Raw genomic sequence first — 144,179 nt, 5'->3', positions numbered from 1 at the left:
TTCCAAACACATAGAAAGACCACCTTGGAGCTGTTTGAGCGAGTATTTGATCAAAGTATAAAACAAGCACGTAATAATATGTAATATAAAGATATTCGGCGGGAGATCTACTTAAACACAATCATTAACACAGCAAGTGATGAGATTTGAGATCTGTTTTTATTAAAGACTCTGAGATCTGAGATCTGTTTTTATCAAAGACTCGTGCGATAAGACGCCCACCTCCACATTTTAATATAGATCTACTTCAATGGAATACCAGAAATACCAAAACATAAATTACAAATTTGTTTTGACGAATTTTATTCTAGAAACGTAGTTTCGTAAAATTTTCCGTCAAAACAAGGTTGGCATTGTTTTCGATTTGTTTTGTTGTGGTTCGTTTGTTACACAACAATGCAGACCCTCTTGAGCAGTTTCGACTTTTCTACCATTGACATTTAGTTTCGTAATCGTCTGTGAAACAGATTGAGTCAGGATGGGAAGAATAGGCGGAAATTACACTGTTCGGGCTAAATTCTCCTCTATAGTATTGCATACATGACCACAATAAAAATAAACGGATGCCAGTCTAAAAATGGGAAATACGCCAAACCCGATTCATTCACTTTTCAACACTTGTAAAATACACATAAATCTAATAATACCTTGACTGCATTGGCCAATTTTCTAATTATATTGGGGTAACCGATATGTATCAACGATTTAAGCATCTGAATCAATTGCAGACAAGGCTCTCGAAAAAAGCGAAAAAAGACAACACAATATACATCAAGCATATTTAAAGGGCCTATGGCTCTATTCTTTGAAACCTTAAAATAGGCGAAAATGGGTCTAAAAGCCCATGCGAATTAACAGTCGTTTGCCCCTGTATAGTCTATTCTCCACGAGTTTTTTTATTATTATTTTGTCGTTTGTGCAGTAGCGGATCTAGAAGCTGTGAATAGGGGACGATTCCAAATTTAGGGCGCCATCCACAATCCCACCCTCCAATGAATGTCAACAAATTACTGCTAGAGCGAGAAAATGAAATAAAATGGGGTTTAACGTCGTACTGTTTTGCTCCGAACTGGGCTAATGAAGACGGGCATACGCCATACTGTGTGGTATAAGGGAAATTTTTGCCCGGACAGCGATACTACGGCCTACTCTTATATCGAATTCCAACTTCAAGGGATCTTTTACGTGCACGCCAATGTGTACACGGGACCTCGGTTTTTCGCTTCATCCGAATGACTAGACAACTGTCCTTGTCAGGCCCTCAGTCCTGCATCACTGACAACGGGGAACCACGCCGGAAAATCTGGATGAACTTTCTCGGCCAATGCAGTGATCGAACCACTGCCAGAGCGCCCCGGTAGAACGTAGATCGTATTGTCCATATAGTTGTTTGCCGATCGTTATTCAAGTTGACATAAAGTTCGTGTTACATTATGGTTGTTATTGATTTTGTTATTGATTTCTGTCAACCGAAGAGAAGTGACTATAACACTGAACAACCTGAAGGGGGGGGGGGGAGCTGGGGAGGGTTGTCCCTCTGAGAAAATTTTGAAAATTTGAGTCAATATCCTGGATTTTAATGTTATTGCTTGGACCAAATTTTTGTCAACGAGAGGATCAGAAATGGGAGTCAATGAGACAGAATCTTGAGATCTACCCGTTAATCCCGCCTGTTTTGTGAGAGTTAAAGGACAATATTGCTACCAGTCATTATCACATATGTGATAGAACTGGTTAAACACGTTCCAAATATTATTTTATCATAGAGATCATTGCTACGATAGATGCGTAATCAATGCTTGAACAATCGGAAGTGACGAACGCAAAACGAAAACACGAGTTATCCCTCTATATAACTGACTGAAGTGACGATTGATAACAGATACATGTGCGTATTTCTGCTCACTAATAATTCCTTCGAAGACCAAAAGTTGTTGTTTAGTCTGTCGCCCCACGCACTAGTGGTACTACTAAGTGGGCGGTTCACTATAACCGTGAATATGATAGTAAAAGACCACAGAGGAGTGGAGGAAGAATGATGCTATAATTGAATCGAACGCCGCAGGCGTGAACAAATTTCAGATAGCAACGTATTATGTAGCTTGAGCCGTAAGCGCGAAAAATTTCAGACAGCTACGTATAATATTTATGTAATTGAGCTTTTAGCGCCGTAGGCGCAGAAAAAATTTCCGATTAAAATGTAATTTTGGAGTGAGTCTGAGGGGACTTTGTTTCATGGGGGGGGGGGGCGCTTAATTGGTCCCATAGAGCGGGGCGGGGTCGCCCCCATCTAAATCCGCGCCTGTATTTGTGATTCAGCCATTTTTAATTACTTCCGCGTTGTCTTCTTGAATATGTTTTCCCTTTTACATTACAAAAATTTCAGACAGCTACGTATAATATTTATGTAATTGAGCTTTTAGCGCCGTAGGCGCAGAAAAAATGTCCGATTAAAATGTAATTTTGGAGTGAGTCTGAGGGGACTTTGTCTCATGGGGGGGGGGGCGCTTAATTGGTCTCATAGAGCGGGGCGGGGTCGCCCCCATCTAAATCCGCGCCTGTATTTGTGATTCAGCCATTTTTAATTACTTCCGCTTTGTCTTCTTGAATATGTTTTCCCTTTTTCATTACAAATACACGACTCGTGTACTGATTTGAACACGTTCACTGTGTCTTAAATGAGGAACCGATATTTTCATGGTAAAATAACAACATCAATATTGTCGTAACGGACCAGAACTAAATTCTAATTGGTGTTTTCAGTTTCGAATATCATGGATAATATTGAGTAAGAGGTTTAGCCCCTTTAAGCTGTTAAACAAAAAAGTAAAAAAAATTGTGTCAGAAAACTTTTTTTCAATACAGCTGACCCAAAGTGGTGCCTGGTACAGCGTAATGGCAGTTATAATAAAACTGAAACCAGACCGAATCTTCTCGGGGTTGACCGAGAAAGTGACTCGGTATTTCCCTTTGTGGTTTGTCCTTATCAGTGGTCCAGGACAGGGGGTCCGGCAGATAACAGCGGTGACGCGTTGGCGTGCACGTAAAAAAAACCTTGAGAGCTGGAATTTGAAAAAAAAGGAAGTCGTAGCGCTGCTGTGCCCTTCTCCCTTATAGCAATCTGATGAAAACAAAATTTCGTTTTACTTGTCTTTACTGCACTAGGATCTGGAAGAGTTGTTATAATACCGGTGTTTTCGTTGAAGTGAAACGGTCTGTTACGGCGACGTCTTGGTGTGCCATTCCCGGAACTGTCGGTAAACCACTAGAAACGTCAACGCTGATTGATTAATCAATGTCTGTCGTCATAGAGTCAAAAGCCACTCGTACGACCCCTGACACGACCTTCGAGTACAACTTGTTAGATCGGCATGTGGTGTAGGCCATCGAAAGTATAAAAAAACGAAACGAAATAATCAGATTGCCCTTATAGGTACACTACTGTTTGAAGCGAATCCTCTGATTGATTCGTGTATTAAGATAGTATCATTAATACAAACTGTCGTCGGGCATCTTAACATTCAGGGCCGGCGGAAGCAATTCATAATGCGGGAGGGGGGGGGGGGGCAACATCCGACTTTAGGCGAGGGTCTCGGGGCCGCCTAGGCCCCCGACTCTCCTGGGGCTCTAGATCGTCGCAGATGCTTTCTGAGCGATTTCTGGCTAATGAAATTACTCAGCAGGGAAGTTTTAATTCTTTTCGAAATCCCTTACCACGAAAACGCAGTCGATGATGGTTTCCTGTGATGCTGAACTGAACAAATATATGCATAATAATAACAAGGTCGTGGACCACTAGAGGTCATAATTTTTATCCGATTTTGATGAAACTTACAATGTATGTTTATAATCCAGAGATCTCGGTTCCTGTCGATACTCCTGGATTATGGCCACTGATTGTACGAAAAATCACATAGACATACCCACACACACTCCGCCGGGCCTGGGTGTAAACAAGAGTTACAACTAGTGCTGAAGCCGAGGTGTCATAAACATGATGAGATGTCATAATATTCTTTTTTTTAGAAAATTTAACCCACATATTTCCAGTCAAAACAATCAATCAGTTTTTCATGGCTTGACCCACACCATAATATGTTTAAATTCAATATTTAACATGAAGAAAACAAAGCCATAATATCAACGGTCGATAATCTCTCTACTTGGATACAATTGGATTAAAAAGTCCTATCAAAATATGTCAAGGCCTCTTATAGATGGCGCGTGGTTTTATCGTCTGGAGAAGATGACGAATGCTGGGAAAATTTTCAATTCATCATATCTTTGTAAATACTGAACAAAACTTGACCATTTAGACTGACATCTCGTTTAACGCACAAATTGTAGTTTGCAAGTGATTCAACATCCCCTACATTGCGATCAACTGCTTTAATGGATTGATCGTTATTGCCTTTTTGATATTATTATGGTTGGCCGCTATAGGGAAGAGTCAGGGAACCCAAGCAATTTTGTTCTCGACGGTTCGGGTTCCGGCTTAACTTACATGATACACTTTTCGATTAATCATTTACCTTCCCTAAGATGCACATATCTACCAAGAACGGATATTTTTTTAAAAATCGCCCCCATGCGATGTCGATAAGTTGTTTTGGACAGAACTTTGGACATATAAATATGTAATCTTTGCTGTCGATACGGTTGTTTAGTGAGCATTCTCTAATCCTTTGATGCTCCAGAAACTGACAAAAGCGGGAACTCGTCTTTCTGACTTTCGAAGCAGCCATAGACAGGTTACGGAAAGAGTCAGACATTTTGGAGTCAATGTAGAAGTTTTTACCAAGATAGCTTAGCTTGGCCTTTTGCCTTTTATAGCTAAAACACTATGTCTTTCAATATATAGAACTGCATTGGACAACCATTCAAATAGACGGTTGGTTTCAAAGACAAGACGCAAAACATTTCCTCGATCAATTATTACCAGGCGATTCCTAACTGACATTAATTAAAATTTGAGATCCCCGGTTTTATTATAGAAAACGAATTCATGGGATGTTTCAATAAGAATTTTCCAGACTTATCTTTATTTAGGCAACGCCGTGACCGTATGTCATGTTGCGGGTCATTATCATGCTGGACCTTTTTCTTAAAAGAACAATTTAGATTATCGGAAAGTAAAACAAATGTTATCAGCCAAAGCATTGTAGTCAAAAAGGTGTTAATGGCCGTGCCATTGAGTCATTGGCTAAGCGAATGACAAGTCTGGACCATTATTATTTTACAAAGTGTAGGGCATTTTGCAGGTCTTTTTTGATCTGGGGAATTCGAAACATAGAAAAAACTGTATTTTAGATCGCCTGGGCGAATGCATGAAAAACTCACCTATTTGTTTTGATTATGAGATTAAAGGTTACCGCATTTAGGGTGTTACATGAAATTTTTCTGCTATGTTGCAGCTAATGATTTGACAGTCATGTTATTTAAAAGATGATCGTATCTTTTGAAGCACTAGTTTTTGTACTCTGTGCAAAATTTGATGAATGGATTACATTCGAATACAGTCTATTAAATTGTTTAATCCTTGAGAGTTACATAATATGATTCCTTAATGAAATGAAATGCGGGTTAACGTCCTATTTTTCTGCAATGACCCTTATATCGGTTATATTAACATGTTCTTAAATTTTTATAAACCAGATAAAGTGACCTGTTTTTGTAGATACTTTTTGTGTTAATCTAAACAAAATATATATCTCTCCGTCACTAATTGTGTTATTGGATAACTCAATTCAAGCAAGTTATATTTCTTAATAAACGTGATTATTCCATCAAGATAGAATATAATCGAATTCATCTTTATAACCTTTATTAATAAAATGCAAATGGCGATATCGTTAAACCATAATGAAAGAAACCAAGTTTAAGCTTAATATATGTATATAATAATCTATGTAATATTGTTCCCATCACCGCGCCTTCTTCTTCGTCATCTTTATAATATAAAACCTATAATATAGTAATAATAATAAATCTACCACAGCGAAAATACTTAATGTTTCTCCTTTATTTACGTTTAATCTGTATCTAAAAGTAGTTTATGGTTATTTTATCAAAGTATTTCATGGTCGACCGGATAATATTACTATAAATTTCATAACGTTGCACAATATCAAAGCGAAGGACTAAATGGAATACCTTTGTACAGCTAACTACAGAATTAATGAACCTTAATTTCCTTATTCAACTTCGTTTTGGCAACTTTGTCCATCATTAATTTTGTATGAAAAACGCACCTATTCCAGTATATTGTGTTTATTTGCAAAAAGAACATCAGACGTATAATGCTTTCAGAATGTCCAAAAAAAATTTTTTTTTTATTTTTTGTTAGTTTTAATATTTGACGAGGGTGTAAAAAATTGGCGAAGTTAAGGTTCAACATATCGATATCCAGAAGTTCAACCAATTTAAATTTTTGTTTAATGATAATAGTCTAGGAGAGAAAGCATCTCATTGTCTAACACCCTTGCAATAATATTAAACATTTCTTCATAACTATCAATAATATTGTCTTAAGTAATTTTGATAAATCCATTAATACTTATTGACAATAAAGTAGGTAAAGACGCACCCCCATGTCTGACTGCTTTTCAAAGCTACGTATTTCATGATCGCTACCAATAATTGTACACACATATCATTTCCTAATATAATTTTCATGTATCTGGCCCTGGTGCCAGGGTCACTGTGAGTCGTGTAGTCGTGTTTCTGATGGAGAATGTCTCTGCTAGTTTGACCAAACTCTGTCTAGTTACCCGATTGGGCATATTTTGTCAAGCCTTTAAATTTAAAACAAAATGAGACATTATTTTACACTTGATGACACATATTATGACTAGATTAAATACAATAGCAAACTAACACAGTTTTGATGAACTTTCAATTTGATTACGAGAAAAATGCATATTATTTAACATGCGTACATTTTTTACAAAATATATATTATAGCTGACATTACACAAACTCTACACCTTCATTTTTATGTATCTGTATTTACTTAGCAGCTGTGAATGGTCGGGTGCCTATAATTTAGTCCGATTTCTGTTTGATATTTTGGGATGTATAACGGTCAATTTTCTATAACAGGTTTCTAAGGTTTCTCAATTGGAGTATTTTTCATCAAGTTTTTCGATGCAATTTGTGAGTTTTTACAGTAAATATATATTGCCAAGAACACGATATTTTTAGTCAGGGTTGGGTCGTTTATAGCAGGAATTGTGTGGTAATTATTTCTATTTATGAAAGGTAGGGAAGGAATGGGGGCTCGGAAATGGGCGTTGATCGTCAACATTCGTGGAAACTCTACGATTCATTCGAGGTCGTCTGCTCTCCGCCAAAACCGTCAACATTTCCGTTTTCGTCTTGTCGCGAAGAGTCACGGGGTCGATTTTCGACGTTTTTCCTCACTAATGGCCCGTAAACGACATTTTTGTGAAAATTGAGACCAGATATTGCCCGAGCGTATTAATGGTCTATTTTATACTTACCCTTATAAACAATATCGTGTTATTACAGTTTCTGACCTTTTATAATCTCTTTATTAGTCAACCAAAGTTTTTAGGTGGTAGGCGAATACCAATTACTGTTAGCCTTTAAGTTTTTTTAACATTTGGTAATAAAATTGGTACAGGGTTTAATGTAATACATTCACGGGCAAGCATTTTGTTATGTATAGGACTATAGGTGGCATTTATTCACACATTTATGAACAAATTTGAAATAAATTCAATTTATTCAAGTCGGGTGGTCTCGGAAATTGAAAGGAAAACGTGTCTCGCGGTGCCACTAGTGCGGCCATGACACATCATGAGCAAACACCAGTCGACATTTTGAAGATTGGTAGAAAGCTGGGTATTTAATAAGATTCATTAAAGGAGCTAAAGCGTTAATATTTGGGACCTAGAAATTGACACAAATGGGTCGCAACGCATAAAATAATGTAATATGGATGTATGTAAACTGATTTACATTCAGTCGTTTCTGTTTTTAATGTAAAACATTAATCAGTTATGTTAGGCGAAATACGCCAGAAGTTTCAATCGAATGTCAATCTCTAGCGTCTGGTTATTCCAGTCTACATCGATAAAATTTATTGCGCTTGCTCTCCAGATAAGAATATGCCGACACCGTTTGACATGACATTTTGAATATGTCTAGCCTTGTTCTTCGTGTACCAATGGTAAAATGGGTTTTTTTGTCCTAAATATTGGATATCAGAAGCCCATCTTTTCCCGGTACGATCACAACATCAATGTTGATTTGAATTGACAAATAATTCGTGTTTTCAATGTCGAAGACTTTGGATGATACTACGTTAGAAACTTGGCTACTTTAAAGTACATCAGGTAGTCTCATGGCCTGTATTTATTTATTACAGGGAGGGTGGGAGGCTGATAACATAGACATTTCCAATTAGAATGGATGGTCAAGTGAGCAATCATGTGCAATTTGTAGTTGTCCTTGTTCAGAAATAAAAATGTCAAAATATCTGTACTGAGACGCCTTCATCTGTTTTGTCTTTCAGGTACAAATCCCAATCGACCGATATACTTCACTCAAGTCAGTGCCAGTCCCATGCCAATTATTATTCCAGGAACATTGTACGTGTCTTTGAGTGGAAACATTACCTACGATCTTCCTAGAAGATTATCTCTGGAAATTAGCATCACAAAATATTTCTTTGGCGTTCCCTTTATGATTCCCTGTATTAACAGTTACATTGGATCTTGGTAAGTTATTCCTGTAGAGCTATGTTCTAAAACACGTTATGACACTTTCGTTTATTACTAAGTTTAAACAGCAAAATGTTTCTATATTATTTAGAGATACGCATATACAGTTTGGATTCAGTAGGCCTATAAGCATTCCTGGCTTTCCCATAAGCCCACTCCTAGCCTACGCTATCAGCCAGTACCATTGTTAAAGACGGGTCTATAATAATCTCGTATTGTGGTCGTAGCCAAATTATATCTGAAAGCACCACAAGAGAATGTCGTAGTAATACGACAATTATTATAGCTCAACATTGCCAACGGAAGCTAACGTATAGTGGTACATTCAGTAAATCTAAGATTTTCTTAATCTTATTAATTCTGATTTAACCTTATTAGAAAAATGGATAGTGAGATTGACGACGTTGTTTTTGTTATTCCGTACATAGCTTTTACATATTAGTATTTGTGCATATGATTCTATAATTTGTGAACAAAATGTTTACATGATGTACAAACCCCTTCTTGGTTCCCTCTAGCGTAGCATGTTGACTTTTATGTAAATTTGATTGAAAGTAATTGTCATCTTTAATGATATTGTAGTACATATGACAACATCTGTGCAAGATTTGAACAATATGAATCTTCGGGTTGCCCACGATCATTGTGGGGTTATGGTATACAGTGTCACTGTCCTGTAGCAGCTACAGATTTCTCCATTAAAAAGATACCAGTAAATGTGCCTAAAATACATGGATTCGCGGCACCTTTAATTAATGTAAGTATATGATACAATTCTTTGGGCGTTTTCAGAATCTGTCCACAGCTAAAATTAACCCTAAACGTTTTAAATTTCTTGTGTGGTTACGTTGACAATATCAAAAATCGCAAATCGCATTTTGGTAAATTTGGAATTTCAACTGTCTTCAAGGGATAATTAATATTAATGCACGTCCATTACCAAATTACTGATAAGTGAACGACCCCGATTTTTGGTATTAGTATCAAAAGAGTTGATGAGACTTTCTACAACATTCCATTTAAGAGAGAGAGAGAGAAATGGGGTTCAACGTCCACTCGACACAAACTAGGTCATATCGGGACTAACATGGTTTAATTTTATTTTAATAATTTGCTTGCGCGTAGGGGTCTAGCAGTGGGGGGAAACCGGAGGACCCGGAGAAACCCCACGAGGTTGGACAGGCGACCCTACTCCTTGTCACGTACAACCGGGGATTCGAAACCACACCAGTTGACTCTATGACAGGCCTTATGATACAGCACGCACGTGCTAACCATTCGGCCATCCACCCCACCCCCATTCCATTTAAATAAGCCAGGAAAATTAACCCCTTTAGTCTCAAACGTTATGTTTAATTCATTTATTTTATTTCGTATCTTATTGTATATTGTAGATACAGTAGTCTATTTTTTCTGGGGCTATGAAATGTTTTCCCAATCTCAGACTCCTGGTTTTCGTTTTTCTTCCAGGGCAATTATGCGTTGACAGTAAGTATTTTAGGAGAAAACAGGGTTGAACTTGGCTGTTTAGAAGTAAAATTTTCAATGAAGAAAAGGCATCGAGGTTGGATTTTTAAGATATGAAAAAATAACTTCATATGGTGCACTTTATTAAACCTGAAGACACGTCTAGTGAATCTAATGATAAAATGGCTGACAAGATGGCACCGTTGCCGGTACAAAGTACCTTTAAAAACATAAATATCAATACAGACAATATTCGCTTTGAAATTTTGTAATTTCAATCACATACATTGTCTCGTAAACAAAAACAAAGTTTAAATAAAATTGTTCCTAGGTCTGGCATAATATTTATGTATGTGCTGCGCGCTCCCTGATACGAAGGGCAACATAATTAAAAAAGACAAATTTGCATCTTATCGATGGAGCAATATTAAGTATTTTTTTTTCTCTTCACTATATGCAATAAAACAATACGGTCTCTTGCACAGTGTGGAAGTCAGTGTCGTGCGGGAGACAAAACAAAGTCAATAGAAAGTGATCAACGAACTTGTGTTGTGTCTTTATAAACTTCAACAGGCATAATATTTCAGCTATAAACAGCACTGTCATCGTTATTGTGACAAGTTGTGTTTCTTTAAAATTCACAACGAATCGAATAACATTGTCAATAAACGTAACCAAACCGACTCTTCACTGTTCTGAAATATACACAAAAAAAGTTGAGAAAAAACGCGATACACTTCAGTATTTTGATATGAAAAATGTATTCAGTGTGGGGGACCTTGTGCTTCCCTGCTATATAGATATAACAATGTTTATTGTGTATTTTAATGTTGAATATTTGAATGCATAAACTTGGTTCGTGAGTTGTCACCTTCACACTTGGGTAACGTGTCGGCAGTAACAATATATACCTTTGTTTATTATGATAAATAGTATATGAATGAAACACTATGACACTATATCATTTATATTATGTATATTATGTATAAAGGAACGAAGGGCATTCTCGGTCTTTCACAACCTGTACGCTAATTGTGTTTAAGAAGCTGCGTTGGCCAAGTTCGCTAACTTTTGTGCGTTCTTTTCTCCCGTAATTAGATTAATTAGACACCTGTTAGCCGTTACCACTTATTATGATACCTAACGTCAAATATACACATTTACCTACTAAAGTGATACTGTTTATTTTGGTATTGTATATGTCCATATTGACAGTATTGGATGTTTGATAAATGATCACAAAATTTTCTGACACATTTTTGTCTTATTTGATCAGGTTTACGGGGGATGTGTCAACCCTGTCTTTTACTTAATTTTACCTCAAATTTATAATTATAAGTCAACCTTACTCCACTTTCCATTTATAAACCGTATAAAAAAAAGGAAAGGGGTTTTGGGGGATCCTGGACACGTCCTTTTAATTAATTATTTAAAACTACAATATTTATTAAATTACAAGAAACATAAAATAAAATTTATATATTACTTTCGGGTTGCATGGTTCACACCATATCATAATTATAACCACTTCCTAAAGAGTAGATTTCTAATAGCCCGACACGTCTGTATTTTTATTCTCCGACAATTTTGGTGGCTTACAAGAACATAGCTAAAACGTTCGGTAGATTTGGATGTATGAAATAGCATGTGTTTGAAATTTTATTTAACCCTAAAATCTAAGCATAAATTGTGTTGGGTATAAGAATGAATAATTGTTGGAAAATAAGATTTAGTTGTTTTCTTTCAATCCATGTCAGAGTGAGTCACTGCGATAGCTTAAGCTAAGTTGAATTGGGGAACAATTGCTGTTGGGAATGGAGAGAAGAGTAGTGCCAACTTAGCAATAATGTTTCTATACTGGTTGTTCAATTTTTGTACAGTCGCATAGCTGAAAGGACAGCTACGTCCTTGGCGTTCATTTCAGGGCAAGTGCGTGGTCACCTGTCGAGTCACCTACCACTTTTTTTTTAAAAAAAAAAAATGATTAATTACATAAACAAACAGCAAAGTAATAATGGTGACGTCGACGATCTAATTGTTTGTCGTACTAATGGAACGTTCGTTTTGGGCTTTTCGGCTATCACTCATAAGAATGCAGGGAGGTTATTGAAATGGCCGAAAGGGTAGTTTGTCTTATCAGTTTAATACTATGGGCATAGAGCGATATTAGAACAAAATATTTCGACTCCATTTGTTTCCACTATCATGTGGGGTAACTTGTATGTTCATTCAACGGGACAAAACCTGCAATACGAGTAACCAGGCAGGTGGCAGAGAATTCTCGTGCACTAAAAATCTGTATCGTAATGTGCTTTGCGCTAAAATTGGAACTGCCAATGACAATTAATTTTTGGTGTACGTATTCTAAAATGCAAGACCATCTAAAATGAAAACCATGCACAACGTGATCCGAGTTAAATTTCATTTTCGGATATCGAGTTCATAATTAACCTTGTGGGATATTACTGTATTCAAGCGTTATGTAAATATTTAATAAAATTAGCTAATCATTTGTTTGTGTTTTATTTTCGACACAGACACAGTCGGGTGAAAACCAAAAGCTGAGAATGGTTCAGATTGAATTTCTTTGTTGTATTTGTATGCATTGCCATACCCCTGTCATGTTAGATTGTTCAACAACTGGTTGATGGAAACCCTTAACCCTGGAATTTCTGAAACATAGTACCCATCTCTAAGACTATCTGAAATGAACAAATAAAAATACCGGTTCAGTATTCGAGGCTCTAAACAGCACAGATTTCGGAATGGAATACTGCGGTGGCAAACCCCCATGTACAGAATACAGCTAGGGGTCTCACTTAGTCACCTAGCAGGGGAGGAGGCTATTTCTCTCATATTTTTTTTCCACGAGGGGATGGGGAGACAATTCTGGTATTCCCGTGTTTGTAAATTAATGTCTTTGAAAGCAGTACACTTTCGCGTCAAGCAAAATCGACTTTTGTGGTCTAAGGGGAGACAATATGATGTTCAGGACTTTTTGAAGAGTTATCTCCCCTAGTACACTAAACGATAAAATACTCTTTTAATTAATACTAACTAATATTAAACACAAACACTGCACCGCCCCAATATAGCCCAAAAACAACCTGATTTTCTATCTACTGTTTTGCATTATTTTTTTTTAATCCCGAAATCACAATGTTTAATTAGTAACAAATTCAACAGTACAAATACTTGTAACCGACCATTAGATGTTATTCATACCAATATTGTTCAAAATACCATATCTAACAATTAAACTTAAGAGCAATTTGCATAAAAAAATTACGAAAATTAATTATTTTCTATTTAAGGATAAATGGATAAATAAATCATTTGCTATTTTAGAATAAATTAATCATTACAAGCCTTTAACATTCTTAAAGATAAAATTTGATAATGTACATAAGAATTATATGTACGTAATTACTTTAATAATAACACATCAAATTACATGAAAATCAATCATTTTAACATAAAGATAAATATTTTTCGGTTTCGTCATTTCAACCTGTTAATAGTCTTAAAAAATTATATAATGTACAAAAAATTACTCATAATCAGTCATCAATTTACATGAAATTTAAACAAAATCCCATTAAAAATTGTAACTTTCATTTTCTTCATCTAACAAAAATTCATGTACCAATATAAATCCTGTTCAATTAATTAATTTGTTTATAAGCATAAGAACAAAGGTTTCAATGGCTTTTGGTGAGCAGGTACATTAAGATTATTTACATACTAAAAAAACTCTTTAATAAGAGCAAAATATTATTTCAAATTGGTTCTGTTTCATAAAGAACAGAAGATTTGTGTACATATAAATCAAACATTATGCTATACATCTTTATTAAACTCAAGTTTCCACCATGAAGTTTTTGAATATATGTTAGACTTTATGTAGTGTTGAATATCAGAAATTTAGATAAAATTTTACTCAGGGTCATGAATACTGAACAGACTCTTTTCTTTTATAAAAATCATTGTGATACATTTTCTTCTTGGGAGCACAAACTTGCCAGATGTATTTTAAAATAATATAACAAAAAATCAATTACGATTAATTAATCTAAAATTTAAATACTGATGTGATATTTTGCTTTAAAAAGTTTGAAAAATCCATTTTCATGAACTAATTTACAAACATAATGTTAGACACTGTTAGTGTAAATATTTAAATAAATTGGGGGTATTTCATATCTTCATATATTTATATATAAAGATTAACTTAACGAGCCAGCGCTGCTTAACCAAATCAGCTACATAAATAGTCAAATACATAATTATATAAAAATTAACAATAAGATTTTTGCAGTTTAACATAAATGACACATTTTTAATATCTGTACTTAACAACATGAATTTGGTGACTATGTGAAAATTCATCAAATATATGATGATGACTGAAGATTACTGTACTATAATATAATATATCATCTTGAATAATGCATAAGAAAGGAAAATTTTAAAATTACTTATCTGTGTTTTGAGAGCTCATTGCCAGCAGTACCTCACTTCTATTGAAGTTCATTCTTATAATCCTTACACCCTTCTCACATAATTTAGATATTATTTATTTTCAAAAGAATCAATGCAATACTGTTTTAACCTCAGTGACACATAAATTTAATCAATATGCTTATTTTACTCCAGAAATGTCACAGTGCTTATCACATATTGAAAATGAACTCTTTCATTATTTCATTAATAAATTTTCCAAATGCATTTTATTATTAAAATGTGTGCCATTTTGATTTATTAAATGTCATAATGATAAAACACTTCGCCTACAATGTTTCTTTTAAATTAATTCAAATAAAACCAATAGAAATCAAATATTACTTTTTTCCTTATTCTTCTCTCTTCTGTCCAAACCTTAAATTGTATATTTAATTAATTATAAACTCTTCCTTTGCAAATCCCCCTGAAGCTTGATTACATTGATTAATATTAATATAATATTAACTGCTGATATTGATAGATTCACTCTTCCCATTGAGTCATAAAACAATATCATATTAATTAAAAATTTACACCTTTAGCATTCAAAAATATTAAATTAACCCACTAAACATAATAAATAAATAAACTTTCATTTACATTTAATGGCCAACAAAAAACATACAAATATTATAAATTCTGATTTGCAAAAACCAATGCACAATACATGTATTTTTTTTTTAAAAACACAATCACATTCACAGGTATTTCTCTATTACTTTGCCAAAATTAAATAAAATCATCAATTATCTTATTTAATATTTGTTATTTTCCTAACATTTAAATATACATATAGATAACTTATATAATTTCATCTTATTTTACTTTGCAATTATAGTAAGCCATTAAGTCTGGACTTCGTGGAAAAGGGTTTAAGTCACATTCACATTTGAATTTAAAATTATCTGACCAAAAAGAACATTTTAGAAATTTGTATATAGTATTTAGAATAATTAGATTATTAATATATAAAAAATAGAAGCAATATATTGTGATATAAACAATATTTGTTAAGACGATTTATCATGTGCAAGTGATAAACATCTGGTCCCTTATTCATGAAAACTTAAACTAAGTTACAACCGAAATTTTAAGAAATACTTCATTGGATATATGCAAATTGATTTTACTGGTCAGCCAATCGAATTGCAGTATTTCTTAAAATTTTGATTGTATCTTAGTTTAAGTTTTCGTGAATAAGGGCCCTGGCCACTGTTCCTAATAATGGCGTGCCTTAAAGCTTGTTACATAGGCTGTATTTATTATATAGTAATAAATCATTAAAAGTGAATGTTATAAATACCGTAAAACAAGAAATTGATGTCTCACAAAATGAAGGTTTTTGGCATGCGTATAGAAATTAATGAAACATTTTGTTGTGTCTAGAAATGTATATTAAAATTAATGCAAATGTGGGCAGGTCTCATTTAAAACACAAGTCTCTTGTTTTATAGTATGTTTGTATTAACAATTCATTGAATTTAAAAATAGAACAAATGTATAGAATATATTGATGTTACTATACTGTATATTTAGCTAAATACCTTTTAAGTTAAGTTTTATGGCTTCTGGTCTCGGGTGGTCTGTATATAAAATATTTTATAATTCAAACACACCAAATTCATCACCTTCAAAATCGAATTCTTCTTCACCCATTCCTTGAAATAGTTGATTTCTGCATGGACCATCCATGTTAAAATGGCTATAGGGATTACTTCTAGATAAAGAATCTCCGCATAACCAGCAGAAATAGTTTCGACATTTCATACATGTCATCTTGTTGCATCCATCTATTTTCTACAATAGAAAGAATTATGATTAACATAAAAATATTAGGCACAATTCGGAACCCCTTGATCTGATATGATTATTTGTTGTTTGTGGTGTCTGTATATTGTGTCCTGCTCTGTCTTGTGTAATTGTTTGTGTGTGGTGCAGTCCCCCTGCACATACTATTATAGTTGGACATAAGAAACAAGAGAATATTCTCAGAGCAGCCATATTTAATATTCTAATTATCTTCCAAATTCATGCTATATTTGTATCAATTTTAAAATGAATATATGTACCTGTATAGATGTACCACAAGCAGGACATGGTTTAGTATAATTATCTAACCATTCTTTTGTTATACTTTCTTCTATAGCCTGATGTATAATTCTTTTACCATACTTCTTCTCTAAAAACTTCTTACCTTCATCACTAGCATTCTCATATTCTTCTTTTAATTTATTTAATTCAGCTAAATATATATAAAAAACATTAATTGTAACAAAGAGAGAGAGAGAGAGAAATAGGGTTTAATGTCCACTTCACATAAACTAGGTCATTTCAGGACTAAAATATGGTTCAATTTTATTTTAATAATTAATTTGAGCATAGGGGTCTTTGCCAGTGGACAAAAACTAGACGACAGGTGACCCTACTTGTCATGCATAAGCTGGGAATCAAAACCACGCTACTTGACTCAGTAACAGGTGCACATGTTAGACCCAACTCCTCAAATTAAGCATTTTTCATAATTAAAGAGAGAGAAACAGGGATTAACATCTACTGGACAAAAACTAGGTCATTTCGGAACTAACATATGGTTCATTTTTATTTTAATAATTCGCTTGCACGCAGGGTTTTTTTTAGCAGTGGAAGGAAATGTGATTGGACAGGCAACCCAACTCCTTGTCGCGTATAAGTGGGGAATCGAAACCATGCTATTCGGCCACCCACCCGCCCTTTATAATTAAAACAATTACCAACCTGCTTTAATCCTACAAGGTGATAAACCATGATAGACTAATTTACACAGATGACAGAATACAAACTGACATGATGGACATCTACCAATATTATTCTCTCTATCTAGTAATACAGGACATTGACATAATCTTCTAGGACAATACATAATATCCATCATAGTATCTAAACTAGACTTTAACAATAGATCATCATAACGTTTATATATATCATCAGGCACTAAAGCTTTAACCTATAAAATCAGAATAAAACATAGATAATCTGGTGTAAAAACAACAATTGGAAACAGGCTTGTGAAATGAAATGCGATTTAACATACTACTTTTCTCCACCAAACAGTTTAATGAATGGAGACAGGTATGAGAGTGGGAGAGAAATGGGGTTAAACGTCCACTCGACACAAACTAGGTCATTTTGGGACTAACACATGGTTCAATTTTATTTCAATAATTCGCTTGCACGTATCGTTCTTTAGCAGTGGGAGGAAACCGGAGGACCCAGAGAAAACCCACGCTGTTGGACAGATGACCCTACTCCTTGTCACGTACATCTGGGGGAAACAAGAATTGGAAACAGGCCTGTGAAATGAAATGGGGTTTAACATCCTACTTCTCTCCGCCAAACTGGTTAATGGAGACAAGTATGAGGGAAATAGTACCCACACAGTGTCATCTTTGCATATTAATTCAATTCTAAGTGTTGGCATTTTTTTACGTGCATGCCAACAGTTATATGGATGGACATAGTTTTTCGTACCATTCAAGCAGTTAGATGCCTTTGCTTCCCAGACCTTCCATCTTGCACCACAGACAAGGGAGAACCCACGTTGGAAAATCGCAAGAATTTGAACAGGACAAACTACATAGACTGCATACTCAGAAGGCCAATAAACATTTTCATTAATTTAATTCAACAAAATTAATGGTTTAAAATTATACTGAGATAGCAATTAAGACGATTAAACATCTTGAATATTGTTCCTTCAAAATTTAACAAAAGAGAAATTAGATTAACTGCCATACCTGAGAGGGGTGTGCTTCTGATTGACATTTATCATGTGGGCAAATCAAACTTTGTACATTACCATCACTTATCTGTATCACAAAATAATCTCTCATACATTCTTTACAAAATACATGATCACAGTCCATAAAACATATACAATTAGTTCCTTGTTTCTCAATAAAACACACAGAACACAAAAACATTGAACGTTCAAATATATCCGCTTTCATCTGTTTATTATAATCTAATATAGCCATTAATAACAAATCCTGGCTAACAATATCCTGAATACAGCGTGAATCAAACAAATTATTCTCCTCGTTTTTGGAACTAGTGTGTGGGGTGACAATGTTCCGTATATCTAATGGAGAAGAAAGTTGTAAAAAATCAAAGAGTTCTTCCTGAAGAAAATTAATCCACGTAAAAAGAATGACCATGCCTTTGTTTTCTTCCCATAATTCATCTAATCGTTGGCATAAACTAGACAACTGGAAAATAATAATCAAAAAAAGAGTTATGCATTGTCTTTTAAATATCTATCCTATATTCAGCTAGTCAAAAGATTTGAGATTGTAGTCACAGAGTTAACAAGTCAGCAGGGAAACAAAATCCTTCCTTATTAGTTGTTTGTGACTTTTAACAATGGACACAATATTTCAAAAGATAAATAAATGTCAATAACTGTAAGAAATTAGAATTAGAGATGCCAAAACATACAGCAAAACAAAACGTTTTATCATACATGAGACATAGATATTCCCAGTCAATACTTGTATTATGGTTGCACATAATGAACAATGGCAAAGCTCAAATTATAAATGAAATTGGGGTGGAGAGATATAGTACATTTAGAGCATACAATGTATTACATGTGACGTCATCTTCAATAGAAGGCTTGATTTCGCTTTAACTCTGTACATCTTATCAAGCATTTCACGTAATACCCTGCTTATTTCGGCACTAATTTAGATTGGATACTGACCCTCAATCAGCGCGAATACCAAGTCTCAAGCTTTCCAGCTAAAATGTCTACCTGTGATAATCAAGTTGCAAGGTTCAACTTCAAGGTTCGTTCCATGTCAAGGTTTCCGGGGAGGTCGCCATGTCTGATTTGAGTGTGTTTGTGTCACAACCTCTGATTGGACACTATCGTTCACGTGCCTGTGTTAAAGGGAGATAATGTAGCTATAAGTTCAGGAATTGCAGACCAGTGTAGCAACATTTAGATGTTGTAAAACTTGCGGTCATTGCTTCAGGAATATGATGTGATGTCTGCTTACATGCTTGTCAACATCTATTTATAGTCTGAACAAAAATTATAATATCCTATATCAAAATGACATAAGATGATCTTAAAACTTACTTGATTATGTGTGAGCCATTTACAGGTCAAGGTGAAATGTGGGGGAGCAATGGAAGGATAATTTGTAGGCAGTTGGAAGTGTATAACTATGGGTGGTAAATGCTGTATTTTATGAAGACCAGATTCTACATTTCCTGAAATACATTATATACATTTAAAACTCAAAGAACATAGCGCTTGTGCCATTCAATATTTGAAAGTTTTGGGTAGTTCAGCAAAACCATTTTTAATCTCAGACAGGAAAGGACATAATGCAATACTATGATCATTCTTTGGACTAATATACTGAAATTTTATTCTTTATAGTTGTGGCAGTATGGTAATGCTACAACCAAATTTTGTCTACCCTGCTGTCAATTCCAACAGTTAAAACAAAATGATGTTTTTCATGCCCTTCCAAGAGAAAATATCCCATTGATATATATCTGTACCTGCTGTAGAATATGCTCCTTGAAACCCCCAGTTTATTACAATAATTGTCTAATTGCCATAACTCTGTAGTTTGATTCATGAAGATCCCATAAGATTATTTTGACCTATTGATAGGTATTTAATAATTGAACATATTTACACAAGATACAATTTTATAAATACAAAATTACTGAATTGCAAATGACAATCCAAGAAGTTATGTCATCAATATGAAGATGTGGCTACCTAAGTTGTAAAGTTTTAATTGTATTTGATCGTTACTGTTTTTGTATATATTTATTTACTAGTCACTTATTTGTATCACTTGTTTTATATAGACGAGAGTATTATCATTACATAGTAATAAATGCAGTAACTGTGTTTCCATAAAATTTGTACCATGTGTTAATGACAATAATGGGCGATAGTGCAATGTGGGAAGACCCCACATGATGCTACTACAGTACACAACTGTTTGTAATCTTCACTTCTATTAAAACTAGTTGTGTCTAGCTTGTTTTGAGATTAGTGTATATTTACCTTTATTAAGAGGTTCAGATTGAATATAAAACTTTTCTGGTAGATGAGGACATGCTGTGAATTGTCCCCCCTTATCATCTGTATCTTTTATAGTAGAGAGAACTGTCTCATCATAAATACTCTCTAATGCTAATAATTCATCATCTTGTTCTTCTAGATCATCCATCACGACCAGTTACTCATTTATACAATTAACAACATTCACACACGTCACCCACCTGAAAACAACATAAAACTTCCTCTTATTAAGTATGGAAACCACTGAATGGTTTTGGGCTTTTATATATCAAAATATCAAAACTTTCTGTTGAAGATACAAGTTCAGAATCTATATAATTTCTCTTTCATATATTTACCGGTAAATTTAAAACCCACTTGATTTGAATCTTTGACTATGCCAGCAGCATTATTTAATTCTTGGAATGCGAATCCACCAGTCTGCTTATGATCTTTATTTTGATTTTCAGCAAGATATTTGGGGTAGTAGCCTACACATAGGTTACCTGGTTGGTACTTGCCTTATGTGGAAATGAAAATGAAAATGGGTTTAATGCCCTACTTTCCTACACCAATCGGATTATTGAAGACAAATATTTTTCAGTTTGCTACGAGGAAAGTTTTGCCTGGACAGATTCGCCAAGGTCTATTTTGAGTTCCAACTGTCAAGGGTTTTTTTCTACATGAACGGATACAAAGAAGTTATTTTCTTTGTCCCACATTGACATTGTTCGTTGTCAGGACCACCGTCCTCCTCCATTGACAAAGGGGAAACCACTCTGGAAAATCCATGGGAACTTTCTCTGCCTACACTGCGATAGAACCCCAGATCTCCTAGTTTGGGAACCTGTGCCATACTCACTGAGCCACCATGGCTGCCAATTGTCCTGTTAGTCCGGCATCAGGTCTGCAAATATGGGAATATAGTCCACCTAATGTTTTTTGATGGATTATATATTTTCAATATGTGTAGATTCAGAATCCAGATGATGCCACCCTGGCATCCTTGGGGAAACTTAAATATTCAAGATATCTGCCATGGGTATGAGCTTGGCCTTGGGTATCACTCCAAAAAGTGACTGATAATTACACTAGGGAGCCAAATTCAAAATGGGGGCTCATTTTGGTCGGAATATCATTATGTCCCCTATATAGTTGTGTAATATATCACTTAATTCAGATACCGTATATAAACATAAATATATGTTCCAACCAAAAGGTATTCCAATATGACATTACAAACATCGAAATTTCCCTTCAGTGCTCTTCAGAGCAAAGTAAATGTAAAATATGTATATTTCTTCTGTTCCAAATTCCTATATCTTTACTTACAGTTGTAGTGGTTGTGAAAAGTGTTTTGGTCATTATGTGTCATTTTGGTCACATGATTGTTGACAAGGATTGTGGGTTAGGGTAAAACATAGGGCTAAGTCTTGAGTTAGGTTTTGCCCTATTTACATCTCATAATTATGCATTTGGCCTTGTCAAATAGATCTAACTGTCTTATGTTAATTTGAATACTGGAAGCCGTGCCCATTTTGTCCAAAATCACCAAAACTGAATGGGCTGATCTCTGGAACTGTTAGTCTGATCAAGCAAAAAAATCAGAATATCTGTTTTTATCCAAAATAAGCATACAAACCAATTTCAGCAAAGTTTTGATCCCATAATAGCCTGGTTCAAATGTATATACATGCACAAATTAAGAATCTATAGGGATTGGCATACATTATTACTCATGAAAGAATTTATATTCTAAAATTATACCGTTTATAGCTTCTCTGAGTCTAGATATTTCTTTTAAAATATAATATTCAATATGAAATCACCATCAGAATCAGAACACTTGTCACATAAAAACATACATGTATAAATTTATTTCAATAAAACACAGCTAACAAATAATCATTGAGGCAGACATGTATATCACATATGTAATCTGTTGTTCTTATTGATTAGATGAAAAAACTACACTACAATTAGTACAATGTCTACTACTGGGTTCATATTATTACAAATGTATGTTTAATATTAACAAATAATCTATTGGTGATTATTAAACTTTGGCTTCTGCACATGACCATTTTAAGGGGCATTATGGGAGATTAGATAAAGACCTGCCAGTTCTCACTATAATAGTTAAAAACTAAATAATGTAAAGGAATTTGCTGAAAATTTCACTCTGAACTGAGGTATTAGCTTTTGAATGTTAGTCCTAGCCTCGATCATCATTACTAAAGTCGGTACAATAAAACACATGGTCTCGATTATTCATTTTTGAATTAAATCATCAATGAGCATCGAGCAGCAAATAGGATTCATATCCAGTAAATATCGCAGGCTAGAGTTGATTATGGTCTGGTTAAGTTAATTAATATTTAATTAATATTGAGATAACATTTCAGGCCTTAAGAAAGACCTGCAATAGGCAGATTTAGCTCTTGCATAAGGTACATGTATGTTTAATATCTTTAAAGTTCATTTAGTGAAAGAAATATATAATAAATATTTAAATTTAAATCGAAACACTATGATACATGTAATGCTATCAAATTTACTCATTATTGTCTACTTTCAATTGTTAGCTTAAAAGGGATTAAAGAATTTAACCTCAGACTATAATGTTCTCATTACTTCCTGCTTGTTCAATCAACAGCAGAATGAGCTTTCACAAAGTCCCTGTTCCCAAGTGAGAAAAAGCCTTATGTTTCACATTCGGTGATTAGGATCCCACTCGAGTTCAACAGTTATCTTTCCAAAACTATGTTCGCTCGTAAGTTACGAGTCGTAATCATTGGAAAATATTACGATATGTAATGTCTTTAATTCGACAATTGTTTATTTTGTGTTTTAATTTGATCACCATTCCTCTTTGGGCATCTTCATCTTTCCCATATCAGACAGGGGCCAAACCTTAAAGAATACTCTACTTCTTAATAATGCATAGGGTACAGGTCCATATATTCTAGAGTCTGTTGAATTATGTTTATTGTCACCCTCTAACCAAACATGACCTCGTGGAACAAATTTGATATTCTGTGCATTGCTGTTGAATATATGATCACCTTCCATGGCAACAACTCTTTTACAGATAAATTCCAGTGGTTTGGTTGGTGATCTGGCTATAACAATGTCGCCTTTCTGCACCCGTTTATAATTAACACTGATGTGCTCAGTCAAAACAATGTCACTGGAATATATAGTAGGCTGCATCGAAGGCCCAGAACACACACAAAAATCTGCCAGATATTCAAAAGTACAGTGGGCAAGGCATCCATACTGAACCATATAGAATAAAACTCCACTTGATCTGGCAATAATTTTCTTAATCATATTTAATTTGTTTGGGCTGTTGGCCAAATGTTTTTTAGTTATTCAGTCGCCAAGAAAGTTTATGAATTAAGAATAAGATAATGAAAAGTTATCCTTATCAAATTGATAGGACTTGATTCTATTCAGTTTATACTGCCACAGGTAAGTGTGGTTTAAAAAAAAATCTTTTTTACAAACAGCTACACTCAAACAATGAAAGAGGATGAATCCACAACTTGAATGACTAAGTTGAAGTACCGGTAGTAAATAAAAAAGGCCTGATTTGCTTGTGCTACCTGTACATCAAATATTGGAATAGAAAAAATTGCCCAGAGAACAGACAATGTCCGTCAACGACAATGATCAGTGTCGTTGACGTTAAAAACGCGTTGTTTCGATGTTGCAATCGAGCTTTTGACTTTGAGAGTCTGAATTCTCTCCCCTCTATCGTTGGCTGTCATTTGATTTTAATAAATTCCTAATGTTAGGCAATAGTTCTAAGTTCAAAGTGATCCGTAACAGAAAATGGCGTGTTGCTCTTTACATTATATGATGGCAAAGTTTGTTGTTCTATCTCATCCCTTTCATGCATAAAAGTATTTAAAAAATCATTGACAAATCATCTCATTTCCTCGGCAAAAATTTCCCAAACTTACCTAACACTGTCCCGGTTACCCAGTCTGAAAACAACAGAGTTGTTTCCCTTTAATTGTGGGGCAGAATAATTAACCAGACACGCAGATACGTGTGCTCGCAACTGTCACGTATTCTTCGCCGTGATTGGGGCCCAATAAAACAAGTTGGTCCGTCAGCTCAGAGATACCCAGCCCCCCCTGTCTGTTTTAATGCGGGGCTAAATGCGGAATTGTGACCATAAATGGTTATAAACTTTGAACGTTTTAAAATTGAAACCGAAATTAGAGAAATACCAGCCACAATCAGTCGTTAATTTGACTGGTGAAAATTATCTGATCTGAATTAAATTGTCTTGTATTTGTAATGCCCCTCAATCTCATTGCCTACAAAAGAATATACAACTTGTCCCTTGTTGACCGTGCTTCCGTGGACGTATTTTTCGTTGCCTGGCAACATATCTTTATTAGTGTCGCTGGATCTGGGGCGGTAGGAAAAGATGACACAATATTGTCAAAGGCCATAGGGCAATGGAAATATAATGACATTGACTTTCCCATGCGTATTTGAGATTTAACTCTTTCGAAATTCGAGGGCACTTTTTCAAAAGGGAAGCTAGGCAGTTTTGAGGAAGGTATGCCATTTTTTTGGAAGGGAGGGCAAAATACTATATGAACCTCTGATAACTCAAGGTGTTCCCCAAGGCTCAATCCTTGGTCCTTTGTTATTTATTTTTTTTTATTAATGATCTACCTTTACATTTACATGTTAATAGTGATTTATTTGCTGATGATACTACTGTCTATTCCTCATCTTCTGATGTTACTTCATTAATTACCACAGAGCAAAATGAAACTTCTATTATTCAAAATTGGTGTTCCACAAATGACATGGTAATTAATGAAACCAAAACTAAAACAATGAGTATTACACCTTCTTCAAGGCGTAAATTACTTTCAACAAATTTCAAATTCACATAAATAATTCACCTTTAGAAAATGTCTCTACATTTAAACTTTTAGGCATCATTTTTGATGAAAATTTCACTTGGTCTCCTCATGTTGATCATTTATCTAAGCTTCTTTGACAGAAAAACTTTCAATTATGCAAATTAAAACTGTTGCTTTCTACTAAAGTTTAATTTGTTCTATTTTGCTCATATTCAATTCCATATTAATTATTGCTCCACTATTTGGGACTCTTGTTCAATTACATCTATATCTAAACTTGAGAGACTTCAAAAATTATCCTTTAAATTAATTTACAATAGACCTATCTCTGATCATTCCTTTTCATCTAATTATCAATTTTTATCTTCATCCTTAAATCTTCAAACTATTTATCAAAGACTTTTAATTAACAAATATATTTTTGTTTATAAAATTATCCATAAACTTTGTCCATCATATTTATATAATATTTTTCATTATAACACCACTCCATATTCATCTCTCAATAATAGACTTTCTATCTGTAGACCTAACAATGAAATATTTAATGAAGACGGGCATACGCCATACAGTGTGCTATGAGGGAAATTTTGCCCGGGCAGCGGCACTATCGCCTACTTTTATATCGAATTCCAACTGCCAAGGGATCTTTTACGTGCATTCCAATGTATACACGGGACCTCGGTTTTTTGTATCATCCGTAGGACTAGACAGCTGTCCTTGTCAGGCCTGTACTGAATGGACTATGAATTAAAACAAGAGTGGGTCTAGCAGATGGGCGCCACCCACAAACCCACCCCACAATAAATGTCAATTAAATACTGGCTACATCACTGAGCGTCCCGGTGGAACATAGATCGTATTGCCTATAATTCTTTGAGCAAGTAAAATTAGGCTCCATTGCAAAATTTTCAACACAAATCATTACAGTTTGCATGGAAATAAATATGTTACAAATAGTGAAGAGTGGAACACTGAAATCTTAATCTTATCTTACCGAACAGTTTTTTTTTTATTTGTATTTTCGAGTGAGGTTTCACCTTTATTTCACCTCTATTTCAATTGGTTTATTATATGTTAAGCTATGTAAAGTACAGTTTGGGTCAGTGTCATTGGAAATTTAACGAAGTTATAGGCCAGTAACTTTTCTGTAGTCAAATGACTACTGTGGCTGGAGCAAGACGGAAAATACTGGTCCGAGTGGTCTTACAATATAATTAATTGGTTCGAGTGGTCTTTTGGTTTGGTTCAAGTAGTCTTTTGGGTTGGTCCGACTAGTCTTTTTTTTTGGTCCGAGTGGTCTTTGGTCCGTATGGTCTGGATACCGCCTACATATGGTTTTTCGCCGATCGTTATCTCGCCGGAAAGCAGCTTCATTAGAGTTGATATAAAGGCACGCTACTGGATATTGACGGATCTGGAAAATATCTGTTCATGTTTATACCCACAATTCTAACCCTAACCCTTCAGAATAGTTTTAGCCATAATCCACCGTTGTTACAGCTTGAATTTGTACGTTTGACATGTTATTTATAAACCGAACCCTAACCCTAGAGAAAGATATTTTCCAGATCTACAAAGCTCTAGTATTATTCGACATAAAGTTCATGTCATGTATCTGATGATTGTTATTGATATTTTTTTATTAAATTTATGTGAAGGCAGAGGCTATAACACTGAGGAACCTAAGAAAATTTTGAAAAACTGAGTCAATATCCTGGCTTGAGGTCATTGCTGGGAGCAAATTCTTGTGAACCATAAAATGGGAGTCAATGGGACAAAATCTCGAGATGTGCCTTGAACATAATGTAGTCTGTCGCCCCACGACCCACACACTACTGGTACTATTAACTGAGCAGTTCACTATAACAGTGGTTATGATCGGACTGAGACAGTATAAGACTACAGAGTAGGCCCTACATAATGTATCTTTAATTGTCAATGGCATTTATTTCAATATGTGGTATTCCCATTCCTGATCCATAAAGTCGCTCCGTAATTAACTAAGTATTTTCACAAAGATGTGAAGACTATGGCATTACACCACTAGATCACTATTATCCCAGTCAACTGCCTAAATATCTAATTCAAAAGAAGTGGGTAGTAAGAACACTTGCATTTTAATTCACACAAATCACACATACGTCACCACTACTTTGCTACTTGACTTGATTTTTAAACCTCATTTTAAAAGAAAGGGGACTTAGATCAGCTTAATATTAGCAAAAATTACCAATAAACCAGAATACTCTACCTAAAATGACACCAATTTGCCGCTTTTCTCAAAAAGCCATCGTAGTTGAGGTCATTATTTTCCAGGACAAAGAGGAAACTGTATTGAGTTATACTAGTAAAGCAGTCTTTATTCTCCTATACATGTAATCAGTGAAATGTGAAAAATACAGAAATAAAAAATATGACAATTTGAAATAATTTATGGACGGTTATTCTTGTATCACAATTTTGTTCTAAATTATTATCATCTTTAAATAAGTGACCTTTCCATCAAACTTATACATTCATCAATTACTGTTCTAAAATACAAAATGGCAAAATTTACTAGTAATCACTACTAAGTAGTCAGTAGCAAATTTTTTCTAGTAATTATTCCCAAATAGTCAGTTACCAAGATTTATTACCAAATGGTCAGTAACAAAGATTTTCTAGTAATCATTCCCAAATAGTTACTAAGATTTAATAGTAATCACTTCCCAATAGTCAGCAACCAAGTTCATTCTCTGGAGTTTTCAATCAAATTTGTTCTAAACAAAAATTAGTGAAAAATTTTTCTTTCTTTTTGCTACAATTCATTTTCTCATGGACCATAATATATTAATGGAGTCCATGATTTGCTGAAATCGCCCCCCCCCCCCCCAGTTTGTTTTAAGAATGGGGACAGCAATTAACACCAAAGAATTGGTTACATTTAGTCTCATATTTCAATAAGGTTGCGTTTTCAACAATTGTAATATGACTCTTGTTGCAGTGAATAAAATATATCTTTCATACATTAGGAATATGTTTAATAATAGTATTATTAATATTAAGTGATAGTTATTGTTGAGAACCCTTATAATCCTTATACCTATAAACACACACAACAAATATACATCTGTGATAGATAGAGAAAATGCAAATAATATGTTTACATAGACAAGAACACTTAAACAATTAACAATCAAAGTTTAAAAAAATCACAAAAGTTCTTTTTAATCATTTTTTAGTTAAGACATGGTCAGAAACAAAGATTTACTAGTAATCATTTTATTACCACATAGTCAGTAACCAAGATTTACTAGTGATCATTACTAATCAGTAAGTAACCAAGCTTTACTAGTAATTATTACTAAAACAGCAAGAAAACAAGATTTACTAGTAATTATTACTAAACAGCCAGTCATCAAGAATTACTAGTAATCATTACTAAACAGTAAGTAATCAAGATTAACTAGTAATTATTTTTGAAAGTAACCAAGATTTAGTAGTGATAAATACCTAATTGTGGAATGACAAAATGTACAAAATAAATGTCTGTATCACATATATGTATCTGATAAATAATGCAAAATCAACAATAATAACAAAGAAGCACAATATAATGTATCGTTATGCACAATATACAATAAGTAAATAAAAAATACAGCTTGTGATTTCATTAAATCTACACACATTTAACCTGCACCATATAATATGTAACAACTGCGAATGAAAATTTGAAAATGTAATTAATTTCACTTTTTATCAACCCCTCTCTTCCTAGATCCACACTAATACAATATCACTATAAAATTCAGACTCTATATTTTTAATGCTGACTTTGACATTTCAATAGAAATAACCTGTATTCATATAAATTATAATTAAACACATTCAGACATTACCTAACCTGTGCACAAACAAAAATTGCACCAACAGGAAGCATAAGTGTCTGAATCAAAATGTTTGAAAATTGAATTTGGTCGTCTTTAATTTTATACATAAACAAATTTAAAATTCCTTTTGTAAAATCTTAGAACAAGCATTCTTTCAATTTATTAAAGTTGAATTTGTTTGATGGAATGGAATGGGGTTGAAAAATCATAGAATAATATGTGCCAATATACACACAGGTGACTGGGCACTGGCTGGTGAGAATCTGGCTTGAAAAGTCATAGAGGTTTTTCTTGGCTAGGATTTGAACCAGGGACATTCTAATCCACCGAAATTCAATACCCATTCCTTATGACTTAAGACAGTAAAATATGTTTTGGAGTAATTTATTTGTAAAATTATGCACTTTTATATTAATTGCTAGCTTTAATAACACAGGGAGCTTGGAATTTATTGTTTCAATATATAAACTGTTTTCTCTTTATGCATTATCTGAAAGTAGAAATTGAAAAAAAACCCATTAATTAAGCAGACGTGACTGTCTAGTTGTCTGTTTAAATTATACATGGTATTTACCATATTCTAATTATATATGGTGGTTACCATATACCATTTCAGTTGTATATGGTATTTACCATATTCCAGTTACATATGGCAAAATTCCATTACTGGTAGTTACCATGTTCTAATTATTCCAGTTGTATATAGTAATTGTAGTTAAGTTACCATATTCCAATTATATATGGTAGTTACTCATCCATTGTGTCAAGAAATTTCTTATATCTGCTTATCTCGAACTCACCTAATGAACATCTACATTGTGCAATATTCTGTAAATGCGGTAGTATTTTATAGTTACATGGCAAAGGCAGATCGTCACCATGTTTGAATATGGGATTTTGAGAAATATGCCACTTTACAAGATGTAAATTGACCGATGGGTCCCAAGACATTTTGGTCAATTTTTAACATAAGTGGTGACGACCGGCATATAAGGCCGAGTAGGAACCTATGATCTACACCAAGGTTGAACATTCCATCTAAATTAGAAGCACAGTTACTGTGTTCAAAAGTCTCAACCAATCAAACTGGTTAATTTTGCTATATTTGCTATATGGTTACTGTACAAATATTTACCAGTCAGGTGCCGTAACTCAATTTCCATTGTAACAAGGCAAATTATCCTGATTATCGTTATCTGGAAGAAAACTGTAGATCATTACCTTCTGTAAATGCTGTATCAGACATGACCAGTTGGAATATCTTTGGATAATGTTTTTCATTTTCTTTTCCTAAAATTTCTAAAGCTATTTTAGTTCCTTCTTCAACATTTTCATCTTCATCTTCTTGTAAAGCCTGCAACATTTCAAAGAAATTACCGACATAGGTCAAAGGTAAAGTATTACAGTTTGGTGGTAAGTAGGTTGATCTAATTTGTAATTTTGATTAATGATGGGACAGGAGGATCTGCATGATTAAATCTTTGTCTCAAAAGAATAGTCTCTCATCATTATTTTGAATCACTTGCAAACTACAATATTGTGAAATGAAATAGGGGACTAACATCATACTCTTCTACAGCAACTGCATTGATGAAGACACTAGCATGTTCCACATAGAAATTTGTTTGAACCATGCAGAAGATGCTGTTACTCATTCAGTTAAAATATCCTAATATTCTATGGAATGGTTACCGAGCAATCTAGTGTTAAAATTCACTCCAAAATAGACAAATCAATCACTATATTTTACCTGAATGGCTTTATAAACTTTAATAAAGAGATCAAATCCTAAAACTTCTTCTAATTCAGCTCGTGCTTCTTCTAATCTTCCATAAACATCATATTCATCATCCTCATTATCATCATCACCAAATGTTGTTTCTCCATCACTATCACCTGTTAACAGGAATAGAAAATACAACTTGTACTTCAAAATCTTAAAACATCAACAATTTAGCTGGGAAATTTATACAAAATGACTGACTAAACATTTTTTTATCCACTCAATATGTTTTACATACATAAAACTGAAAGAAGAGGTTTGACCTTCCAAATTCAATAAAGGACAAGATCTATGGTCTGTAGAAATAAAATGTAGCTCATGACTATAGCTCATACAGTGAGGGGATGTTAAAAGATAGATATCAAAAGAGGCGTCAGAGTATTTTCAAGATATAAATCAGGTTTCGAATGGACTACATAGTTAAATAGATATTAAAATTAGATTGTATACAAGATTTGAGAAATGAAATGGGGTTTAATAAAGATGGTGATTGATAATGCCTCTTTTAAATTTACAGTATGTTTACAAACATGTACATGTATATATTAATCTATTCTCATTCTCATAAAATATTTTTTAAAATCATACCGGCAAACAAATCAGAAAATGTGTCAGATTTGAGACTAGAGTGACGACTTAAAACTGAATCAGATTGAGAGTGTTTAATATGTCCTTTATTATCATCTTCATCACTTTTCTCATCTTCTTTCTCATCTTTATCATCATCATCATCATCATTCTCTCCAATCTCATTATTACCATCATCATTATTTTCACTCTCATCATTTTCAATGTTTATATCACTGCCATCACTGTCATCACCAGCTTTACATTTTTTCTGACTTGTATCTGACAGTTTAAAATCTACTTTTACACCATGTTCATTTTCTATAAAGATGACAAGATGGAAATTTATTTTACAAGCTACACCAAATTCTATTACCAAGATCTTTTACTAAAAATTTGATCTAAATAACTCTACGTGATTCTCAGACACTGCTACATTCTCATAAATAGCTGTTGAAGTTATCAATAGGCTTCTTTGTCTATAAATTGATCACTGTCTATAAATTTCAAATCAACTGCTTAATTCCTCAAATTGATTGATGTGGGTTTATAAAACTCAAACTTGTAAAATCCTGGAGTTTAAAAGATTAATACTGAATCTTATACATCTTAACTCATAAAGTTACATCTAATACCTTCATCATCATCATCATCATCAATTAACAAACTCTGCATAGTAGCTCTAACATTGATTATATCATCATCATCATCATCATCTTCATCATCGCCATCTTCATCATCACCATTATCATCATTTTCTCTGTAAAAAATAGCAAATTGAAATTATGACTATAAATTTGATTTTATTAGCTTTTCCAGTATATACCATTAACTTTGCAAAATGATTTTTTTAATGCAGGCTCAAAAGTTGTGATTTTTTAGGCTTTTTGAATTTCATTACCCATCCAAAAATCTAGATGTGCAATCATAACTGATCAAAATTGTCAATAATACAATATTTATCACAAACAATATAACTTACACTTGCTGATCATCTGTGTTGTTATCATTATCTGATTTTGGTTGTGATGTATCGGATCTAGGGGAATATATATCTACCTCTGATAAACTCTGTTTTACAGATTCTAAATCATCATCAACCTATGAAATAAACCACATACGCAATCATAAAAACAGATTCTAAATCATCATCAACGTATCAAATAAACCACATAGGCTATAATAAAAACAGATTCCAAATCATCATCAACGTATCAAATAAACCACATAGGCTATAATAAAAACAGATTCGAAATCATCATCAACGTATCAAATAAACCACATAGGCTATAATAAAAACAGATTCTAAATCATCATGAACCTATTAAATAAACCACATAGGCTATAATAAAAAAAGAAACAATCCAAAACACAGAATATTGCTTGGATATTTTGGATTTACACATGAGCTCACATTGTAATTCTACTTTCCAGTATTTCAATTGCAGGTAGTCTCATAAATAGTGGATGATTTCATTATACAGACAACATATGAGGTTGAACATAAAACCTTATTTTTTTTATAGATAGTATTTTATTCACAGAAAATGATTGTGGAACAGACCAGCTAGGCCTATATTACCTAGCTAATATGTTACAAAGAAAGTGCAAAAAAGATCTATAAACAAAGTATGAACAGATAGCTAGGAATAATTTTTAAAAAAAAACAAAACAAGATTGCTATGTTACCATATTCCATGTGTTGGAATAATGTAATAAAATATTATTATCGTCTGTGCCATTTAATAATATCTGTTTTGGAATTAAGTTTGTAGGTAAACTAAAAATTGAATTTTTATGTGGGCTAGATAGAACAGATAAATATAAGCAGAGTTTTCTATTATTTACAATGCAATGTATGACAAAAAAAACAAACAACCTTAGTAAAATAGAAATACATTTACTTTGGGATGGCATTGGCAAGCTGCTGGAAACTGTGTGATTATTTAATAGTTGGAACACAGCATCAAATATTATTAATACCTACCTCCTCTTGTACAGTATTAAGCCGATCAAGACTTAAATGTCTGGTCAATGGTGGTGTAGGATTCTTTTCACCAGTTTCAAATAATTTACTTAGGTCAGGTTCTGAACATGTTCTTAACATCTATAAATATACATTCAATATTTCTATAAGTTAAAAACCTGGATTTCAATATAAAATAATTCAAGAAGTATTTACTGCATGAAAAATTATTAGATTGCTGATTGTCTTTTTGGTTGTTAAAATATAAGGAGTTCACCTCACAAGAGATCAAGCACGCTATAATACTGAATACTGGAGGCAACTCATCAACAACACTGAACACTGGTAACAACCCAAGATCATCAGAACAACTCATTAGGCTACTACAAACACCCATCACTAATTATAGCATTCAATAAATGCAAGCAATAATATTACAATTGTTTTTGTTTTTTTTGTTTTTGTTTTTTTTTGGCTCTGTCTGAAACGCTATAAAGCTTTCCTCGCCTGTAACATATTTTCATGCACACACACCCATTAACACATTACAGTAATAGAAGGCCAAGAGGACCATGCCACACATAATAATTATAACTATAACTAGAAACTAAAAATATAAACACAAGACTGCAATGCAGACATTGTAAGCCATATGCGGACCATCAAATCCTGGGCACATTACCTTAACATTTCCAATGTCAAAATTTCCAGTTGTAAGTCCCTTAGCAACCATTTTCCCATTCTGTTCTTGAATGACTTCTGGTTTGGCATCTGCTTGGGGTGATTTATTGTCCCCGAAGTCTTCATCGTCGTCTAGTTGTACCCTAGAGAACAGATTCCCCTCTCCTTTACTATTTATTACAACTGGTGCTATCACAGGTTTAGCTACAAAAAAAAAATCAATCCATTAAATTTGTCGAAAAACATAATACGCTCTTGTTAGTGGCTTTTTCCCAATTCCAAAGGACTCATAAAATTTCAGACTTCAAAGATTTCATCACTTAAATGAATATATTATACCACACATAAAAAGCAGAAATGAAGTTGAGAAAACATATATAAGAAGTGCGTAACAAAAGGGGATAAAATTACAAAAGAAAAGCCTCTAACCAAATTCTGCAGAAGAAGTGCGAAATAGAAGTGGAAAAAAATAAAATGAAAGACTCTAACCAAATTCAGCAGCAGATAAATCAGGTTTGGGTAGAAGTACGGGTTTCTTAAATTCAAACTGAGGTTTTTTAGGAATTGCTGGTTTTCCAATTGTTTCTGTAGAACCGTCTTTGGAAAAATTGTTGCTCAATCGCTCTGCAACAGACTGTCTGGTACCTTGCTTTTCAACACTAGAATCTTGTAAATCATTAGATGTCGGTACAGATTTATTAACAGCAGATGTACTCTCTGATTGGTCATCTAACTTTGCACCACTTTGTGTAAAAGTATTTGGTTGGTTATTAGATTCACCATCAGCAGATGTAATCTCTGATTGTTTGATTGAAATTGCATCAATTTGAGAAGATGTTTCTGATTGGTTATCGTTACAGGTTGTGTGTATTTCTGTATTTGATTGCACAATGTTTGATTTAATCTCATCACTAGGTTCACCAGTTTTTGCAGTTTTGTTATCTGTTTCTTTATTGGGTGAAAATTCCTCTAATTCACCAATAACAGAAAGTGCTGTTTTGATATCTTCGATGTTTTGGTCAGATAAGGAAGGTGCCACAGGAAGTGAATCTAAAGCAGAAAGAAAGCAGCACACGTCACACAGATAAAAAAATGAAATGAAATGAAATGGGGTTTAACGTCCTACTGTTCTGCTCTGACTGGGCTAATGAAGATGCTAAAGATAATAACATCAAGCACAACAAAAAATGGTGAGCTACAGACTGAAAATGTGTTATCGAGATTCTCCCAAAACAAATGATAACTTATCTAAACTACTGTTATAATAAAGAATCACAACACATGAGATCATAGTACTACAATACACAACATTTATAATAAAACAGTTAAAAAACATATTAAATTCAAAATTATATAAAAATACATATACTGGTAGTGAACTTACGTCAATTACAAATGCAAGGAATGACAAAAAAAAATTGGTGAACAGTGCAACATTGCCAAAAGAATTTGAATTATCAATCCATCGTTTTAGGGAAGTATTAAAGGGAGTGCTGTTTGGGCTACAGCCAGAAGGGGGGAGAGAGAGGGAGAGAAAAGGGGATTAACGTCCACTCGACACAAACTAGGTCATTTCGTGACTAACACATGGTTCAATTTTATTTCAATAATACGCTTGTACATAGGAGTCCTTATCAAGGGGATGGAAACCGGAGGACTCAAAGAAAACCCACGAGGTTGGACAGGCGATCCTACTACTTGTCACATACAACCGGGGGAATCGAAACCACACCAGTTGACTCAATGACAGACATTATGATACAACAGGCAGAAATGGGCCCCCAGCTTAATACTAAAAAAATGTTTGTACCATAGATAAATATGACATTTATTATGTTGTATATTATGTTTGTGCCAAATAAATCTACCATACTGACATACAAATTGAATTTGTATAGTGTGACCAGAATATGCATCCTTTTCACTGTTGATGCAACAACACGGGTGACATTTTCAGCCAGGGACCCCCATACAAACTTAATCCGCCCTGCATCTTTTTACTCATCATACTAAACTAGTGCTAAATAAATTAAGCAAAATTTGAATGAATAAAGTACATTTATATAATTTAATCAGAAATGGTAACTGACCTTTGTTATTAGCAGATTCTTCAGCAGATTTAATTGTTATAGTTCCTTCTCTAATGAGTGGTTTATTTACAGTTATAGTAGCTCCTATACCACTGACTATATTAATTGGTGGGTGTGGGGAGGTTGGTTCAGATGGCCGACTGTCATCACTACCACCTAAACACAAAATTATACATACAACCACACAATACACATTATCAGCCAGAAGTCCTGAAACTCATTACTAGTTTAATGATACACGACTGAATGTTCTGGAATTAAATTCTCTTAATCCAACAAATAGTGACAATCGAGTGAAAAACAGAATTTCAGGCTACAAGAGCATGTGTTGACCGATTGGAAAATACCTCAACAAACTGCCACAGTTGAAACATGTTTGTTGTGTTTAATTAGGTTATGACTTAACTCACACTTCTTCAGTTGTTGGCACTGGTAGAACTGTGACAAGACTGAATTATGTGTCACTCTGTTCCGATTCTGTCAATTCAGAGTTTTGCATTTCTTGACTGAACTGGTAATTGAAGAGGCTTACTGTACCAATATTTTCAAACAATCAAGAAGTTATATGTCCCTTAGTTCCAATAATAAATGTGTACAGAATTTGGATAATTGTAAAACAACTGACCTGATACAGTACTGGCCATAGTACCATCTATTGGTAAACCTTGTAAAGCATTCAGTATTGTAGAACCAGGTCTTCCCCATTCCTGACGTCCTCCAGCAGCAGACACTCTAATAATTTTACCATCTGGACTTCTGATCACCTGATCTCCAGCATTTGTGGCTATATTTAAAGAAAAACAACAGCTATATTTCAGCTAATTGGTGTAAAAGGATAAAAACAAAACAATCTTACTCTGTATAAAAATGACTGAGAATAGAATCTTACATTTTAGAGATTATGTCTTGTACATGTGATGTGCAAAAAGGAGAAAATATTGGAAGAAACAAATAAATATAAAAAAAAACCATGTTAACATACCTTCCATTTGAGATGATGTCTGCTCGAGTGGGAGGTCAGATAATTTAACCTGTTGACCTTCCTCCCACTGCGATCTTGCAGAACTAGCAACTTCTTCATCATCACCACCACCAAATGCTGGTATGAATGTACCATCAGGATTAACCCATTTTGAGCGACCAGGATTTTGCTTTAAAAATTATCATGAAAAAAATCAACTTAAATTTGTGTTTTGTACAAAATGTTTAAAGATTCATGGTTCACATCGCTTCAATCAATAATTATTCAAAAGTATAATAAATATTTTTTAAGAAAATTTAATCATTTAAATAAAACTTCTGCAGATTTAGCTAATATAGTATTATTCAATAGATATCAATATTATATTATATATAAGAATTTTTATTGTTAGGGTTTTTAAAATGTTTGTAATATGCATGTATGTACACTCACTTTTTCATTCAATCTTTTTAAAATATTTTCTTTTTGTTGTTGACGTGTAGCTTCTCTGTAAAAACATTTTTCAAAACATTATATTATGGTAAAAATATTGGAATGATTTTAATATCTACCCACCAAATGTGATAACCCTACAAATAATGTAAGTGGAGGACAGATTCTGATATTCAGCCAACATGTACATAGATATCTTTCAAGGTTTAAAATTGTTAAATATGAGTTAATAATCTTACTTATTATCAGGTGTAGGATTAGAACTGTTGTCGTCTGTCGCCCCTATAGCTTGTAAAACACCAGTAATAGGTACAGCCGCAGCAGGTTTCATAACAACAACAGGCTTCTTATTAGCAGAGCCCGGTCTGGGAAAAAATAAATCATATTTTAGATGGTGATAATAATGAAATACAAATTTTTTAACTAAATGAAGGAAAATGTTCAAAATGAAAAATAAAGCAAGTCATAACTGCACACAGTTTTAAAACAAATAACACATAAGTACCTGCTTTGAACATTTCTGCTTGGTGGTCGACTTTTGGCCTGAAACATAAAACACGGAGGTTAATATAACAAGAATATTCATTTCCAATTATACATTATGTTGAAAATGACAAAGGGAAGAACTTTGTGTGAAGATGGTTTTTGTAAAATTATCTTTCCTTAGACCACATGCTAGCTCCAAGTGTATCTTACATTCTACATAATCTTTGTCATTTTTTATATTTCCAGATGAAGAATATAGACTTGACTATCAAGAATGAAAATTTAATCCAACCAAAAAAAAAGGTCAAATACAACCGATTGGCTGAATAAAATATTCTTGTAATTCAACCAATCAGGTGAAGCTAATAATAGTCTTGTTTAATTAAATAATTCTTTCAACTGAAAACTTGTGAATCAAAAGATAGTATGGTAAACTACCTGTGCTTGTCGAGGTATCCATCAGGCCACAACATTCGTGTTTTAGTGACAAAAAAACTAAAAGTTGTGAAGTAAAAACGTGATACTAATATTACAGCATTAATGCAGAAATTCAAGATAATTATTTTAAATCAATCTTGTCTATGTTTGTTATCCAAAAAGACATTCTGATATTCTACCGACATCCAAAAGAATATATATACTAAAACTTTAAGAGAAGCTGTATAAGAACCAAAGCATGATTTAAAAAGATATACATAAAATGCAAACTGGAACAAGCTGTAGGTCTTCTAATCATGTTGTATTTTAGTGACCAATTAAACTACCATTTCAGTTCTCTTATAATCATAAAAAGATTTGAATAATTTTTTCTTGGTATAAATGGACATGTACCTGATCCTCTAAATTACGTCGAAGAGCAATTAAATCTTTTTTAGCCTTTTCTGATTCCTCTTTATTTCGGTTAGCCCAGTCATCTGCCTGTTTCTATAAATGTGAATTTGAACCAAATGCAGTTAAATTAAAAGCAATGAATAGACTAATTCTACAGAAGTTAAATGAACGTGACATCTACTGCAGCAGTGAGATCGGCATTGGAACAAGGATTAAGGGATTGATAATACATAATGATTAAGGTTCTGAGTTAAGACAGAACCTAACATTCGTAACGTCTAGCTGAGTGACAAGCTAAGGGTAGTCATTGATCAGTGAGTGTCAATTGTGAACAAAGAGGAATGTATGGTACGTGTTATCAAAATAATTATTGCTTCATGCATATTTGTTTTATAACTTAACTTTCCAGATTAAGACGACCCACGTTATGGTTTCTCAAAGATTTGTATGAAACAATGTGGAGTGCAAAAGTCCCAATGCCCCAAATATGGGAAATTGAACTGAACAGAGTAAATGTAGATGTGGAGTCCTCAGAGATTTGTATAATGTTACAAGGGGGTGGGGCAACACTGTATCATTGTGTTAATAATAGGAATACTATCAATCATGTAATCATGAAATCTGCTCTATAAACATTAGCCTTGATCTAGGGAGGGAGATTTTTAATTTCTCAAAATAGTGTTTATTTATTTTACAAATTCAGATATTATATGAGCATATTAATCTTCAACTAGCAAGCAACAAAGTTTTAATTAAATACTAAAATCTTGATATGCAAAACCTGTATGCAGTGACATAATAAAATCCTAAATTTCCAGGCTTATACATGTACATGCGTATCTATGGCAACCATAAACATCTCACCTTTAAGGCTTCTATTTTCTTTCTTCTATCTTCATCTAATGGTGGCTGAGATAAAAACAGAAAATTTCTTCATTACTGATATTAATTCTTTTTCTACAAATAATATTACATTGATATTCCAATATTGGTAATTGTGACTCATCAGTAGGCCTAATGTAGGAAATGTAAATATTATGATGTAAACATAAACTTTGATTTCTCTCTAAACTATGTTCCCTTGAGCATTAGTAGGTTATGTGTTTTACTCTCTAAAGTGAAAGTATGAATTTTCTAATGGCCATGAAACATAAAATAATAATAATTTTCTAATAAGCCCACAAGAAATTGAATGAGTAATTATTACAGTGGGTCCACCTCGGAATCTGCTGTTGTTATGTTAACATGTGCATTAGTCTCTTGCAAATATAATGAATAATGACGGCTATGTTAAATTTATTGATTGTCAATATAGCTTCTCTTGAAATGTCTGGAATAATATGTTTTTGGTGACAAATATTTTCCAATGATAAATAACATACCTTATATTTTCCTAAATCAGCATTATCAGGATCTTTTTTACCTTGTAACATTTTTCGTTCACGCATATTCTGTTCTCGTATTTTACGTAGTTGACTTAGATAATCCTGGGAGGGTAAACAAAGAAATTATTTAATTATGATTCTCAATTGAAGACCATCCAATCATCAGATAATGTTTGAACAGTCAAACGCAAAACATGTGGCCGTACTGTAGTATCCCCATTAAGTTTTATTGTTGGCAACTAATCAGAAATAGATGACATAATTAAAAGTATTACTTTATAAATTCAATAATCTTACTTGTTCTTCTCTATTTCTAGCAGAAACAGCAGCACCAGGTTTAACTTGTAGTTCTAAAATCAATAAATATTTCACTTAAAGTTTAATGGGGCATTATGGGAGATTAGATTAGATTTTAGGCTAGCCTCGATCAACATTACTCAAGTCGGTACAATAAAAAAACAAAGTTTCGATTATCCATTTTTACTTTTAATTATTATTCAAGAAATGTATTCCAATCCACTAAATATCTCTGGCTAGCGATGGCATCGAGAGTTGATTGTGGTCTGGATAAGTTAATAAATGTCAAATTAATAATTTAGATAAGATTTCAGGCCTAAAGAAAGACCTGCAATAGGCAGATTTAGCTCTTGCATAATGTATGTTTAATCAAAGTGAGAATAATTTTACATTAATAAATATCAATTCATAAATTAAATAAACTGTTCCATCGTCACTACCAGTAAAGTAATGGGACATTTGGCATTCTCAAAATATTTAAACATAACACAATAAATGTCTCCGTACAGAAAGTTGGTCTCGACACAGCGAATGTACGCGCTTTAGTGGCATATCTCTAAGTGATTTCTCGCTTACTACGCACTAAATTAAATAAACTGTTCCATCGTCACTACCAGTAAAGTAATGGGACATTTGGCATTCTCAAAATATTTAAACATAACACAATAATAATAAGCAAAATTTCGTCAATAAATGTCTCCGTACAGAAAGTTGGTCTCGACACGGCGAATGTACGCGCTTTAGTGGCATATCTCTAAGTGATTTCTCGCTTACTACGCACTATGATAATACTCAGCGGTAGAGTCTATGATACTATAAATAGCCATTGCACGTGAAATTCTCTACACATCTATCAACTATTACAGCCGTAAAAAATCTATTGTTGACGATTCTGAATAGCAGTAATATTTAGCTTATTGGTTATTACAGCAGCTTTAGAAATTACGTTCGTTTTATTTTTTAAATTGCTTTATCATTAACTGTACCATTAGGAGCGACATCTATTGGTTTAGTACAAATAATATCTCTGAAATACTTGCGTTGGGCAAAAACATGATACCAGCAGTAGTTTCATTTTACTTTTACAAGGTTCTTAAAACAATTGTTGAGTTGCCCAACGTGCGTGTTTCTAAATTCAATTTATTGTTCCAGCTTTCTGTTATTTTTCGTAAAAAAAGTAATCTTGATTATCCCGGCCTGTTAATCAAACGTAGAATGGTCGGTAGACTGGTTAAGCGAGACTACTTTCAAAACCTATTTTTTACTCACATGTGCTTGGATGTTATGGCCGACACTTGGAACCATCTTTCAGTGTATTATTTATGGATGATTAAATGGTCATAGCTTATTACATACAACATGACCGTTTATTTAGTGACTATAAATGTTTGAAACTGATTTAAGGCTTGGTGTATATATAGATATTGTGGTGTAATTGTCGAGATATTTATTTATTGTGGGGCACCCTACCTTATAAATCTTAGTCAAAGTAATAATATATATAAATATACTTACTTGGAGTTGCTGCTCTTTGTACACCAGCTGATGATGGACGATTCTTTAAAAAAATAAGAATCAAAATTAAATACCGGTACTAACAAATACACCAGAGAAACAATTGGAAAGAGTCAATCAGCGCAAATTTTTGATAGAAGTCTTCATTATAACCTTTTCAACCATCCCACAAATTTTAAAAGTATATAACCAAATATATCAATAAGGTTATGTTCCCTCTAAATTCATTATCAATATTTTCTAATTAGAGGCTGGCATTACGTTCTCAACTCCCAATAATTAAAATACATCAAAAAATCCTATTCTATCAACCCAAGATTTGACAATATGGTGGACATCATGATGCAGGATGTCAAGGGTTACAGCTGGAAGGGTGTGGCTCTCCCATTCACACTTGTGTACTTGACAAACTAGCAATAAGGGCTGTACTTTGAGATTTTCAATAGAAAGGACATCATTAAAAAAATATATGTGAAGTTTGTGTTGGTGGCAGAACAGTAGGATGTTAAACCCTATTTCATTTTATTTCATGTCATGTCATTTGTTTTGGGGAACAAATATATTTTCCAGGTAATTTACATATCATCTCTAAGGTTTTTTTAATAAGGAATTTGAATCTTGATAGAATATATTTCTAATAGTTAAATTAAGTCTAAATGTTTGGTATCACCTTCACAAGCTTTTAATATCAAAATTATTCAAACCTGGTGAAGGATTCATCAACACATAGTCAATCTTGATTCTCAATAATATTTACACTAGAACTATTGAGTGCCCCAACAATATTTACACCAGAACTACTGAGTGCCCCAAATATATTTACACCAGAAATAATGAAGGCCTCAATAATATTTACACCAGAAAAATAAATTGACAATGGTTCTGAGAAATCTTTGTGCAATGAAGAATGAGTTTGTTTTTATAATAAGAGATGAAATAATACTTACACCATATATCTCAGCTTGACCTCGAGCTTTATTTAATGCTGCTTCCTTTTTTCTGTTTAAGAATTCCTCTGCTAACCTATTTCTTTCAGCAGCCTCAGCTATTGCCCGTCTGTCTTCAGCACCCTGACCAGCTCCTCTATTAAACTGAAACTGTTCTCTACCTAATCTCTTTGGCGGGGCTGCTTCAGAAGGAGCTTGCATATATGGTATAGCTAAAAAAAAAGGTTAGAAATTCGTTTTCAATTATTCTTGCAGAGTGTTAGTAAGATTTTTTTAATATACAGAGAGATGAGCTCAACTACATAACAAGTCTTTTGAAATCCCTGTGAACTATCCAGCTTGTGATATTTAACTCAATTTATTTTTGAATTGATGTTTATATATTATTACCTGCCGGTCTAGGTAAAGGTACAGGTCCACCTTCACGTATTCTATTAATACGATCTTGTTGCATTTTGTCAAGGTAAGCATTATAGTGTTCATAATTTCCTTTATCACCTCCTATTCTAAATTCTGGTTTCTGTAAGTAAGTAGAGTTGAAAACATAACAATACATTTTAATACATATCTGTTATTATAATAGAAAGAAAGGAATTGACTGATAAATGTCTAGTCAAACCAATACTCTGGTCATTTTGAGACTAAACTATCATTTTGTGTGCAAGGAGACAGGAAGAATTTTGCCCAATACTCTGGTCATTATGAGACTAAAATATATTTTTTACTTTTCTGGTCATTTTGAGACTAAAATGTTTTTTTATTTTTACTTTTTTGTGGACAATGAGAAGAATTTTGCCCAACAATACTCTGGTCATTTTGAGACTAAAATATGATCATTTTTAATTTCTTTGTGTACTGTCAGTGAAGAAGAATTTTGCCCAGGCAGCTGCAGTTCTGCCTGGTATTCTTCAAGGATATTTTTAACTGCACTATTAGTACAGAAGACAGCAATACAAAATTTTAGATTTCCTTTCAATATATAAAACAGTCCGAAATAGTGAAAAGTACAATAGACTGGCAATGTATTATCACCTACCCTAGGTACAACTAAAGGTGCTCTCTGTGGTGGTGGTTGACGGACTTCAACTTCTGGTTGTTTGGGTGTCTATATTAAATAAAATAAGCTCATTTTGTATGTAGAAACTAAGAACAGATTCACATGTAGATGGATTTAAAATGGGCGTATTTTATGTACCCTGAACAGATGGCACAAAATTTAGGACTTTTTATATATGCAAACCATCCAATACACCCTTGTCAAGCTCCCATTCTCCCACCCCACACGAAGATATCTGCCTTTGGTAGAAACAGAAGTGGTGTAAAACGTCAAAATATCCCCCTTTAAGGTATAGACTAGTTCATAAAGTTTAACATCCTACATTTCTGCACCACCCGGGGTAATGGTATACTAGTTCAGCAGTTGATACACTTCCTTCCATTCATGACTTGAGCTGTTTGCCCTTACCATGAAGAGAATCAAAAACAATTAAATATCTATGCAATTAATATTGGAAAGCATTTTGAAATTTTACTTACCGGGGGAGGATCAAGTAAATTATTCCAGCCAGCTTCTCTAGATCTATTTATCTGAGCTATCTGAAACAGAAAATGCCAAATACAGTCCCTGAGAGAGAACCGGTACAAGCTTCGTCCAAGAGTTAACATAATTATTATGGGACCTACGATACAACAAAGGCCATAAGTTGTGAAATTGTGAATGGGATTGCAAAAGTATCTGCATCAAAATTTAAAATTCCACGAGACTAATAATATTGCAATGTAAACAATACAGCAGGATATACAAGCATTGATTCTCAAAATCCACTCAACAACGAAAAACAAAGGGCTTGAAACCACCTATTCTTTAACTCTATCTTGCTTTATATTACTGGGTATGTTCTTTTATTTTCTTTGAGTTTATATTCAGCTTTAGATATCACAATACTGATATCAATTGATTTTTATACCATGAACTTTATAACTATTCATCGCCAATTCATTGCTGTTCCAGATAATATATACCACACGTCAAGCATTGTGGGTTGTGACGTTATCTTCTTCATGTCCATGTGATAGAACAGTGTTAAAATATATATAACAAAAAAGCATTTCTCTTTAAATAAAACATGAATATTTCTTAATGCATGTGTTCAAAACACATGCAATTTACAAAAGAAAAACTGATGAAATGATGATAAAGGCAGAAAAATATCCAGAAAGCTACAAGATTGAACAAAAGTAAAAGCAAGCACCTAAATGTTTTTTAGGAACAAAAAGTGAAGGATTACCTTTTGTTTCTGTACAAATTCTTTATGTTGTTTAGCAAAATATTCTTGTTCCTGTGCCAAAAAAAGGAAACCTACTGAAATGTTTATCAGTGCAAGCTAGAGACAGTTTGTGCATTGGGTTTCTAGTGACATTTTCAGGGCTTTCTTTATGACAAACAAGTGTTCACTTTCTAAGGTGTGGATGCCAAATTGGAGATTTTAGATTATGTATTATCTATTATATATACATGCATATCTCAGTTCTATATCTAACAAATTCATTTCATCCAGCAAGGACAAAATTTCCATTCCTTATTATAGCTTTGTATTTGAATGATATAGATAGATGTACCATGAGTAAGTCATCACACCGACATTAATATCAAATAAAGCAGTCTCTGTATATTAAAGGACACTAATAACACACACGCAAATACAAAATCAATATCAAAACAAAATTATAAGAGGGTTTGTTACAATGAAAACAAAAAGCAGAAAAAAGAATGCTGGACTACATGTATATGAAAAAGATATAAAAATATCATATGTTTAATTAATGTAAATCTGTTGTGAAGAGTATTGGATTTCAGAGTCTACGGTAAGTTTACTAAGGGAGGTAATTTGATAGATATAAGCTTAAATATTTGTCTTTCGTTTTAGAGATGAACAAGAATTTGTTTTAATCTTTTATTAAAGTTATCGATGTTGATTTGCTCAACGTTAGTGAACTAATGTTGTGAATTTGTTGAAACAATTATAACCTAATGTCCACGGTTAAATTAAGACTAATCCTTGCAAAAAGAAGGTTAAAAAAGCAACTCACATGCACATTAAAAATAAGATTATACCTTTTGTTTTTCCTCGTCTCTTCTCTGTTTTTCTCTCTCTCGTAATTCTATTCTCTTTTTTTCCCAATCCTGTGAAAACATAAGCCCACTTATTTCAGACAAGGATCCTGTCAATCCAATCATATCCACTGGTTATTTGGTAACATTTGGATATTCTCTGATGAGTGCAGAATCTTTCCATGGTGGTGTGATATTTTAACCCTGTGGTGGGATGTTTAACCTGAGAGTGTTTTAATCATGTGGTAAGATATTTTAACCAAGTGGTAAGATATTTTAACCATGTGGTGGGATATTATAACCATGTGCCTGTGGTGGGATATTGTGGGATATTTTGACCATGTGGTGCAATAGTTTACTCATGTGGTGGGATATTTTAACCATGCACTAGTATATTTTAACCATGTGGTGGGATATTGAGGGATATTTTAACCATGTGGTGCAATAGTTTAACCATGTGGTGCAATAATCTAACCATGTGGTGCAATAGTCTAACCATGTGGTGCGATAGTTTAACCATGTGTAGGATATTCTAACCAAGCACTAGAATATTTTAACCATGTGGTGGGATGGTTTAACACTAAGAGTATTTTAATCATGTGGTGGGATATTTTAACCATATGGTGGGATAGTTTATCACCAGAGTAATTTAACCATGTGGTGCGATATTTCAACCATGTGGTGGAATGGTTTAACACTAGAGTATTTTAATCATGTGATGGGATATTTTGACCATGTGGTACGATATTTTAACCATGTGGTGGGATAGTTTATCGTCAGAGTGATTTCATCATGTGGTGGGATATTTTAACCATACACTAGGATATTTTTCCATGTTCCATGTAGTGGGACATTTTTCTCATGAATTTAAAACACACTATATAAATTTAAAGTCAATCAATTCATAACTTTAGATAGGCGGACGGACAGAGGTGATGACAATATACAATCAAAATCTATGTGGGTGTATAAAGACTTACAGCTTGACCAGGTACAATTCTTCCGGCACCACTCTTTTTCTTTACATCAACGCCGGATCTATATAAATAAATATATATCTTTTAATATAAACCTATTTCAGCAATTCCCTTTGATCTTTAAGAGATATTCTCTCAGAATAACTTCATATTAGATGTAACCTGGTATGGATGTTTCTATTCCTTATATTTTAGTAATCTACAGCTGAAAAAATGCATCCAATTTTGTGATGGTTCATAAACAAGATAAAACACTCCAATCTCTTTATACTGGAAAAAGTAAACACTTGTGAAGAAATCCTCTGTAAAACCAAGACCTTGGTCTTTCTTAGTCTTACTACCATAATGTCAAGAATCATGCTTTATTTCTAAAATACAAATCTCCAGACTAGTATATTCAGTCACAGTGTAGTGAAATTGTTTCCTAGTTTAGAAATGAAACAGTTTATGATTTGCACAATATAAGGAATCTGCATTTATTTTGACTGAGCTCTATAAAATACAAAAGTACCATGCAAATTCTTAGTAATGAACTTTCCAAAAGCCAAAAATATGCATACATTTATACAAACCTTTTTTCGTTAGATTTTTTAACCAGTGGTTGTCCATAAATATTTGCTGGGTTATATTTAGAATTAGATTGAGCTGGTTTGCTTACACTTCTCTTAGCAGCTGAAAACAAATTTAATTTAAATCTTCAAGCACTGGTAAATTGATTAACGGCTTATTCTATAGTGTGTGCAGGGCACAGCACAACACACAAACAATTACACAAGACAAACCCACAGGCAGGACACAATATACACAGACACCTCAAACAAACGCACCTATAAGATCAACTGAATGGATCCAGAAAGGTGTATATTCTAATCTTACTTTTCTTCAGTCAATGATCATAAGACAGTTATACTATAGATGATGGTGAGATTGGTTACATTTCTCTTTAGAGTTGAAAACAAAAGCTTATATTTCTAGACGACCATCAGAAAAAAACAATAGATAAGAAATCTACAGACATTAAATCTGTGTGCCATAGATCATTTGTGCCACATGATGCACATAAGGAAATGAAATGAAATGGGGTTTAATGTCCTACTGTTCTGCTCCTATACTGTGCACATAAGCAAATAAAAAAATAGTAATATTATCTCTATTGTACAGTCTGAATCTGAAATCAACAGTGGAATGTTTTACGGTCATAAAACTTAATATTTTAAGAGCGTATATGTTATTCAATCACTGATTATTTAAAGATAGGATCTAAGTTAATTAAATTTTCCATAAAATAGATATTCGAATTGGAAGCTGTTTAGTGTTAAAATGTTACTTTCATTTACCTGAACCTGGTCGTGAATTGGCTGATGCTGGTCTAGCAGATCCAGGACGAGGAGGTGGTGGAAGAGCTCTGGCTATCTTCTTACCATGCATTATAGTATGACTAAATTCTTCCGCTAATTTCTAATCAAAAATTAAACAACACAAAATCTTAAAATCATTGAATTACAAGAAACTAATTCCTGTAATGGAAAAATCACAGGGTTAAAAGGAACCATTTCGTTGACAACCTTTCCCAATATAATGATTGAGCCAACAAAAACAAAAACAGAATTTTCATAGATATACTCACATCATCAGATAAAAGATTTCTCACTTTCTGCATCATTATATTTTTACGCAGCAAAGAGTTTATAGATGGTCGATCTCTACAAGAACACAACATTAAAACATTAAATAAATTTCTCTTTTAACAATGAATGTATTTTATTTGATCAACACAAAGTCATATATTAGTCAGTGTTCTCATAGAAATCTCACATGTGAAACTATAATTGATTTCTTGTATCGCTGTAAGTGGTTTGTGATGATTTTAATAAAAGAGTCATTCTAAGTAAGTGCCATAGCATTAAATTTCAATCGGTCAAAAATGGATATTTTAAGAATATATGATCAAAATTTAACTCAAACTAATTGATGTTGGTGAGAATCAGACATCAGTCTGTGATCTAGCTTCCATCAAAATTTCTATTATTTCCAAAAGGTTTTTAAAATACCCAGTTAGTTGTACATTATGGAGATACTTGATTGAATTTTCCGGAATTGAATTCTGTCAATCCCCAAATAGGTGACAATCGAGTGAAAAGAATAATTCCGGACTAACATGCATATGCAGACTGCATAAGAATATATCCCACCAACCATGACAGCTGAAACATATTCAGTGTGTTTAATTACATCACCACTCTACTCACACCACATCTGTTGTGTGGACCGACAGAACAGAATTCTGAAATTCCAGACTGACAAACGAGCATCCCCTATGAATTTGATGACCATTTTCTGCAGTATGAATTACCTTGGAGATCTTTTAAATAACTGCGCTATAATTCCACGTAGTTCATAACTATATTTAGGAGGGATCGGTGGATAAACACCTCTGAAAAAAATATTTGTAATATTTGTTGATATATCATTAATTAATACAGAAAGTAATATTTATAATAATGAGGTATATGTATATAATATCTGTATATATTTTTCATGTATTATTTTATATTATCTAAGATACATGTATAAATCTTTAATATCAATGTATGGTTATTGGTTCCCCATAAACTAAGTCACAGTTAGTTATATTTTTGAGAAAATAAATGCATGTATGGTGCACTAAAATTGTTACCTGATAATCTTCAAAACTAAATTTTTCATATTGCCTGCCTCAAACTAGAAACAATACCAAAAAAAAGAATTAAGTTGAGATCTTAGCAAGAGAGAAAGAAATGAGGTTTAATGTCCACTTGACACAAACTAGGTCATTTCGAGAATAACACATGGTTTAGCAGTGGGAGAAAACCCACAAGGTTGGACAGACGACCCTACTCCTTGTCGCATACAACCGGGGGATCGAAACCACACCAGTTGACTCAATGACAGACCTTATGACACAACGTGCACATGCTAACCATTTGGCCATCCAGCCCCACCATCTTAGCAAGATGAAAATATGGCCATGTTCTTAATATAATTTGTACTTTCTTCTTTAAGAGCAATTTCTATTGACTAGTTACATTATTTTCAAATTGCCTTTTATTCAATATACCAGTATATGAAGAAATCTATAGATATACTTACAGCATGTTTTAAAGTTGTCATTTCATACAGAACACAACCTAATGACCACACATCACTACAATAATAATTATAAAATTTTCTCATAATTTTTAATTTAACTTGAACACAACAAGATAAAAAAACATTACAGCTATAACAATTATAACCTTTCTCATACTTTTTCCATATAATTCACAACTGAATGAACCTATGTCACTATAATAACAATTACAAACTTTCAATACCATATAAAACACTATCTAATAACACATTACTCTAGATATATCAATTAAAACACTAACATTTGATATTTGTTTATTTTTTGCAATGGCTATATTTTGTCTTGTCGCAGGTTTATCTTGTAGATTTTTGTTTTGCATGTAGTGTGGTCCATCTTGCACTTACTATTGGAGTGTTTTTTATATTAAGTAAAATCTAAGAAGAATTCTAAAGTAGAAATTATCAGAAATGTAAGTGCAATGTTTTCAGGTCTAATAATTTGTTTAACAATTATTGTCAGGGAAGTTGGTGAACACACACCTGACTCAACTAAGTTTTATATTTTCTATGTTTTATATGTACTAACCTCTTATTATTATAAGGTAGATTTTCAACTAATTCAGGTGATAGATAATATGGTGTACCTATACATGTTCTAGCTAATTCCATGGTACTAAAAAAAACCAAAAAACAAATAAAATATCAACACAGCAAACAAATAAAATAAATTTTGAATAATACAAATAGCATGATGCCACTAACTCATTTCTTTCTCTTTTTTTTTCAAACAGATAACAGTACCGAATTAAGGTTGCATATGGCTGCTGGCTGAAAATGTCACTGGTGCTCTTGTATCAATAGGTTGTAGTTGTGAAAATTCTATGACGCATATGACATATTTATTTATGATGCCAAAAAAGTTCCAAAACTAATATTGGTGCCCGTTTAATATTGGGGACTGCAGCCTAGTAAGCACCCCCTTTAATTAGGATAACATTGAAAAAATTATGAGAAAAAATATCTTTAGAGTTTTATGCCTTATAATTAAATAGACCCAAACAAGGGGTTGTCAGTCACAATCATGTAGCGGAACTGGATTCAAACAATTCTTATTTTTTCTACTGAGTTAACTGTAAAAAGTCACCTACCTATTTAGAACTTTAGCTATACCAAAATCACCAATCTTCACTCTACCTTCACCAGTAAGAAATATATTCTGTAACAACATGTTCAAAATATACAGAATATAATCATGATTGTATATCTCTAATTATTCAGAACATCAATTTATATTCATAAGATTCCCAATTAAATACAATACAAAGTAGTCTTAACAAAAAGCATATTATTGTAATAATTTAAATTTAAGTCAGTATCGGTACAATATTACATCGAATAGGAAAAAAACAAACTGAAATCTAACATTTTTGGAAACGGAAAATCATCAGCACTAAACCCGCAATCACTTATTACGTTGTTGGCCTGAATTCTTTATACGCTTAAATTAACAGGACAATGGACAGTGTCCAAGACAAGGACAGAAGTGGTCATAATACCAGTATGTCATTTTGATATGTCATTAAAATATGGAAGAGTGAACTTGGGCTATTATCTATTGTAAATATTTGTATTGATGAGTATACTAGATGACTAAATAAAATTTCAACCTGAAATCAAACTAATCTATAACAAGTACGATTGTGCTATGAACCAGGAACTGACCAAGTTGTTGGATGAAATTCAAAAATCTAATTCACCAAATCGATTCAGAATTGTTCATAAGCATGCCAATTTTTATGTCAATTGGACTTGATGGAGCCTTAGGCATTTTCGAAGAGCGTCACCCCAAGAAGAAGTAGAAAGTAGAACAAGAAGAAGTAGAGTAGCGGTTAGCGACCAGTTCTTGGTCCAAAAATCATATTATATACAGTATGAACAATACCTGTGATTTGATATCTCTGTGTAATATTTTCCTGTCATGTATATGTTTTATAGCTAAACATATCTGGGCAAAGTATGACCATATCTGAAATAAATCAAAGATATAAAAATCAATTGTTAAACGATCAAGAGGTAATAGGGTAACCTTTCCCCTCAAGGCATTAAATTCACAAATAATCAAATAATGAATATGATTTTCCTACCATTGTGTTCAGATATTGAAAAGCTGCATTCCACTTTAGGTAATCTAATGACTAGTGTTAATTGTAAGGCCATCATTTTGAAGATTCCATTTGTGTATACTTTGTCTAAGGAAGGAGACATATTGGGGGTATTTTCGTCAGGTTTTTCTTTATATTTGTAGTAATTCACTACACTGTGCGGAGGAGGAATCAGAATCATTTGATGTTTACATTTTTACACCCATAATCTCACTTCGACAACTAATTAATTTGAACAGCTGAAATCTTTATTGATTGTCAATTGGCAGGTAGGTATTGAATTGAATACAACAGATTATGGCTAAAGTAATCTAATATCATTTTGCTTTATACACATCAATAGGATCTCCCTGATAATGTTCATCGAACAAATAAAGGTTGGCTGAACAAACTATTTCCTTGGATAAAGTTTAGAATTCTTCTTACCTGTTCTTCAGTCATCAATGCCCCTCTCTGTTGATTTATTTTAGAATACAAATCTCCTGTTAATAAATGAATAAAATATATAATATAAATAAAAACATCTTTTACGTGTACAGGTTCTTTAAAGATGACAAGCAAAACTAATGCTCTGGAGGCATTAGACCAACGGTAAAGATATTAATTTTCAATTTAACATGATTTTACTATATAAAGGTGATAATCAGATTTACATTTATTTTCTTGTTTAACTGGGATAATTCCTCTTCAATCCAAGATGATGATTAAACAAGTGTTAGGAGGTAATTAATTCCAATCATATGACAAAGAATTCGGCATTGTCACACCCAGTATGGTGGTAGTGTAGAATCGTGAAATCAAAAAGTTACATGGTGGTTGAGATATTTTCTTATTCAATTCATTGATACTTGTTTTATTCATCGGATTGAGAGGATTCAATTCCAGATTGTTTAATCATTCAACATTTATACCTGTTTAAATTGTAACTTTTAAATCATATTTAAGATCATGTTCCTGAAGCAACGACTGCGAGTTTGACAACATCCGGACGTTGCTAGATTACTTCACAATTCCGGAACTTATATCTACATTATCTACAGACACGTGACCAGTAGCATCCAATCACTGGCAATCAGAGGTTGTGACAAAGCGACCTCCACAGAAACCTTGACACTGAACGAACCTTGAACTTTGCAACTCGATTATCACAGGTATCACTTTAGCTTGAAAGCATGAGACTTTGTATTCGCGACGATCGAGGAATCTGAGCTTGTACCCAATCGAAATTAGTGCCGAAATATGCAGGGTATTACGTGAAGGCCTTGATAAGATATACATAGTGAAAGCGAGATCAAGCCTTCTATTGAAGATGATTTAAGATATACAAACCTCCAGCGCAGTAGTCCATACATATATAAAGTGTTCCTTTCTCTGTAAATAACAAATAGATTTATTATTTCATATTCATTTCAATCAACTATTGCTTCAGATTTCTAGCCAGATTTATAAATTATAAAAATGTACTTCGAAGGAAAAGGGGACAGGTGCAGAGAGATTAATTATTTTTACATTCCAAATCTATGAAACAATATAAAATTATTTATAATTTCCAAACAATTATTTAGCATACCTTCAAATGACTCCAGATAGGTAACAATATTAGGATGATTTAACTGGGCTAAAACTGCTACCTGAATAAATAAAACATTCAATCATTTTATTCTGTAAATATAATTAAAATGTTCATGTAATGTACAAGCATATAGTACCCATGTTCTGTGCACTATTATTTGATCACCTGAACACAGACCGGTGTTAAATAAACTTCTGCTGATCATTGTAACATTATAGGAAAACTTGTTTGATTTTTGCTTTTGTCTTACATGTACGTGACTGATACTTTTTTCAAAAATCAACCGAGGATCCAATGATCATTTGCATTACTGGGAACAGGTAGAATGTGTTTGTTTATTTGTACTGTTCTTGAATAACAATATGCATAAGTTTAACAAATGTTGCAATACATGTATAATGTATATATATATCACCCTCAAAATACAAATAATGTACTATGTACTATTCACTTACTGACGATGCTGCAAATATAGCCTTATAATATATGCATAAAAATACAATAATTTGTCCAGTTACAAAAATCAATCACTTTTACTGTTCTTATTGATCACTTAAAATTAAGTTACCTCTTTTCTGGAATCTTCTCTTTCTTTGGGTCCCATCTGAAAAATCAAAATTGTTCTTTTGGGAATTCAGAAAAATCATATTTTTTCAGTAGCATTAGTAGTAGAATTAAATGTATAATTAGAACCTAATATGGATCTATTCAATTTTTATTGTCATAAAATAATTTGCTTCTTACAAAATAATGGGATAATCAATAAAATGTTAATATACTATTCAAAAAAAGTAGGGGATATTTGATTTTGGGGGCATAATACTAAAATATGCAAATGACTACGAAAAAAGTCACTATAGAACCTAACAGAAGAAACATTTCCAGTTACATGTGACGCCCAAACGCACCAATAGCTACCGCATGGAATGCAGGTGATGCTTGGGATCATCATGGGGGTCCAACCCAAGATTTGCACGACTCTGACTTTGAATGTTACAGTCATTGTGGCATTGAATTCCAGGGTGGAAACATCAGTTTAATTGTTTTAGTGACCAGAAAACAAATTTTGATATGCGTCGGCTTACCCAAAATGAAAGGTTACGTGCCCTTGGCATGCTACAGATCGGCACAACACAGGCGGTTGTGGCGCGGACGATGAATGTTTCTCAGTCTGTCATAAGCAGGCTATAGTCCAGATACCGTGATACACAATCTGTACAGGACAGACCACGCTCAGGTCGACCAAGGGCAACAACTCAAGCCCAGGATCGATTTATCCGTACCTTGGCCTTGAGAAATCGTGTCATCACAGCAAATCAGATCAGCACTCGTCTTCAAACAGACACTGGTGTGAGAGTGAGTGGCCAGACGATTCGGAATCGACTGCATAGGGGTCACCTTCGCGCCCGACGTCCTCGCGTGATCCCTTGTTTGAGAGATCATCACATTCAGGCAAGACGTCGTTGGTGTAGGGATCGTCAACACTGGGATAATCGACGCTGGAGCAATGTGATGTTTTCAGATGAGTCAAGGTTCACTGTTGATTTTTTGGACAGACGTAGAAGGGTGTGGCGTCGTCGAAACGAGCGCTTCCAAGACGTTAATGTCATCAGACATGATCGATTTGGGGGTGGTTCTGTTATGGTGTGGGGAGGCATCACTGTTGCTGGAAGAACGGCTTTACATGTTGTTGCAGGGCGTGTTACAGGCCAATACTACCGGGACAACATCTTGGCAGTCCATGTTGTGCCGTTCGCACGACGTCATGGCCGCCGTTTCATCTTCCAGGATGACAACGCAAGATGTCACAGGGCCAGGATCGTTACAGGTTACCTCCAACAACAGAACATCACCACATTACCTTGGCCAGCACTGAGTCCCGACCTCTCCCCCATCGATAATGTCTGGGACATGCTTGGACAGAGGTTACGTCAACGTCAACAACGTCCTGCCAATGTCCAAGAACTTGCTGCTGCGTTGCAACAGGAATGGGACAATCTGGACCAAAATGACCTTAGACGTCTCATTAGGAGTATGCCACGTCGGATCAATGCTTGTTTGGCAAACAGAGGAGGATTTACCCGTTACTGACTTGGTTGTGATGCTGTGGTAACTTTGCTGTTTGACCCCGGGTATCATTTTACCCTTATAATGGTCAGTCTGTGCCTTACTTAGTCTAACGATCATTTGGAATAAATCGATGAATGTGAACTTCATTTCATTTTGTCATTTGTTTCTTCGTCAGTTTCATTAGATGACTTTAATAACACTTAAAAATCAAATATCCCCTACTTTTTTTGAATAGTATATTATATTTAAATGTTTTGTAATCTCAATAAGTTTACATTTATTTCAATTCATTGAAACTCTAATATACCGTAACTTGTCTACTACTCTTTAAGTTGTGAAATACAACAAAAATGTACAGCTCTCTGTATCCATGTAAGTATTAATTATTGACATCAAATACATGTAAGTAGATATGAAAAATCAATGGATTAACGAGAATAATAAATTATTAATGAATAAATATCAACTAACTCGTCCCAGGCTGATTTCTTTAATAACACACTGCTTCCCATTTTCTTTACTCTTTACCAAAATAGCTTTGCCAAAAGCTCCCTCTCCAATTTTCTTTACTCGCATATATCTATCCATGATTAATTATTAGTGTATAGCTGGAGTGTGTCAGTCTTTTGTCTGGTCTTCAAATACCTACAGGTTGACTTAACAAACTGATCACCTTGTCTAACCTAATTTAAATGTTTTGACAAAAATGACATGGAAAATCACATCCTTTATATGTTATGTTTCAGACTCTTTTCTGGCCAACAAGTATCAACAATCTTCTAACTATATATATATAATTTATGCCTATACTATGGTCCTTCACCTTAAAGTTTACCCTTTAGAAAGCATTAAAAAAATATATATATTCTTCTTCCAACGTCAGAACAGCCTTAGTAAACAATCAAATGGCTTCAAACTGTCACTGTTGGTTCGACTGGAAAGTTTCAACTAAAACAAACAATAAGTTTCTTTTAAATTTCATCGAGTTATAATATTTGCATTTGCCATATTACGACACGTAGTGTACAGTAACAGTTGTCACCATTTCAAATCAGACTATTTTCACATCATGTAGGCAAGAAGAACAGGTATTAAATTTCCCTCTAGATTATTGTCATTAACAGAAATGGATTCAACAATTTTCCCTTTCATCGTGCAGTAAATATGTACACTTTCTAAAAATAGTAATTTTGATGAGGACAGAAATGTAGAAACCAATGTAAACTATTTATGTTACTTCCGGTTATTTTTGACAGTGGCTAAAATTTTTAAGACAATGTATTTCCGAAACGAATATTATAGAATGTCTTCTTTTCCATAAATTTAATAACATATATACAATCCACTATTAAAACCACCAAAGACTGATACATCTGACAAGAACATCATTTATGTTTCATGGTTGTTATTTATGTTTAATTACATGATTTAGTCCTGTAATTTGTTCCTTGTTGTGAAACTTCGAATTTTGTATAATCCAATGAAAACCCCTTTTTACGGATCAGTTTTGGAATGTACATGAGCCAAAGTAAAATGACACCTTAAGATTCATCAAAGCTAAAGAATTTAATTTTTATTTTAGAACTACTTATGTATATGTATTTAAGAATATATTTTATTATTCTCTTTGTAAATTTTAAATAATACTCAAATAGAATCTACTTCGTATTTAAACACTGTCCTTTGTTGTTTTGGCAACGATCCGCACTAATTTCAAGGTTAACCAACATGGCAGCCGCCGTACGATTCGGACAACATTTAAAAGAATTAAGAATCCATTTATGCCAGAAATCAAGCACAAGCAAGGGTGTGAGGTAAACATTCGTGCACATTTGAAACAAACCAATCAATACTGCAATAGACACTGCACTAATCATTCTGTCTTATCTAGTTCTAGACTCGAGTCACAATGACAGACGAGACGAATGTTGTTTGGACACTCACACAATAGTTTATATTTATATCACCAAATTGTTTAAAAGAGAATTGAAACTGGATTGGTATTCACTACATTAACGGGAGTCACGGTGGTGAAGAGAAAGTTCATCGGGATTTTCCGGGTAGTTCTCCGGGTACTATTTCAGTAACGTACCTCTACCAGTTCCTGTGATCGTAGAGACTTGAAATTTTCAGGGGGTGTTCACGGGGACTAGCCATGACCTCACACCAAATTTCAGCCGAATCAGTCAATATTTTTTATTTTACCGTAGTTTAGCTTCTATAAGAGATAAGTTTATCCGATTTTGACAAAGACACCATTTTGTTTGTTGACTATTTAGGCTCGAATGACGTCATATGTGGATTGTGGGTTAGGGTAAGGGCTAGCCCTAACCCTAAACCGGTCTTGTTATGAGAGTCAAAATAGTCAACAAACAAAATGGCGTCAAAATCGGATAAACTTTCTCTCGTTATAAGCTAAACTACGTAAAATATAAAGTTATTGACAGATTCGGCTGAAATTTGGTGTGAGGTCATGGCTAGGCCCCATGAATACCTCCCGAAAATTTCAAGTCTCTACGATCATGGAAACTGGTAGAGGTACGTTACTGAAATAGTACCGTTCTCCGGGCCCTTGTGTCGGTGGTTCAGGTCTTTTGTAGTGTAGGCTACACGTTGACATTCACATAAATGAACCCTCGGCAGATGAAATTCGGTATAAGAGTAGGCTGTCGTGCTGCTGTCCAGGCAAAATTTCATAGTGCACTGTATGACATATGCCTGTCTTAATTGGCCCAGTCAGTGTAGAACATTAAACCCCATTTCATTTTATTTCAGAACTCAATATTTGTTTAACACAGGACTGGCACGCTAACCAGGAAGTCTCGATTTCGCTCCCAGAGTTAACCAAGTATAAGTTGTCATGGTTTCCTCTTGTCAGTGTTGCAAGACAGAAGGCATGACAAGGAACTGTGTGACTGTGCCAAGTTGATCAAATGGGACAAAAATGATTTGCACATAATTGAGCCCTTGGCTGTTAGAATTGAAAATAACAGTAGGTCGTAGTGCTGTTGTCCCATTGTCCTAGTTCGTGCAGTAAAGTGACCTTAAGTTAATCCCCACTTCATTCCAAGTTCTAAATATACAATCCTGACAATAGAAAATTATATTCCTTAAAATATAAATTAATTATGAATCATAGCTCTTTTATTTATTGGTATTATTGCAGAGATTTTATTGAGAAATATTATGTAGATATAAAGAAAAGTAATCAACAACTACCCATTCTGATTCGGGAATGTAGTGGTGTAAAACCTAAAGTATATGCCAGATTTGGTAAGTAGCCTATATATAACAATATTCCTCTAGTTTTATCTGCCTACAGTGAACCCTAAGATTTTTAAATTATTTGTTTGAAAGTTTTCAATTGCGTTTGTTGATGAGCAAAAATAAAAACCTTGTACTACTGATAAATGATTAGATTTCTAGGCCATAAATCTGATCCTAATTTCTTTCATTTGTATTTTGTAGAAATGGGTAAAGAATCTAGTGTACCATTATCTGATATGAACAGTGAAAGAGTATTAGAGTCCATAAACAACTTGGCAAAGTGATTTCTTAAATAAATTGAACTTAAGTTTATCAATAATATTATGTGTACATAGATGGAAAGTTTATATTGATAGTTCATACAAGACAGAACCTAGTAGTGTAACTAATGATTATATAATAAATTAAATATCTTCAATTTTGTTTGTCATTTATTTATTTGCTAAAAGTATGAAACATTTAAAATTGGTTAGAAACTATTTTGTGAAGTATGATCATATATCTTCATATTCTTTGTTGAATGAAGTTAAAATAATAAAAATGTTTGATTTAATATAATGACCATTTGGAATAGAACTCAGATGGTGAACAGTTTATTAAAATCAAATAATAATTAACTCTTTTACGAACAAAACAAAAGGAAAAGATTTTCATTAGAATTTGGCTATTTCTCGGCAATGACACAGGTTTAAACTATTTTTTTATGTGAATATGTTTGCATGGATTTAAAAATTAAACAAATAATATAATTGTAGCATACAGGACAGCCAGGTCTATACTATGGTTGATTATAGCGGCGAAAGGATTAACAACAGCAAGAAACAAATATTGTCACTGACTGAAGTCAAGAGTGGTAGCATCTACACAGACAGAGCGGATGTTACAACATCAGTTTGAAATAGACTTTTCATGGGGCTACCGGATAAACTACAACTATGGTTTAAAAGATAAAAAATAAATTAGAGATTAACTGCTGCTTGTTCTATTTATTTCTCCTTTTCAGATCACGTGTCATTCATTTCGTATGGATAGTTGGTTTGGAACTGATAACCTCTCACAGTGTCAAATAACAACTCTCCGTTTTCAGATAAGATTCTAAATTTTAGAATAACCTAACCCCAAATCATAAAGTTCAGAATAACTGTCTCACGACACAGAATAAACTTCAGAATAACCTTCTAACCACACATTATAAACTTTAAAATAACTGTAAAACCACATATTATAAAGTTTAGAATAACCGTCTTACCACACAGAATAAACTTCAGAATAACTTTCTAACCACACACTATAAAGTTTAGAATACATGTAACCATCTTACCAAACTTCAGAATAACTTTCTAACCACATATAACCTTTAGAATAACTCTCTAACCACACATTATAAACTTCAGAATAAACTAACCACACATTATAACCTTTATAACAACCTTCAATCCTCACAGTATAAAGTTCAGAATAACCCAAGAACACATTATAACCTCCAGAATAACCTTCTAACCACACATTATAACCTCCAGAATAACCACCTAACCACACAGTATAAACTTCAGAATAACCGAACCACACAGTATAAACTTCAGAATAACCGAACCACACAGTATAAACTTCAGAATAACCGAACCACACAGTATAAACTTCAGAATAACAGAACCACACAGTATAACCTTAAGAATAACCTTCTAACCACACAGTATAAACTTTAGAATAACCTTCTAACCCAACAGTATAATCTTTAGAATAACCTTATAACCACACAGTATAAACTTCAGAGTAACCTCCCAACAACACAGTATAAACTTTAGAATAACTTTGTAACCACACAGTATACATGTATACTTTAGAATAACCTCCCAACCACTCTTGTAAACTTCAGTATGCCTTCAAACAACACATAAACTCTGGAATAACCCCCTAACCACACATTATAAACTCCAGAATACATCCTAACAATACAGTATATATTTCTTATAAACCTATAACGGTAAATCTCTTTGATCTTTGGGGTATATTCTGTGCCCGGAATAACTTGCGGTCTGAAGTCGGGGGCAGCTTTAAATATATACAGTGATTATTCTTCTGAAAGTTTTTCTTTAAATATGTAGCAGGTTATTCATCCAGGGTAGGGCTTTTCTTACTGGTATTCTGGGATATTCTCATTTTACGTACATGTAAACGTAGCCGGTTTATAAGCAAGATAATGTTCTCGGCTACGGTTATGCAGGGGAAGAAAAAGTACGGAAAAAATCCTTGAAAGAGGAAAAACCTCGGCCTGTCCGCATCGGTTTTTCCTTTTCTCAGGTTATTCTCTTCAGTCTCCCTTTTCCCATCATAACCTCGGTCTCGTGCTTTATCCTACACAGAATAACCTTCCAACAACACATTATAACCTTTAGAATAACCTTCTAACAACACAGTATAAACTTCAGAATAACCTACTAACCACGCTTTAGAATAACTTTATAACCACACAGTATGAACTTCAGAATAACTTTCCAAAAACACAGTATAAACTGCAGAATTACCTTCGAACAACTCAGTATAAACTTCAGAATAACCTACTAACCAGGCATTATAAACTTCAGAATAACCTCCAACAAACCACACATTATAAACTCCAGACTAACCTCCTAACCAGGCATTATAAACTTCAGAAAAACCTCCCAAGCACACATTTTAAACTTCAGAATAACCTACTAACTACGCTAATTTAGAATAACTTTATAACCACACAGAATAAACTTTAGAATTACATAGTCAGACAAGAATCGAAACCACAACTGTTATGATAATGTGTCAAGTTTAGACATTGGGCCAAAGTAGAAATAGTTTACCCTAGAAATACTATTTTTCCTTGTATTTACATACTTTTACTGCCCTTTAGGGCCATGAAAGTATATTTTATTGAAACTTCTAATAAAAAGGCCTACTTCACGAAACTTTAAATCTCTTAAAGATGCGCTATCACTCTTACCCAAGAAATAATTTAAAGCCCCTAAATGAAATAAAATGGGGTTTAACGCCCTACTGTTTTGCTCCGACCGAGATGATTAAGACGGGCATACGTCATGCAGTGTGCTAAGCGGGGAATTTTGCCCGGACAGCGGCAGTATGGCCTACTCTTATATCGAATTCCAACTGGCAAGGGATCTTTTACGTGCACGCCAATATATACACTATACGTTGTCTCTTGCCAGGCCCTCTGTCCTTCACCACTGACAAGGGGGAACCACGTTGGAAAATCCCGATGTACTTTCTCAACAAACGTAGGGATCGAACACGCGACCCCCCGGTTAGCGAGCCCATTTCTTACAGCTGAACCACCAGGGCTCCCAAACCCCTTAAAAATATGATTATTAAAACAGTCTCTAGTTTCAAGACATACAATCAGTTTTGCGGACAACCATGCAGCGGTACGTGACAGGTCTCAATTTGGAGCAGTCGAGTTGCGTTACTAATCGTCGTGTTGCCTTGTACAGTAGGGTACGTAATAACGATGTCACTAAGTAGATATAAAGGTATGAAGTTATCAATAATAATAATAAAAAAAAGATCCATTATGTATGATTTAGATAAAGAGCTGATCGTTCGTGCTATAATAGTTCAAAAATAGATAATGAAAAATGGGTTTATTGAATTTTCATTCACCTAATTTTATTCTGGGTGATGTTATAAATATTTGAAGATGTAGCGTAGATCGTTTATTATCGTAACAATGGTACTTGACAACTGAGACTAATTAGTCTCGATTATCCATTTTATCGTTCAATTGTTTAATCACCCGGCTGTTAATTCTCGGTCATTCCATGGTCTAATGAGTTAATTGTAGGCTTGACATGTGAATAAATGTCTAATAGTTTAGGTAGCATTAATAATTGACGCCCAAAGAAAGACCTGCAATAGACAGATTACATAAGGCATCTTCAACCTGCTACAATCAGCCTGTTATTTTTAATATACCCAGACCACGGTTGACTGCTGGAAAATGGGCTACCTATAGTTGAATATTAGAATTATCCAATAACGAATGGCGTTTAACATTTCGTCAAAACAATTGTCAACCTCTGTCATTTTGTGGACGTTCATACATATGTTATTATATCCTTACCTCCTAATCTTCATCCAAATCAATTTTCAACTTTCAATTTGAACAGGGGCGAATCTTTTTTTTTTGTTCCGTCCGAAGCACTAGTCAACACTTTCATGACAAGTGGGGACCGAATTTGAAAAAATCCCAATGTTCTTCTCACACTTTCCCCGGGACATCCTAATCGAGAGTCCAGTGACTACCACGGCATAGATTTATACTATTCAAAAAAAGTAGGGGATATTTGATTTTGGGGGCATAATACTAAAATATGCAAATGACTACGAAAAAAGTCACTATAGAACCTAACAGAAGAAACATTTCCAGTTACATGTGACGCCTAAACGCACCAATAGCTACCGCATGGAATGCAGGTGATGCTTGGGATCATCATGGGGGTCCAACCCAAGATTTGTACGACTCTGACTTTGAATGTTACAGTCATTGTGGCATTGAATTCCAGGGTGGAAACATCAGTTTAATTGTTTTAGTGACCAGAAAACAAATTTTGATATGCGTCGGCTTACCCAAAATGAAAGGTTACGTGCCCTTGGCATGCTACAGATCGGCACAACACAGGCGGTTGTGGCGTGGACGATGAATGTTTCTCAGTCTGTCATAAGCAGGCTATGGTCCAGATACCGTGATACACAATCTGTACAGGACAGACCACGCTCAGGTCGACTAAGGGCGACAACTCAAGCCCAGGATCGATTTATCCGTACCTTGGCCTTGAGAAATCGTGTCATCACAGCAAATCAGATCAGCGCTCGTCTTCAAACAGACACTGGTGTGAGAGTGAGTGGCCAGACGATTCGGAATCGACTGCATAGGGGTCACCTTCGCGCCCGACGTCCTCGCGTGATCCCTTGTTTGAGAGATCATCACATTCAGGCAAGACGTCGTTGGTGTAGGGATCGTCAACACTGGGATAATCGACGCTGGAGCAATGTGATGTTTTCAGATGAGTCAAGGTTCACTGTTGATTTTTTGGACAGACGTAGGAGGGTGTGGCGTCGTCGAAACGAGCGCTTCCAAGATCGATTTGGGGGTGGTTCTGTTATGGTGTGGGGAGGCATCACTGTTGCTGGAAGAACGGCTTTACATGTTGTTGCAGGGCGTGTTACAGGCCAATACTACCGGGACAACATCTTGGCAGTCCATGTTGTGCCGTTCGCACGACGTCATGGCCGCCGTTTCATCTTCCAGGATGACAACGCAAGATGTCACAGGGCCAGGATCGTTACAGGTTACCTCCAACAACAGAACATCACCACATTACCTTGGCCAGCACTGAGTCCCGACCTCTCCCCCATCGAGCATGTCTGGGACATGCTTGGACAGAGGTTACGTCAACGTCAACAACGTCCTGCCAATGTCCAAGAACTTGCTGCTGCGTTGCAACAGGAATGGGACAATCTGGACCAAAATGACCTTAGACGTCTCATTAGGAGTATGCCACGTCGGATCAATGCTTGTTTGGCAAACAGAGGAGGATTTACCCGTTACTGACTTGGTTGTGATGCTGTGGTAACTTTGCTGTTTGACCCCGGGTATCATTTTACCCTTATAATGGTCAGTCTGTGCCTTACTTAGTCTAACGATCATTTGGAATAAATCGATGAATGTGAACTTCATTTCATTTTGTCATTTGTTTCTTCGTCAGTTTCATTAGGTGACATTAATAACACTTAAAAATCAAATATCCGCTACTTTTTTTGAATAGTATATTCAATACAGAAATCGAGATAAGATTACACTCTTCCCATTGTAATATTTGCTACTTTTTAATCTCACCCTTTGGGGGTGGAGTGAATCGAAAGGGCTTACGCCATACCTACACCCGTCTGTTATCCGCCAGCTGTCTTATAACGTTTTCCATTGGGGCATCATCGACTAAACCGGTTGATAAACTCCATGATGTGGTGATTATTCCGGTTTTTTTTTAAAAAAATACGTTGAACGACCACGTGTTAGTTGGTTGGAGTGTGGTGCGAGCAAATTATAGGGTTTTTTTTTATTAAAGTTTCAGTTGTGGTTACATATAAAACGTTCGAAATATCTTATAATTTTCACCTAGGGTCACACCACACACATGATAAACTCACTGCCAAAACACGCTATACAGATACCACAAACAACAAACGCACATCAGATGAAAACATTTCATCATTCAAATCGAGTGTGATATTGATATCTGTATCTACGATAAATATGTATGAGAGAGAGAGAAATGGGGTTTAACGTCCACTCGACACAAACTAGGTCATTTCGGGACTAACATATGGTTTAATTTTATTTACATAATTCGCTTGTGCGTAGGGGTCTTTAGCAGTGGGAGGAAACCGGAGGCCCCGGAGAAAGCCCTACTCCTTTCCACGTACAACCGGGGATTCGAAACCACGCCAGTCGACTCAATGACAGATTTTATGATACAGCGCGCGCACGCTAACCATTCAGCCATCCAACCCCCCGATAAATATGTATGCGATGGTGTTTAAAACTAAAGTCATAGCCACTGGATAGTGAAATGTGCAGTGCATTTTTTTTTAAATCTGGGACCCCTTTATGACACACGCTGTCGGTCTTACACCATAGCTTAATACGTCCCTGATTCTATGATTACATATTGTGTTGTCTGTGAAGATCTAAGTGACTAGGTCACATGTCGTACTCGTGATATAACAAGAGCTGATAATGACCAGATATCATTATTTCTCGATACTGATATCAAGGTAATGATAAATAAATTAGCACGTATTTATAAATACATATTTTGTTGTCTCACAGTTGCGACAAGACAAAAAAGTAAATGGAATACTCTAATTGACAAGGTATGGTTACTGAGTTTCCTATTATAATTAGTATTTTATAGTTGAGAAAAGAAAGGATAAATTGAACACCTGATGGGGCCTTTCAAATCAATAAGTTATGTAAACATTACTAAATGTATATCATGATGTCGATGTAATCGATGCCGTGGGTTATTTCTTGCGATTTAATATTACACTGTATTTATTTTATGGATGCTCGTTATTATTCATCCTAATAAGGTATGTGCACTTGACATGTGCAAGATATACTTAGTAAAGAAATGTTAGATTAGAATTATTATGATTAATGGACATCTTAATGGATCTTTAAAGGAGCTAAACCTCTTTGATTAGTCAAAATAAAATATCGAATTGGGTCGATCCGGTGTATTTTTTCGATGAGAAAGATTTTATATCATTATATTTCTATGTCGATAAGAAAGACTGTATACCGTTGTATTTCTGTTTAAGCTTATTAAGCGGAAATGTTATTCTTAGCTAACTGTCTTAGCAGTGGAACACAAAATTAGTTTAAAGCTCAACACTGGCTTTATCAACAAGACAGGTTGCCGTCACCCTAAAAAACAAAAACATATATAAGATCCAGCGAAGTCGGTATGCGTTATTTATTTATTTTTGAACGCCGATCATAGAGTTCAGTGATTTTAAGCTTAGTATTTAAATTCAACAGTTATTTTTTATATATTATTCTTCCTTTAATCTTTAATAGAAGGCAATGCAATGGTCACATAAATCATCAGTGAGAAGAACACGACGTCATGCCTTCTAAAAGAAAATCCTCCGGTTCCTTAACACTACATGTTAATCCTAATCACGATAGAAGACCAAGTGTTCGTAGATTGTTGAGTTCAAAAGACAGTGATTATGGTTCCACAAGTCGAGCTGACGGAGATGGGCTATCTGTTGGAAGAAGTTATTCCTATTGTCCAGAAACGAAGAAAAACATTATTCTTAGAAACTCGGATGTTGATCCCCCAACCCCTAGCCCTTCCACTCCGTTAGATGATGTGTTTCTCCCAGTAGATCCCGAGAAACAGTTACTTGAAAACAGCGCCGAACAATCGTGAGTTCAACTTGTTTCATATAATCCTTGAATATATCCATTTATTACCTCTCTGCCTTCATTATTTGTTTTTTCGGTGTGTGTTTGTATTAGTTGTTTTTTTTTTCTTTCAAAAAATAAAAAGGCTTTCAAGTAAATTATTATTTACTTTGCAGTTACATGCATTTACAATACAGTTACAAACTTTAACAGTGCAATTACATGTTTTACATCAGTTAAATGTATACAATACGGTTATACATACTCTTAAAAAAAGTAGGGAATATTCAGAAACAATATAAAACTGCGGAAATGCACTGCTGTTTTTATTAGAGGTAACCAGTGTATTTTAATAACAGGCCAATTGCCTACACATGAACATAAACAGTTGATATGGGCGACTTATCTGATGGCCCCATTTCACTCGCAAAGAGAAATACTGTCAATAGTGAAAATGGAGTTTTTGATTTTTGTCTTAATAATAAATAATTGCTCCACCAATCCTGAGACATTCAGCAGTTCGTCGTGGCATGCTCCTAATCAACGTCCAATCTCGATTTGGGGCAATCTGACCCACTCCTCTTGCAGTGCCACGGCCAATTCTTGCAGTGTTGTCGGTTGACGTTGACGTCAACGAACACGTCTCCCGATCAAATTAAACGTAAAACACTAAAGCAAAGATAAGCTAAACAGTAAATCTTATGCAAGAACCGATAAGAAAGCAAACATGGATAGGATAAACCAGCAAGCGGCAGTTTTCATCAACCCTTCCTTTAAGTGTCAAATTTGACAATGAACCCCTCCCACGTGTATGGCGCTATTGCGTGTCGCATGTGCAGCTCAGTGGTTCTGTTGAGGCGATAAGTTCTTCATCTGTGAACATACTCTCAAAGCATGTCAAGTGTCCATGACTATTTATCATATCACAACCTGCATAGGTATTTGCATTTCAATATCCCCTACTTTTTTTGAAGAGTATACATTGAACGTTTTTAAATACCATTCTGGTATATATTTAGAGGTCGTCAATTTTCTTCGCTGATAAAACTTAGGAGATAACCGGGACACTTCCGCCCTCCCCTGCATAAAATGAAAGATTGAAATAATAGTATACTAGGTAAATGTGATAAAAGGTTGAACTTTCATATGTAAAACGTGGTTATAATAAAATAAAAGATTGGTCTTGTATAGATAAACGTGTATAATAAAATAAAAGATTGAGCTAATAGCATAACTTGTATAGGTAAAACGTGGTATAATAAAATAAAAGATTGAAATAATAGTACAACTTGTGATAAGTAAAACGTGGTATAATAAAACAAAAGATTTAAATAAACAAAAAATTGAAATAATAGCTAAACTTGCATAAAAGAATGTATTAAGCTGATTTAGCACTTCAAGTTTTTGTGGTAAAAATGAGTTGGTAAAGAAATAAAAGTTTGGGGTGTTTGGAGGATTTTACTCATTTTTGGACCTGTATACTCCTTTTTTTATGACCTGAAAACCGGTTATCCTAAAATATTGGGGTTTTTTTTATATTGTTTTTATATACTTAAAATATATTTATAGTATAATAATACACTTTTAACGTTGAGCACGTAACTAAAGGAATGGATGTCTGAAATCGTATGAAACCAAAATTGTATTAAAGAACTATTGATTTTTGAGATATTTATGTAGCATTGTAAATATAGAGCTTTTGGTTATTGACGTATGTAGATATAAGCATTTTACATAGAGCTGTTGATATTGCATATATTGATGTAGCATTATAGATAGCGCTGTTGGGTTTCGACCATAGTTATGTATAAAAATTATAAATAGAGCAGTTGGTTATTCAAATATTTATGTAGCATTATAAATAGAACTGTTAGTTTTTGACACATTAATATAGCATTATAAATAGAGCTGTTAGTTTTTGAAACATTTATGTAGCATTATAAATAGAACTATTGGTTTTTGACACATTTATGTATACGCTTTATAAATAGAACTGTTGATTTATGTAACAACATATTTATATAACATTATAAATAAATATTTTGTTATTTTACATTTTTGTAGAAGCAACGTGAAGTACAGGTAGGCGGTACTTTATCAAATAACACTATAACACAGGCACCGGATACTAAAACTCTAGTAAGGGGCTGACAAGGAAAGCTGTCTAGTCGTTCGGATGGGACGAAAAACCGAGGTCCCGTGTACACATTGGCGTGCACGTAAAAGATCCCTTGGCAGTTGGAATTCGATATAAGAGTAGGCCGTAGTGCCGCTGTCCGGGCAAAATTTCCCTCATAGCACACTGTATGGCGTATGCCCGTCTTCATTAGCCCAGGTTAGGGCTATATTTGATTGCCCCCCCCCCCCCCGCCTTTCTGAGAAAGCAGGAGCTGTTAAAATGGGTTCGTCCGTCCAACTGTCTGTCTTTTATTAAATTAACTTCTATTGAGGTGGATTGTCAAATTTGGTGTCGATGTTTATTAGGCGAATGTCGTGACTGGGCTAATTATGTGCTCAACAGAAGCTAAGCAGAGATAAGCAATTTGATTTGCCCATGCCCTAAAATACGATAACTCTTATTCTGAGTGAGAGTGATGAAACTTGGCGTAGAGTTTCCATGCAGCGATAATGAGCATCTCTGCTCGAGTGATACGTGATTTGACTTCCCAATGTTGTATATTATAAAGATAAATGCGTAGATAATTAATGAATGTCGTCTATTTATTTTGGCTCTGATACTGGGGACACTAGCCTCAATGATAGTGTGATGATTTTATAGATGTAGCGAGATGCCATGTTATAATGTTTATTCTCAGGATTTTCAAGTGCGTGCGTTTATACTATCACAATCACAGACACCACCATCAGCATTCAGCATCTAATAGCTTCACTGCTCCCCCATATTACTAACTTCATCTCTTCACTCTTATTTACAGTTATAATAATATACATGTGTAATTGTATATATATATATATATATATATATATATATATATATATATATATATATATATATTATATGATCCAGTATTGATCCAATGTTCCACGTTACGTTTGCACACATTTTAGAAGAATTGTTACGTTATTTAGTTAAAATATAATTAAGTTTAAAAATCATATGCATTTGCTTACTATTGTAAGCAGCAGAGGTCCTAATATCGACCCTTGTGGAATTACATGTACAGTGTATCTCTTAATACCTATAACAATCCCCGTATGACAAAAGTTATCCAATTATAAAATAGTTATTATAAAGTCTTTCAATTTCAGGACTGAAACAACATTCAGCATAACATCTATTGATAAACATCTCAGAAATTGGGCAAATTTTAGAGATGTCAACAAATGGGACATGAAGCAAATCCTCGTGCACGTTAAAACTGGAATACTTTTTATTTTCCTTATTATATGTACTGTAAGTTTGGGATTTGTATCATATGAATTATAATACTGAGTTTTAAGTCTATTAATCCCTATTAAAAACAAAACCTTTTCTTTAAAGATAATAAAGTTATCATAATTTAGTCTGTGGACTACATGAAGTATGGTTTATAATTGTGCTTTTGGTAATGTACCACTTTTCATTAATTTGGATATCGCAACGAGTACTTCCGTAACTGTAGTCGATTCAATGTTAATGTTTATTTCAGAGATATTTAATGTAGATCTGACTAAAACCTCCATAACATGCACAGATGCCCTTTATAATGGAATAGTTTTAACGAACATAAATTATGTTCAAAATCTTTGAAATAAATTTTGCTTGGACAATGGCGCTTATAATGCCTACCTTTATTTTGACCTCTGATGAGCGCTAATGTCTCTTTAAAGACCAATGTTGATTAAAATCTCAATTGTATACAGGGATTTATTGCATCAAATCCAGAAGCTACAGAAGAAAGAACACACGTCACTGTTGCTAAAAACAGACCTTACGGTAAATAACCTCTTTAGTTTACATTTTCTTTTATACGTGCTGCAGTCCATCCAATCAACAACAATGACCGACAAGGGCATTTTTCAAAGTATTGCAAAACTTATACCGAAGGTGTAAATAATTTCATAGACAATTGACAAAATTGTGGATGATTGAAATTTTGACAAAAAGACTTGTTGATCACCGACAAGAACCAACAAGGACTTTTTTTTGTCAGCTTCACTTATCCATAATTTTGTCCACATTTTATAAAACATATTTAAATTTTGGATATGATCCGTAGAATATGTATCTATAACACATTTTCCTTGTCGGTCATTTTTTTCAATACATTGGGCGAATATTGGCAAATAAACCCACCCCTGTCAGTCCTTGTCGCTGGTTATAGTAGGAGGTACTGGTGGACAGCGCAGGAACACTTTTCAATAAAACAAAGACACGGCAAACTGTGCAAAACACGACGATAATAGTTATAAGTTATAAATTTGTATTTTACGATCAATATACAAGAGTTGGGTGTTTTTGATATATCTACGTTTAAAAATATTTTTCAAAGATAAAATGGCCCTTTTCCGTAATTGTTTGGTGATGGAGGAAAAAAGAAATCGCCATAATCGTTTACATTGAAATGTTTTTAAATTTATCGTGATATGTATGAAGCTATGTGATGACCAAGACTAAAAATGTCTATATTAGATAGTGTGTGAATGCCAAGGCATTGTAACCTCTCTTTTTTTTCAGATTCTGGTCTGGAGACAATGAACTCTAATAGTTATCCATTGATCAAATTAAAAATTGATGGCCCTTTTGATGAAGAGGCTGTAAACCATACTTTCGGCAATTCGTCAATGATATACGTAACCATCGGAGGAAATGAAACCCGTACCACCCCGGTATGATATATTAATGTTTTACCATTTAATTTGTTCCTGTCCAGAGGGGGAGGAGGGAGGGGAGGTGTCCACTCCCCTACTGTCACAGAGCATATTATTTCTCTCCTGCATTTATAGAAACAACGTAGAAAGAAACTATCGTGCGCAGTATTGCCGCCGCGCCTAAATAAGCAGAACTATTGTCTCAAAGCCTCTGATCTGATCAAATTCGCGGATAGTGCCCCCGACCTAACGCCAAGCTTGACGCTGTCTCCACCTTGGAACCCCTACTGCTGGAATTCCTGGACACGCAACCGGAATTATTTTCTTTTAAATATCAAATTCAATTGATTATTTTATTTTTTGTTTTATTGCTTCCATCCATTTTGTCATTTGTTATTATTTTGTCATTCATTATTATCTTTTAAGAAATTTATGCGCTAATACAGCTGTTTTATTCTTTTATAACAACTTAATCTGAAGTAATAGAACAAAAATGCAAAAAAAAAAAAGGAATTATTTTTTCAAAAATATTCTGAACAGTTCACACTTATCATGTTAACAAAACTGATAAAGTTCCAGAAATAACTCTTCTAATGTTTGACAAACATTATGTATTTAAAGATACATTATGGGAGATCAGTAAAGAGCTGGCAGTTCTCACTATAATAGTTAAAAACTAGATAATATAAAGGGAATTTGCTAAAAATTACAGTCAAATTGATCCACTCTGAACCGAGAACTTAGCTATTGAATTTTCGGCTTAGCCTCGATCATCATTACTAAAGTCGGTATGATAAAAAAAACATAGTCTCGAGTATCCATTTCATGATTAAATCATGAATGAAAGATGAGCAGCAAATCGCACCCTAATCCAGTAAATATCGCAGGCTAGCGATGACATCGAGAGTTGATTATGGTCTGGATAAGTTAATTAATTCCTAATTAATAATTTAGATAACATTTCAGGCCCACAGAAAGACCTGACATAGGCAGAATTAGCTCTTGCATAATGTATGTTTAAATGTCACCATAATTAATTTAACTTCTTGTAATAAAAGCCTTCATATATAAGACTAAGAGGATGGCCTTCCCCTTAATTGATTGTTTTATTAGTTACAAACTCTTGGATGTGCATTATGGTTCATTAAGATTTAATTTGGTTCTTGTTGTTTTCAGTGGAAACTAAATGTGAATATTCAAAATTTGAGGGAAGGACGTATCATTCAAAAAGAAAAACAGTTAGAGTGTAAGATGTAAGTAAAACTTTTTATATAACATGCTTTGTGAAAATCTTAGTGTGACGTAAATCAAACCATAATTTATCATATGTCAAGGAGCGTATAAGTTTAAATAGCTAATATAGAACATATTGTGGAAGATTTTATTTGACAGTAAATTAAGAACGATGAAGATCAATGACAAGAATACCATTTTGGAATTCAGTGACAAAGAATGATTTTGGAATTCGATTTGCTTTTTCATTTTATTGTTCTTCAATTAATAATGTATAACCCATTCCTATAATAAGCCAAATAGTTTTCAAATACATGTTTTGTTCTGTTGTAGTAAAAACTGTAGTTTATCAATAACAACTGATAATGAACGACCTGTTCCTCTCGAGTATTCATATCTGTTAATAACAGCTCAAGCTAATTATGGAGTTTATTATGCCACAGTCATCTTGATATTGGTGTATATTTTAATAATATTTGAGGTAATTTATTTTTTATCTTTTTTTAGCATACATGGGTGAGAAAAGCCGATGGCAAGCGGCCCTTCTCCCCACCTGTTGTGCCCTTTTTATCACGTTGGTTGGTGCGGAGTTTGTACAGCAGCGTGTTCTGTATCAGATATTTTTAAATAGGTATTGCGAGAATATCATCTTGTTATTCTTTCAAACCTCATAGTGGTAACTAAAGTCAACTTTGAGCATTTCTAGCACTCTTCCGAACACTGACAAGTTTAAGAGGACTACGGGTAAACATATTTTTGAGATGTCCACTCAAAGAAGCAACTCTTTGGAAATTCAGGGTTGTGGATGTGGGGGGAGTGGAGTGCTCTAATCATGGAGACCTTGTGTATTATATTACTCCATTTTTTTTCAGCTGGTCCACCGTACAGTAGCAGCTATATTAGGATCATATGCAGCAATAGCAGTTTTATCAGCCATTCATGAAGTAAGTGCCTTCTTAGCGGCACCAGGATTTCCAAGCAAAGCACGCGATTAGGAATAAGTCCCGGATTCGGAACACAATCAACAGAAGTAATTGAAATCTGAGCATTTTTGTTGATATTCAGTTAAACATATTAATATGAACTTCTATCACATTTAAATCTTGTGTTTCATTTTGCTCTTCTGTTCTTTAAATAAAAAACCAGTGTAGCCATATATACATTTTCTTTAATTAATTCTAAAGCCTGAGCCAAAATGAAATATGTGAATTTTTCAGAGACCAACACTAGATACCATAATAGGATGGATAGATATGGAGACGATCATGTTGTTATTTGGAATGATGATGTTGGTTTCAATATTTGCAGAAACTGGATTCTTTGATTATTCTGCTGTGAAGGTAATCAAAATATAGTCATTTATAGTTAGAAACTATAATCTTCCAGTTGAAAAACAGGTTCAGTATCACTACAGTCCAATAAGAATTTATCCATACAGTTTTATTGTTTCATAAGGACAATATATCTTTCCATATTACTGATATATCAGCAATTTGATTTGAATAGTTTGAATGTTTATTTACAGGTGTATCAAATAGCTAAGGGTGAAGTATGGCCCCTTGTCACACTGTTATGTCTATTTAGTGCTGTTGTATCAGCTTTTCTGGATAATGTTACGACAATTTTACTTTTAACACCAGTTACAATAAGGTAAGATAATAAAATAATATTGATTTATTTGCATTTAAACAACTAAATTTTATCAATAAGCAATTTTAACGGGCTACAGCGTGAGTGGCGACTTAATCAATGAATTAGGTAATAATTTGATAATCCTTGTATATTTTTATTAGTTATACAGAAGAATAATGGTACCTCTTTCAAAAGTTTTATTTTTGTAGTTCATGGGAATGTATCTGTGTTATTTAGAATCAACAGTAAAATTTTAGTTTTCTTTGATTATCAGTTTCTGGTTATCTTAATAATATCATTTCGCCTATTTTCGTTTTGAAGGTTATGCCAGGTGTTAAATTTGGACCCTAAACAGATTCTAATGGCAGAAGTAGTATTTTCTAATATTGGAGGCACAGCAACTGCTATTGGTGACCCCCCAAACGTAATCATAGTTGGGGCTACTTCGAAAATGGTAAGTCTCAGCCTACTTATATTTATTTACTTTCGTCAATGCTACCATTATCATTATACAACACATTTAATATACAGATGTCCTTTCATGTTACTTGTGAGCATTTGAATATTTGAACATTCGTCAAAGCATAATTTATTTTATAGACTCATATTTTTATGGGAGTCTTTTGTGAGTACTCCTTTCAATTTTATGCCTATTAGGTATTGGACTTAAAAGCTGAAAGTTCCCCCTGAAAAAAGATGCTGGTGAGTGTATATACTATATATACTTTGCTGGTGAAACGATATACATGTATATAGGCTTATTGTCATTATCTATTCTTCTAATATATATTAACAGCTCAGAGTTTCATAATTTCAGATTTGAAGGGTAGATTGGCCCATTACATAGAATTGTAGTCAAATGGAACTTTCTGTTGATTCTTTATATTATTTGTTGTTACAGGGAATATCATTTACAATATTCACTATACACATGCTTATTGGAATAATACCTGCTATCCTTGGATCTTATGGATTACTGAGATTCTATTATAGAAAAACTGAAACCTTAAAGAATAAGGATTCGCCGGAAGTCATAGGTACCTATCTTTGCTTTTACACATTTTAAATGGACAATAATGATAAAAACTTTATTTAATGAGGCAACGTATTTAGTTTGCAAAAAAACAAAAAAACTAATCTTCCATAGGTCCCTCCTAAGCTACAAAGACATATATACATGTAATATCAGGATAAATTTAAAATCATTAGAAATGCAATAATGCAGAATTTATTGACTGGGATATTTCACTACTGATTTCATTATTTACAGTACTAAGATAATCTACTAAGTAAATCTCATCACCCTGTAAATTTGATTTTAAAAATATTACCACTTGAGGGCACTTGTTTCCTTCTTTGTAAAATGCAACATAGTTACTAAATTTACCCAGATTGTCCTTGGGCTTGGTATAGGCTTACACTCAAATACATTTTGGTCAGAATAATGAAAATGCAAAACATCCAAATGCAGTATTTCGAAAGCTTTCAGCATAACTGGCAAACCAAGGGCGGATCTCGTGGCGGGCGCACGCCCCCCCCCCATCTGGATTTCTGACTGAAAAAGTCCCATTATAATTCATCATTTTAGAACTGGATTCTTGTGCTTCTAGGTTTCGAAATTTTCCAGGGGACGGCACCTGGACCTCCCGTCGTTCACTTCGCGCCTTCAGTAGGCCTACTCGCCCCCCCTCACCCTATTCATGGTCTCTGGATCCGCCCATACAAATAACTGGAATATACCCAGCAACAGTATCTGACAATATTTCTTTTATTCAAAATAAATAATCGGATGGCTTCCCTTTGTCTGGTCTTGCTGAATTGTATTGAAATTGTAAATTAAGTTATAACCTTCCGACACTTTAATTTCAGAATTAAAACATGAAATTGGTCTATGGAAAAGGGCAGCAGCAAGAATTTCTGTGGCAACCCGAGAAGAAAGTGTAATGAAGGTTTTATTTCTACAGAAATCGGTAGAATTAGAAAATATCTTGAGCAGGAAACTACACAAACAAAGGTAAAGAGTTTTACCAATGTCAAAACAATTGGGAAATACATGTGCATTGAACACACATTGGTTCATAATAACAAGAGTGGAACCCAGCTGGATGAACTTCAGTACTTGACTTCCATAGAAGTGCTGTTGTGAACATAGTCTTTGTAATAATTGTTAAAATCGTATATTGGTATTCTTCATTGACGATTGCATTATGAAATTAACTGGCAAATTCTTGCTTATCAACGTGTTACTGAATATCATTGTTTATATCAACAAAATACATTCAGTTTAAGCCATTAGTTATTTACATTTCAGTAAAGACAAAATAAAAGATTTTAAAGATACTTTACAAGAGTTGAAGAAAAGAGTAAGTTTATAATATTCTATTATACCAGGTGTAGTTTTGTATTTATATTTTAAATCTGCAAAGAAGTGGTGGAAGTACAGAATTGTCTGTTGTGTCTGGTTAATTTTGTATGAAATATTGAAACAAAAGTCATTTTTCTTTCATTTTACAAAGAGAGATATCTTCGCCACTGGGTATTTTAAGCGACCAACGTGTCTGTGCAAAAAGAAATTTAAGACACATTCCCAAGTTCCTTTCAAATAATTTTAGTCATTTAAGTGTAATTTTTAAGTGTGTTTTGATTATTTCAGTATTATATAACAGATCCAGTATTACTAGTAGAAAGTGGTTTTGTTCTGTTGGTCGTAATACTAGTTTTATTTCTACATTCGTTTGTACCATCACTATACGTCGTCATTGGTCAGTTGATAAATTTTGAAATGTTTATTTTACTAAATTGACAACAGCCATTTGGGCTAAATAATCTTTTGACGACGGTGGCTAAGTGGGTAAGACGCTGGCTCGCTAGCCCGGAGGTCGGTTGTTCGACGATGCATTGGCCGAAAATGTTCATCTAGATTTTCCGGCGTGGTTCCCCTTTGTCAGTGATGAGGGACGTTAAAGATCCCTTGACAGTTGGAATTCGATATAAGAGTAGGCCGTAGTGCTGCTGCCCGGGCAAAATTTCCCTCATAGCACACTGTATAGCGTATACCCGCCTTCATTAGCCCAGTTCAGAGCAGAACAGTAGGACGTTAAACCAAATTTCATTTTATTTCATTTCTTTTGACGACGATGTAAGCCTTTAAGTTTAGATGTAATATTGTCTTTCTTTCTGTCTGTTTTAATATTGTTATCTTCGTTTTCATCACAACCCCCGCTGTCTTCAGAAACATTGTTCTGTTGAATTAATTATTATTATTTAGGCTGGGTTGCTGTAACTGGGGCTGTTTGGTTATTGGTGCTAGCTAATGTATCAGATATAGAAAGTATTCTACATAAGATAGAGTGGTCTACCCTGCTTTTCTTTGCTGCTCTATTTATCTTAATGGAAGTAAGTTCTTACCTTTTTTAAAAAGAAATACATGAATGGTTTAACGTCCTATTTTTATGCACCGGCAGCTAGACTAATGAAGACGGGAGAAAACAAGTATGCCATACAATTTCATTTATTTTGGTATATGGAGATCTACAATGTTCCAGAGTACCATTGGTTATACAAATCTTGTTTTGATGTAATGAATATTGTTATAAGTTTGTTTTGTCTGATATATATCAGTAGTTCATCAGACCCTGTATACTAGCCCCTAGTTAGATTACGGGAACCGAAAATTATGAGATTCGTTTTGTATCTATATATTCAAAATAATCACAATGGGCCCAACATGGGCAGTTGATTTTTTTCGAGTGTTTCGATATATTAAATTCATATATGAAATCAATTGTTGTTTTGAATAAAATGCTGTGCTTCAGATTAAATGGTCCGTCATTGAGTCTAGTGGCGTGGTCTTGATCCTAGGTTTGTTCGACAATGTGATTGGTGGTCGCCGTCTAAGTGGGTTTTATCCTGCCCCTCCCCCCTTCCACCGTTAAAGGTCTTGCGAGCAAGATATCTATTCAGACAGTGATATACAGTAATTTTTTTTAAACCGATATAGCCCAGTTTGTAATAATATAGACATTACACACCGTCTACGTCTATCATAGTCTGTGTTTTGCCGATGGAGAACAACATTTATAAATGAGTTTATTCATGATTTTATTTTAATATAGGCATTGACCGAGTTAGGTCTAATTGATGTTATAGGAACAATGATAAGTGATATTATTAAAAGTGTTGAACCAGAATCTAGGATGATAGCATCAATATCTATAGTATTGTGGATATCTGCATTAGCTTCCAGTTTCATCGATAATATACCTTACACCACAGCCTTGGTAAGTCTTGGGTATTTTAATTAATTTAGTCCTGTTGTTCAGACCATTGACCGCGGCTTCTTTACCTGAATTCAGAACTCTTTATACCATAACGGATATCATCGTTATGGGCAGCATAATGAGGTTTCACGTCCTACTACTCAGACTTGGTTAATGGAGGGGGCATACGCTATATAGTGTTGTAAGAGAATTTTTGCCTGGACAGCGGAACTACAGCATACCCGTATTTATAATTCCAACTGTCAAGGGTTCTGTTACGTACATGCAATGTGTACGCAGGACGTCGTTATCTTTGGTCCCATCCGAAGGACTATACATTGTACCTTGCCAGTCCCTCTATCCGGTACCATGGCACTGACAAGGAGGAAACATGCCGGGAAATCCGAGTGAACCTTCTCGGCCAACACTGGAATCGAACACGGGACCTCCAGACAACGACCCATCTTACTAAGACACCGTAACTCCTAACGGCAACAAATATTCTTATCAAATACGATGGTATGAAATATAAAGACAATTGTAGCCCCCCCCCCCCTTCATAATAAAAGCAAAAATAATAACAGGGTCAACAACAGGGTCAATTTAGAATCACAACAGCTCTTGTGGTTAAATACCATACAGTGGCCATTTAGAATCACAACAGCTCTTGTGGTTAAATACCATACAGTGGCCATTTAACAGACGTGTTAACTCCATGGTATCTGGTGATGTTTAAATACATTATAGGCAATTGGTAGTTTATTTGGATAAATCAATAATATAGATGTCATTAATTTTATAGGTACCAGTTCTAATTAACATCAGTCAGGATACGGAATTGGATCTACCACTACTTCCTCTTATCATTGCTCTAGCATTTGGTGCTTGCTTGGGTGGTAAGTCTCTTTGGATCCTGTCCAATATATATATACAGTTTTATATGGGGATTTTATTTTAATATTTTGTTTGTGTCCACTGTCCAGGTGTTGCTTAGAAGTCTGAATGTCTGACTTTTATGGCTATTTTTAGAGTGGTAAACTAATAGAAAGAGCCAGACACTTATCGTTGTTTTCTGTGGGGACTAACACTTCATCATATTCTCTTCCTGTTTCACCAACATGCACACAATTGATGGAAGATGAATTAAAAAAACATGGTTCACACAAAACAAGGTTGACCAATATTACCATAGCATCACCGGAACTATCCCTTCAATTATTTTTACCTGGAATTTGTTTAAACTCGTCCAACAAAAATTTGGTATCAAATAAAGTTAAAGGCTCACTGCCGGTTCTTGCTTATGACACTTTTAGGTCTTCAAACCAAAGCACATCCTTTAAGTTACAATTTCATATTTTCTAAGAAAGTCAAAAAATAATTATTTCTATGTCTTTTGCTCAATAGGTTGTCAACTCACTATTATACGATCATAGGTTATCTTTCTCACACTTAAAAATCTTCACACCGGAAATAATAACACAATTACCTCCCTTGTTTTCCTATTCCCCCACCATGGAATAGCTATCTTCAAACGTTTGAATTTAAAGTTGAAAATGATATTTTTGCCAATTTCTCAACTGGCAATAGTGAATTATAGGATTAATAGAATTATTCTTTAACAAGGTAGGACTGTTTATAGATACCATCTATTTTAGGGCTTTATTTTAATACATTTTAAAAATATAACTTAAAAATATGAAATTGTAACTTTAACAAATTCCTGGCGACACCACTTCACCATAAACTTTACCACGATACTTGAAAGTCACATCAAATGGATCATTCCCATGGTATGAACTCTTTAGACATACATGATGCATGGATTTAATTATTATTTGGGAGGATGATGTCATTGATGCAAATGTCCAGTGCCAGTACAAGACAAGGAGAAGGATCGAATGCCTGTCCTTTTGTGTTTCATCAAATCACTAAAACAAACCTGCGTACTGAAATGGCCCAGTTGGAGTTGCATGGTGCCATCTCTGTCTCTCTTCTATTTGACTTTTCTTATTGTATATAAGGTAACGGAACTTTAATTGGTGCATCGGCTAATGTGGTATGTGCTGGTATAGCTGAACAACATGGTTATGGCATAAATTTTTGTGAATTTTTCAAGTTAGTATATCACAACCATTTGTTTTATTTTACCATTATTCTATGACTGTGCAGAAGAAGTTGATGCATGTAACAATATTTTTATCGTCTAAAAAGAAATGAAATGAGACCCCCTGGTTAGCGAACTTTACTCTTCGAGCCACCGTGGCTCCCGGCTAAACAGAAGGAATTGATTTATCCGCAGTATGGTATTAGACATGGAAGTATATGCTACTCTGATTATATGCATTTTTGTTTTACAACTGTTTGGTGTAAATTTTGTGTAAATTCCCAACAAGATATAAATGAAATGAAATGAAACAGGGTATAACATCCTACTTTTCTGCACAAAACAACAATTTACATTTAGTCATTTCTGAGAGTGAATAACTATCGGTTTTATTTTCGAAGTACAGACTATTCTAACCTTTATGATGTGTAGTTCTGAGGTTTATTTTGGTTGATAATGTTATTAGGCGTATATCAACGGTTTACAGAACCTCTCAGATCCATCACTGGAATGTTTAATCTGGGTTTCTATTATATTTTAGGGTTGGTTTCCCAATGATGCTATTAACAACAGCTATTTCTCACGTTTATCTGATAATTTGTCATGTTTGGATTGGATGGAATAGCTAATCAACAAAGATGTGGCTTAAGGCTTAGGGTCTATGGTGTGATTTACTGTCAATTTACGGACAGGATAAAACGAATATACCCTGTAGTTACTACATGTATACTCTTTATAGAGGATAATCTAAATATAGCCCAACAGGATTATTATTCCAAATTATTTTTGAATTGAGATTACCAAAAACAATGATATTGTGTAATTTTGGATGTGGGATTACTTCCCAAAAAGTTATTTAAATACATTATTATGATGCATTTCCTTTACATTACCCCTCCATAGATAAGTGCTAATAAATGTGACTAAAATTTACCAGAAGATTTGTGATCAGTATCGTATTCTATACCTTCTGTGATAAATAATTATTATACCATTCCTGATATATTACCCTGTGATAAATGCATGTAAAAATTATTAAATTATCTCAAATATATCATTGTATGATAAACCTTATATTCTTATATATCACCATGTGATAAACTTTGTATGTTATCCCCAATATATCCTATTATAATAAATGGTGTAATAATTATCCTTGACATATCAGTGCCTCCTTTTGATAAGGATATTTATAATAATTTTTATATCATCCCTTACATATCATTTTGTGATAAACATTATAATAATTCTTATACTATATTTAATATATCATCTTGTAAAAAAGATTAATAACTATTATATCATACCTGATATATCACTTTATGATAAATATTATAATAACTACTGTATTATCTGTATAATATCATCTTATAAAAAAGGTTATTAATTATTAAAACATCCCTAAATCATCTTGAGAAAATGTAATAATTTTTAAATCATTCCTATTATGATCTTATTGTGATAAACATTGTAATACTCCCCATAACATCATATAATAATTTTTATATCATTCCTTGTATATCATATTGTGATAAACGTTGTAATACTCCCTATTACATCATTGTAATAATTTTTATATCATTTCTTGTTTATCATATTGTGATATATGTTGTAATACTCCCTAATACATCATATTGTTATAAATATTGTAATAATTTTTATATCATTCCTAATATATTATACTGTTATGAACATTGTAATACTCATCCGTAATATACTATATTGTAAATACATAAGAATAATTATTATTTTATCCCTAATATGTGATCTTAAAATACATTTGTAATAATTGACTTTTTCATGATTCCCAAATCGTCAAATGCGGGAAGGTGGACCCTTCAGTGAAATGGTCTACAAATAGTCATCATCATGTCACCATCTTTGGACAACTGTAAAATTATCAATTATTAGATTTCTAAAGTTGCATATATTGTGATATCCCAAGTAACAATTATATGATACCTAATATATCATTTTGTGTTGTAATAATTATTTTGACATCTCTTAAACATTAAATTTACCTTGTACTAAACCTTTGATATTCTAATTACTACTCTCCATCAGCAGGTGTTTACCTCAGGTTTCAGTGTTAAACTTTCCATGCTACAGGCACCTGTGGTAAACACTCTTAAACTAAATGTTCTCTGCAACTATAAATCAAATACTAATCTAGCAAAAATCTATATTTCCATTTCTGATACATTCTATCAAATAGTTATAAATCATGATTTTTTTTTGATAAATACAGTTTGTCATCACTTCCCTAATTAAAATGACAATCCTTCTTTGATGTGGGTCAAAAAAGATATTTTCCATTTCATTGGGTTTTATATGTTGATTTGTTTTGAGGGTTGACATCTGTCTGGACTTTGTTAAAAATTTGACACATAGATATAAAGCCAATGTTGAGAAATAACCTATTGTGTGTTAACCTTTCAACAGAAGCATTTCATAGTATACAGCTTGAGAGAGAAATGATGTTTAACGTCCACTCGACACAAACTCATAGGGGTCTTTAGCAGTGAGAGGAAACCAGAGGACCCGGAGAAAACCCACGAGGTTGGACAGACAATCCTTCTCCTTGTCATAAATAAGTAGGGAATCGAAACCATGCCACTTGACTCAATGCCTGACCTAATAATCTAAACAGGTGCACATTAAACCATTTAGCCACCCAACTCCCGCTAATCAAAGATCAAGATCAACCCAATTTTGATCTAAATCAAGGTGGTTTTGCGTTTTAAGGTTAACATATACATTATATAATGCTTCATTAACAATGATGTTGTATTCCAAATCGGATTGTTCAGGTTATGATAATGCATGAATAATAACTGAACTTTTTCTTTTTGTAAAAAATATTCCCATATTTATTATTTAAATAGTCATTTAAATATTATAAATTGTTATGACTACCAAGTTCTTTCTTTGTACATAAAAATATATTATGATTAAAAGTATAAATGTACAGCATATTACATGACACAATGAAATAAATTTATTGTTATGAAAAAATCTTTATGTGCTTATAAGATACCAAATTACACACTAGGTTTTTTTGTTCAGAAATTTCACAATTTTTCTCAAGCCAACATTATACATTGATCAAAAGCTTGATTATTCCAACAATGTTTCCCAGAGTTTTTGTACTAACTGAGGGAGGAATAGTTTCACCAAATATTATTCAATTAGATCAGCATCTAATGACTCTATTTGACATCATTTAGGAAGTGAAGAATATGATACAATGTTTGGCCCAGTATGCAGGTAGATGTTTTAATGACCTATTTGTAAAATATTACAAGTAGATGAAATGTTTATCAATGTAAAAGATATGTTTGGTACAACATTCTGCTAGATGTTTAAATTTCCTTGATCTGTCTTGATTCAAGACAAAAAAAAAGAAAAACAAAACATAATTTGTATACCTTTGTATGTGGAGTTTTGTTGCAGGTTTTACCCATTCTTTTTTTTTATTACTTATTTTTAAAACCTAAAAACAAATCAATCAAATGAAAGACTTGAATACCATGTATTAATGTATTATATACACTTGGGGCATCCATATGTATAAAAGTTTCTATTTTATAATACAAGCTGAGTAACCAAATGGTCACATACTGTTTATAAATTTCTCTTCCTCTTTACACTTATGTAAAAAAATTGTTGACTCAACGAATAAACCGAACAAATTATCAATCATCATCATCCCTTCGTCTTGTGTTTCTTGCTCCAGAAGCAATTTTACGTTTTTTAAAGCCTACAACCTCGCCTGGCTTTGAGCTAAGGGAGGTAACTGTCTTTTCACGAAACTTTTGTTTTTTGGGTTTATCTTCAGTGGGTGGTTCAGGCAGAGGAATATCTTCGACTAGTAATTCTTCTGGTGGAACAGGACTGTAACAAAACAACATTTTAAAAACCCATTAAATTTGTATTGATCTTGTGTTTGGCGTTTCATATAACACATAATTATGGTGACTTATTATTGGAAAGTTACAAGCATGTCATTTTTACTAAGCTAAGCCAAATAAAAACTATATTCTGATTCTAAGATACTTCCGCGTCACTTAAAGTGCACATAAGATGGTCCCGGAAACTTCGAGATACGTGTAGCCAATGGTTACTATATCCACTTTACGGCAAGTTCACGCCAATCTGGTTGAAATTAATTCAGTTATCTTCACTCAAAGTCGTAAAAATAGACCTTCCGTGAAAACGGCTTTGCCAATTATCGAAAACACTCTTAATCCCCTCAGACGCCAGTGACGTCACAGTGACCGAATGCATATTCGGAATGTTTATTCCTTAATTACCTATATACAGCCGGCGTGTGTATTCTTTAACGCCTGAAGGATTCCTTAATCCCCCTAATTAAATAAAACAATTGACTACGGAATAATTTGTTTTGTAATTCATTTTAATTTAAGGTCCAATTTGGAGTGCCTACAACTTTTAAACTTTGAAGTCCTGAACTCTTAATTAATTTTTTACAATATGGAACTTATTGGACGAACACGTTTAATATGTAAGTAATATACGGGTCCAGCGATGTTGTTTTTTACTGAGAGCACTTCGCTTTTCCATATAAAGTGTAGTGTAGTTAATATCTGTCATTAATTAATCAATCCGACTATAAAAGTTATACAGGCATGGGTCATAAATTATTTTCAAGTTGGTGTTAACAGTGAGTGTTAGTGGGATTATTAATGTTGATTAGGTAATTATCTTTTTTTACGCCGGCCAGATCAAAGACATCACTCTAAGTGGAACGTGTGCATAATACCTCACGAACGAACTAATGGTAGAATCATACACACACACATTAATTGTATAAAATAATTAGGTTTTACTAATAAGTTGTTTAAAATTACTATATACCCAATAATTATTGCTCAACGGTGTTTTTGTAATCAAGTAGCCTCGTATTATTTGTTGATTGGCGTTTAAACAACATTTAAGTGATGGATGGATTAACGTTTTTGATACGACTAGGTTATAATGTCTAACATCGGTTATCTTCTTTATAATAAAAGTATTTTACAATTGCATCTCCTATTTTAACTTTCATTATGACAAAGTGAGAAGATGACCCACCCTCTCTTCCCACGACAACGATTTTAAAACCATTTTTAAAACTGTGTTTTAAAGTGATTTTTAGATATACAATAACTTTTAATTATTTTAAATCTGTTTTAAAGTGACATTTAGATATACAAGAACTTTTTATTATTTAGTGTTTTTACCTAACTTCTATTTTTTATTTAAGTAAATAACTTAATTAAATCAATCTGTCCATAATATCATGCATTTTGTATTGGACGTTAAATTTGTAATAAAAAACAACAATAACAGCATTGACAGTTTAATCACTCACCAAACGGCACCAGGAACTCCACAAATGATCCCATGCAATTTTCGCGGCAAAGTTTAACCTCATTTACTACACCCGTAGTACATGGAACGGTACATGATAATAAGATACCAAGTGTTGATTGGCAGAGAAATGAGTGCGATCTATTGTACATGTTATGCATAGTCATCGGAAAATTCCATATTCACTGTAGTTGTTCTTTATGTATAGAAATGGTTATTATTATTATATATAGCTAATAATGAATATATCGACAAATGACTGACACCATTTGTATTTCTGTACTTAAGTTTGGGATATCAATTTATTACGGGGTTATCCAAATTACCGGTAAATGCGCTAATTTCTTGAGTCATCTTCATTTGACACGTGGCCTATTTAAACAAAGGCAGCTTAAATTGATCTACGGCATGATACGGCATTTTAAATTCACTCTAAAATATTCCAATCACAAATGTCTAATCTATACCAATGAAAGACGATAATTCGGTGATTATGATTAGGCCAGTCACGTGGTAATTGGACCGTCAATAGACGCTTGTCCAGTTGCTGTGTGTATTGATAGTGCTATATTGTACATACAGTGAGATATTGTATAGATAATGTATATCCTATGTGTAGTGCCTGTGACGTCACCAGCCAATCAACCGGATTAAGGTCGTAATTGAAAAATTGAAAAGCGTTTTGGCGTGTCGGATACTTAAACGTTAACAGCGGACTTAATTTTAATCAGATTGGTGTGAACTTGCCGTAAAGTTGATATAGTAACCATGGGCTATACATACATGTAATTTAGATTTTTGATCTTACGTGGTCTTTAAAAATAAGAGCTGCATGACTTGTTTTGATTTCAAATAATAAATTACTGTACGTAAATATTTTCCCCAGGTTATAGGAAGTAAGTCTATAAATTTTTTTAATGAATCAGGAAACATGCCGTGGGTTCAATATCAATGTGCAACCCAGGTAAAAGGTTATACATAATTATAAACAAGACTGGATAATCATACATTCAACATTACAACGTCATGAGATAAAAGTAGTGCCTTGAATCGTGATATTTATGAGACATGATTTAGCCCAGAAGTGATACAGTAACAAAACCTCACTCTCGCATCAGACTTTTTAGGGAGGGTTGTCGGAGAACCAGAATATTTATTTTTGTATGGCTCTATTGCTTGGGGAGTAAGTTACAATCAAAGTGCAATCATTTCTTAAAGGTAATCAAGATAAATAACTCACTACTGGAAATCCTTTTCAAAAATTAAGATAACTGTTTTCTCTTACGAATGGGTGAAACCTATAATAAGGCCACTGACAAAAAAAGAAGAGATATAGACCCACTCATCGATCAACTTACACTTCTGCTACTGTAACAGTCTGCCAACCACCATAAAAAGATCTAGCACTGTGTGGATCTTCATGTAATTGTACTGGTATATCCACTATCTCTTCACTTTCAGGAACATCATCTTCAGTACCTGGTGGCAGGGGTTCTTCTTCCTGAAATAAAAAATATTTCTTGATTTCATTTTTAAACACAAAGTCGCTACAGAAAGCAATGGTAGAAGAATTATTTTCTAAAGAAAAATATGAAATTTTGCAAGGGAGGTAACTACTTCATTACCTATTGTCTCCCCTTAGACCACAACTCAAAATGCAAACAGTCCTGACTAAATGAAATTGTCATCGCAATAGGTCAATAATTTTGAGACAGATTTTACATTTTTATGGTTATGTGTGCATTCTGATAGGGAGAGTTTGACCAGAACTGAATCAGTGTGTCCCATCCAAACAACAAGGCACACTTTTGATTTCAGTCAAGTAATGAAGTTAATATGTTTTACACTGTATCTTATTTAAATTTTTCTAAACATCTCATATCACTTATCCATGAATTCGTAAATTCATCAAACTATCAATTTTCATTGTTCTCTACATAAATTGACGGCCATTTGACGAATATGTGAAATCTTTTGTAACTGGAAATCAAGTCTAGCTATTTGAATCAGTGACACCTGTTTAACGTTTAAACTAAAAGAACTAAACTATAATGCTAAAGCTTACTGGCAAAGGAATATCACCAGTATTTAAAGGTGTATCTTCTTTCTCTGGTGTTACTCTCTCCTCCACCTGTTCTTTCTCCTGTTCAGAAATAGAAACATATTTTTCCGGAGCTTCCCACACTGGCTCTTAAATAGTAAAAAAATAAATAAAACTATTAACAAGGGCATAACAAATCACTATTTTTAAATTAATTGTATTTTAAAAACATCACTTGATTCATATTACTAGCACATCGAAGTTTTCAAATTTATATCAAACCCAATATAGGCTCACATCAGGTTTAATTTCAACAAACATAATATACATCTGCGAACAATATCTAATCCGTGGGGTGGTCTAGTGGTTTAACGTGTGTGTGAAATCACAAAGTCTGTCATTGAGTCTAGTTGCGTGGTTTTGACTCCTCCTTGTATGCGACAAGAAGCTGAGTCACCTGTTCAAGTTTACTCCTGGTCCTCTGGTTTCTTCCCAGAGCTAAAAAGATCAGGTATCCTTGTTAATTAAGACGCATGTAGTCTAACAGTGTCAAAATCACCTCTAGAAAGAATGCAATAATGTCATGTTAGCTTTAGTTAACTATACCTACCAAAATATATATTATTCTTATAAAACAGCGCAATATTTAGTTGGGTTTATCATACCTTAATTTTTTTGACAAGTTCCATTTCACAAACTCTCAGAGCAAACAATATATTTAGGATAACAGTTGTTTAAGGTTGAATAATCAAGAGAGTTGAAAATTATGAGATTACTTCTACATTCAGTTTCAAAATAATGTTGATGGGGTTTTTTTTCGAAAAATTAGATATCCAACTAACTTTATTCAGTGTGCACTTATGAGTGTTTGAAGTTTTGACAAAATGTAGCCTAGAATGTTATTCTCGTAGCAACTATACTTGACAATTGACGTCATTAAAGTTGAAGCAGAATTACCGATTACATTTTAGTACCTTATTTTTAAACTGACTTACGATTAGTTATTGAATTCCAATAATAAGGATATCCTTCATCTGAAACAGCTTCATACCAAACACCCTCTGTATCAATATCTTGTTGACTAATTAATTCTACTGATTTCTCTTTCTTTAGAGGTTTAGAATTCTTTTTCTCTTCTGCTGCTTGGGCTAAAATAATATATCTTAAATAAATTTCACTAATAAATAAAGTCTGATAGTTTTGACTAATATGTTAATTTTTTCTATTTGAGACCACAGCACAATCACCACTTTGAAACCGTGGTCTCTACATGTGATTAATCCAACATAATGTGCAACATATACATCAAGTTTATAAAATGCATGAATTTCAATGATAATTGTGACGTTTCGACCATCCACAAGTGGTTATGGTCTTGCGGAGGAATGACAATAGTGGTTTTCCCAACTCTCACAAATATCCAGAAATTACTATACATGTAAATGTTTCAAGACTTTTGGGTGTATATTATTAGAGAGATTTCCTCGTAATACATTCACTTTACCGAGATGTACAACAAAAAATTAAAGATCCAATATTCAATAATAAACAGCAAAAAGAAATTTACAGATTATATACACATTACACAGTACTTAAAAAAAAATCCTAATGGTCCAAAAATGATCAAAACTAATCAAACCTAACAGAAGTTCACATTACTTTGTACTTTGTGGGGGGGTTGGATGGCCGAATGGTTAACTCATGCGCGTTGTATCATTGAGTCAACTGGCATGGTTTCGATGAAATAACCATTGAACCATATGTTAGTCCCGAAATGACCTAGTTTGTGTAGAGTGGACGTTAATCCCCATTTCTCTCTCCCGTATGTATTTTGTACTCATTTCATACTATCATCTTTAATTGTTTGCATCTTTAAGTAAGTAGAGGTTTGTGTACTATATTAAATTCAATAATATCATACCTTCTCTTGCTGCTTGTGCTTTAGCTCTATACTGGTCTGCTAAGGCTGGATTATTCTGTAAATCTTGCTTGAAAGCCTCAAGTGCTGCCTAGATAACATAATACAATTCAATATGTACAAAAGATCTATAAGTGAAAGATTGGTTAGGAACTTAACTCTTAAGTGAGTACAAAGGTGTGGATGGATGGCTGGCTGGATGGATGAACGGACAGGTGTCATGACATAAAAACAAACAATCCCCATAATACATAGACTACGGCTTCGTAAAATCGCATGACCTTTCTCACTTGTCAAATATAATGTCTGCAGTATTTATACAAATAGGAAGCAGACATTAAAATTATTCTCATATATTTTTGGTTTTCTTTAAATCAACATACATCATGGAAGTGAAATAATGTCATGACCAATCTGATTAAAACTTTAAAACACAGATCCTATTTCATTTTGTTGTATTTTTGTATACCCACTTGAAACGTAATAGGGTCAAAAGCCACTCATATGGGTCCTGATGTGACCTCTCACTACAACTAGTATTTACTCTGAAGAAGCAAAATGAACAGTCGAAATATATTTAGACAGTTACTAGTGAGGACTTGAACATCTCCAGGGAATTCTCAATATGCTAACCGTCTTCATAAGCCCAGTCGGTGCAGGAAAGTAGGATATATACCCCATTTCATTTCATTTTCATTTCTATACGCCATATTTATCTTGGGAGTTGTTGTTTTTTAATTGATTAATATTAATATTATTAGAAACATCATTTCAGAAAAATTTTATTTGACAATTTTATCTCTTTGTTTTTGATTTAGACTGATCCTAGCATTTTACCTTTTCCATTTGCTGTAAATCATTTTCAAGTTCAGATTTTTCTTTTGCTTTCTTTTCACTGCTTTTCCTAACCTACAATAAAATGGCAAATAATCATAAATCTGGGTCAGTGAACATCCCCAAACCTACCCCCACCAACTATACAAGACATTTCATATAAAAATAAATCTGAACAAAAAGCAGTCAACAACAAATTTCTAATTAAAGATATGTTCAATATTGGTAGAACTTTCAATTAATAAAATAATGACTGTTCAACCTGGTCAAGTGTCATAACCAGTCTTTAGTATATTCTATAATATAGTATAGTTATGCCACACTAATCTGTTGCTAAGTTGTGTTTTTAATTTGATATAAAGTACAGAATAAGATTCTTCAAATGTAACTTTTTAGATATATTCTTTTCAAAGAGTAGCCTGGATATAGTACTTAATTTGGTTAAAAAAGTATGATGTTGAACATCAACAAAGTAATATATATTTTTGAGAATCCTTCAGCAATTATTTCAGTATCCCTAGTCCTTCTTTATGAATAAATAATACGAGTAACCACCATTCAATACATCTCTCATCTTTATTCATGATCAAACTAAAATTTTGTAAATTGTTCAAGAACACTTAATTTATAAATCACTTAGATATTAGTGCTGGGTATTGCCACTGCAGTCATGATATGATACATATTGCTATTCAAGGGGATATGATACAATTCGTATCATGATTCATAACCAGGTTAATATTTATCAAGAAAACTTTATATATATCTAATTTCTTTAAGTATTCCTGCTTTTAAGCTGGAGGACACAAATATGAATTTATATAATCTATTCTATCTACATTCAGAATTTGGCTGATATCATTTTGGCTATTTAAAGGTGCAAAGACAATGAAATGGTATATAATGCCAGACAGAAATGACAAGTATTAACATTATTAAGCAGTTGCATCTTACCGCTGTTATTTTGTTTTGTACATTCTCCTTGTGTCTTTTGCCTCTTTCATGAAACTCGATACTCTGTAAAAATGAAAAGCTTGATATTAATAAAAAAACATAGATAAAATCTAAAGTGACATTTCTTAGTGACTAGGACTAAAGTCCAGGTAAACTTGAAAAAACAAATCCCAAAACACACCGGATTTTGTATAATTATTAAATCAAGCATGTGTAAAATATCTAATCCATCAGAAACAAACATATGATAGACTAATCACAACAACAATCATGATGTTACAAGGGTGTGAAGCTTATATCAAAAATTTATATTTTTTCTTAGAAAAACCTCTTGAAACCAACTGTGCCCCATCTAATAATAAAATCTAAAATAATCCACTGTCAAATGATTCATGCCAATATGGTACTTACTGGTTTATTATCAGAAATCCAACATTTACAAAAATCACAGAATTTCCTAGGGTTTGATTTCCAATATTCTGACCTGCAATATACATGTTTATCTTAAAATATAAGCTTACAATTACATTATACATATAACTGGTTGTACATGGTTTTGCTGTCATTTAATAATATACACCCACCAGCAGCTAAGTCGCCCGAGCCGTAATAAACTAAAATTAAATGACTCAAACAAACTTCAAGAAGATCACATCCTTATTAAAGCCTCTAAGGTGGTAACATGATTTCATAACAAAGGGGAATAACTTTGGATGTCATTATCGACAACCATTAAAAAATCAATATACATCTTCCTTTCAATATGGACGACAACCAAGAACTTTCAGAAAGATATATAGGTTATCAGTGCTAACATTATTTGGTAACAAATAGGCTTTTTCGTTTCACTGAGATAAAAATTTCAGAAAGATAGAATCTATAACGAGCTAAAAAAATTTTATAACAAAGGGGAATGATTCTCATCTTTTAAAGCTATCATTTAAAACTGTAGAAAACCAACAAGAAATGAGAATGAGAGACCCACAGATGGAGAGACAGAATGGCAGGGATGACTGAAGAATATGACATTAAAATATGGGATAAAAAGTTGTATAATATTCACTTCAAATTCCAAAATAATAAAATGTATATTTAAATGGAATGGAGTTTAATGTATCTTTACTAAAGAAAGTAAATACAAATGCCTAAAAAGTGGTAAAATATTAATCAGAATTTGTTAAATTACTTCTTCTTAGCACTAACATAACAACTATGCCTATATAAAAATTTTGGATAACGAACAGACAGGCAGTTGTGACAACAATTAATACATGCTCATATTAAAATTATAAACTGCCCAAATCACTTTTACTCTATAAGTATGCAAAATCAGTCATTCTCTAGACTCTCTCTAAAACATGGGCTGAGGCTTGTCTAATTTAGCTCTGAAAGTAAGTCTCCTTACACTCGGCTATTTGTCGAAACATTCAAACTTCCCTGTAAATTTTACTGTGCAAGTGTGTCAGTCCCTGTGTACACCTGTACAATGTAAAGGGACAAACAGCTTGATCTTTGCCATTACAGTTTAAAAATAGAGCAACATACAAATTAAAGAACAACAGCGACACAAAGACGAAACAAAATTTAGTTAACCAATGGAAAAAATTATAATCTTTGAAAAAATTATAATCTTTGAAAAAATTATAATCTTTGAAAAAATTATTCTGTTTTTGTTTTAAATGGTAGGCAAAGCAATAAATAACTGAAGATCCTAATTTTTTCAAAGATCGATTGTAAGGAGACTTATGTTCAGAGATGAACTAGGCACGTGGGCTTGTCAGACTCCCTGATACACCCAGGAGCAGCAAAGTCAAGTCTAAAACCATTGTCAACAAATGCCAAGCTTCAACAGTCGAAATGTGTTGGGATATAGTTCTTCTGTATCGGTTAGAAATTTTGCCCGAACAGCAGCATTTTATGAATTCCAACTGCCAAGGGTTCTTTTACATCTCATCGGACATCTATATTACACTGTTCCTTGCTCTATCATGCACCACTGAGAAGGGGAAATAAAGCTGAAAAATCCCCAGGTACTTTCTCTGGCAAAACTGGGATAAAACTTCTGACGTCCTGGTTAGTGAGTTAGTGCCTATAGGACCTACTGAAGTACAAGGTACTGTGTGTTTGTGTGTGTGAGGGGGATCACGTGGCTAAGTGGGTAAGACACTGGCTCGCTAGCCTGAAGGTCAGGTGTTCGATCCCTGCATTGGCCGAGAAAGTTTATCCTGCAGATTTTCCGGCGTGGTTCCCCCTTGTCAGTAATGCAGGACGGAGGGCCTGACAAGGACAGCTGTCTAGTCCTTCGGGTGATACGGAAAACCGAGGTCCCGTGTATACATTGGAATGCAGGTAAAAGATCCCTTTGCAGTTGGAATTCGATATAAGAGTAGGCGATAGTGCGCTGCCTGAGCAAAATTTCCCTCGTCATAGCACACTGTATGGCGTATTATTATTATTATTACAGCATATTTATAGTGCGCCCTTTCATGTAATATGTTCAGGGGCACTTTACAAAATGACAATGTAATCAAAAATAAACAACAAGATTATAGACATGTTAACGATTGTATACAGTCAGTTAAAAGCCTGATTAAATAAAAAAAAGTATGCCCGTCTTCATTAGCCCAGCATAGGAGCAGAACAGTAGGACGTTAAACCCCATTTCATTTCATTTCATTTTGTGTGTGTGACTGCTTAAAAATCAATAGGATTCATCACCAGGTAGCCAGGTCCGAGGTCACAAGAATGACCATGCCAGACAAAGGTGACAACTATATACAAGAATATTAAATGTGGCAGATAAACAGTGTATCCTAAAAAAGATAACCAAACTTTATTAGCTTTGAGAGATGTGTGTAGACCCAACTAGCAGCCTACTATATTACTAGGCCTAGTAATAATTAGTAATTTAGTATGTCACTATGTAATACTATGTATGTATGGTAGGCTAGTAGCTGCCAGATTTATAACTAAATAAAAAATAAATTACATTTTTAATTCAGTGGATTATTGATGAGAGGCTTGTTAGAATTGTATGGAATATAATATTCAGGTCATTGTTAATATAATCATAAGGATAACTAAGCCAATAACTTCTGCATGTTTTTGTCTTCTTTAATATTTTTCATACAATAATAATTCCTAAACCGGAAGTTTACATTATGGAGCCGGCGCAGTTCATGGGTCAATGCCGCGGGAAAAGGAGAGCGTTCGATATTATATACTGAATTTTCATTGGTTGATAAATGAACATTGCAGAGAGTACAGAAAGATTATCCAATGGTAATTATGTTTACAAATATGGGTAAAGGTCTTTACGCATGCGTAGTGAGGTTGCCTTTGTTGTCCCGAAAATCCAGGGACCAAGAACATTTCACACAAATTAGTAGATTCAATGTAGCAATCCGAGAGAAACTGCTGAAGACGGTGAATGAAAACATTTCTAGAAAATCAATTATGGTAAGGAAAGGCGTGACAGCAGTCACAAGTTGGTAAATTATGATCACTTTACTGAGTTACATAAATTTTTAGCAGACTGTCAACTTCCGACTTGTTGTTTATATTTTGAAAATGAGATGTTAATTTCACACGTTGGTTTGTTTGCAAACATAATCACAATTGTTTTGGTAGATAATTACTATGATTTACCGAATCTGTCTCGGGATAGATTAAATGAGATGTTCATATATTATTTAAGCAATCATTATTTGTTTTATGATGTTGTTACACAGACAATTTTCATACAAAATTTTTGACCCAGTTAATTCCTGGTGGTTTCGGGATGAAATGACACAAGCTGTCAACACTTTGTAGTTGTCTTTTAGTATTAATGATATTTTTACCCCAGGGTTCAAAGCATAGCACATGGTCTAAGCGCTGCTTAAGTTAGCTCTTCTTGTTGTTAGTTCTTTGGAAGCGAACAAATCTGGATCGATCTTGACATTAGTTTCGGGGATGGCCTTGCATGTTTTTACATGTAGTAAGTAAACAGGTTTCTAAAAAAAATATGCATTTATTTTTCTCTTTTACTTTCAGGACACAGGAGACCATGGTAAGATTAATTATTAAAAGCAGGGTTTATAAATCTTTTTGGAGGGGGAATACTATTGATGTTAGGAGTGCACATATAGTGGATTTTCACTGCAGTAACATTCTTTAAAATTTGGTCTGCAATGGCAAATGAAATAGGGTTTAACGTCCTACTGTTCTGGTCGACTTGGCTAATGAGGACAAGCATACACCATACAGTGTGCTATAGCTATGAGGGACATTTGCCTATAACAGCGGCGCTACAGCCTACTCTTACATCGAATTCCAACTGCCAAGAGTTTTTCACATGCATGCAAATATGTACACAGTACCATTATTTCTTCGTCCCATGCGAACGTCTAGACATTGCTCTTTGCCAGGCCCTCTGTCCTGCACTACTGATATGGGACAAACAAGCTGGAAAATCCGCCAAATAATGTTTCGAACACGGATCCTCCAGGTTAGCAAGCAAACCTCTTACTCAATCAGCCACTGCGGCTCACCAACCATGGATAAATTGGACTGGATAATAGTATCAGTCTGGCGAATTTGGTATCATGCTTGATAGTAAAGTTTACTATCTGGTTTTAATCATCTAATTTATGATTGGTATGATCGATAGGAAACTTTTCAGCACTTTGATTTATTAAATTTAACTATTGCCCATCTCTGCAACATTGCTTCACTAAAGATGTTTTAATAGATTAATAAATGTGTTGGTTTGTTGTAGATTTTGAATTTGGAGATGAGAATGATATGGAATCTATGATTGATAGTTATAATAAGAATGATGAATCAACAATGGGATCGATTGATGGTCGTTCAGACTCTGTATGTGATGGAAGTACGCTGGGGGTATGTAGGGTAAATGAAATGACTCTTTAAATATAGTGTTTTACAGAATAAAGAACTGTGTCAAAGACACTCTAGGTGCTAACTGCTACATAATTATTTACATTAGTAATTACAAGTGGTCCGCACTACAAGCTAACAAAACCTCCGTTCAATGCAAACTACACATACATTGCAAGAAATAAAGAAAAAATATCAAATCAAATGAATGGATCCGGAGGCCAGCCGTGAGCATCCATTGTGCTGTACAGTCCTGGGCCTGTAAAAATTGATAAGGCCCATAGTGTGAACAGTTGATAAGATATTCTAAAAAGTTTGTTGACGTTGAAGTCTCCAGACATTTTTATGAATTATTAATCTTAGGTTGAGGATTTGATTCTAATATTGTAGTTTTCTCCCACTTTCCTGTGCACAAGCAAATTATTGTAATAAAGCATTCTGTTGGATCTGTGCTCGATAAAACGTAAAACTAGGGATCCCTAAGAAACCTAGTTTTACGTTTTATCAAGCAGACATTAATTGCTTGTCCCTTTTGAAATTGTAGACTTTAAATGTTTTTTCTTTAGGGTGAAGATGACTATATGTCTAATATAGCTCTGTATGATGGTTATGATAGTTATAATGAGAGTGGTGAAAGTTCCGATGAAGAGGAGGAGTTGCCCAGAGGAGAATTATTGGCAGCTCATCTTAAAGGCATTGTTCCCACAAAACCTACTCCATTTAGATTTATGAATGGTAAAGATGGTATGGGTGAGTTAAGGCCGTCGTTCGCACTTCATTTGGTGAATTTTAACAATAAAATCGTTTTTGAGGTTTTATGATCATCTGCGAGTAACACTATTTAGGAACACATACCAGTCATTTTTTTTACAAAATTCTTCTTTATTTCTACAAAATTTGGTTCTGAATGATCCCACCCTTTTTTATTTTGCCCTAATTCCGCTAAAACTATTGATATAAATCTAAAAACAATAGGCATTTCATACGTGAAATACTCGGCTTCCGACCGGTAAACTGTCGCCATGTTGGATACTGTTAGAAAGCTTGGGATCCCCCCTATTGAAAGGAAATGACGTTTTATGGGGGTGTCTTGAAACCTTTCTTCTGTATTGAGATAAAAATAGCAAGCAAGAACAAGTTTTGCATACCTAATGAGGTTATTTCGAGAATACGTTATTTGATTGGTCGGTCACATAGGTCAATGGTGAAGTGTCCAATCAGAAGCGGGCAATCCTCTAGGTCAGGTCAATAGGCATGCGCACTAAGCTCATGTCCCAAATCAATCCTGGTTGCTATATTACTGAACCGTACGTCACTGTTTATCAATATTTTTGAAGATTTTCAAATAAAATGCGTTTGAAATTGTTAGATGACTAAATAAGTATGACAGACACTCATAATAAACAAAATGAAGATGAATATTCGTCTGCTAGACCTAGTAGTGGTATGGTTGCAATACCATTACCAGGTAGGCCTGCTGTCAGTGATTATATAGTTATGGTTGTTTTGAATAACATCTATTCCTATGTCAATGTTCGGTTGTAAATTTACACACAAGAAATAAAATAAGAAAATACTGTATATTGATAAGAAATACATTAGAAAATATATATATTAAAAGTCAGTTTATTAATATTAAATAAATGAATTGAAAAGATCGGCGTAAGTTGTTCTACTGAAATACTTCCAACTTCAGTTGTTGATTTCTCAAAACAGTTTTTTTCTAGAGTTACCAATTTTAGTCATGCTATATCTCTGAAAGTTATCGTCAGATTTTCTTGAAACTTGGAATATAACTTCCTATATAATAACTTTGTGCAATAGGAGAATTTTATTGAAATCTGCAAAATAGTTCCTGATATATTGTTGCCATAGCAACTGTGACACGTGAAAGAATTTTGAAGTTAACATTAAAATGTGTATAACTTGCTTTCTAATTATTATTTTGTAATGAAACTTGCCTATTGCACAAAGGAACATGTCAGTAACCTCTCTGCTTAATTTTAAAACATTCTGTTGAATAGTTTCTGAGAAACTGGATGACTAAAATTATACGCAGAAATCCAAGATGGCCGCCGTTTCCATAGCAACAGGTACCCCCAGGAAAATTTTTCGGCCGTTTTTGTAATACTCAATGGATGTGTTCTTAGATGTGTAAGAATGGTGACTTTACCTCAATTATTAAAAAAACTGAAATTTTCTACTGTCCACCCCCTTAATGAAGATTTTAGTTCAATAAATCCTTAGATAACTTTATACCACTTCATGAAGAAAGATGTTGAATTTCCTGGCACAAGATACATACTATTTTATTCTCAGTTGAATCTTGTTCCCAACAGAGCCTGTCCGCTGTACCTGTGAGGTCAACCAATGATAGATATTGGTGTTTTGAATATCTTATTGGCATTATTTTGATATTAGATCATAGATGTAAATGTTATTTTTTTGCTATAAAATCTAATATAATTCTGAATTTGTTTTCATATTTGATATTGCAGCAACTTGTGAGAAGTGTGGAACTGTTGGAATAAAACATGCTTTCTACTCCAAATCTAAACGATTCTGTAGTTTGTCATGTTCTAGAAGTTTTGCTACAGCTCAGAGGGAAGGGAAGCCATTGCCACCTAAACCTGTGATAGCTAGAAAGGTAAACCCATGCTTTATAAGATAACTTGAAATGAAAGAAAGATAATTGTTATTGGATTTTAAAGGGATCCTTAATTTGATATATTGTTGATATGTTGCGTTATTCTGTTAGTCAACAATGTTAGAAAACCGAAGATAGAATATAACCCAATATTCTAGAAGGATGTTTGGGACTTTGTGATTTGTCAGTAGATCGTTGCAGTTTCTCTTCTATTTGTAAGCTGGCTTTAATCATTGCATTTTATTTTGCAGGGTAATAAAGGAATAACCCATACAAAGAAGCCTATTTCTAAAGCGAACAGTCATTTATACAGTAAATCTGGAAAACCAGGTAACATATTTATCTTAAAGGTTTGATGCACCATTTTGCATTTTTCGCTAAGATATAAAATTTCTCCAAATCAGATTGATTATTTAACATTTAATTAAAGATACATTATGAGAGATTAGATAAAGAGCTGACAGATCTCGCTATAATAGTCAATAAAACTAGATAATGTGAAGGAAATTTGTTGAAAATTTCAGTCAAATTGGTCCACTATGAACCGAGATATCAGCTTTGTAAATTTCCGCCTAGCCTCGTTCATCATTACTAAAGTTATTACATTAAAAAGCATAGTCTCGATTATCCATTGTTTTGATTTAATTATCAATGAGCATTTGCAGCATATAGGATTCTAATCCGGTCGATATCGAAGGCTAGCCTTGACATCGAGAGTTGATTATGGTCTGGATAAGTTAATTAATGTCTAATTAATAATTTAGATAAGATTTCAGGCCTAAAGAAAGACCTGCGATAGGCAGATTTAGCTCTTGCATAATGTATGTTTAAGTAAACAAAATTAAAATACCAATGCTAGTTAATCTCCCAGCTTGGATTCAGTTAGATTTAAGCTAGATTCATCAGGTTTCTCTACATAGATCAATGAAATGTCAATTCCGCATATCTTTGTAAATACTGAACAGAACTGAACCGAACCATTTTGGGATTAATATTCATATTAGAGATTCATCTTTCACAATATTGTTGCTTGCAAGTGATTCCTATTGCTAAAAATGGCACAACAGGACTTTTATCTCTAATTATTATTGATTGCACAATATTTTATAAGAAAATGACAAATACAGCCACTGAAGAATTATGTATATTGCCGATCATTTCTAAATAATTATAAAAGCTCTACAATTTTAAAAGTCGCATTGAATACGGTAGTGTCTAACATAATGTTGATTCAAAATTATGTATATATTTAATTTTTAATCTTATTTGTTATTTAGAAACAGTTCGTGGGTTTGATTGGGGACCATATTTATCATCTGGTTGTGGTGATGGAGCCAATATTTCAAGTTTCATTCATGTAAGTAAAATATTCTAAACAACTACTTTTAAGATTGTAATTTTTTTGTCCCCCGCCTTTCGAAGAAAGCAGGGGACTATTAAAATGGGTTCGTCCGTCTGTCTGTCCGTCTGTCTGTCTGTCTGTCCGTCTGTCTGTCCGTCACACTTTTTGGGACACAATAACTCTCTTCCTAATTGAGCTAGAATGTTCAAACTTGGTGTATGTGTTTATTAGGTCAATGCCTTGATGGAGTTCGAAGATGAGCATTTTCCGCTTAGGGTAAGCAGAGATAAGCAATTTGATTGGTTGATGCTTTGGGACCTGATAACTTTAGTTCTAATTAAAAGGGAGAGTGAGGACACTTGGTGTATAGCTTTATTATATCAATACCTTGACTAAGTCTCGATAATGAGCATTTTCTGCTTAGGGTAAGCAGAGCGATAAGCAATTTGATTGGCCGAGACTTTGGAACACATTAACTCCTTTTCTAATTGAGCTAGAATGTTCAAACTTGGTGTAGGTGTATATTAGGTTAATGTCTTGATGGAGTTCGAAGATGAGCATTTTGTGCTTAGGTTAAGCAGAGATAAGCAATTTGATTGGTCGAGACTTTAGAACACAATAACTCTCATTCTAGTTGAGTTAGAATGTTCACACTTGGCATAGGTGGCTATTAGGTGAATGCCTTGATGGAGTGTGAAGATGAGAATTTTTTGCTTAGAGTAAGCAGGGATAAGCAATTTGATTGGTTGATGCTTTGGGACACGATAACTTTAGTTCTAATTAAGTGAGAGTGAGGACACTTGGTGTATAGCTTTATTATATCATTACCTTGACTAAGTTTGATAATGAGTATTTTCTGCTGTCATGTCATGGCTGAGTTCAATTATTAACATTGGTCGATGCTTTGGGACAAGATAACTTTGATTCTATCTGATAGAGAGTGCTGAAACTTAGTGTATAATTTGATTGCTCGATACTTTTGAAAAAAATAAATGTGCGATTAATTAATGTGTCATCTATTTATTTTGGGATTTCGGCGGGGGACATCAGCCTCACTGTTGGCTTGTTTATTTTAATTTGCCCACATGTTATCACGGTTGCATATTGTCGCCACATGCGTGTAAGCTGTATTCACTCTAATTTTCGTCGAATTGTCTGGAATAGTTAGTTTTGCAGATGAGTCTAGTTCCAGGGTTGAATTATTAAATCATTAATGATGAATATGCTGGTGGGCATATGTTCCTTTCCTCATATGATGTTCTTGCAATGGAAGAGGAAAGAAGTATTGATAATGATCATTCTTTCTATTTCCTATAAAATTTGTTGCCTGTTGATTAATCGATTGTGCAAAGTGATTTTGATTTATGTTTTTGATAGGCACCAATGAATGAAAGTTGGGAACAGATTAGTATTGGAATGAAAATAGAATGTTTGAATCATGATACAGATTTACCTTATTCTGTTTTCTGGATAGCAGCTGTTATAAAACTTGCAGGTAACATTATTGTACATACATCACGGGGGTTAGAGGTCACTTTGCTTTGACCATTACCGTTCATTTCCAATATGATTTGACTTGACTTAAAATAATACCATTAATTATTTTTTCTTTTTTTTGTAAACGTAAGAGATATTTGATTGACTAAATGAATGGGAGATCGTTGAACCGGCTAAATGTCCTATGTCAGATCCCTTTGGGTATCCATTGGTTTTGTAGTATTATTTTGAATATGTATCATAGTCTATGACATTAAAGATTTGAGATCTCATTGGATATTGTTCTAAATAGCTAACTTTTGACCATTATCCTCATTATGTGCATTTTTCATATTTAATGTTGAAATTATAAAATTTAAACTTTAAACTTTTGCAGGTTATAAAGCTTTAGTAAGATATGAGGGATTTTCTGGTGACTCTAGTAAAGATTTTTGGTTAAATTTATGTTCTAAAGATGTTCATTCTGTTGGTTGGTGTGCTTCATTTGGTAAACCATTAGTTCCTCCTAAATGTAAGTCAATTTTCAATATATGATCGATCGCATTAGAAGTTAAACATGTATACGTACAAGAGTTATAGATTTTCTGAGATAACTTGAGTGTTTGCATTTTCACTAAAATATCATATTTCCCATGGCTAAATATGTACTCAAATACCAACACTAGATAATCTTCCGACTTGGATTCAATCAGTTTTAAACTAGACCAATTAGTTTTCTCCGCTTGTTACACTCGAGCAGCATAGATCGATGAAATATCAATTTATCATAACTTTGTATAAAATAAACAGATTAAACCATTTTTGAACTCATATTTCTATTATATTCCCAATGTTGTAGTTTGCAAGGGATTCCTATTAAGCTAAATGATGCATCAAGCCTTTATGCAATGTTTAACCATCTTGGTGTTTCCACCTATCCTTCATTAGATATTCTGAATCATTTAAAAAGTGTCATCATGTAATGCTTAGCTGTTCATCTAGAAGACAAATGTCTGCATATTAATTTGAAAGCCATTCAGAGGGGTATTAACTCTATGTAGTTTCTTAATTTCATGGCATTATATCTTAGATTAATTTATACAACATGTTTTCTTTTATTATTATTTTATTATTCCTAGCAATTCAACATAAATATGCTGACTGGAAATCCTATCTTGTAGCAAGATTAACAGGTTCCCGAACTTTACCTGGTAGTTTTCACAATAAGGCAAGTCTTTAAGTTCCATTTCCTATTCAGTGGGTACAGTAAGACTGTGTTGTATATCAGTTGTATTAGAAACATTAGTTTATATTGATATGTCCTATATTCAGTGTCGTGAACACAATATGATGCTGAATACCTTGTCATTGTGTTCTGTCATTGTAAAGCATACCGTGCATTATGTTTAAGATAGTATTGTTAAAAGATATACTTGTTTGAAATCATTGATTAAAAATGTTTGAAATCATTGAAAAAAAGTTTGAAATCATTTGACAAAAAGTTTGAAATAAAACAAAAATAATTTAAACATGATTAACTAAATAATTTACAAATGATTAATTTAATTTAAAAATGATTAACTAAATAATTTAAAGACGATTAACTAAAATAATAATGCAATAAACTAGATTTTTGATACATTTGAATGGTTTTTGATCATCATTTAAATTACATTCATATAATTTTTCAGGTAGCTGAGTATATGACTAGTTTTAAATTAAAGAAGGGTATGCGTGTAGAAGTAGTTGATAAGATGTGCGTTTCAGCAATGAGGGTAGCTCTAGTAAATGAAAATATAGGTGGAAGAGTTCGTCTGAACTATGAAGATAGTAAAGTAAGTATAAATTTTTTTCTGACTTTAATCAAATTTGACTGGTGGTATTCAACAACAGTGTTATAGTGAAACCCTAGTCTGATAATAGAATATGAAATGCATCCTACTTCTAATAGGGAAATACTTCATTGTTTAGTGTAATGGTGCTATAACTCCATTCAATGAAAGAACATTTGAGGAGCTTTGTCTATTCATATATACCCACACCAAACCTTCCTAGTTACACGAAGTTTCAAAGAGAATATAAATTTACGTTACAAAAATACAATATATTTATACATTTGTCTATGGTAAACTTTTTCAGGATGAAAATGATGATTTTTGGTGCCATACCTATTCTCCATTAATACATTATGTTGGCTGGTCACAAGAAGTCAATCATAAATTACACTGTTCTCAAGGTAAGTTTATTATGATTTTATAGAAGCATGTATCATATCTCTGCATATGTGCAATCTGATTAAAATACAGATCTATATTTCGTTTCGTTTTTTTATACTTTCGATGGCCTACACTACATGAAGATCTGACCGGTTGTTGCGATAGGTCACGTCAGAGGTCATACGAGCGGCAAGTGAGCCTATGACGTCAGACATTTGATTACATTTGATCAACCAATCAGCATTAGTGTTACTAGTGAATTACCCACAGTTCCGTGAAAAACACGCCTAAAGCTCAACGTAACAGACCGTTTCATTGGCTAATAAATCACACTATTCAGAACAGTCAATGATAACAACTCTTCCAGATCCTAGTGTAGTAAACACAAATAAAATGAAATTTTGAACTATAAAAAACGAAATGAAATCGGATCTGTGTTTTCAAGGGAAAGACAGTCTGATTAAAACACAGGTCTATATTTTGTTTCGATTTTTACTCCATATAGGTCAGTTCAGTTTGGAAGGGAGGTCATCTCCGGGTCATACATTAGGTGAATGGCGTAAACTATTTATACTTTAACCTTTTTTCTTTACTCTGATTAGATGTCAGCCATAATGGACAACTCATCTAAGGCTCAAGTAAACACATGATTTCATTGGCTTATATCTTCTATCAAAGCAGTCCTGATTAGCTCGGCTGGTGCAGAAAAGTAGACTATTACACTTCATTTCATTTTTATATCAAAGAAAACTCAGTTTATTTACAAATTAATCCTGATTAATCCTAATAAAACAAAATTGGAACCATAGAAAACAAAGCTGTTTGAAGCAGACTGCTGAAACAATTGACCAAGATGAATAAAAAGATTAATTACATATCATTGTCATGTACGAGGAGGGTCTAAAAAGCTAATCAGTTTAATTTTGCATGGTGATACAATGGATTTTTTTGAAAACTTTCTTTACAGAATATCGCAGCAAATGCTTAACCAAACTTACCATGCAAAAATATGATCCAACAGATTCCACACCAGATATGTTTTTAAAGAATAAAGATTCTAAAACCAATCTAAAATTTCAAGTTGGGATGAAACTTGAAGCCATAGACCCATTAAACCTCTCAGCTGTTTGTGTTGCTACAGTTATGAAAGTAAGTTTGTTAAAGATTTGTGGGATTTTGAATCCCAAGCGAACAATCACATTGTTGAAGTAAAGGGAATATCCACACAAGAGAGTGATTGAGTTCCATTTAGTATTTTGAAAGATACAATGAACTGAAACTTTTCTTAAAACTCGTCATCTTTTGCAGATAATATAGACAAGACAGCGTCATCTATAAGTGTTGGGTAAAATTTTTTGATTGGCCTCTTTTTAATCCAATTGAATTCAAGACAGGAGATTATCTACCATTGATATTTTGCTTTTGTTTTATTAAAAGGTTAAATTCTTAGTTTGAGTATATTATAGAAATTAGAGTGGATTAAAAGAAAATATTGATCTTGGTTGTCTCTAGGGATTTCCACCTTGTATTTATTGCAAGTGAGATAAGTCATTTCAAAAGTTTTATTTCAAGTTTTTTTTTTTCAAAATATATTTCTATAATGAGGATGCTAGTCCAAACATTAAATAAGACTGTTATTTTTTAGGTGCTAAAGACAAATTATTTAATGATTGGTATTGATGGATCTGCAGCTCAGAATGGTTCGGACTGGTTTTGTTATCATTCATCCTCACCATGTATATTTCCAGTAGGATTCTGTGAAATCAATGGAATCGTTTTAACCCCACCTAGAGGTTGGTTGCTTTATTTAATTGATGTTGTATAAAATTATAGTACTTTTAATGATTGAGTCATCAGATAAATTTAAACAAAACCATTTAAATTTTAATGATTAAGGATATTTTATTAAGCCATGGAAAATCTTTTCATTTGATATGACTAAACATTTCTTCTTTTGTGATACATGCTTGGTTTGGTTCTTACGAAAGTATTTTTGTCACATACTGGTATACCTCAAAATATAAAAAATTATACTGTGGTTGTATTTTAGGTTATAAAGGACCATTTAAATGGTTTGAATATCTCAAACAGACCAAGTCAGTAGCAGCTCCTGTTAAATTATTTGATAAGGTGGGTATGGTTAGATAGTATTTGCTTGAAGATTATAGTCATTGATATTTTAATATAGTAAACTTTTACATTTGATCAAATACATTTTGAAGGCTTAGTTTATATCATTGTATGGCAAACAACTTTTAGATTTAAAATATGATATTGATATGTTCTCTGTATTCTTAATCCCTAGTCAAAGATTATTTTGTTGATATTTTATACTTTCAGGAAATTCCTAAACATGGTTTTAAACCTGGACATAAATTGGAAGCAGTTGATCTGATGGAACCAAGGTATGCTATGAATATATGTATTTACTGTGCCATCAGATAAAAATGATATCAATATATATTTGAGAAAATACCATCCTGGCTATATGTACCATAAAATGTTTATAACTCTCAAGCTTTGTCTCAACAAATTACTGTAAAATATCTAGGGTTAGTTATTTTTTGTCACTTTTATTGGATGCTTTGTTTTTCTTCGGAAATAAAATAAATACAGTGATGCTGAGTTAAGTTCTCTCTCTCCCAATAATAAATTGTTACATAATCCTGTCACTCAATATTTTCATGTCTCCCCTATTGACAGAATGGTCTGTCAAGTATCCCCCCAGTGGGTTTACAATGATTTATTGTATGTATACATCTTTATTTTTTTTTAGATTGATTTGTGTAGGAACTATAACTAAAGTTGTTGGTCGATTATTACGAGTACATTTTGATGGTTGGGAGAATGAATATGATCAGTGGGTAGATTGTGAAACCCCTGATCTTTATCCTGTTGGTTGGTGTGAAATGATGAATTATAGTTTAGAAGGACCTAGAATGAAAAGTTAGTCTCATTTAATTCAAACACATTTACAATATGGCACAGTATCCCATTCCAAATTTTTACATAATTTATAATAAAAGGATGCAAATTTTTAGTAAAACACACTTTAAGAGAGTTTCCTCCTCCCCAAGAATTATTAGAAAACATCTTATATTAAAGAAACATTATGTAAGATTTAGATAAAGAGTTGGTCGTTTTTGCTATAAATATAATACTTCAAAAATAGATAATGCAAAATTAATATATTGAAAATTTCATTAAAATTACTATATTCTGGGCGAAGATTGCAACCACCGTACTGGTTGTTTGAGGCTTAGCCTCTCTTCACTATTTTTAAATTAAATCCTGTCAAAACTTCTTGAATTACGCCCCCCCCCCCCCCTCATCCCCTGATTGTAAGAAAAACAACAAAAAACCGTTTTAAGATTGTTCTCTTGAATAATGTAGGCATACCTTGAATGGCCACCGTTTGTATTGATTGGATGTTTATTATATTTGTTTTATCAGTTGAACAACAGGGTATCAATAACTTACCACTGTCCAAGAAACGTAAGAGTAAAGCCCAGTTGTATAAAGGTCCGAGGAAGAGTAAGTGTAATGGTTTGTACACCCTTCATTTCTTACTAACATATTCATAATTATATATCTACAAATAAGGGCTTTATCTAAGTTCAAATAAATCATTTTCATTGGCATCATCAGAGAATAAAACCGAAACTAAAAAAAATAGTGTATGATCATAAACATCTTCGATGAACTTAGATGAAGTCCTAGTAAAACCATTAGTTTAGAAACTTAAAATTTCGAATTTAAATATTTTCTGTGTTTCATACACATGTGATAAAATCATTTTTATGACTTAATCATAAAGTGTGACTTGTTTATCCTTACTCGAAACAAAACTTAAATTACCAAGAAAAATGGTATATTAGGTTGTGAAAAATGTTTATAAATGTTGCATGGCACTAAATCTTTACATACTGTAATGTGTTGTAAGAAATTGGTGTAATTTCATAGAAAACCTCATCCCCACTTTTTATATTGAGCCAGATCTTTCCCATCTTTTACCTAAACACCATCTTAAACTAATTGGATGTATCATGTATATTTCATCACACCACATGCATGAAGTTTATTTTTATTGTTGGAATAACTTCTGCTTTCTTTCGTTGCTACACACTGCATGACCAACAGTTTCCTCTAGGAACACTTGTACAGCCAAAAAATAACCACACATCAACTTCATTTTATGCAACCTATAAATTTATAATAGTAATATGCTTCCTTATATAACTGGATTGAACAGGCTGTGTACAGAAAATCTTGCTTTCTATACTTTGAATATTCCAGAAATACTTCGATTTTCTCTTGTGGATTATTGGTTAAATATTTGCAAAGAATTTAAACTTAAGATATACTTCTAATCTGTACAAATGATCAACCTATTTTGATTTCAGAGAAGAAAAGTAAATCACCCGTTAAACCTGGGGTTAATTATACAGATTCCACTGATCATCTTCAATACCCTCCTTACGTTTCCCTGACAGCTGAAGCAGTTGCTGCTAATTTACCCCCTATGTTAGATACCCATGCATCAGACTCTTTTAAAGGTACTATATTATTCAAGCATACATATAAAGACAATTCTTACCACTAAGATACATAATCTCGATAGATGTAATATTTGACGATGTTTACTTTATTGTTTATTATCCCTGCTCACCCGCTTTCATCATTTTGTACTTTTTTATGTTGGATGTTTTAGATTTATTCATATTTTTTTATGCCCACATGGAAATGTGGTCGTAGGAAATGTGGTCGTAGATTGCTTTTGCCCCTGTCCATCCGTCGTCCACAAATTTCTTGTGAACACTCTACAGACAACATTTATCATCTGATTGTTTTGAAATTGATATATGTTGTTTACATTAGTGAGATGAAGAAGTCTATTTAATTTGTGTTTCTTTCTTCTGGAGTTAAGGCCCTAGCTTCACTTTGTTGCATCTTGTGAAGGCCCTAACGACAAAAGTTATCATCAGATCTGTATGAAATTTAAATGCATCATTTAGATTAGTGAAACGAAAACAAAGACCCCTATTGAATTACAGCAATTTCCATTGATTAGATCTAGAGTTATGGCCCTTGTTTCACTTTGTTGAACCTTGTGAAAGCTCTATCGACAAAGTTTATAAACTGATCTGTATGAAATTTATATGCATCATTTAGTGAATCGAAGAAGCCAATTGAATTTCAGCAATTTCCATTTATTACTTGTAGAGTTGAGGCCCTCGTTTCACTTTGTTGAACCTTGTGAATGCTCAAATGACTAAAGTTGTCATCTGATCTGTATGAAATTTATATGCATCATTTAAATTAATGAAACGAAGAAGCCAATTGAATTTCAGGAAATTTCTGTTAAATACTCTTAGAGTTAGGGCCCTTATTTCCATTTGTTGAACCTTGTAAATGCTCAAACGACTAAAGTTATCAACCGATCTGTATGAAATTGATATGCGTCATTTAAATTAGTGAAACAAAGAAGCCAATTGAGTTTTGGGAAATTTCCGACAAATACTTTTAGAGTTATGGCCCATATTTCCCTTTGTTGAACCTTGTCAACTGGTCTGTATGAAATTGATATTCATCATTTAAATATTATTCATTTTACTCATATTTGACCCTTTTTTGCCAATTTTCAGTTAAAGTGGAACCAGGAATGGAAACATCAACAGGGCAAGATGCCCCACCAGTGTTAAGTCCCTTAGAAGCACCTCCTAGTCGAGCTCAAAATATATCAAGAACTGCCTCAATGCCAGTAATAACAGACTTTAAAACTGAGAATTCAAATAGTAATACAACTGAAAATGCCAGTGCTAATCAGTCAAATCAACATTTGTTATCTAAACTCACCTCTCCGGTTAATAAAATGGACACATCAAACTCTAGTCTTAACCAATCAAACGACAGTACGCAGTTGAAACCAGCACCACCTAGTGTTGGTGAAAAGGTGACATTGTCAATGACAACACGACATCAAACTGTGCTACCAGATCATTGGACAATAATTGATGTTTATCAGTTTTTACATGTTAATGATTGTGCTGCATACTGTGAAAGTTTCAAAAAGAAGGTAATTGATAATACTTTATTTTCTGATATATTTAATTTTATCAGAGCTGTAATTATATTTGTATTTCTTCCAGAACTTTTCTTTGCTCTGATCTAGAAATTGATGAATCAAAGGACTCTGCTGATTTACATGTACAATATATATTGTAGCAAGAAAACTGTATGGCTTTAAATAATACTATTTACCTTACAATCATACAGACAACTTGTTTGTTTCAACTGTCTCACATGCGAAGTGTAAAAGATGTGAAATACTGTTGAAAAACGTTTTTGAATGCTCTTCTTCAGTTTAAAAGATAAAAACACATAACTGTATACTTTTGTATTAATCCAATGATTGATTTCTGTTTTCAGGGCATTGATGGCCGTCGATTTATGGCATTAACTAAAGAAGAAATAGTCAGTTTAACTGGTATGAAAGTTGGACCATCTCTTCGGATTTATGATCTCATTCAATATCTGAAACAACATTTCGAACGCAAGTTGCGACAAGATTCCTCTTGACCTAAACTTTGAAATTAGCAGACGTCAGCCAGATGTTAGAATGCTAAGAGCCGAGAGATATTTCCAGTGTATTAGTGTTTTGTGTTGTGATGTAATAATAGTTCTAAACTATAAATAGAAAACTGACTATAATATTATAAATAAGAAACAGACTATAATATTGAGATTATATCACTGCAAGAAACAGAATCTAATGATTATCTATAATGATGTATCTGGCCATAAAAGAGAGAGATATTTATTTCCATGAAAAGATGGTTGTGCTTAATTATTTTTTGTATTAAAATATTGATGCCAAAGACTGGCAAGTGCTTGTAACATACTGATATAAGCAAGTATTGATATTAGAAGTATTTATTTTACTAGTTTTCTACTTTATTACATTGTTTTAATGTTTTTGAAAAGATGATTACCCAGTTCGGGTATGCATAAAGTTATAAATTTTGCAATACATAAAACCATGACCATATGTTAAAGACCCTAAAAAATATTTTTTTGATATGGCCATTCATGCAATTTATTCAGACAGAAGAATTTTCCAGGACAGTGCCATCTACTTTCCATAGATTTAGACTATGTTGTAAATGAGCAGGAAAAGTTAAAATAAAAGTTATTGTGATTTTTGTATCAACAAGCAGATATTAATTCTTGCAATATTAGCCCTTATTGGCTTAAGCATGTTGAATACAAAGTGTTAATGTGAAAAAACCCTTACTGTGTAGTTTGAACCTAATTATTTATTGACATATTCCATTATTAATATTGTACATTTATACTGTAAGTGGGTAAAATCCATCTTATTTTAACACGATAATATAAGAATGATTGTAATCAAACTATAAAGTAAAACATGTTTGATGTATAAGGCGGGGATTTTTCGCTGGTTTACTTAAAGGGGCATTGCAGAATTTGGTGACCTCCAGGTATTGATTTCAAGCTCTACAGAACAATGAAAATGATTTTGTTTCAAAATATTTACCATTTTATCAGTTTGAAAATGTATATTCAAAGTTATCTTGATTAACTAGAGATAGATCTTTAACAACAAATGAAAAACTTAAAAACACCATGTTTCAACATGCTATATTTAGAACATGGACAGCTCACAATGCTACATTTTTTCCTCCATAGCAAATGGCATTGTTAAGCATAGCTGCTTTATCTGGCAATATCTTTTTAAACTATTGGAGCTTAGTGGAAATAGATATTTCGAGATGAAACATGATCTGTTGATACTGTGTTGAATACAAATTTTCAAATAACCTTTCAATGAAAATAATTTATTTTTGAGTAACCAGGTTTTTTGAGAAAGAAATCCCTAATAATCATATCGTCCGTGTGTATATAGAAATATAGTATTTAGAAATGAAGAGCTTAGTTTAACTATGTCATGTTGAAAGATAAGATATATTTGTTATCTATAAAATAACTGTTATGTTTACAAGATTTATATGTTATCACATATTTCTCATACATTGGTGTAAAATACTTAATAACATCTCAACATATCTTTCTTCTTTTTATTCCTCCATATTGAAATGCGGTTGTAAAGTGTCATCGCTCCATTCATCATCTGATCTTTTTATAAATGAAATGAGGTTTAACATCCTACTTTCTGCTCCAACTAGTTTAATGAAAACTGACGTACAGGGTATGGTAATTTTGTCCAGATAGCGACGATATGGCCTACTCTTATTTCAGTTTCCAAATGTCAAAGGTTCTTTTTACATGCATGCCCAATCCGAACAACTAGACACTGTGGGTGCTATGCAGGGCTGGGGCCATTGCATTGTCAATTCATCATTTGTGATCGTCCTGCAAAGCGTGGCTGTACGGATTTGACATTATAGCAGATTGATACACAGAGTTTAAGGTCTTGAAATGAACAAGTATATTGATTTTCAATGGATTTTGATAATTTGAACAGCTAAATCCATGATATTAAATGTTTTGTATACTAAACGTTAGCATGGGCCAAACATATTCTAATGATTTTCTGATAATTACTTAAAGATACATTATGGGAGATTCGATAAAGATCATCATTACTCAAGTCAGTACGATAAACAGTATAGTCTCAATTATCAATTTAATCGTTAAATCGTGAAGGAAAGCTATGCAGTAAATCGACTCATAATCCACTAAAGATTGCAGGCGAGCGATGCCATCTAGAGTCAATTATGGTCTTGATAGGTTGATTAATGTCTAATTAATAATTTAGATAACATTTCAGGCCTAAAGGAAGACCTGCAATAGACAGATTTAGCTCTTGCATAATGTATGTTTAATCTGTAGTTATTCTAAAATCAGATTTTAGGGTATTAAAAATGTTTCATTACCGACTAAAAGATATGTGACAACTCTTGTTGACTGCCCGGACATTTAGCTGCTGTGGGTGTATGTTTCATTGCCTGGCAACCTCTTTATTTGCGCACATGGAAATGTGGTCGCATATTGTTGTCCATACTACAATCAGGGGCCATAATCCAGGAAGTTATGGTCTGAAATGAGCGAATCGAGTGCGATATTTGGGATATATTTCAAGTTTCATCAAAATCGGATCAAAATTGTGACTTCTAGATAATCCACAACCTTGGTATTACATACTTTTACACTAATTTGCATACGAGAGGCATCCACTTTGTCCGGCAGTTTTGGGGAAAATTCAAACTCAACCAGTGATATTTTTTATATTGGATAAAAATTGTTACCTCTAAGAAGAACCATAAGCTTAAAAGCTGGTGTTTCGTACAATCAAGGACCATAATTCGGGAAGTTAGAATATCGAAAGGAATCAAGATCTTTGGGTTATAAACATGTATTTCAAGTTTATTAAAATTGATTACCATATTCTTACACTATTTGCCTACGAGGGCGGGTCAGCCATTTTATCTGACAGTTTTGGTCTGATTTTCACGAAATTCGAACTCACTGACGGGCAACGACAATATATGTCCACATGAAAATGTGGGCGTATAAAAATCTCGATTTGTAGAGTGTTCCACAACCAAATTGTGGACGACCACACACAACCTACAATATACCTTCACATGTAAATGTGGGTGTATAAAACATAATAAAGGAACTCGTAACAAATGAAGGTATGATTTTATATGAGATGACAAATGATATACAACATAAAAATTGGACACAAAACAGTACTAAATGATAACTTATATATCATAATATTATATATTGAATAGGGGACATTGTTGTCGGAAAATTACCATGTAATTAATTAATACCTTTCACTAACAAAAAGCTGACTGAAGAAGAAAATTTAAAAAATAAAATATTTTGTACACGATGTATCTTACAAAATTTGTTAAAACTGGTCACAATACAACTGCATGACATTAACAAAATCTTTCTTCCCAAAAGCAGAACAGCCTCATTGTTAGCACAATTTTGATTCGCAAATTAAAGTTGATACACAGACACATTATTTTTCACAATGATATTATTATGGAGCAATGGATCATTTTTAAACAAATAAAGATGGGATCAGAAACCGGACTATTAACTTTGATGATAATTTCATATAATGAGCTGACCAGCAGTGTCCCCTATAACCCCAGGACACCATATCCTTTATTATAACGACAGAAGGTGATTCCGAGACACAATGTATGACAAGTATAAGTGAAGGATGACGTTGGACATTACAAGATGAATGGACACATCTACAAGATGTGTGGCACCAAATGTACCAGGTTCCAGAATGTAGTCCTTGACACAAAAAAATCACTGGTTCCAAGTCACTTTTTAAACATTTTTATGTACACAATCCGCCCGTCTGCTGTTGAAATACGTCTATAGAATCGCCATCTTCCATGTCCATCTGAAATGAAAATAGAGATCTATCAATTAAATGCCAATTATGAAATAGGGTTTCTCCTCACCTGTGATGAAAATCTCCACATTTCTCAAGTACAACCAGGGTTGTAAAAATCCACTAGCCCGACGCCCAGGGCTACCAAAAATAACTTACGGGCTAGTGCCCTTTCACCGGTTTGTGAATTAAACTAGCGATGATATAGATAAATAAGCTGTAAAACATGCAACATTTATTTCTCAAATTCCAAGGAAAACTCAATCATAATAATAGGTTTTCTGTAGTAAAACTTAGAGCCGTATGAACATTTTTTGTACCCCTTCTATTCATTCATTCTTGACATTTCATTTCTCCATCTTGCACGCTTTGACAGGTCAGGTCACGTTGAAATCAGGTTGATTTAAAAACAAAAGACTCACTTATACTTTATATTAGATTAGTTCTGACATAAATATTTCAAAGCATACCTTTGTATTTTTAAATACAAGATAATTTTGATTATTTAACATGTCCCGTATTTCCAAAGAATTTACTACACGTGTTCAACACACACGCCATGATGAATGGTTCCAGTGACCCGTGTGTCATCAACTTTGACCCTATCGGCAAGCAGTGTGGCACTGGAGTGATAGCATAAACAATTTTACTATCCTGTCTATTTTAATTTTATATCAGCACATCAAACTGATTTGTTTCATTTTGAGACTCTTTATAGAGTGACCAGGCAAATAAATACGGTAAAACAATTAATTTGTCAATCAGTCGAGGCTATCTTGGGCTTTGCAGTAAGTGCTAATAATAACGTAACATATACAAATCTTCGAGCTGGAATTAAAGTACGTTAATTTACCGTGATATATTATAAATGACATGTGCTATATATGAAGTATTTATATGGTCTTTAGTGAAAGAAATCATTGTTGTGACTACCATTCCTGGTTTTGAAGGTCAGATATATGAAAACGAATATCGGATTGTAGTTTTTTGAACCGTTTCACCAGTGCAACCGAACCCTGACCAGTTAACTGAGTAGCGTATACATCCTTAATTATATACATCTTTATTAAAAACAATAGGTTGGCAGGAAACAAAACATATGCCAAAATATTGAAGATTAAATCTTGTAATTTGTCAAACTATGGACTAGTGGATATTAAAGCCGGGCTAGTGCCTGACAGTGGACTACTAGCCCTGGGCTAGTGGATTCAAAAAATTTTTTACGCCCCTGAGTACAACATTTGAAAATTATTCTGGCTTATTTGAAAAGAATATACAATGTAATAACACTTAAAATCTGTTGGAATTTCTAAATTAATGTGCATACTTAGAAATTAGTATGATTAAAAGGTGATTAATGACAGTAAGGCATAAACCTGGAACTGCACATAAAACAATTCAAATATAGTAGTGGTTCCACTCTCAGAAATAATTTCTATTTTGAGAGATTATTTTGTACCATGATTTATGTCTCCTTATTCCACTCTATCCCTATCAGTACCACGTGCCTTTTAATAGCCAGGTCTAAACACTTGGCGAAATTATAGCACCAGACATCAACTAATTCAATGAAATATTACAACTGTCCATTTCTGTCAAAGAGTTTAACTAGGCAAATGAAGACTTCAAAATCCCAGGAAGGTTCTTGGCCAATATCGAGATTGAACCCTGGATCTTTTGGTTAGTGATAGGCCCTGTACTCACAGAGGCAATATGTGTCCGGTAGTGAGGGCTGGGTATTATTTGTAATACTTAAACCCACTCTAGGATTGGCCTGCCCTGTGAAATCTAACAATCTATGTTATTTTTAACATACCGAGAGGGGTGTGTCATCATCATCCATAGGATTACCATCAAATCTGAATCTTACAGCACCAACTGTGATACCCTGGAAAATAATTATTATTGTACATTTTTATAGCACACAACTTACATGTCTACATGTAAGTGCTCATTACAAAGTATGGCAAAGAAATTAAATATACAAATAATATAAACTAAAATACAAATAAGACATACTTGTAACCATTTGAAATCAACTTAAAATCTTATAAAGTTCATAATCAAATCAATGTATTATCGAGAAAAATCTTTCTGCTGTTAAATAAAGTGTCTGAACACACCAATAAGAATTTCTCAATCTAATAACCTGAAGGATTTATCTGGTGTGTCAGTGACATCTGCCATATCTGGTTGTTACCTGTGGCCATGTCTAAATATAAGCCTACATAAAAGTATTTTGGCTTTTAGACTCCTGTCTAGTAAAATAACTGTTGTCAAAAGGATCTCTAACATTACATATTTGACAATCAAGGCCATAATGTGGCACACTACATTTTTTGTGGCACATTGAAGGATTCGCCATTTTGAACCATGCACATAGACCATAAATGGCAAGCTGATAATTGCTGTAATTAGCTACATTGTATCACTGTGCCTCAAGCATTAAATCAATACTTACAGCTCTGTTACAGTAGGCAGACATAAGTTTTCTGAGGGGGGTATTCTTTTTAATCTTAAAATGAACAACACTACCATCTTGACCTGTGACTTTCAGATTTATATGTTCGTTTCCGCACTTTTCATCGTTGACCTATAAATAGAATAAAGACAAAATAAACAACTTGTTAGCCATCAATCAAATTTAAGTCCACTTTTCTGTTTGTAGAGTTCAACGTCCACTTGCATGGAGGAGATATCGTAGACATGTTGTCTTATCTTAGTATTTTCAGCACAGGCATCTTTTATGCCGGGTGAAACCAGCTTACTACTAAATTTTGATAATCATGTGTTGCAATATAAACAAGTCACTATCATTGAGGACAATTTATACAGATTCATATGGAAGTAATTTATTCATGTGAATATAATAGGTAGGTCTATTATGGATTGAGTGGATCCTAAATAGATGAAAACTTGTCCATCTTTTAAAACTAATACATGTTTTGGGGTTTTTTTTATGTTCAAAACAAGAAGACTCAGTCAGACATTCATCAACATCTAGCACCCTTGGCTGTTTTGAAGGGTACATTGATACACAATCTCTGTTATTGGGGAGACAACAAAATACTAGTACAGAGGACTGTCTCTTCTGACATCATGTACGGGATCGATACAATATGCCGGATTATACATGTACAGCATGGCAGAATACTCAATTATCTCAACAATACCAGAAGTATAATTGTACTCAAATACCGGAAGTATTATTTCAATGCACCTTCGAATACCCAGAACTTAAAATATGATAAACCTTTCTGTAGATTCAAAATTTTATTACATAAAATTATTACATTTTTACTTCGGATGAGTACAAACCACTTTTGGGTCATTCTGCTGGTGTCTTCAAATTGTCTCTAAATGTCTGTTACATAATGATATTCAAATGGATCAAGAGTGAAAGGTAAGTTGCTGAAGTGATGAGTATTGAAGTAAGAAGTGGTACCGACATCCAATGTCAAATCCATACGGGCACGCTTTGCAGGACGATCACACATTATAAACACAATATCATAATGATAGTGATTCTTCATCTCGGCAATATGCTGCTGTATTTGACGTCAAAATGAAATACCAAGATCTCTCTTACGAGAGATTATAAAATTATCAAGGTAATCAACAAAGACGGGCACATGTTTTAAGCTCACAGATAATTGATTGACGATCGTTTGACGGTTAACACCCACAGATTGAAGGCTGGTCTCAAATCCGAGATTAAATTTCTTGATGAGTGCGCATGTGGTTAAAAATGATTGAATACTAAAACTAAGAATTCTAAAATTGACACGTAATGTATTATTCATTACATAATAAACCTTAAATCAATTTAACTCACTGTAAGGTGGAACTGCATGCTTTCTGATATGGTTGGGTTTTTGAACATAAAAATAGAACACAGCAACTCTCCAAAAGGTGCCCACACGTATCTTTGATCTGTTACATCATGGAATATACGGTTATATCGCGGGGTAATTCTGTTATTGAAACCCAACTGCATGAAAATTTAGTGAAATGCTGAAGCAATTTTAGTTTAAATATTATATCCTTTGTGTGTGAATTACTACTATTAGGCAAGCTGTGTAATATAAACATGAAAATTTCTAATTTTTTTTTCAATGTATATAGTTTGCTTTTTGTTATTAAATCATTGTAGTTAATTCTCGTTCGGCAGTCATTTTTATAAAAAAAATTGTTCTTTTCAATGTAATGTTTAAACAGACTGAGGTATATGGTTTATATGTTTCATATTCATGTAATTGAATTGTCAATGCGTAAGATTCGCCTTTTGTTATTAAATCATAATGCTCATTCGGCAGTCATTTTTATAAATTTTGCGCAGCCGTTGGGTTTGAATCAAATCGTTTAATTATGTTTCACCTTTATTTCAATTTCTTTCAAACACATTTAGGAAAACAAACTAATCTCGTGCATATTCTAATTATGGCTCGGCAGCCACTTTTATAAGTTTAGCGTAGCCGTTGGATTTGATCAAATTGTTTCACCTTTATTTCAATTTCTTTTAACTGATTTCAATAACATTGGAAACGGTACGAATTAATTTGAGGTATGAAGTGAGGTACGAATGAGCTAAGTTACTGCTAAGTACGAAACAGCCTGCACCCATGTATTTTCATTAAATTCATATTGCAGCTTAATAAGAACAGATAGGAGGAACATTCAGAGACCTTTGCGAAAGGAATTACAATTGTTCTATACAGGACAAAGGGCTTTATTTTCTTCAAGACTAGTTTCTAACACACAGAGGGCAGGACTAGGAGGCTCTCAAACAGTAAACTTCTGAGAAATGTTTCTGAATCAAATTATATATAGGCCTACTAATCAAAACTATGGGTGCACCCATGTATTTTCATTAAATTCATATTGCAGCTTAATAAGAACAGATAGGAGGAACATTCAGAGACCTTTGCGAAAGGAATTACAATTGTTCTATACAGGACAAAGGGCTTTATTTTCTTCAAGACTAGTTTCTAACACACAGAGGGCAGGACTAGGAGGCTCTCAAACAGTAAAACTTCTGAGAAATGTTTCTGAATCAAATTATATATAGGCCTACTAATCAAAACTATGGGTGTAAAATAAAGTTTTAATTTGAATAATTCTTAATTCTCAAGCAGAAACTTCAATTCATAAGTTTTTTCCTAACTCAGGTCAACAAATATGGCTTCTTGCACACATTCTTAGCCACTGAATCATTATTTACTCAGCCAACTCAACTCATTTTATGAGTTGAGTTTTGGGGCATCCATTTTACCGGCTATTTTTAGATTTTCAAATGAGATTTGACACTATCGTTAATAAGGATATACGGTTAAAGTCAGTTTGTTTCATTTAATCTTAGAAATTCATATAAAATATACACATATCTAACTCATTTGACATTTAATATATAAACTCGGGTCGTAAATTTACTCATTCTTGTCGGCTACTCAGTCTGCAGAGCAGACCCCGATTTTTTTTTTTTTTGTTCTCCAACTTCCGTTTACAGAAAACGCGTGTGATATTTAAAGGATCAAATTCACAGAATGAATAAAGCTCATGAAAGAAATAAAATTTGAAATGAATACAACATTTACAATAGAAGGTATAATAACAGTTTCCTAAAATCTTTACCTTTTTTTCGTCTGACATTGTGATGTTAGTTTCTTGAGACCGATGCAAACAACGAAAATGGCGCAAATGCACGGAACTGTGGGATAGGTGGCTTTTCCGACTGGATTATCCAGTCTGTGAGTTTCGTATGGTCACATGATATTCGAGAGCAAACCACTGATTGCTAAACATATAAGTGGAGCAAACCCATAGAGTTAACATTATATCACAGAGTTTACTCTGTGGTTATATATAGATCTATATGGAGCAAACTGGTACGGCCCGATTCTGATCAACCGCCGCAATACTGCCATTTTTTTTATTTCTGATACGCCTTCACATTAACATGGTTTTATCATTATGATATTATCCTCATCAACTTATTTGCCAATTTTCAATAAATTTGCAATCCTATTCTTTATCGTTCTTTTGGGTCCTCGTAAGTAGGCTACACATACATTAGTCGTTCGGATGGGACGAAATTGAATTTCTTCTAGAGTTATGACCCCCGCCCAACCCTGTTTTACGTTGTAGAACCACGTGAACGCTCTAACGACAAATCGAATTAATATGCATACTATAAATTAGTGACATATTATACCGCCTCTATATTTGCCAATCAGCTTCGCTTGAAGTGGCTAATAAAAATATAGTTATGGGGATTTTTAATTGACTACATTTAATGGTCCTAATATTCATATAAGATATTTTGAGATATTAGAAATTATATATTCTCCTTTTCTGATGGTTCGCATGGTGACATTATTAGGCTGCATATTAACGCTTTACTTGGTTTTTGAAATCTGCGTTTGGTCAAAATAAATAATCTTCGGGGCCCCGAAGGTGTAGGCTAACATCAGGGGCGGATCAAGAGGGGGGAGGGTCGACCCCCCCCCACCCCGCCCCCCTGCTCAGCTACATATTTTTTTTTTTGTAAATCAACACTTTTTATGAGAAAAGTTTCTCGGCCGTGCTTTATCCTTTATCGTCAGATGTGGGACAGGATGGGCACTCAAAGCACGAGATAATGATATAGACATTATGTGATATCACAATTAATGCTTTGCATCCATGAAATTGAATCACAATGTCATTGCATATATTCATAATAAAAATTGACATCAAACGAGGTGTTGAATTTCTCTGTTTAAAAAGCTCAATTTGTATGTATATACGCCAAAATGACGATAGAGACCATGCGGGAGGGGGGGGGGCAGATACATTGTCTCAGGAACCTGGCAAACCCCCTCCTCCAAAAATTCCTGGATCCGCCCCTGTGAATGGAACGGAAAACCAAGATCTCTTATACAGAATAAAATTTCCCGAGTGACTTTAAACCGACCCACTCTCCCCTATTGAACCCGAAAGGATGTTTCTACCTAGTAGCACGGACAATCTCATGCCAAGCCTAATAAAGTCTATTACGTTCGTGTTCAAATCCAGGGGCAAATAACTCGTCTAAAACTGATTACCTGTCAGTTGATACTATATTATCAAATCAGACGGTAAGAAACAGGGCCCATATGCATAAAACATCTAAAGTGCAAGAAATCCCCAAAAATCAAGAATTGCCCATAAAACCATCTGTAAGTAAATTCCTTATTCCAAGTCGTATGCCGTTATCAATTTAAGGGAAGGAAAATCCTCAAATTCTACCTTAAATCTAAGGCTGTTCAATATCTGTACACAAGTATGAGTGTTAGTGTCTGTTCATGACTGGATTAAATCAGTTGGTCCAGCGAACTTTACGTAGAGAATTAGCTTTTAGGAAGAGGCGTGTAGAAAAGGGACAGAGGGGGAGATGGCCCCGGGCATCAATTTCAATGGGGGTATCCAATCAGAGTGAAATAATTAAAATTACGTTGTTTGTTTTTTAAAACAAATTATCGCTATTAGCATTGGTGTACAAACTGCCCTACTTGATTTGAATAAAAATTTATATCTGTTTTTACATACTTGAAATGTCTTCGTTTCTCAGATTTCTCAGTACAAGGCCCCATGCTCGAGTCATGGTGGAATACAGCCAAGGAGTTGACCCCGGACATCACTAAACCTCTACACGCCACTGTTTTTAAGGCATTGATTGATGATAGAGAATGAATTCTGTTTATCACTGATTTGATTGCAAATGACATCCTCCGAAGAACTGAGAGAAACCATGCCGTCATTGCTTCAAGTATTTGTGGCTTTACGATTTAAATCTTGCTGTAGTTTCCAGCAAGTGATTGCAGAATCTTGGAATCCATCAGAGCACAGATTGTAGACTTTTACATAGTGTAACAGATGCACTTATGAGGAGGATAAACCAATTTATCAATTTCGCTAGAGAAGAAGAAGCACGTCGAGCACAATGATATTTCTACTAAATAGCTGGGTTTTCAAATATGGATGAAGATGGGACAGTGGATAGTACATTGTACCTATTCTGATATTTCCAGAAAATGAGCCTGATTTTATCCATAGGAAGAATTTGTACTCATGTGCAACAGCTAGACGATCTTCGCCAATGTAGTTGTCATGTGGACAGGGAGCACCCACAATTCAAGAATCCTCAAAGAAAGTGATATTGGTCGATAGTCTGAACTAAGAGAACATCGATCATGGTATAATCCTCGGTGACAGTGGTTACCCATGTAAATCATGGTTTCTAGTTCCTTATGTTACCCTGCAACTGGTACACAGAGGAGGTTTTGATTTTTAAGTAATGTTATAGCTGAACTTGCAACGCGATACAGCTATTGTACTTTTGGATGCCTTATACACCCTGACTTCTCGTGAGATGTCATTATGGGCGAAGTCAAAGCCTCAACGGTTATCTTCGCATTATAACTGCTTTCCCATTTAATGGGATTTTCCCTCAAGAAAACCTTTTGTAAAACTTACACCCATTGGTTAAACATACATTATGCAAGAGCTAAATCTGTCTATTGCAGGTCTTTCTTTAGGCCTGAAATGTTATCTAAATTATTAATTAGACATTAATTAACCTATCCAGACCATAATCAACTGTAGATGGCATCGCTAGCCGATTTACTGCATAACTTTACTTCACGATTTAACGATTAAATGGATAATCGAAACTATGCTGTTTATCGTACTGACTTAAGTAATGATGATCAAGGCTAGCCGGAAATTTCAACCGCTTAGTTCTGGGTTCATAGTGGATCAATTTGAATGAAATTTTCAGCAAATTGCCTTTAGATTATCTAGTTTTTAACTATTATAGTGAGAACTGCCAACTCGTTATCGAATCTCCCATAATGTATCTTTAAATCATGGACCGTATATAGACCTAATTGGAAGGTACTTTAAATGAAAGTGGGTTTAATGTCCTACTGTTCCGCTCCGACTGGGCTAATGGAGACAGGCATACACCATGCTAAGAGTGACACGTTGCCCAGACAGCGGCGCTGCTTACTATTATATCGAATTCCAACTCTCAAGGGATCTTTTATGTGCACGACAATGCGTACATGGGGCCTCGTGTTTTTGTACCACCCGAAAGACTAGAGAGCTGTGCTTGTCAGCCCCCCCCCCCCGTCCTGCACCACTGAAAAGAGGAAACCACGCTGGATGAACATTCACGGCCAACATTGGATATTAGAAGCCTATCTTTTCACGGTAAGATAACAACACCAATATGTATTTAATTTGACTAATAAGTCGTGTTTGCAGTGTTGAAGACTGTGAGTGATATTGACTCAGAGACTTGTCTCCTTTATTGGCTTTAAGTTGTTGTCAGCATACGACTTGGAACAAAGATAATGATTAATCCCTTAAGATATTAGCTTTTGAGTTTTAGGCCAGCCTCGACCATCATGGTCAGGATAAGTTAATTAATGTCTAATAATTTAGATAACATTTCAAGCCCAAAGAAAGGCCTGCAATAGGCAGATTTAGCTCTTGCAAAAAGTATGTTTAAGGGATTTCTTGCACTTAAGATGCTTTACGCATAAGGATTTAGAATTATGCTTCTTGTCTCTTTCTCTTAAATCATCCTATGTCTGCATTATGAAGCAGAAAGGCTGAAAGTTAAACCCCCATACTCAGTTGACAACCTATATTCATAAAATGGAGACAACTTCACAATATTCAGCTTACATGTAAAGAGTTTGTAGTAATTTATTTGGTTCGCTCCACATGGCTGCCCTTTCTTTTATCTCCATATCGTAAATGGAGGGGAGCGTGTTTGTGGGACTTTCACCCCTATATAACAGTATAAAATATTAAAGATGCTACTTATTTAACCATCAATTAAAGATACATTATGTAAGATTTAGATAAAGAGCTGGCCGTTCTTGCTATACTAGTTCAAACATAGATAATGCAAAATGAATATATTGAAACTTTAATTCAAATCATTTCATTCCCAGCGAAGTTATAACTGTTTGACGTTTTGACAAGATGTGGCGGTTTTATGAAACGCGTAAATATGAGCTTTTTTTATTGATTGTGGTGATGTAGCTGAAGAAATGGATTGTTACACTAAATATACGGTAATTAATAATGTCAAGAGTCCCGAATGGCTGCCATATTCCAAATTAGTATTTCATTTGGTTTTGTGGTTCTAATCTTTCATATACCCACATAGTCTAAATAAACACTTTTCAAAATTCTCGAAGTATAGTTAGTGTTGTCGACTAAAATCGTCGATTTAGGAATTGCCAGTGTAACTTTCGAATGAGCTTGCCCCAGTATTCAACTGAGAGTTCTACCCACTGGATCACCATCGGAAGTTCTACTTCTTCTGTTATGGCAAATGCTTTCGTTTTGTTTATATTGCTGATTTATGGGATATGACTCACCTTACATTGTCGCCTTTTATTGTATTATGTCTAATCTATGAAGGTGATGATCATTTACATCGGCTAAGTCAATTACTGAGTAGCCTAATCTGTATCATTGGTGTGCTTATGACTTTAGGCATTGCCCCTCTGTCCCCTCCGTGCACACAAAAACAACACCTCCCACCATTTACTGGAGTGTGCTAGTGCCATTACACGTCTTATTAGGACCTGTCATTGTTTTACTTTGACAAGGGGATAACTGATAGTTGGTTTCGCTTCGCACCAGTAGAGACTGAATATTTCTAATACCGGTGGGAGTGATTTTGCAAGATATAAAAGATACACCAACCAACCGTGTAACCCCACCAAATTGTTCATTCAAGCATTTGGATAAACTTGCGAGTGGCAGGTGAATAGTTTAGCATAATGATATTCTCGACATAAGTGTAAAGTTCTTAATTTTAGTATTATATAGTTTTTTTGGTAACTTCACCATGTCAGTTGTTGCTGCAGTAAGTAAATTCAAAACCATATTGTGTAAAACTCGCTTCCACTGGACGTCTTCAAAATATCAGTAAGTAGGGCATATGGTATTCATTTTTATATTATATGTTTATGTGATCTATTATGCCGTCGCCCCTGTCCCAACGCCCGTTCAAATTTTCTGTTTGTGGTGTCTCTCAAAGAAGGGTTGGATTTTGACACATAGCGAATTTGTAACGTACAGGGGCGGATCCAGAACAAATACATGGCCTCTATCGTCGTTTTGGCGAATATACATAGCCTACACACTGAACTGTTTAAAGAGATTAATCCAACACCCCGTTTGACGTCAATTTTTATAATGAATTAATACGATGATATTGAGATTCAATTTCAGTGATGGAAAGCAATAGTTGTTATCTCGCGCTTTGATTTTTGAATGTCCATCCCTATGGCAGGGTATCGGGTTCAAAATGCAATCTAGAGTAAAAAGCAGAAAGTCAACAGTAAAAAGTAGAAAATCTAAAGTAAACGGGAAAATTCTTTTCTAAAAGGGTATTTTTATGGTGAAAACCTATAAATTTATGTACTTAGTCTGCAGAAACATCAAGCTTTTCAACTTTCATGGACATAATTTCTACTTTCTACTATCAACTTTTGACTTTCGACTTTCCGCTTTCTACTTTCTACTGTTAACTTTTGACTCTCGACTTTCCACTTCAGATTTTCTACTTACGATTTTCTAACGCAGATTGTCTCCAATACTATGGTGGCTGATAGTGGCCATGTAATTTTTCGCCATTTTCATAACCCGTGAATCTCCTGACTCCTAGGTTCAGAGCCACGCCCAATTCTTGTGTTTATCGGATTGTGTTTATCTGAATGGATCGTCATGGAACTTGGCATATATATTCCATATAGCCTAAAGACCGCAACTATTAATTTTGGCACCTGTCCCGACGCCAGGGGCAAAGCCACGAACATTTTTTGTGCTTAGCGTCTGAAGGCCACAATTCTGAATGGATTATCTTTAAACTTTGTATACTTATTCCTTATACACTAAGGACGGCAACTTTTGATTTTGGTGCATGATCCGCCCCCATTGGGTGGTGCCACACCCGCATTTTGTTAATACTTTGTAAATAATCTAATGTTCTGACCCCCAGGGGTGTAGTACCACACCCACTTTTTTGTCTGTGAATACTCTAGAGGTTGCAATTATTAACAGATTTTGTTCAAATTCAGCATATCAATCATTTCAGTACAGGGTTGTACCTATTTATATTGTTCCATATCCAACCCACAGGGGCAGAGCCACGCCCAATTTTTGTGTTTATCTTCTATAGACTGCAATTCTGAGTGGACCATCTTGGAAATTTTCCTTTTTATTTTGGTGCATGCCCCAACCCCCCTGGGACAGTGTCACATCTACTTTTTGTTAATATTTAGTCTGTAAATCTGGCAAAACAAACCCACCACCTTTGCCCCTTGGCATGTTATAGTCATTGCAGTCATTTCATATTTCATGCTCTTCATTTTAGAAAGTACCATATCAATGAAAGCAGGAATTTGGACGTATATTGCAGCGGCACCAATGCTCTTGTTTAAAAAAGAGATTACTGTAATCATGTACACAATTTAGATTATTAATCTTGAATGGCGATGAGACTATTATTAAATATTAATTATTGATTAAATAGAAAGTATTATGTTTAGCCTAGTTACAAATGATTATGTAAAATGGTTGTCATACGCTCTGGGGAGGAATCATCCTTGATCTCTGTTCATCGTTGGTTTGTGTCTTCGTATTTGAATGGCTTCATGTAGTCGTCGCGTCCTCTTGTTGCTGATATTTTTACATGGCGCTTTAACATTTGACCATTAGACTCTGTGGCGGGGGTTGAAGTTAAAATGTTCAGCTACAGCTAAAGCTGAGATGTTGATTGCTCATTTCGACTTGTGGTCATCCATCTTTTTATTTAATGGGCGTTTGGTATCCCCGGTATCCCCGTGTACGAATTCCTATACGATTGCGCTCTATTTGTTAAACACACCCCTTTGGTTGTAGTGGTTGTGATATATTTAATTTACTATTAGCTGTTTAATGTATCGTTGCTGCTGTTGCTTTTTTGTGAAAGTTACATATATTTCTGGTTGTTGCATTAGTAGCCTTTTGATTTGGTAGGAGACTTTGACGTTGAAAGGAAGGACAATTCTGACTGGGGCAATCGGGCTTTTAGGTTTATCGTTGATGTTATACTCATACTTATTCACCAAGGAAGTTACTCGAATATGTATTTTAATTTTACACATGTGACGGCGTTAAGGAGTACACAAGGTCTGACTACTCAGAAATAGAAGGTGTTAATACAACCGACTTAATGCTAGTTTCCCACAATTACGACTCGCGCCAGGAAATCGCGTTCGCGGCCTCCAATTTTCCAAATTGTAGTCAGGTTGATTTTAGTGGCATGGCTATAATCTCTACCCCTCCCTCCTCCTCTCAAGAACAAAAAAAAAATAATTGTCAATAGCAAAGGGGCAAATGCCTTTTTATAAGTTAACCTACTTATTAGTATACAAGCCGAATATATAGTAAGTATCTATCTAATAGAGAGAGGGAGAGAGAGAGAGAGTTTAACGACAGTGATAGGAAATCGGAGGAAAAAAGCCCACGAGGTTGGATAGACGACCCTACTCCTTTTCACGTACAACCGGGGAATCGAAACCACTCAATGATAAAACGCGCGCGTACAAACCAGTCGGCATTTTAACTGAACAAATCTAATGTTATAGATTAGGTGTGAAGCATTGGGGTCATGAGAGGATGAACCCTATCAATATTCAGCGTTATGTTACAGTCCCCACCCACCCCCTTTTTTCTAAAAACCTTGTTAACGTGATAGAGGTTACAGTATAGTTTTTTTCTGATGCATTGGGACAATGAGGGGATGAGCCCTGTAGATCTTTCCTGTTCGCTGTCCATCTCTTGCAAAATGTGGGCATATCTTGCAAGGCAACCGCTTGCTCGTTTTATTCAACATTAGTTTTTCTTTGTATTAAAGATATTGTAGTAATGCTGGTGTTAAAAAATTAAAATGGAGTTATGTACATGGTAATGATAGTCAGCCGTTACTAGGAATCACCATTGGTAAAGCTTTACAAAATACAGTGGAAAGAAATCCAACTAAAGAGGCTGTAGTTTTCTATGATGATGGAATACGAAAGAAAAATGAACAGCTTTTGGAAGACGTAATGTATATTTAATTTTTGATTGCACTGCAGGAAAATGGCACAGGCACTTGACAGGATTAAAAATTTCTTACATTACATGTATATTGTCTAGCATACATGTACTACAATATTGACATTGTATTGTGCTAGACAAGATAATGTAAGAAATTGTAATCCCTCCAAGTGCCTATTGGAAATGGTGATTACTTAACAAGAATTTCAAGATGTTTTAAGTCTGCACAATCTTTACGAAGATTACTCAACTAAAAATTCCAAAATACCAACACCTTAAATAATCTTATTTAGAAAATCAGTTTTGTAAATTATTCTTCACATGCGTAAGCCATAAATTCCCGTCTACAGGATGGTCCGCTAAAATTGCCACATTGATGTCATTTCGACTAATATACCCATACAGATAAGGGCAACGAGCACCTCTTTTCTGTCAATAGAAAATCAGTTAAAGATAACATTATGGGAGATTAGATAAAGAGCTAGTAGTACTTACTATAATAGTTAAAAACTAGATAATGTAAAGGGAATTTGCTGAAAATTTCAGTCAAATTGATCCTATCTGAACCGAGAATTTAGCGATTGAATTTTCGGCCTAACCTCGATCATCATTACTAAAGTCGGTACGATAAAAAATAGTCTCGATTATCCACTTCACGATTTAATTATGAAAGGTGAGCAGCAAATCGGATCCTAATCCAGTAAATATCGCAGACTAGCGATGACATCGAGAGTTGATTATGGCCTGGATAAGTTGATTATGGTGTAATTAATAATTTACTTGTAGATAACATTTCAGGCCTAAAGAAAGAACTGCAGTAGGCAGATTTAGCTCTTGCTTAATGCATGTTTAAATAGCTGTTAGTTGGGTATACTTTTAACTCTTTAGCTAGCAAGTTAATTTCTATGTTGTGCTTAAGGTTTCAAATAGAACCACCTACACAAGTGACCCTATAGCATTTCATTTAGCTTTGAGTGTCCCACATATAGATATTTTTTGTAGGTTGATCAATTTGCTGCGGGACTGGCTAACATTGGACTAAAGAGAGGTGACAGGATAGGAATATGGGGACCAAACAGATATGAATGGATAATAACTCAGTATGCATCTGCAAGACTTGGTCTAATTCTGGTGAGAAAATCGAAATGAACCATTTTTATACGCTCACATTTTCATGTGGAAGTATTATGCCGTCGCCACTGTCCGCCGGGACGTCCGTCCACAATTTGTGTACACTCAACGGGTCACAACGTTTATCCGATTTGGACGAAACTTGAAATATAGGTCACCCAAAGATCTCGTTTTCTTTTTCGATATTGGCATGTATGGCCCCTAATTGTACGAAAAATCACATTTTTAGCTAGAGGACACCCTAGAAGTCACAAAATTCATCTGATTTTGATGAAACTTGATATGCATGTTTATAACTCAAAGATCGCGGTTCCTTTCGATATTCTTGCACATCGAATAATAACTTCCTGAATTATGGCCCCAGATTGTATACGAAAAATCGCGTCACAATTTTTATCTGATTTTTAAAAACCCCAAAACATTCTTATATATCATCGTTACACCATAATGTCAGTTTAGTTCGAATTTCCTGAAAATGGGACCGAAACTGCCGGACAAAATGAATGCTCCTTGTACACAAACCGTGTAAAAGTATTTAGTACCAAGGTTGTGGAACCTTCAGAAGTCCGAATATTTATCCGATTTTGACGAAACTTGAAATAATTATACATTTATAATCCAAAGATCTTAGTATCTTTTGATATTCGCTCATATCAGACTGTAACTTCCTGGATTATGGCCCCTAATTGTACGAAAATCGTGTTTTTTAGCTTGTGGATCCTCTAGAGGTCACAATTTTTATGCGATTTTAAAAAACATTTAAATATATCACCATTCGACCAAAATGAAGGTGGAATTCGAATGTTGGGAAAATCAAAACGATACTGCCTGACAAAATGGCTGCTCTTTGTACGCAAATTGTGTAAAAGTATGTAATACGAAGATTGTGAACCCTCTAGTGGTCACAATTTTTATCCGATTTTGATTAAACTTAAGGTCTGGGTCAGATATTTGCGCATTTCAGACAATGACTTTCTGGAGTATAGACCCTGATGTACGAAAAATGCCTTTTGTTTTTAGCTTGTTCTCTATCCATCTTTTGCAAAATATGGGCGTATCTTGCCTGACAACCACTGGTTCTATTTAAGCTTTGTTCTTGAAATGAAGAAGTCTAATTTAAATGATGTGTGATACCTCGAACAGCTTAAATTATCATCTCATTACTGGTACACGTTCTGTTTATGTTATTTCTAGAAAGAACAAGAAGCCTATCACATTGTTCTTATTACTGGTAATTGAGGACAGCGCAGACAACATAGGTCCTGTATAAGTATGTTTTGTCGCTTGGCAACCTATCTTTATTGTCTATACTGTTATTTGTTGTGTCCGATATTAGATAGTGAAATACCAATACCTCTTCTTATTTGTCTGGGAAGATGACAAATGGGGTTCACTTTGTAGTTTCCACAAAGAATAGGCTACAATTAATTTATTAAAATGATAATACTACACTATATAAATGGAGAAATACAATTTTTATTGTAGGGCCCATTCCATGAGGATTATACTGTTCTCAGGGGTACTGTAAAATTGACGGACAATTTATATCTATTGTTTTTATGGTCGACAATATTTTCACAGGGGAGGGGGGGACGAAACTTTTTGCAGGGGGGTCTTTGCCCCCCCCCCCCTCTGCCCCCCCCCTCCTTAGTAACGGGCCTGTATATATGGGTGGATAAGCTCAGTACTTAGGGCTAGTGTGATCATTTTCTAAGTTTCAAATTAAGCTATACTATAGATTTATTTTTAGGTTAGTATTAATCCTCAATATAAAAAGAATGAATTGGAATATGCATTGAGAAAGGTACGTATCTATTGCTGTCATCAGTTTAATCATAGCCTGCATAGAAATAGAGACTGTCATTTAACGTATTCTGGGCTTGTGGTATTTTCTATCAAGAAATGACAAGTAAATAGATGTACAAAAAATGCCCAGTTTTGTCTATCAGCCTTATCCGAACTTTTTGTTCATGACAAATACTGGATATAAGCTTATTTTATTTGTACCTTGTACTCCTTTTTTTAAAATGAAATATCGAAAAAAATAGTCGTAAAATTTATATCTATACAATTTGACTATGCATTTAAATTGATTTCAGTATAATCGATCTTTGTTTTTCTTCTAGGTTGGATGTAAAGCTTTAGTATCCGCCATTAGTCATCGAAATCAGGATTATTATGAAATGTTGCTCAACATTATGCCAGAACTAGCAGCTGACCACCCAAATGATATCAAAAGTCATTCGTAAGTATAAGTATATATTATTTACATGTATGTAGTAAATATTATGAAAACTCTGTCCATTAAACTACACCAAGTTCCCCCTTTTCTACGGCAACACAGAAGTGTGGCATATTGTTGTTACCCCCGTTTGTCCGTTGGTTCGTCATTCGATTCGGCATCCACATTGCTGTCGATGCTCTAGATCCAATTTACTTAAAATTTAAACACATTGTTAACAGCCATGAGACGATAAAACCTATTGGTTTCCCATAATTACTATCATAGTTATAGCCCTTGATCAATTTGAAAAATCTTGTAGACGCTCTAGCGGCTAAGTTATCAGCAGATTGACTTTAAACTTATAGGCATGAAATCTAGAGGCCTATTGATTTTCGGCTATTTTCTGATAATTACTATCAGAATTACTGTCACATTGAATAATCTCGTGGACGCTCTTGAGGTTTTCATCAGATTGACCCTAAATGTATACATATTATTTATGGGCTTAAGACGAAGAATCCGATTGATTTTCAACGATTTCTGATAACTACTGCCAGAGATATGGCTCTTGAACACTTTTTAAAAAGAAATTGGCAACTGCCCTTGTGGCCTGCTTGGGTGACTAAGCTGCTGTTGGCGTATGTTTCGTTGCCTGGCAAACTATCTTTATTAACAATATATGTTCAAGATTACGTTATTTAACATAGATGTTAATTTTACTCTTAATTTGGCCATGTACCAGTAAAGATATATACAATTTCAGATTACCAGAATTTAAAACACTTATAATGATGGGTGAATCCAAATATAGGTAGGTGAATTTTGGATGAAATACGTGGACAGTAAACCAATTAATGTGTTAAATACAACCAGTTGCATTAATTTCAATGCATATTTCTGTGTTGTAGAATACCAAATATTAAAGAAAACCATTAGGGTCAATGAAATAATAAAAAGTGTATTATCATTATCTACATGTACTATGGGTTAAATATCTCTTAATTATGACATAAGTATCTCATAATCACAGATGACGAGCTTAAAGTAATGCATGATTTGCATTTTACGAAAAATATAAAATGCCTCGCGGCTTAATCCATGCTAATATGGGGTGGGACGATTTACCCAATACTACCCAATACCACCCAATACCACCCCAAGACCATCTCAATATCACCACATACTACCCAATACTACAAGATAATGATGCAATATTGACATATCATTTGATTTCTTTTCAAAAATAGAGAGTTATATCCCGGGAAATGTACTTCAAATGCGATACCGATGTCTGGCTGTTCCATTAACCTCCCTATACCACCCCAAAAAAGCTAATAATAACCCGATACTACCAAATACTCATCAAATACTACCAAATACTCATTAAATACTACCAAATATGATCAAATAACAACCTAATATTGTCAAATAACAGCACATTAGTATAATTACTGCAACGAATATTCGATATTTTGCAGAAAATTTTACACAGTTATCTTCCTTTACAACCGGTAAATTGATTTTAGATTGCTACTCGGTTTAATCATCTTCTTTGGCTTTGCGGTAGGTTTCCAATCGACAAACTTAAAATAAGAAAAACAAGTATGACGATATACCACATTTTATTCCCAAAATGACCCATCTATCTGTTACCACTTGATAAGGTCGTCTGTCAAACAAGGTGGGTTTTCTCGGGTCCCCCGGTTTCATCTCACTGTTAAACACCCCTTCGCTCAAGCGAGTTAATGAAATAATATTTAACTATATGTTAGTCTGGGTTCAGATTGATTATTTTACATTAAATTAAGAAAACAAAACTACCAACACTAGATAATCTCCCAGCTTTGATTCAGTCGGATCCAAAATAGACCCATCAATTTGGTTCACAGCAAATAAAGATGGCGAACGTTTGGTTACGTAGGGAACAGCATAGGTCGTTGGAATTTTCATTTTGTCATAACTTTGTAAATACTGAAAGGAATTAATATCTCGTAATTAGGACATGATTAAGTCATAAATATGTAATTGTCTCGTAATGACATAATTAAGTCATATATGCATAATTATCTCGTAATTAGATATAGTAAAGTCGTAATTACAAGATAAGAGTAAGGTCGCCACAATGAAAGCATAGTATTAACGAGAGCAAGCAACTAATGAAAAATATTTTTGACAGCATCAAATAATGAGAGCATGATATCAATGAGAACATGGTGTTAATTAATGATATTAAAGAGAACATGATATTAATGAGAATGATACTAACAATAACATGGTATTAAAGAGAACACGATATTGGTGAGAACGATATTAATGAGAGGATAATATTAATAAGAACACGATGATAGTGAGAATGATATTAATGAGAGCATTTTATTAATGGTAGCAAGATATTAATGAAAGTATTAATAAGCGTATGGTATTAATGAAAGCATGCTATTATGGTATAGAATTTTGTTCATGAGAGCATCCAATTAATGAAGGATATTATTGCTGTTAATAAGCGCATGATATTAATGAATATTAATGAGGGAATAGAATCAGTGAGAGCAAGGTATTAATGAGTGATTTTAGATTTTTTGTTACAGTTTATATATTTTTATACGCCCACATTTTTATGTGGACGTATATTGTCGTCGCCCCTGTCCGTCCGTCCGTCCGTCCACAATTGTTTGTGAACAGTCTACAGGTCACAATTTTTATCCGATTTCAATGAAACTTGAAATATAGGTTTATCACCCTAAGATCTCGGTTCCTTTCGATATTGGCATGTATTGGACTGTAACTGCATGGATTATGACCCCTGATTGTACGAAAAATCACGTTTTGGCCTGTGAACACTGTAGAGGTCACAATTTTATCCGATTTGGTTTAAACTTGAAATGTATGCTTATAAACTAAAGATCTCGGTTCCTTATGATATTCGCGCATATCAGAACGTAACTTTCTGAATTATGGCCCCTGATTATACGAAAAATCGCGTTTTTAGCTTGTGGACCCTATAGAGGTCATAATTTTTATCCGATTTTAAAAACCGTTTTATTATATCACCGTTACACCCTAAGGACGACTGAGTTCAAATTTCATGAAAATTGGCCCAAAACTGACAGACAAAATGGCCGCTCTTCGTTCTCAAATAGCGTAAAAATATGGTATATCAAGGTTGTGGACCCTATGGAGGTCACAATTTTAATCCGATTTTGTTGAAACTTGAAATGTAAGTTTATAACCCAAAGATCTTGGTTCCTTTCGATATTTGCGCATATCGGACGGTAACTTCCTGCATTATGGCCCTGGTTGTACGAAAAATCGTGTTTTTAGCTTGTGGACCCTATAGAGGTCATAATTTTTATCCGATTTTAAAAACCGTATTATTATATCACCGTTACACCCTAAGCACGACTGAGTTCGAATTTCGTGACAATCGGCCCAAAATTGACAGACAAAATGGCCGCCGTTCGTTCTCAAATAGCGTAAAAATATGGTATATCAAGGTTTTGGACCCTATAGAGGTCACAATTTTTATCTGATTTTGTTGAAACTTGAAATGTAAGTTTATAACCCAAAAATCTCGGTTGCTTTCGAAATTCGCGCATATCGGCTTGTACCTTCCTGAATTATGGTCTCTGATTGTACGAAAAATCGCGTTGTTAGCTTGTGGACCCTACAGAGGTCATAATGTTTATCCGATTTAAAAAAAACTATCATTAGATCACCGTTACACCCTAAGGACGGCTGAGTTCGAATTTCGTGAAAATCGGCCCAAAACTGACAGACAAAATGGCCGCCCTTCGTTCTCAAATAGCGTAAAAATATGGTATATCAAGGTTGTGGACCCTATAGAGGTCACAATTTTAATCCGATTTTGTTGAAACTTGAAATGTAAGTTTATAACCCAAAGATCTTGGTTCCTTTCGATATTCGCGCATATCGAATTGTAATTTCCTGAATTATGGCCCTTGATTGTAGGAAAAATCTCTTTCTTTTTAGCTTTGTTCTCTATTTATCTCTCGAAAATGTGGGCGTATCCTGCCTGGCAGCCGCTGGTTTTTCGTGGAGTCATATCAACTCATATCATGCCATGGCTCGTAAAAGAAAAACTCAAACAGGACTATATTCAACGTTCAATAATAACCGAAGAAGATGTGTTTAGTATGTCAAAAGACAATTGCCGAGAACAATTTAGGATAAATAGTCAGGTTGATGTAAAAACAGAAAAAAATGTAATTATTGTATTACATGTATGTATATTACCATGGACCTTGTATCATAAGGTCCATGATACTATGTAATTATTTTGTAATTAAAATGTAATAAATATCACAAACAAATATACCAAAAGATATTTTTATTTTATTGGCAGAAAATAATACATGTATATGGTATGAAATTGGTGAACTATATTAATGAGAGAAATTAATGAACTATATTAATGATAGCAAGAAATTACTGAATAATGAACAAGAGAGCATGATAAATGAATGAGAGAGCATGACTTATTAAAATGATATTAAAGAGACCATGAAGTCAACAAATGAGATTAATATGAGAGCATGAAAGGAATGAATGTGCTGATTGACTATCTATTTTAATTATATATATTTAAGAGGGGCGTTGAGGTTTAGTGAAATCAGTGAAGCTGGTGGAAATAAAGAAAGAGATTATATTCTAGATCTACAGAATAAACTTCAATTTGATGACCCAATCAGCATTCAGTTTACATCAGTAAGCATTCTTATCCATTTAAAAGCTGAAAATGAATAATAAAAATGCAATTTATAATGTATGATGACTTTGTTTTGTTTTCATATCCCACTTAACCATATGATTGTACGGCTGTAAGTGGTGGGTTTTACCACCCAGACTGATCTAAATTGTAAAAACATTATAATAGGGTCTCTTAAAGGGCGTATAGCTCTATTTTTGGAACCTGAAATAGACAAAAAAAAAAATGGTTCAAAAAGGACATATTAATGTAATATGAATGTATGTAAAGTGATTTATATTCAATTTTTGAAAAGAATATAGTAATTCCTAATCAATTATGTTCGGTGAAATACGTGAACAGTTCAAATTGAACGACAGTCGTTTACACCTGCTTAGTGCATTCTACACGTTTTTTAAATTATTATTTTGTCGTTTGTGAATCAGCCTCTACTAATTACTTCCACATTGTGTTGTAGGATATGTTTTTATTTGTTCATTACAAAATGGTACCCGAAACCATAGGGTACATGGCTCGTGTATTGATTATAAAATGTTAATTGTGTCTTAAATATTGGATTTTAGGATCCTATATTTTCACGTCAAGATAACAACCTCAATATTAATTGAAGTTGATCGATATTGAATTCTAATTCGTGTTTTTAATTTCGAATATCATGGAAAATGTTACAAATCTTATTAATTTCATGAAATGTTAGATCACATCGTTAGGTAGTATATGGAGGATGTTAACAATGGTGGGAAAATCTGGCAATCATCTTATTTCTACTCTAGTCTTTGGCACAAAATACAAAAAAACCCAATTATCCATAGACTAGAAGAATTACTGTATATAGGCACAGATTGTGCAGTAAATTTATTTTTGCAAAATATAACATTAAAATTATGAAAATAGAGTTTTGAATGGTTTATTTCAGGGAACTACTGGTTCACCAAAAGGGGTAACACTTTCTCATCATAATATTACCAATAATTCTCATACTGTAGGTGTAAGATTAGATTATCATCAAAGGGTAAGTATTATTACATAACGGTGTATTTACTCAATATCTTAAAGAAGATAGATCTAAAAGTGTTGATTTGACTTTGAGTGAGATTTATTAATTTTCTAGTACGTGTATTTATTATATGTATGTATATTATATCAGCTTATGAAAAAATGTAAATTTTACAAAGATTTCTTTAATTTCAATATAGTTTGCTATTGCTGTGTTGCTGGAAATTGAACCAACGCAAATATATATGTTTGTTTCTCGGTTGGCAAGATGGCTAACTTCTTTATCTTTGTCTCTTTCAAAACTTGTGCATCTATATCCCTTAAGAATTTATTCATCATTAATATTTTGTCAGGAAACAGGGATTACCTGGTATTAATTTCTTCACAAAACTTAAATTCCTGTCAAGATATAAGAATAGACAGCATAACTTTATTTTTTATTTTTAAGGAATCCCGAATATGTTGTCCTGTTCCACTATATCATTGTTTTGGCATGGTAATAGGCAGTTTATCACTATGTATGCATGGCGCTTGTGTTGTTTTTCCTTCGGACAGTTTTAAACCAGAATTAACTCTACAAGCTGTACAAGATGAAAAGTATGATAAACACGTTGACATGAATTACTATAAAATGAGAACCATAAATCATTTCGTTGGTTTAGTCTAAGAATTACCCGACACCTTCAATACAGTAGATGTAACATTGTTTATACACCAACGTTTAATATGGACATATATTGTTGTTACCTGCCTCCACACAATTTACAGTCAAAGCTCTTGTATAAGAACTGTTAGCATTCAGAAGAAATACAAGCCAATCAAATGTTAACTATTTTCAATACTTTTGGTCAGTGTTTAACGATTTTGAATTGCTCCCATTACCCACAAAAGAATATGTGAAAACGTTTATGGACTACTGGGGTCTGTGGAGGTATTTTTTGTTTTCTGGCAACGTATTTTTATAGATATTTAGTTGCCGTCAAAAATATCTGGTTGAAAAAAGGATTTTAGTAATGTGGTTGGAGTATTAACTGCAACTGAATTAATTGCACCACCCATGTTTTTCACTGAATTTTAGTTCAGGAATTAATTTAAATGTCATCAGCAATGTACATACGATTATTCTGATTCAAAAGAGTTGATTAATCAATATGCTGAAGTACTTTTGAGTACTTTTGAGTACCAAAGACTTATAATTCCATTTGGACTTACTAATTCCCCACGGACTTACTAATTCCCCACCAACTTACCAACGACTCATGCAAGACGTTTTTCTCTTACGTTCATACCTTCCATTCTGTTGGGGGCTTGACTTACCCCTTGCCTTGTCTCGCTTGATAATCCATCATACGTTTGATAGGTGTTCAAGCAAAATCCCTGTGATTTCACGCTGAGACTTTACCGAATGATATTTCAATGATATGCAATTATTTGAACAAGAGTGTATCTTGTTTTTTATTTTAGATATACATAATTATATGGAGGGCCCACTATGTTTATAGATATGTAATGGTCGTGTTATATATTATATATCTTATCTTGTTATTTATTGTAGATGTACATCATTATATGGAGTGCCTACTATGTTTATAGATATGCTGAATCATCCTGACTTGAACAACTATAACTTATCTACCTTATATACTGGTTTAATGGGTGGTTCTCCTTGCCCTATAGAGGTCATGAAAGATGTCATCACAAAGATGAATATGACAGAGGTCATTGTGAGTACTGTACGGCCAATGATGATATCACCATAGGTGGTGGAGCAGACGTTAACCCCAATTATCATCATCATATTGTCATCCCTAAAATATAAAAAATTGGCTTTAAATAATGCTTAAATTAATGACGTATAAAGTCATTTAATTCTTAACAAAATGTAATATTAAATATATTAAAGATACATTATGGGAGATTCGATAACGAGTTGGCAGTTCTCACTATAATAGTTAAAAACTAGATAATGTAAAGGCAGTTTGTTGAAAATTTCATTCAAATTGATCCACTATGAACCCAGAACTAAGCGATTGAAATTTCCGCCTAGTCTCGATCGTCATTACTAAAGTCAGTACGATAAACAGCATAGTTTCGATTATCCATTTAATCGTTAAATCGTGAAGAAGGTTATGCAGTACATCAGCTCATAATCCACTAAAGATCGCTGGCTAGCGATGCCATCTAGCGTTGATTAAGGTCTGGATAGGTTAATTAATGTCTAATTAATAATTTAGATAACATTTCAGGCCTAAAGAAAGACCTGCAATAGACAGATTTAGCTCTTGCATAATGTATGTTTAAGAGATAGTAAAAAATCAAAAGTTAGACTAGCTCCCCTCTTATTCCCAAATTCATATGTATGTACCATGTTATTGTTATGTGGCATTTCTAGCATCATGATTGGTTATCCGAAGAACCTCATTTTCCAAAGGTAATATTGGGTCTCAGATATTTTTAAAACAGTGACATTTATAAAATCTAAAAGCTCTGTTTCCATTTACGCTATCCAAATTTAAATCGAATCCTACACCATGACATTTATGACCATATTTAATTTTAGGCTGGCTATGGTTTAACTGAAACAAGTCCCGTGACTTTTGTTGCTTATCGAGATAGTCCAATAGAGAAGAGATTATCAACTGTTGGATTACCTGGCAGTCATGTTGAGGTAATTAGACAAAACAATGATATTATTCGAACATCGTAGCATCATATATTTTTTAAGTCAGCATTCAGATCGCACATTTTGGTGCTGTATATTGTGGTGAACTATGATAAGGCATATATAATCGTGATCCTTAGGAGTTATAAACATTTGGAAGATGGTACAATTATTTATATATGTTACTCTTTCTGGCAGAAAGTTGGTTAGGTTACAGTGTGGTGTAAAAATATAAAAACATAAATAAATCGAATTGTAATCAAATTTTAATCAGAGGATTATTAATTTAGATAGCTAAATCAAGTACCTTAATATTCACTAACGAGTAACCTTGACACGGGCCTTTAACAGACAAAATGTGAAAATATTGATCTGAAGTCTTACAGGCAAAAACATAGAATTAAATGTGGCTCAGTTTTATAGTGTCCTATTTTGTTTTATTATAGGCTAAAGTTATCAATGAAAATGGTGATATTGTTAGAACAGGTGTATCTGGTGAACTATGTACTAGAGGTTATACAACAATGTTATGTTATTGGGAAGATCCTGATAAAACAGCTGAAGTTATTTCTCCATCTCGCTGGTTTCATACAGGGTAAAAAACATGCATATATTGACCTTGCGATGTGAGCCGATTGTGTACAACTGGAAATGCCAGCCGCTTATGTCGCCTGTGACGTTTAGTTGCTAGTACATGCAGCCACTTGTCACTGGCATGTTTGAGGGCTGTCTAAGGTTAAGAAAACATCTTAAAAAAGGCTGGTGTTACCCTTTCTTTGAATATAAATATACTTGTGTTGCCCAAACACTCTTCGACAATGTCGTCGGCATAATGGAGAGCCTGGGAAACCTACGAAATACAATGAATGCCTGAACATTCCTTTCAAATTAGTTGTATTCAGTTGGAAAACTGCTTATGTCCTTGCAACCAGTCGCAGGAAAGTAGAACATATGCTACTAACAGCAATTGTTTTTTTTCCACTGTCGAATGAGATTGCAAGACCGCTTATATATATATATATCACCTATTCACCTATTTCATTCAGTTGCACCCAGTTGCACTAAACGCATTGGGAGGGCAACATAAGCTCGCCTGACTATTCATTCACTTTGATTCCCTAACTCCGTTCGTTTGACACCCCCACCCTCTCTGTTCGGATAAGCTAGCGATTTGGCGACAGACAGTATCTGGTAAGCTCTATTTATCTCGACGACCAGTGTCTGAAATACTGCCAAGCTGTATTTCCGGAAATCTATTTCTCAAAATATCGTTTCGAAAATATTCATTCACCTTGATTCACTCAATCCGTTCGTTTGATACTTTCCTCTCTGGTCGGATAAACTAGTAATTTGTCGTCAGGCGGTATCTGAAAATCTCTATTTATCTTGACTGACAGACTGCATTTCGAGGGCTTCGTTGAGGTTCGTTTGACACTTACCTCTCTAGTCGGATAAACGAGTGAGCAGGCAGACGACAGGCGGTATCTGGTCAGCGCTATATTTATCTGTACAGTCGGTGTCTGAAAACTGTCAGACTGCATTTCCGGCTGTCTGTTTTTAAAATAATTTCTGAGAGAGGTCCCCCATACCCTTAGTAGGGGCCCACTAATTGGCGCTCATGAGGGGGCTTCGTTTGACACTTTCCACTCTGGTCGGATAAACTAGTGGTCAGGCGACAAGCGGTATCTCGTCAGATCTATTTATCTCGACGATCAGTGCCTGAAATACTACCAGGCTGCATTTCCAGCAGACATTTTTTCAAAAACTTCTGGGAAAGACCCCCCCCCCCCCCCCCCCTAACTCAGCTTTGCCCCTCCTACCATCGGAGGCTGGAGCCGCCAATGATAATATTCCTTGGTTGTATTATTAAAAGTGTCATGCGAATTATTTCCTCTTAATACAATGCTAAAAATACGGCTAAATCTAATTGTTAAGGCCAGCTCACTTTTTGTCAAGGTCGTTGAGATGTTAATAAGATTAGTGCGAGATTGTAGGTTAGGGTAAGCGTTGGGGCTAGGTCCAGGGTTAGGATTGGGATTAGCACTAGCCCTGTTTACATCTCGTGACCTATGACGAAAGATTGAGCTAGTCTTATCATTTAGAACTACTCAGTAAGTACACAATAAAGAGGGAGGAATGGGGTTTAACGTCTACTTGACACAAACTATATAGGTCATTTCGGGACTAACTCATGGTTCAATTTTATTTCAATAATTAGCTTGTGCGTAGGGGTCTTTAACAGTGGGAGGAAGCCCGGAGACCCGGAGAAAACCAACGAGTTTGGACAGGCGACCCTACTCCCTGTCATGTACAACCGGGGAATCAAAACCACGCCAGTTAACTCAATGACAGACCTTATGATACAGCGCGCACGTGCTAAAGATGCGGCCATCCAACCCCAAGTACACAATAATATTAACATTAGAAGGGTGGGG

At 33.9% G+C, this 144,179-nt stretch overlaps 8 protein-coding genes and 1 long non-coding RNA gene across 16 annotated transcripts in view; 5 read left to right on the top strand and 4 right to left on the bottom strand.

Moving 5' to 3' along the window:
- Positions 1 to 12,654, top strand: part of LOC126830494 (ganglioside GM2 activator) — a 14,288-nt gene extending 1,634 nt beyond the window's left edge. The window contains exons 2-4 of the mRNA XM_050560882.2: positions 8,540 to 8,744; positions 9,330 to 9,504; positions 10,218 to 12,654. Of these exons, the coding sequence (XP_050416839.1) occupies positions 8,540 to 8,744; positions 9,330 to 9,504; positions 10,218 to 10,331 (494 nt within the window). The 3' untranslated portion in view covers positions 10,332 to 12,654. The remainder of the gene's footprint in view (positions 1 to 8,539; positions 8,745 to 9,329; positions 9,505 to 10,217) is intronic.
- A 688-nt stretch (positions 12,655 to 13,342) lies between these two features.
- LOC126830794 (E3 ubiquitin-protein ligase RNF14) lies at positions 13,343 to 24,787 on the bottom strand. The gene is made up of 7 exons (XM_050561202.2): positions 24,753 to 24,787; positions 20,788 to 21,005; positions 19,837 to 19,970; positions 18,491 to 18,961; positions 17,472 to 17,700; positions 16,787 to 16,959; positions 13,343 to 16,514 (listed from the first exon to the last, which is right to left on the bottom strand). Exons 2-7 carry the CDS (start codon positions 20,951 to 20,953, stop codon positions 16,317 to 16,319), a joined length of 1,371 nt encoding a protein of 456 aa, XP_050417159.1. The 5' UTR covers positions 20,954 to 21,005; positions 24,753 to 24,787; the 3' UTR covers positions 13,343 to 16,316.
- A 3,023-nt stretch (positions 24,788 to 27,810) lies between these two features.
- Positions 27,811 to 57,724, bottom strand: LOC126830790 (serine/threonine-protein kinase Nek1). 4 transcript variants are annotated; one of them, XM_050561190.2, is made up of 41 exons: positions 56,987 to 57,724; positions 55,014 to 55,049; positions 54,443 to 54,503; positions 54,202 to 54,243; positions 53,299 to 53,354; positions 52,653 to 52,736; positions 51,859 to 51,926; positions 51,297 to 51,383; positions 50,732 to 50,786; positions 50,280 to 50,323; positions 49,956 to 50,036; positions 49,230 to 49,305; positions 48,940 to 49,060; positions 48,175 to 48,274; positions 47,606 to 47,663; positions 46,629 to 46,697; positions 45,802 to 45,852; positions 45,050 to 45,109; positions 44,550 to 44,618; positions 43,904 to 44,033; positions 43,514 to 43,725; positions 42,567 to 42,609; positions 41,052 to 41,104; positions 40,752 to 40,856; positions 40,234 to 40,278; positions 39,370 to 39,462; positions 38,558 to 38,595; positions 38,292 to 38,417; positions 38,053 to 38,107; positions 37,621 to 37,789; positions 37,264 to 37,422; positions 36,639 to 36,794; positions 35,038 to 35,598; positions 34,550 to 34,752; positions 33,889 to 34,008; positions 32,884 to 33,002; positions 32,537 to 32,661; positions 31,923 to 32,222; positions 31,302 to 31,447; positions 30,773 to 30,905; positions 27,811 to 30,041 (listed from the first exon to the last, which is right to left on the bottom strand). In XM_050561190.2, exons 1-41 carry the CDS (start codon positions 57,101 to 57,103, stop codon positions 30,031 to 30,033), a joined length of 4,437 nt encoding a protein of 1,478 aa, XP_050417147.1. In that variant the 5' UTR covers positions 57,104 to 57,724; the 3' UTR covers positions 27,811 to 30,030. The 4 variants fall into 4 exon arrangements, with proteins under 4 accessions (XP_050417147.1, XP_050417150.1, XP_050417149.1 ...); XM_050561193.2 differs by lacking the exon at positions 35,038 to 35,598; XM_050561192.2 differs by lacking the exon at positions 39,370 to 39,462.
- Positions 57,725 to 67,591: 9,867 nt separating this feature from the next.
- LOC126830801 (uncharacterized) lies at positions 67,592 to 72,561 on the top strand. The gene is made up of 5 exons (XR_007683984.2): positions 67,592 to 67,766; positions 69,810 to 69,827; positions 71,016 to 71,160; positions 71,610 to 71,682; positions 72,424 to 72,561. It is a non-coding gene; the product is annotated as an uncharacterized LOC126830801 (long non-coding RNA).
- A 589-nt stretch (positions 72,562 to 73,150) lies between these two features.
- On the top strand, positions 73,151 to 82,784 carry LOC126830795 (P protein). Its single transcript, XM_050561203.2, has 16 exons — positions 73,151 to 73,168; positions 73,734 to 73,810; positions 74,124 to 74,271; positions 74,663 to 74,734; positions 75,008 to 75,130; positions 75,316 to 75,440; positions 75,744 to 75,876; positions 76,324 to 76,459; positions 77,292 to 77,436; positions 77,734 to 77,785; positions 78,076 to 78,184; positions 78,691 to 78,818; positions 79,538 to 79,702; positions 80,484 to 80,577; positions 81,703 to 81,796; positions 82,327 to 82,784. Exons 1-16 carry the CDS (start codon positions 73,151 to 73,153, stop codon positions 82,412 to 82,414), a joined length of 1,707 nt encoding a protein of 568 aa, XP_050417160.2. The 3' UTR covers positions 82,415 to 82,784.
- A 1,850-nt stretch (positions 82,785 to 84,634) lies between these two features.
- Positions 84,635 to 96,077, bottom strand: LOC126830799 (WW domain-binding protein 4). Its single transcript, XM_050561206.2, has 9 exons — positions 95,895 to 96,077; positions 93,317 to 93,389; positions 92,906 to 92,968; positions 91,955 to 92,026; positions 91,121 to 91,208; positions 90,195 to 90,347; positions 89,224 to 89,348; positions 88,517 to 88,659; positions 84,635 to 85,679 (listed from the first exon to the last, which is right to left on the bottom strand). Coding segments are annotated over exons 1-9 (918 nt in total). The 5' UTR covers positions 95,897 to 96,077; the 3' UTR covers positions 84,635 to 85,480.
- A 158-nt stretch (positions 96,078 to 96,235) lies between these two features.
- Positions 96,236 to 113,554, top strand: LOC126830791 (MBT domain-containing protein 1). Of its 5 annotated transcripts, none has more exons than XM_056102687.1 (21): positions 96,236 to 96,364; positions 96,941 to 96,956; positions 97,665 to 97,789; positions 98,353 to 98,536; positions 100,285 to 100,433; positions 100,685 to 100,763; positions 101,711 to 101,790; positions 103,153 to 103,270; positions 103,649 to 103,783; positions 104,391 to 104,479; positions 104,943 to 105,086; positions 105,391 to 105,487; positions 106,435 to 106,616; positions 107,113 to 107,260; positions 107,518 to 107,597; positions 107,808 to 107,872; positions 108,244 to 108,413; positions 108,921 to 109,013; positions 109,871 to 110,023; positions 111,113 to 111,543; positions 111,897 to 113,554. In XM_056102687.1, exons 1-21 carry the CDS (start codon positions 96,362 to 96,364, stop codon positions 112,044 to 112,046), a joined length of 2,691 nt encoding a protein of 896 aa, XP_055958662.1. In that variant the 5' UTR covers positions 96,236 to 96,361; the 3' UTR covers positions 112,047 to 113,554. The 5 variants fall into 5 exon arrangements, with proteins under 5 accessions (XP_055958662.1, XP_055958663.1, XP_055958661.1 ...); XM_056102688.1 differs by having other exon boundaries at positions 97,665 to 97,798; positions 108,921 to 109,001; XM_056102686.1 differs by having other exon boundaries at positions 97,665 to 97,798.
- A 1,586-nt stretch (positions 113,555 to 115,140) lies between these two features.
- LOC126830800 (small ubiquitin-related modifier 3) lies at positions 115,141 to 121,629 on the bottom strand. The gene is made up of 4 exons (XM_050561207.2): positions 121,510 to 121,629; positions 118,340 to 118,471; positions 117,695 to 117,766; positions 115,141 to 115,887 (listed from the first exon to the last, which is right to left on the bottom strand). Exons 1-4 carry the CDS (start codon positions 121,525 to 121,527, stop codon positions 115,822 to 115,824), a joined length of 288 nt encoding a protein of 95 aa, XP_050417164.1. The 5' UTR covers positions 121,528 to 121,629; the 3' UTR covers positions 115,141 to 115,821.
- An 18,903-nt stretch (positions 121,630 to 140,532) lies between these two features.
- Positions 140,533 to 144,179, top strand: part of LOC126830798 (medium-chain acyl-CoA ligase ACSF2, mitochondrial) — a 5,466-nt gene continuing 1,819 nt past the window's right edge. Inside the window, exons 1-3 of the mRNA XM_056103075.1 lie at positions 140,533 to 140,806; positions 141,643 to 141,750; positions 142,191 to 142,339. Of these exons, the coding sequence (XP_055959050.1) occupies positions 140,666 to 140,806; positions 141,643 to 141,750; positions 142,191 to 142,339 (398 nt within the window). The 5' untranslated portion in view covers positions 140,533 to 140,665. The remainder of the gene's footprint in view (positions 140,807 to 141,642; positions 141,751 to 142,190; positions 142,340 to 144,179) is intronic.

Source organism: Patella vulgata, chromosome 8, assembly GCF_932274485.2.
Source record: "Patella vulgata chromosome 8, xgPatVulg1.2, whole genome shotgun sequence".
NCBI classification, from domain to species: domain Eukaryota; kingdom Metazoa; phylum Mollusca; class Gastropoda; family Patellidae; genus Patella; species Patella vulgata.
Note: the sequence above shows the minus strand (reverse complement) of the source record. Positions and strands in the feature narration are given on the sequence as shown.

What these genes read in the sequence shown, in the direction of transcription:
- LOC126830794 (XM_050561202.2), bottom strand. Translation starts at nt 20,953, where the DNA reads ATGGATGATCTAGAAGAACAAGATGATGAATTATTAGCATTAGAGAGT. An exon ending in ATCTGAACCTCTTAATAAAG is followed by an intron (nt 19,971 to 20,787) that starts GTAAATATACAC and finishes AATGTATTTCAG; the next exon opens with GAAATGTAGAATCTGGTCTT. An exon ending in CTTGTGGTACATCTATACAG is followed by an intron (nt 16,515 to 16,786) that starts GTACATATATTC and finishes TTTCTATTGTAG; the next exon opens with AAAATAGATGGATGCAACAA.
- LOC126830790 (XM_050561190.2), bottom strand. Translation starts at nt 57,103, where the DNA reads ATGGATAGATATATGCGAGTAAAGAAAATTGGAGAGGGAGCTTTTGGC. An exon ending in CACCTTTAGTTGTACCTAGG is followed by an intron (nt 44,034 to 44,549) that starts GTAGGTGATAAT and finishes ACTTACTTACAG; the next exon opens with AAACCAGAATTTAGAATAGG. An exon ending in AAGTTTATAAAGCCATTCAG is followed by an intron (nt 30,906 to 31,301) that starts GTAAAATATAGT and finishes GAAATGTTGCAG; the next exon opens with GCTTTACAAGAAGATGAAGA.
- LOC126830795 (XM_050561203.2), top strand. An exon ending in TTGATTATTCTGCTGTGAAG is followed by an intron (nt 75,131 to 75,315) that starts GTAATCAAAATA and finishes GTTTATTTACAG; the next exon opens with GTGTATCAAATAGCTAAGGG. An exon ending in GGATTCGCCGGAAGTCATAG is followed by an intron (nt 76,460 to 77,291) that starts GTACCTATCTTT and finishes CTTTAATTTCAG; the next exon opens with AATTAAAACATGAAATTGGT.
- LOC126830799 (XM_050561206.2), bottom strand. An exon ending in CTGGTGATATTCCTTTGCCA is followed by an intron (nt 88,660 to 89,223) that starts GTAAGCTTTAGC and finishes TTTTTATTTCAG; the next exon opens with GAAGAAGAACCCCTGCCACC. An exon ending in ACTGTTACAGTAGCAGAAGT is followed by an intron (nt 85,680 to 88,516) that starts GTAAGTTGATCG and finishes GTTTTGTTACAG; the next exon opens with TCCTGTTCCACCAGAAGAAT.
- LOC126830791 (XM_056102686.1), top strand. An exon ending in TGAACTATGAAGATAGTAAA is followed by an intron (nt 105,087 to 105,390) that starts GTAAGTATAAAT and finishes AAACTTTTTCAG; the next exon opens with GATGAAAATGATGATTTTTG. An exon ending in CGTTTTAACCCCACCTAGAG is followed by an intron (nt 107,261 to 107,517) that starts GTTGGTTGCTTT and finishes GTTGTATTTTAG; the next exon opens with GTTATAAAGGACCATTTAAA.
- LOC126830800 (XM_050561207.2), bottom strand. An exon ending in CTGCCTACTGTAACAGAGCT is followed by an intron (nt 117,767 to 118,339) that starts GTAAGTATTGAT and finishes ATTATTTTCCAG; the next exon opens with GGTATCACAGTTGGTGCTGT. An exon ending in ATGATGACACACCCCTCTCG is followed by an intron (nt 115,888 to 117,694) that starts GTATGTTAAAAA and finishes TTTTCATTTCAG; the next exon opens with ATGGACATGGAAGATGGCGA.